General features: G+C 47.3%; 5 protein-coding genes and 1 pseudogene across 13 annotated transcripts in view; 2 read left to right on the forward strand and 4 right to left on the reverse strand.

The window, feature by feature from the left end:
* Nucleotides 1–7,281: 7,281 nt before the first annotated feature.
* Nucleotides 7,282–7,381, reverse strand: LOC118758974 (U6 spliceosomal RNA; annotated as a pseudogene).
* An 8,730-nt stretch (nt 7,382–16,111) lies between these two features.
* SENP5 (SUMO specific peptidase 5) lies at nt 16,112–70,703 on the forward strand. 8 transcript variants are annotated; one of them, XM_058662075.1, is made up of 11 exons: nt 16,113–16,276; nt 27,940–29,483; nt 44,093–44,198; nt 44,357–44,495; nt 49,693–49,740; nt 52,076–52,153; nt 58,312–58,449; nt 66,472–66,555; nt 67,874–67,924; nt 68,941–69,028; nt 70,090–70,703. In XM_058662075.1, the coding sequence occupies exons 2-11, from the start codon at nt 27,971–27,973 to the stop codon at nt 70,194–70,196; spliced, it is 2,352 nt and encodes a 783-aa protein (XP_058518058.1). In that variant the 5' UTR covers nt 16,113–16,276; nt 27,940–27,970; the 3' UTR covers nt 70,197–70,703. The 8 variants fall into 8 exon arrangements, 7 of the variants coding, with proteins under 7 accessions (XP_058518061.1, XP_058518059.1, XP_058518064.1 ...); XM_058662078.1 differs by lacking the exon at nt 58,312–58,449 and having other exon boundaries at nt 16,112–16,276; XM_058662076.1 differs by lacking the exon at nt 52,076–52,153 and having other exon boundaries at nt 16,112–16,276.
* Nucleotides 70,704–76,709: 6,006 nt separating this feature from the next.
* On the reverse strand, nt 76,710–85,425 carry NCBP2 (nuclear cap binding protein subunit 2). The gene is made up of 4 exons (XM_004577815.3): nt 85,272–85,425; nt 82,399–82,580; nt 77,675–77,813; nt 76,710–77,205 (listed from the first exon to the last, which is right to left on the reverse strand). Exons 1-4 carry the CDS (start codon nt 85,347–85,349, stop codon nt 77,134–77,136), a joined length of 471 nt encoding a protein of 156 aa, XP_004577872.1. The 5' UTR covers nt 85,350–85,425; the 3' UTR covers nt 76,710–77,133.
* Nucleotides 85,426–85,464: 39 nt separating this feature from the next.
* NCBP2AS2 (NCBP2 antisense 2 (head to head)) lies at nt 85,465–86,169 on the forward strand. The gene has a single exon (XM_036494894.2). It carries the CDS (start codon nt 85,565–85,567, stop codon nt 85,862–85,864), a length of 300 nt encoding a protein of 99 aa, XP_036350787.1. The 5' UTR covers nt 85,465–85,564; the 3' UTR covers nt 85,865–86,169.
* A 1,495-nt stretch (nt 86,170–87,664) lies between these two features.
* On the reverse strand, nt 87,665–107,070 carry PIGZ (phosphatidylinositol glycan anchor biosynthesis class Z). Of its 2 annotated transcripts, none has more exons than XM_004578246.4 (3): nt 106,897–107,070; nt 91,266–91,493; nt 87,665–89,420 (listed from the first exon to the last, which is right to left on the reverse strand). In XM_004578246.4, the coding sequence occupies exons 1-3, from the start codon at nt 106,940–106,942 to the stop codon at nt 87,859–87,861; spliced, it is 1,836 nt and encodes a 611-aa protein (XP_004578303.4). In that variant the 5' UTR covers nt 106,943–107,070; the 3' UTR covers nt 87,665–87,858. The 2 variants fall into 2 exon arrangements, with proteins under 2 accessions (XP_004578303.4, XP_058518065.1); XM_058662082.1 differs by having other exon boundaries at nt 91,266–91,480; nt 106,897–107,028.
* Nucleotides 107,071–128,626: 21,556 nt separating this feature from the next.
* Nucleotides 128,627–141,171, reverse strand: part of MELTF (melanotransferrin) — a 17,455-nt gene continuing 4,910 nt past the window's right edge. Inside the window, exons 6-16 of the mRNA XM_058661346.1 lie at nt 140,371–140,438; nt 136,494–136,681; nt 135,894–136,074; nt 135,128–135,279; nt 134,425–134,521; nt 133,318–133,512; nt 132,620–132,776; nt 132,435–132,502; nt 131,115–131,302; nt 129,179–129,377; nt 128,627–128,897 (exon numbers count right to left, since the gene is read on the reverse strand). Coding sequence (XP_058517329.1) covers nt 128,815–128,897; nt 129,179–129,377; nt 131,115–131,302; nt 132,435–132,502; nt 132,620–132,776; nt 133,318–133,512; nt 134,425–134,521; nt 135,128–135,279; nt 135,894–136,074; nt 136,494–136,681; nt 140,371–140,438 — 1,576 coding nt within the window. The 3' untranslated portion in view covers nt 128,627–128,814. The remainder of the gene's footprint in view (nt 128,898–129,178; nt 129,378–131,114; nt 131,303–132,434; nt 132,503–132,619; nt 132,777–133,317; nt 133,513–134,424; nt 134,522–135,127; nt 135,280–135,893; nt 136,075–136,493; nt 136,682–140,370; nt 140,439–141,171) is intronic.

A 141,171-nucleotide genomic window follows, 5' to 3' on the forward strand; every position in this document is an offset into this window, starting at 1 on the left:
ACAGTTCTAGTTTGATTTCAGCATCTTTGGTTGGAATCTGTTGACTTGCTGTTTTGGTAGATAGAAATGAAATTAAACTTTTCTGGTTTTTCTTCGAACCTCACATTACTGTTTTATTAATTTAATCAAATTTGTTCGTTTAAAGTTTGCATTGATAGTAACTGCTGTGTTAAGACATTTTGTTGAGGGAGTATGAAAAAAATTTGCTGAAAGGGCTAGAAATAAACTTTTTAAAACGTCCATTCCTCCCCACCCATTTTTTTTTTTTTTTTTAAGATTTATTGGAATAGGGCCCAGTGGCGTGGCCTAGCGGCTAAAGTCCTTGCCTTGGACGCCCCGGGATCCCATATGGGTGCCGGTTCTGATCCCGGCAGCTCCACTTCCCATCCAGCTCCCTGCTTGTGGCCTGGGAAAGCAGTCAAGGATGGTCCAAAGCCTTGGGACCCTGCAGCTGTGTAGGGAACCTGGAAGAAGCACCTGGCTCCTGGGCTTTAGACTGGCTCAGTTCCAGGCATTGAAGCCGCTTGGTGAGTGAACCATCGGGTGGAAGATCTTCCCGTCTCTCCTCTCTGTATATCTGCCAAAACAATAAATCTTTTTTTTTAAAGATTTATTTATTTTTATTACAAAGTCAGATGTACAGAGAGGAGAGACAGAGAGGAAGATCTTCTGTCTGATGATTCACTCCCCAAGTAAGCGCAATGGCCGGTGCTGTGCCGATCATAAGCCGGGAACCAGGAACCTCTTCTGGGTCTCCCACCCGGGTGCAGGGTCCCAAATGCTTTGGGCTGTCCTCGACTGCTTTCCCAGGCCAGAGGCAGGGAGCTGGCTGCTGGGATTAGAACAGGCACACGTATGGGATCCCAGCGCATTCAAGGGGAGGACTTTAGCTGCCACGCTATTGCACTGGGGCCCAATTCACCCCCCTTTTTTTTGACATTTTATTATTATTATTATCATGATACAATTCCATAGGCTCCTGGCATTTCCCTTATCCCCTCCCCAACCCCCTTCCCCCCATCTAGTTCCTCTATATCATTACTAAAATAGAGTTCTTCATACACAGTCATATGTCCATCATTGCAGGCATGGACAATGGCAGAGAGTCCAGCATCCTATTGTCAAGATATAGTGAACAGTTTCATTGGGAGTCCATCTTTGTCTGGAAGTAGAAATACATATACATTGTGTCCTCACATCTGGATGTTAGTCTCCATTTTACAACTACTGTACATCCCCTCAAGTGAAAAGTCATAATACAAAATCAACAATACAAAGAAAAATAGAAATTTACAATGCCATGAAGTTAAATGACATGTTACTGGATATGACAGTCTCCATTACACAGCTACTATACATCCCCTTAAATGAACAGTCACAAAACAAAATTGTGATCAGGGAGAAAAAAGAAATTAACAACACCATGAAGTTAAATAACATGCTACTAAATGACTAACATGTAGCTGAAGAAATGATAAGAACCTTCTTGAGGAAAATGATGCTACTGTATGATCTATGAGATATTGAATGATTTAATCAGAAGAAAGTTTTAAAGAGATGAAACTAACCAAAAACAACAAAACCCATGTGATAAAGTTTCCGCTGATTTTTGTTGGTGAAACGTGTCTCCTCCAGACAATAAACAGATGGGTTGTTTTTTATTTTATTTTTATTTTTTTTAAAGATTTTATTCATTTTATTACAGCCAGATATACACGGAGGAGGAGAGATAGAGAGGAAGATCTTCCGTCCGATGATTCACTCCCCAAGTGAGCCGCAACGGGCCGATGCACGCCGATCCGAAGCCGGGAACCTGGAACCTGGAACCTCTTCCGGGTCTCCCACCCGGGTGCAGTGTCCCAATGCATTGGGCCGTTCTCAGCTGCTTTCCCAGGCCACAAGCAGGGAGCTGGATGGGAAGTGGAGCTGCCGGGATTAGAATTGGCACCCATATGGGATCCCGGCGCATTCAAGGCGAGGACTTTAGCCGCTAGGCCACGCCATGCCGGGCCCACATCAGTATTTTCTTCTAGACAATAAATAGATGAGTTGTTTTTTAATCCTGTCTACTAATCTAGGACATTTGATTGAGCTTAAGCCATTTACATTCAGGGTTAATATGTATGGGTGGTACTTTGGTCCTGTCATTTTAGGAATGGGTTGTTCATTGGTTTAGTCTTCTGTTGTCATTTTACTGGGATGTTCTTCCCATTTGCCTTTGGTTTTGTTGGGTGCTATTCCTCTTCTCTGTCAAGAGAACATCTTGAAGTATCATTTGCAGGGCAGGTTTGGAAGAGGCATATTCTTTTAACTTTACTGTGGAAGAATTTTATTTCATTTTCAAAGACAAAAGAAAGCTTTGCTGGGTATGTTATCCTAGGCTGACAGTTTTTTTCTTTTAGAATCTGGAATATGTCACTCCATTCTGTTCTTGTCTGTAGAGTTTCTTGTGAGAGATCTCCTGTGAGTTTAATTGGCATTCCTTTATATGTCAACTGATTTTTTTCATGTGCACATTTAAGGATCTTTTCCTTATGTTCAATTGAAGAGAGCTTGATGATCATGTGTCTTGGTGAAGATTGCTTTTGATCAAGCCTGTTGGGAGTTCTGTGCCCCTCCTGGATGTTGTTTCCCAATTCTTTCTCCAGATAGGGAAATTTTCCTTTATTATTTCATTAAATACATTTGCAAGCTCAGCTTCTCTTTCTGCACCTTCTGGGACTCCCAGAAGTCTTATATTTGGCCTCTTAATAGTGTCTTTTGAATTCTTGAATACTTTTTTTGGCCTGATCCAGCTCTGCTTCCAGCTTTTTGTTTGCTTCCCCCTGATGACAGGAACTATCTTCCAGTTCTGAGATTCTTTCTTCTGCTTGCTTCATTCTATTTTGGAGACTCTCCATTGTACTTTTAATTTGCCCTACTGTGTTCTTAATTTCTGATATATCAGCCTTGATTTGCTTTATTGCTTCCTTAAATTCTTTGAACTCTTGTATGTGCTTCTCATTGTTGATCAGAAGCTTTTAAATGAGTTTCTGAATTCTGTGTGCCCCATTTTCTCGATGTCTTCCTCAGTTAACTCTGAGATTGGCATAGGGTTTTGCTCCTTTGCAGGGGAGTTTTCAGTAATATTCATTGTGCCTTTGTCTCTTCTTTTGCTGTTGGTCATTGTATACTTCTGGTTAGCAGAGTGTTCTTGGGGCAGGTTTCTAAGCTGTGTCACTCACAGGTCTACAATGCGATTTTACTTATTGCCGTTGTTACACAACTCTTTGCTTGCAGCCACTTGTGCCACTCCCTCCAGTGAGTTCCAGGTCTGGGTTCTTATGTTAGATTTCCACCGTGGTCTCCAGAGCCCGAGCTCCTGGCTCACCACTCTCCACCTCCTGTGATACTGTGCTGAGGCTGCACTGTTGTCTCTGCAACCTTTCTCCCACTTCCGGTTGGAGCAAGTCCCAGTATTAGAGAGACACCAGGTGTCCTATATAGTTAGGTTGTTGGTGGTGTTGATCTTCTTGGAACCTTTTGGACCTTAGTTCTGGGTGTGACGGATCTATTTTGACACATATGATGCCACAGTCGGTATTACTTTGCTGCAGGACCAGTGCAATCCACTGAACTCAGTGAGTTCTGGCAAGCTCAGCACATGCGCAGTTCACTGTTATCCCCTGCAGTCCTAAAGCTGTTGCCACAGTGTACAAAATGGCGCCTGATGTACCACTACTAGAGTTCTTGATCTGCTGTCTGTCAGATCTGTGGGCTACCCAGACCTGTCTTGGGTGGAACCTGTAGAATGCCACGTTGATGCAGTTCATTGAGTCAGAAATGAGTTCACTCCCAGCTCAGTGTATGCTCAGTCCTTTTCCTTGCCTTTGCCTTTTTACGTAAAATGGTGCCCGATTTGACTGTTGGGGCCAGACTTGGCTGTGAAATCCACCCTGTTCTCGCACTGTCTGGGATCTGCTGCTCTGTCTCTGCTCCTGGTCAAATCAAACAGACCAGCAGGACGGACAGTTCTTTGTCTAGGTTTACCTCCCAAGCTCCCAGTGAAAGTCCCTTCCCACCTGGTTGCTGATGGAGTTCCGATCATCCGTTAGCTGAATGCTGCTGGAGTATCACTCACCACAACACCACACTGTTGTGTCAGCTGCTTTCCTGTGTGTGTCAGTCTCTAGGAACTCCTCTGCTGTTGTTCTGTCCTTTCCTATTCCCTGAAATATGTCCTCTCTGCTTCATCCTTTTTTTTTTTTTTTAAGATTTTTTTTTATTGTTATTGGAGAGCCGGATATACAGAGAGGAAGAGAGACAGAGAGGAAGATCTTCCATCCGATGGTTCACTCCCCAAGTGAGCCGCAACGGGCCGGTGCGCGCCGATCCAGTGCCAGGAACCTGGAACCTCTTCCGGGTCTCCCACGCAGGTGCAGGGTCCCAAAGCATTGTGCCATCCTCGACTGCTTTCCCAGGCCACAAGCAGGGAGCTGGATGGGAAGTGGAGCTGCCGGGATTAGAACCGGCGCACATATGGGATCCCGGTGCGTTCAAGGCAAGAACTTTAGCCGCTAGGCCACGCCGCCAGGCCCTCTGCTTCATCCTAATTAAATGTTTTTCCATCCATTTAAACATCTCCTTACGCTAGTTTGCCATCTTGATTCTCCGATTTTCCCCTTTGTTAAACTTTCTTTCTTTTCAGAAACGGATAGAAGAGTCAGCAGTTTTCAAATATAAGTGTCCTTTTATTTTTCAAGGGTAGACTTTTTTTAAAAAAAGATGTATTGATTTTTATTGGAAAGGTAAATATACAGAGAGGAGAGACAGAGAGGAAGATCCTCCCTCTGATGGTTCACTCCTTAAGTGACCACAATGGCTGGAGCTGAGCCAATCTGAAGCCAGGATCCAGGAGCTTCTTCAAGGTCTCCCACGTGGGTGCAGGGTCCCAAGAACTTGGACCGTCCTTGACTGCATTCTCAGGCCACAAGGAGGGAGCTGGATGGAAGCAGGGCTGCCAGGATACGAACTGGCACCCATATGGGATCTTGGTGCGTTCAAGGCAAGGACTTTAACCACTATTCTATCGCGCTGGGCCCAATTGTGAAATTTTTTTAATTCCTAGAAGATTTTATGGTATTTTAAGTCATCTACTGGTGTCATTGGAACCATTTTGAGTATATTTCAAAACCCCAAATTAGGAAGGTTTCTAGAAATATGTGAGTAATAAGCTTGTTTCAGTTGTCTTCTCAGTTAAACTCAGGATAAGTTTTTTTTTTTTAAAGATTTATTTTTATTGCAAAGTCAGATATACAGAGAGGAGGAGAGACAGAGAGGAAGAACTTTCATCCAATGATTCACTCCCCAAGTGACTGCAACGGCCGGTGCTGCCCCGATCCGAAGCCGGGAACCAGGAACCTCTTCTGGGTCTCCCACCCGGGTACAGGGTCCCAAAGCTTTGGGTGGTCCTCAACTGCTTTCCCAGGCCACAAGCAGGGAGCTGGGTGGGAAGTGGAACTGCTGGATTAAAACCGGCACGCATATGGGAACTTGGGCGTATTCAAGGTGAGGACCTTAGCTGCTAGGCCACGCCGCTGGACCCTTAGGATAAATTTCTTTCAACTGTTCCTTGGCTGTCAGGCTCTGAGATGAAAACTTCCATTTGTTTGATACCTCTGTTGAGTTAAAACTCTAATGATCACCCAGCTGGTTTAATGAAAAACTTTACATAAGAGGTATAGGCAGTGACTACTTAAAATCTTAGGGCCCACTTCTCACATAAGAATACTGCAGAGTCCCTACTGTGGCTCCTGAATGCAGAGCCTGGGAGGTAGCAGTGATGGAAACCTGGATGGAGTTTCCAGCTCCGGGGTTCACCATTACCAGCACTTGGGGAGTGGATGAGCAAATTCTTTAGAATACATTTGTTAATGCTGTTAAACATTTTAAAAATATTTGTAGGGGCCCAGCGGCGTTGAGGACGGCCCAATGCTTTGGAACCTTGCACCCGCGTGGGAGACCCGGAAGAGGTTCCTGGTTCCCAGCTTCGGATCGCAGCGCACCAGCTGTTGCGGCTCACTTGGGGAGTGAATCATCGGACGGGAGATCTTCCTCTCTGTCTCTCCTCCTCTGTGTATATCTGACTTTGTAATAAAATAAATAAATCTTCTAAAAAATATATTTCTATTGGAAAGACAGACCAGTTTTACATGGAGAAGGAGAGACAGGAAGATGTTCCATCTGCTGATTCATTTCCCAAGTGACCGCAATAGCTGGATCTGAGCCAATCCAAAGCCAGGAACTAGGAGCTACCTCCGGGACTCCCACATGAGTGCAGGGTTCCAAGGCTTTAGGCCAACCTCCCCTGCTTTCCAGAGCCACAGGTAGGAAGCTGGATAGGAAGTGGAGCGGCCAGGACACAAACCGTGACCCATATGGGATCCTGTTGCATGCAAAGTGATGATTTAAGGCATTGAGCCCTCACTCTAGACCCTGTTTAAACCTATTAGAGTGACTCCTTGAGCATTTGACTAAGGAAAGTTCATAATACCTGAATGATTAATGCTATTTCTAAAGCTTGATGTATGGTTAGATACTCCTTTGATGGTTGTGACTTTTTAGATTAAGGAATTATATATTTTTTAAAACCTCATTGTTTATTTGAAAAGACAAATTCATGGGGATAGAGCTTTTCTGTCCACTGGGTTACTTTTCCAAATGGCTGTAATTGCTGGAGCTGGGCTGGTCAGGAGTCTGAAGAATCTTCTAGGTTTCTCATGTGGTTGCAGGTGCCCAAGGACTTCAGCCATTTCCACTGCTTTCCCATGTTGTAAGCAGGGAGCTGGATCAGTCATGTAAAAGGTCACAAACAGGCGCCCACATGGGATGCCGGCTCTTGCAGCAAAAGATTAGCTTAGTATACCAGCGTGTTGGCCCTGGTTATTTAGATTTTTAACAAAGAAACCTCAAAATCGTTATTTACTAAAGAGAGGGATTTTCATGAAATAGAACCAATCCCTGGCTTTAAGCTTCCATTGCTCCACTAAGGCTCCCACTCCACCACTACTCCCCGTTTTTACAGTAATATTCATATTTTTATGTTTACACGGGATGCATGCCCATATGGACCATCGATCCGCGTATGGAGGATCGAGGAATCAGGGAGGGTGGATGAGACAATTGCTTCCAATCTCCTTCTGGTGTCTGTGGAAAGTGGAAGAGAGGAGAGGGCTGTTTGCAGCAACTCAACTGCATCAGTACCCAGGAATGGGGGAAGGCCACTGGATGTGAAATATGTTCTGAAAAATGGAAGGCTTCACAATTTTCGTGTCATCCTTGCGCAGGGACTGCGCTAATCTATGTGTTCAAATTTTAGTGTATGTGCTGCTGAAGTGAGCACCCACCCCTTTTTAAAAGGCTAAATTACAGCCAAATGTTCTATTTGCGGGTTCATTTCTTAGATGGGCACAACAGCTAGAGCTGTGCCAGCCTGAAGGCAGGAACAAGACACTCCAACTGGGTCTGCCATGTGGATATAGGGACCCATTTTTAGGCCATCACCTGCTTTCCCAGGTACTTTAGCGGGGGTTGGATGAGGAATGGATCAGCTGAGGCTAAGACCAGGCACTCAGATGGCATGCCATTGTCATTTTAAGATTCCCAAATGCCACAAAGGATACCTCAAAAAGTTTGTGAGGAAACCAGCCTTGTGTTGGAATGGATTCATCCAGTACCTGAGCTGCCAACATCGTATATGATGCTGAAACACCTGGGGTCGAGGGAAGCAGCAGAACAGGGTCTTAAGGTTTGGGCCCTGCCATTCAAATACGGCCAACCCAGATAAAGCTGCTGTCTCCTAACTTCAGCTAGGCCCAGTCCTGGCTATGTTTCCATCTGGGAAATGAACCAGCACAGCAGATGGAAGACAAATCTCTGGCTGTCCCTCTCTTTGTAACTCTGGCTTTCAGATAAATAGTTCAAAAAAGATGTGGAAGATATAATTAAATTTATTTTGATGCGAGAATGTTTATGTAGTTTATTCATAACCTTAATTTTTCCCTTTTTACTTTAGTAACTTGCTGTTATTGTAGCATAGGATTTGGGTTCCATCTTACCCATCCTAGTCTCCTATTCAGGAGAATTGTTTTCGGGGGCCAGTGTTATGGCTTAACAGACACTGTTCCAGTGCTTGTGAAGCTGGCATCCTATATGTGTGAGTAAGTCTCAGCCCACTTCCTGTCCAACTCCCTGCTAATACATCTGGCAAAGCAGCAGAGGATGGCCTGAGACTCTGGGGACCCTGCACCCAAGTGGGAGACCTGTATGAAGACTCCTGACTTTGGCATGGCCAAGCCCCAGTTGTGGCATTTGGGAAGTGAACCAGTGGGTGCAAGTCATGTTTTTGCCTCTCTCCTTCTGTAATTCTGCCTTTCAACTAAATCTTTTTTTTTTAATCTATTTAATTGTATTGTTGACAATCTTTACATAGTTAATTACAGTTAAAGAAAGAAAAAGAAAACAAAAAGGTTCAGGGGGATAGGGAAGTGGGTAATACTATTATGTCCATATTGTTTCCATCATGTATCTGAGGTAAAGGGGGATATTGAGGGAGAAGCCCCACCAGGTTTCCCTCCCACTCCGAGTCCCGGATGTGGGGCATGCTCTGAGATATGTGCTCGAGTGGTGTTAATAGTTCTCCGGTTATGAATTGCTGCCAGTTTCACTCAATGAGGTCATCCACTGATTGATATGGTCCATCATAAAGTCTCCGTTTGCCCCATATATCGCTGCCAACATATAGCTGAGATGAATGATTGATCTGCTCTGTCTTCTGTCTTTTCTTGATTAGAGTTCTGAGTCCAGCAGTTCGATTGGGGAGATCTCCAAAGAAACTTTGAGGTATTCCCAGATTAGTTTCTTGTATGTTCTAGCAAGCACAGGGCCCGGCACAGTCCATCACCCCGATCAGCTAGTGGTTTCAATTGCTGGGTTGGTTTTGTTTTCAGTCCCGAGTTGCACTGGAACCAATGGGTGTTGCAGTCCAGTCTGGTTCAGCCCTTACATCAACCAGTGGGAGCTGCAGCCTAGTCGGGGCGACCCACAATAACCCCCACCAGGCCCGCCCCCTACCCTGGTTTGCCAGTATGTGTAGCAGAAGACCAGTCTGTCCCCCATCCCATTTGGCTCTTGTACTTGTCACTGGGTATTAAAGCTTAGTTCTATCTAACCAACTCAACCATCCGGCCCTCACGGGTGTTGTTGAGTGCCTCTCTATCTGGCCATCCCAGCTCCCGTCCTAGTTTTCATGCCCTCCCACGGGAATAGTGACCCAAGAAGGGGGAACCCACTTTTTCCCTCTCAGGTCTCTCAGTCCCGGTTTATGCACTCTTTATGTGGTTCTGTGATTTGACTTGACAGAATTAGTCCCCAGTGCCAGCTTCTGCGGCTATGCCCATACATCCCTCACCCACTCTAATTTATGCTTGCACCAGCAGGAATAATCAGCCCAGCCTGGCTTTTCCCTGGTCTAATCCACATGCAGCGCACAGGTGATGTAGCCTTGCTTAGTCTGGTCTGTCTCTATCCCAGCTCACGCTCTCCAGTGGGAGTAGCTGTCCAGCGAGGGGACCAGCCCCTTAATCCCCCCGCCAGTTCTGCCCCTCCCTTCCTTCCTGGATCTCACGTGTGCTGGTTGGGTGCTGCATTCATATCCAGTACAGGCAACCACGCCCTGGGATTCCATAATGTGTACTTGTTTTGTCGCAACCAAACCTGGCTCATCCCACACTCTGTTCTGGTGATCGGATTTGCCAGTGGGTGACATGAACTGATTGAGCCTAGTCTGCTCCTGACCCATGCTGAATGTATGCCAGTGAGAAAGTTTCCATGGCCTATTCTGGGCTGTTTCCTATCATGCTTCTCGCGCTTACCTGCAGGGACTGTGTCCTGCCAGAGGAGTTGCCCAGGCTCCTCCATCAGAACCCCTCCCAATGGCAGATTTTGCACATGCCAGGGGGTCCTTGAGCCAACCCTACCCAGTTCACGTCCTGTCCTAGCAGGAACAGGGGCTTTTCCTGGCTGGCTTTCACCCCATTCTGGTTCTTGTTGTTGGATGTTTCAGCCCGGCCATGGCTCATCCGTACCCACATACAGCTCACGCATGGCTCAAGAGGGGATTGAGACCCAGCCTAATCAGTCCCACATCTACCCTGGTTTTCCATAACACCAGATGGTGTTAGGATCTGAACTGGCCTGGTGCGTCCAATCCCAGCCCACACTAGTGCCTCGGGTGACTACAACTGTTTCCTAGATAGAATGCAGCCCCCATTCCAGCACAAGCACCCCTTGGTGGGAACCTCAACCCAGTTAAGGTGTCCCCATGCCTCCCCAGCTGTGTGGCGGCTGTGGGGGGGTGCCCCTGCCAGGTCGGACCCAATGCTGGGGGCTCACGCCAAAGACACTGCCACAAGGCAGTGAACGAGTCCTCGGCCTCTCCCAGGACCCAAGAGAGCTCTTCCCTCAGGGTAAGTACGCCATGAGGGAACTTGGGAACTGGGTTAAAATTCCTAACTCCGCCCAGCTGCTAATATCTTGTGACAGGGTGAGTTTGGGAGGGGTTCGGGCCTTGGGATTCGGGGGCAAGTGCCGCTCCTCACAGTGTGGCGGCTGTGGGGGGGTGCCCCTGCCGGGTCGGACCCAATGCTGGTGGCTCACGCCAAAGACTCTGCCACAAGGCAGTGAACGAGTCCTCGGCCTCACCCAGGGCGGCCAGAGCACCATTTGGTGCCAGGCTCTGCCTGCTGGCCGCCTGGCCAGGGAGCTCTGGGGTATTGGTTGTCTGAATCGCTGCTTAGGTAGCTACTTGAGTCAAGGACGCTAAGTCACACTGTCTAAGGCAGAGGCGTATGATCAACTAAATCTTTTAAGACTGCTATTACTGTTGGGGCCGATACATTAACGTACCAGGCTGATTCTTGTCCGGTGGCTCTGACATCTCATATGGGCTCCAGTTCTAATCCTGGTGGCTCCACTTCCAATCCAGTTCCCTGCTATTGGCCTGGGAAAGCAGCAGAGGATGGCTCAAGTCCTTGGGCCCTGCACTCATGTGAGAGACCTGAAAGAAGCTCCTGACTCCTCTCAGCTTTGAATCAGCTCTGCTCTGGCCATTGCATCCATTTGAGGATTGAATACACGGATGGAAGACCTCCCTCTGCTCTTCTCTGTAAATCTGCCTTTTAGGGCTTGGCAGTGTGGCCTAGTGGCTAAGGTCCTTGCCTTGATTCCATATGGCTGCTGGTTCTAATCCCGGCAGATCCACTTCCTCTCTATCTCTCCTCCTCTCAGTATATCTGACTTTGTAATAAAAATAAAATAAATCTTTTTAAGAAAAATCTGCCTTTCAAATAAAAATATTGTTTTACTAATCAGTTTTTGTTCATGTGAGAGTGTTGATCACTGAGTCAAATGGTTTGTTGTCAGTACATCTCATATCTTGTTTCTCAAAACAACAAAACCCAGAAAGATGATCAAAACATATTCCAGAAGGGTCACAGAGCAGTTCAAGGAAATTGTCCCAGAGAAATAAAAATAAAAAGAGACAGGAAGCAAACCCAAATGAAAATTTACAATAATGGCTAGAATTCTATTAATAATAGGAGAAATAATAGGAAAAGAGAAAACTATGGCTATTTTCAAAGAAATGTATGACAGTTTCCCTGAAATGAACGAAACAATTCTGTAACCAGGAGAGTCTGCCAAATGCCCAAAGATTCAGCTGCTTCATATCCCGGCAGGCTCTAGTTTTCGCATCTGTACAACAAAACCTCACTAATTTAAAAGTTCTGTAATACTGTGTGCACCTTTGCATGTTGGTCCCTTGGTTTTTTTTTTTTTTAAAGATTTATTCATTTTATTACAGCCAGATATACACAGAGGAGGAGAGACAGAGAGGAAGATCTTCCGTCCGATGATTCACTCCCCAAGTGAGCCGCAACGGGCCAATGCGCGCTGATCCCAAGCTGGGAACCTGGAACCTCTTCCAGGTCTCCCACGCAGGTGCAGTGTCCCAATGCATTGGGCCGTCCTCCACTGCTTTCCCAGGCCACAAGCAGGGAGCTGGATGGGAAGTGGAGCTGCCGGGACCAGAACCGGCGCCCATATGGGATCCCGGGGCTTTCAAGGCGAGGACTTTAGCCGCTAGGCCACGCCGCTGGGCCGGTCCCTTGGTTTTAGTGTCAATGTTTGCCTTTGAGGAGTGGCTCTGAAAGAGTGCCAGGGGAAGGAGATGTTGGCATCCTCAGATACATGCCCAGTTCTAACTCCCTCGTGTCCAGCTGCCCTGCATGCCAGGAAGCGCTCCTGTGAATCCACTGATTTCCTAGCTTTTATCCCAAGCATTTTTGGGATTGGGCGGAACTAATGTCTAAAATGTGGTTGGTAGGTAGGTAGGGACTTGGTGTTCTCCATTGATGATACAGTATACAAGTAACTCACGAACTGAGCAATTGAGAGGGGAACAGTAGGGAGGAAACAGACCATTGTTCAACACCGAGATTACCTGAATAGCAGTTGCTTTCTATATCCCCTTTTATCCTGATGAAAACTAGGAGGTAGCACCTGATAGCTGAAGCACTTGGGTTTCTGCTACTCATCCTGGGAGACCAGATTTGAATTGCTGTGTCTGGCCTCCCACTGGCAGGGAACCAAGTCCTTCAGCCATCACCTGCTGCCTTGCAGGGTGTACTTAGCAGGGAGCTGGAGGAGAAGCCACAGTGCTGAGTCTTAAACCAGGTACTCCCATAGAGGATGTGCACACTCCAAGCAGTGACCTGACTGCCGAGCCAAAGGCCATCCTGCTTCCCTGTACTTATCTTTCACATCAGTGGTCGCTTTGGGTACTTACCACAGGGGTAATTGAGAAGCGTATGTTCACGTCTAGGTTTGCAGAAAAGCCAAAAGAGTGAAAGCACTTGCTCAGCATTTCCCAGCTGGAATTGTGGCCTTTGTACTATCCTTTAGCTCATCTGAGTTAACTGTAAACAGGTTTTCAACTCTTCTGTGCTACATCTTGGCTGTGCTGCTGGTTTTGGAGAAATGTCAGTTACCATAGCTTATGGAGTCAGAAATGCAGTTTAAATATAGTTGCAATGTTGAATCCTTAATAATCAGTCAATGAAAGGAGAACACAGGTGCCTGCCTTCGACTCTCAAATCAGTAAGGGACGTAGCCTAGCATGGCTCTTCCTGGATGTTCCTGGCCCAAGATCCTTTTAGGGGGTGCTGCTGCTGGTGATAGTCTCAAATAGGTTTGTTCCTGGTGAAAAGGCCATGCTTGCCATTGCCCTGCTATATTCAGCTTTTTGCCACCTTTTTTGGAAGAATTTAAGTATAACCATCTGTCCAGAGAAAATTCTTTTGGTTTTTGAATCGAATTCAGTGTTGGCAAAGCCATATTCTTCAAGGGAGTAGCGATGTAGGCACAAATCCAGGTAACTCCCGAGGTCATGGTCCAGAAAGCCCATGTTCTTGCCTTTTTGTTTTTGTTTATTATTATTATTATTATACTATTTAATGTTTTTGCTTGCATTTATTTGTTTTTTTAAAAGATTTATTTTTATTACAAAGTCAGATATACAGAGAGGAGGATAGACAGAGAGGAAGATCTTCCATCCGATGATTCACTCCACAAGTGAGCTGCAACGGGCCGATGCGCGCCGATCTGAAGCCAGGAACCAGGAACCTCTTCCGGGTCTCCCAAAGGGTGCAGGGTCCCAAAGCCAAAGTGCCGCCGGGCACTTCAAATCTTTTTAAAGCCACTTTTCTTTTTATGTGAACAACTTTTCTCTTACAAGACTTCACTGTAATGGTGAGAGACAAATAATTAGAATTTGAAGTCCTGACAGAAAGCATATAGATTCATGATGAACGATTCGGTTTCGGATATTTTTCTAATAATTTTTTTCCAGGTTTTACAAGATTTCTGCAGGAAGAATTGCTTAACTTCCTCCTGCCCCATGGTCTTATTCCATTAATTGATTTCAATTAACGTGGCACAAAAACGTATAGGTACATTTGAATAATCAGGTTGAACAATAAAGTCACTATAACTATAGGCAAGGCAGTATTATTTAAAAATGACCTGACAATTTTGTACAGATTTTGAAAAACACTTAATATTTATTTTACTGGAAAAGTTATTAACAGCACAACTGATGAGTATCCCAATGTGATCCAGAGAAATGCCTGAAAACACAGAAACCGTAAATTTCCTTTAAAAAATGTTTTTCATTGGAAAGGTCTACAGAGAAGAGATATAAAGAGCTTCCACAAACGGGTTCACTCCCCCAGTGGTCACAACTGCTAGAGCTGAGCTGATCCGAAACCAGGAGCCAGAGGCGTCCATGTGGGTGCAGGGACCCAAGGACTTGGGCCATCCTCTACTGCTTTCCCAAGCCATAAACAGAGCCAGACCAGAAGTGGAGCAGCCGGGACACAAACTGCCCATTTGGAATGTCAGTGCTCAGTGCTTGGAGGTGAAGGATTAGCCTATGAGTTACCATGCCTGCTCCTGTAATAGTTTCCCTTTTGGATGGGAACTTACAGGTTGAGGAGCCTGTTATCCAAAGTGCTGGAATCAACAAACACTGGAACTGTATTTCTCTATTAGATACTTAAATTATTATTTTTAATACGATTTTACATCTGCTGGTTCCCTCCACAAATGACCACCATGGCCAGAGCTGAGGTGATCCAAATTCAGGAGCCAGGAGCTTCTTCCAGGTCTCCCGCGCAGGTGCACAGTCCCAAGGCTTTGGACCATCATCTACTGCTTTCCCAGGCCACAAGCAGGGAGCTGGATGGAAAGCGGATCAGCCAAAACATGAACCGGCACCCAAACAAAATCCCAGTGCTTACAATGATTTAGCCATTGAACCATCACACTGGGCCTTAACTTATTTTTTGAAGGGGAAAAGTATCAGGGATGGACATTTGGCATCAACATCCTATATTGGAGTGCCAGAGTTTGGGTTCTATCTTCATGTCATGTGCACCTTGGGAGGCAGCAGATGACAGCTGAAGTACCTATGTGTACTTGCCACTCACATGGGAGACCCAGATTGTGGTTCTGGCCTGCAGCTTCAGCTTTAGTTTGTTCTAACCCCAGTTGTTGTGGGCATTTGGGGAGATGAACCAGTAAATGCAAGACATTTTTCTCTCCCCTTCAAATAAATGCAAGTGGGCCCAGCGGCGTGGCCTAGTGGCTGAAGTCCTCGCCTTGAACGCCCTGGGATCCCATATGGGCGCCGGTTCTAATCCCGGCTGCTCCACTTCCCATCCAGCTCCCTGCTTCTGGCCTGGGAAAGCAGTTGAGGATACCCAAAGCTTTGGGACCCTGCACCCGTGTTGGAGACCTGGAGGAGATTCCTGGTTCCCTGCTTCGGATGGGCGCACACCGGCCCGTTGCGGCTCACTTGGGGAGTGAATCATCGGATGGAAGATCTTCCTCTCTGTCTCTCCTCCTCTGTGTATATCTGACTGCAATAAAATAAATAAATATTTAAAAAAAAGATTTGAAAAACAGTTACAGAAATAGAGACAGAGATCTTCCATCTGCTGGTTCACTCTCCAAAAGGCCACAACGAGCACTGGCCCCTCAAAAAAAAAAATCGTTAATAAACAGAACCTCAACAGTTGAGGCTGCCGTCTCTTTCCAGGCATGCCAGAACAGCAGGTTTACAGCACAAGTTTTCCTGCAGGGCAACCCGTTAGAACCGGATCTCTCACTCCTGGAGAAGTCTTCCCAGAAGGGGAGGACGGGACACAGTCAACGAGGCCATCGCTGTCCCGACAGGTACAATCATGGACTAGCCCAGGATGGAAGAGCTCCGGCGCGCAGCCGGCAAGGACTTGCAGCCCCGCTCCAGCCGCTTGGGGGAAGGCGAAGGAGCGCGGACCGCCGGAAGCGAAGGCCTGCGGCGCCACGCCCACGCGCCCCGAGCCGTTACTCGCTTGCCCCGCCTCCCGCACGAGGTGTGGGCAAGGCTGCAAGCGAAAGGGCACAGCGGGGAGATGACGCAGTAAGCGAGCGCCTGCGTCGCGGCAGCAGGTCCCGGGGAAGCTCGGCGGCGGCGGCTGCGGCTGCGGCGTTGGCGGTCGTGGCTGCTGTGGAGCAGGCCGGACCCTCATGCTCGCTGGCAGAGCTTTCCCGATCGCAGGACGAACGCGGGGCCGCTGTCTGGGGCCGCCTCCGCGTCGGGGCTGACAGCAGGACAGGTGCCGGCAGCGCGGGGACCGAGGTAAGCCGGAGCCTGGGGGGACTTGGCCGAATGACGGACGGGGCGACCGCCTGACGGAGCTGACTGGCCATTGCCGCGCCACCTCAGCGCCCTGGCCGGGAGGCCGCAGCCACTGCCCTCCCCCACGCCCGAGCCCGAGGCTGCGGTGTCTCCCCGCGGGTGGAGAGGGAGCTCGCCCCAAGGGACCGTTGCCCTCTCCCGTTCCTCCCCGGCGCTAGCGGTGCGACACAGGCGGCCGAGCCTGCGAGCGCCCCCGGCTGCTCTTTGGAAGCCAGGGTTTGCTCGGAGAGGAAGCGCTGCTGCTAGGGGCCCCTCGGCCCCTTCCGACTCGGGAAGTCACGGGTTTTTTTTGTTTGTTTGTTTGTTTGGACGGTGCCGCCTCCTCTCTGCCTCGATTTCTCCCCCGTCACTCCCGGGGACCTTGACTCTGGTACCATTGAACATCAGGTGGTGGGAACCTGTCTTTCTAGTCTGTCTGCTCGGCCGAGTCATCACCCCCGTCCTCCCCCAGCCTTTCTTGGGCGGCCGCTCAGTTGGGGATTGCGGAGAGGATGTGGGGTCCCCCCCCAAGAGCTGAGTTGAAGTTTTCACATGCCAGTTTCAGTCTCATGATAGACTTTTTTCGGCGTTTTCACAGCTTTCTTACACCTCTGTAAATTAGTTGGGGGGAAAAAAGAAGAAAAAGTAGAACAGTAGTCATGAAGTGTTTTTTGCCCGTTTAGTGGATTTAACAGTAACCGGAACACGTAATTGTGGACCCCTAACTGGGTATTAGGGCTTCTTGTTACCAGTAACAAGTAACAAGCTTGTCGTGGAGAAAGGTGCTGGAAGACCTGGGAGCTTGTGTGGTCAGAATTCAAACGTTATTGGTCCATGAAGACTGGCTTCAATCAGGCTTGCTTTGTACCCACCATGACTCCTGCCCAGTGAACCGTATGTCGGAGAGGCCGTGAGAGACTTCCGTCAGAGGGAAAGCATTTGAGCATATTTCTGAAGACCCCTATTCAGCCTGTGATACATTTCCCGTTTAGTAAAGACCCCATCCTTCAGTCTGTGATACATTGAGTGAAGACTCCTCTTTCAGCCTGTGATACATTTCCCATTTAGTGAAAGGCAAGAGAATAAGTTCTTGGAGTGACATGTACATTTCTTAAGTTTACTTGAGGAGATGGTTTTCCATACTGAATATTCTACACTGTGAAGTTTTTATTTTTTACAAGATTATTTTTAGGGCCTGGCGCCATAGCTTAGTGATTAAAGTCCTAGCCTTGCATGCATCCGAGATCCCATTTGGGTGCTGGTTCTAATCCTGGCAGCTCCGCTTCCCATCCAGCTCCCTGCTTGTGGCCTGGGAAAGCAGTTGAGGATGGCGCAAAGTGTTGGGACCCTGCACCCGCATGGGAAGACCCGGAGAGCTCCTGGTTCCCGGCTTCAGATTGGTGCAGCACTGGCTGTGTGTCACTTCGGGAGTGAACCATCAGAAGGAAAATCTTCCTCTCTGTCTCTTCTCCTCTCTGTATATCTTCCTTTCCAATAAAAATAAATAAGTCTTTAAAAAAAATTATTTTTACCGGAAAGGCAGAGCAGATTTATGGAGACAAGGAGAGAGAGATTTTCCATCTGTTGGTTCACTCCTGAATGTTCCACTTCCCAACCCAGTTCCCTGCTTGCGGCTTGAGAAAATAGTACAAGATGGTCCAAAGCCTTGGGACCCTGCACCTGTATGGGAGACCAGAAGAAGCTCCTGAGTCCAGGCATCAGATGGACTTAGCTCCAGCCTTTGGTGGCCATTTGGAGAGTGAACCAGCAGATGGAAGATCTCTCTCCTCTATTGGTGGTCACTCCCTAGATGGCCAGATATAGATAGGTCTGAATCCAGGAACTTATTCTGGGTTTCCCACTTGGGTGCAGGGGCCCACATACATGAACCATCCTTTACTGCCTTCTCAGGCGTATAAGCAAGGAGCTGGTACAGAAGTGGAGTAGTCAGGACAGAAATTGGCACTCCTATGGGATGCTGGCACCACATGCAGAGGCTTAATGTATTATACCGTGGCACTGGCTACATTTTTTTTTAAGATTTATTTTATTTTTATAGGAAAGTCAGATATACAAAAAGGAAGATCTTCTGTCCATTGATTCACTCCCAAAGAAGCTGCAATGGCTGGAGCAGAACCAATCCGAAACCAGGAGCATGGAACCTCTTCCGGGTCTCCCACATGGGTGCAGTGTCCCAAGGTTTTGGGCCATCCTCAACTGTTTTCCCATGCCACAGCAGGGAGCTGGATGGGAAGTGGGGCTGCTGGGATTAGAACCGGAGCCCATATGGGATCCCGGGCATGCAAGGCAAGGACCTTAACCACTATGCTGTTGCACCAGGCCCACACATTTTAGTTTTAAAAATGCCCAGTGATGCCCAACTAACTGGTTTTCTTTCTTATTCTTAAGAAAAAGTCAAATTTAGAAGGAAAAACATTTTTTTTTAAAGATTATTTTTATTGGAAAGTCAAATTTGCAGAGAGGAGGAGTTACAAAGAGAAATATCTTCCATCTGCTGGTTCACTCCCCAGGTGGCTGCAGTGGCCAGAGTTGAGCTGATTTGGAGCCAAGAGCCAGGAGCTAGAGATCATTATTCATCTGTTCACTTCCCAAATGGCTGGTCCAAAGGTGGGAGCCGGTAGCCTCCTCTGCGCCTCCCATGTGGGTGTAGAGGTCCAAGGACTTGGACCATCCTTCTTTCCCATACCACTAACAGCGAGCTAAATCACAAGTGGAGCAGCTGAGACATGAACTGGTGCGTATGGGATGCTGGAGGCACAGGCAGAGTATTAGTTTGCTGTACCAGCTTGCCAGCCCTGTATCTGAATTGCCAAGCAACTTTACTTGACTCAGTAGTACTAGTTTAAATTTTATAATACCTTCGCCCAAGAAGGGAGAGAACAGTCCTAGTTAGTAGCTCTGTGTAAATCTGTTTTTGGTAGACTTACATGTTAAGCCTTCAGAAAACATGAGAGAATTCCAATTTAAAGAATGTTTTGCTTTGTTCTGGCGTAACGAACCCAGAGCTCTAGATACAGGCTTTTTCCTCCATTCTCATCCCAGTAAGTATGACCTTATTACTAGTGCTTTGCTGTTGGACTCTGCTTCTCTAATTGCCTTAGAACATCTGTTGTAATTAGGGCTGAACTATATACCCAACAGTATGCATCCACTTTGATTTCTTAATCTCGTCATATTCAACATGTTAAAATCTAAGGACATACTTAATGTAACCTTTCCTCATTCCGCCCCAATTGTGTTCTATATGAATAATAACCATTGTTTCCCAGAGCTCACATTAGATTCTCACATTAGGCACTTCACTTTTTTTTTTTTTTTTAACATTTATTTTATCTGGAAGGTAGAGTAACAAACAAAGAGGAAGAGGTGAAGAGATGTTTTGCATCTGACTCTGGATGAAATCAGATGTAGCAAGAAACTTCTGTGCCTTCTGTATGGGTGATAGGACATCTTCCACTACTTTCCCAGGAGCTGAATTCAAAGTGGAGCAGCCTGGATTCAGGCTCCGTCCCCATGCAGGTTTTCCACACATCCTGTCATTTTGTTGTCCTAAAAAATCTTAGGATTAGTTTACTTTGCTACATGTTTCCAGTTTTGTCCCTTAGTCTAAGTGGCTATCACAGCATGCCTACATTCACCAGTAATAGCCTCTTAAGATTTCTTTTGCTAATGCCTTCTCTCATTGCACACTGCAGATAGGATGATCTTTTCTAGAATATTGCTGTCTTTCAGTGCTTTCACACCATCCATATGTTGAAAGAACAATGTTATTGAGTTAGCTTGTTTTCTATGTCTACCTCTTGAGTGCTCTCTTTTCTTTTTTTTAAAGGTTTATTTATTTTTATTACAAAGTCAGATATACAGAGAAGAGAGACAGATAGGAAGATATTCCGTCCGATGATTCACTCCCCAAGTGAGCGCAACGGCCGGTGCTGCGCTGATCTGAAGCTGGGAACCAGGAACCTCTTCCGGGTCTCCCACGCGGGTGCAGGGTCCCAGGGATTTGGGTCGTCCTCGACTGCTTTCCCAGGCCACAAGCAGGGAGCTGGATGGGAAGTGGAGCTGCCGGGAATAGAAAAGTTACAACTTGCAGGTTGGGCACAAGGACTTAGTTGGCTAATCCTTCCTTTGCAAGCACCAATAACCCACATGGGTGCCAGTTCATCTTCTTGCTGCTCTGCCTCCCAACCAGCTCCCTGTTTGTAGCTTAGGAGAACAGTGGAAGACGGCCCAAAGCCTTGGGACTCTGTACCTGCGTGGGAAATCCGAAAGAGGCTCCTAGCTCCTGGCTTCGGATCTGCTCAGCTCCAGCCATTGTGGCCACTTGGGGAGTGAACCAGCGGATAAAGACCTTTCTGTCCCTCTCCTTCTCTCTGTAAATCTGATCTGCCATTCCAATAAAAACAATTTTTTGAAAAAAATTAAAAAGAGAAAGGCTACAATCTAAGAAGTAACTGTCTCAGAGAAGAATCACAATTTGATGGTAAAATTAAAGGGCAAAGGAACATGAGAAAGAAGATATTTACACATTCTCAAGAGTATCCCCTCCAAAATACTTCAAATTAGGGAAAAATGATAACTTTCAACGGCGAAACCTGGCCAAATACAGTAATCAGATGATAAAATTAATAATATATATATTTTTAAAGATTTATTTATTTTTATTGCTAAGTCAGATATACAGAGAGAAGAGACAGAAGGGAAGGTCTTTCATTCGATGGTTCACTCCCCAAGTGAACGCAACGGCTAGAGCTGAGCCAGTCCGAAAGCAGGAGCCAGGAGCTCTCCAGGTCTCCCACACGGATGCAGGGTCCCAACGCTTTGGGCTGTCCTCTGCTGCTTTCCCAGGCCACAAGCAGAGAGCTGGGTGGGAAGCAGGGCTGCAGGGATTAGAACCAGCACCCATATGGGATCCCAGGCGCACGTTCAAGGTGAGGACTTTAACCACTATGCTATCCTGCCAGGCTCCGGGTTAATATTCTAAGTGTGAGACAGGCGTGGTGGCCTAGAGGCTAAAGTCCTTGCCTTGAACGCACAGCCTTGAAGGCACCAGGATTCCATACGGACGCCGGTTCTAATCCCAGCAGCTCCATTTCCCTTCCAGTTCCCTGCTTGTGGTCTGGGAAAGCAGTTGAGCATGGCCCAAGCCTTGGGACCCTGCACCTGTGTGGGAGACCTGGAAGAGGTTCCTGGTTCCCAGCATCGGATTGGCGCACACCAGCCGTTGAGGCTCACTTGGGGAGTGAAACTTCGGATGGAAGATCTTCCTCTCTGTATATCCGGCTTTCCAATAACAATAAAATCTTTAAAAATAAATAAATAAATAAATTGCTATTTAGATTTTTAATGTTTATTACAAAGGTGAGGTGACTGCAGACCCATGTAGGCTACTGGTTAGGATGGAGTGGGGGGTGGTGGGGAGTGTGGGTGAGAGAAAAGTTTCTGCCTTTCCTCCTATATCTATAGGGTGCTGGAGGAGGGGAGGAGATAGTATGCCACTCTTTGCTGTCAGACTGCATCAATGCCAGGGGACCAGGGGATGGATGGAAATAGGCTTTTTTTTTTTTAAAAAAAAAAAAAGGTTTACTTATTTTTTTTGCAAAGTCAGATAGAGAGAGGAGGAGAGAAAGAAAGGAAGATCTTCATCCAATGATCCATTCCCCAAGTGATTGCAATGGCCAGAGCTGAGCCGATCTGAAGCCAGGAGCCTGGAGCCTCTTTCAGTTCTCAGGGCTCAGGGTCCCAAGGCTTTGGGCCATCCTCGACTGCTTTCCCAGGCCACAAGCAGAGAGCTGGATGGGGAGCAGGGCTGCTGGGATACCACTCGGAACCCCTATGAGATTCCAGTGTTTCAAGGTGAGGTTTTAGTCACTACTCTACCACGTCGGGCCCTGGAGATGATCTTTTGCTGTCACTTTAGTGACCCCAATGAGGTATGGGGAGAAAGTGCTGAGAGTGTTTCTTGAGTGGTCTTGATTGTTCAGAGAAGTTGTTGATTTTATTGTATCAGAGGTTGAGAAATTACTTACAAGGCCTGTTGGCTGTCCATGTCCTCCTCAGTGTTTTTGTAGACCTTGGTGCTTGCTGTGGAACTTGGCCTGAAGTATTGTTCAACCTGTTTTTATTTCCAGTCTTTGATAAGGTGGTTGAAATTTTCTGTTGGAGTAGTTGTGTTGTGTGTGTATCTGAGTATGTTTTGTATCATTGTGCAGGAATCTGCAGCGGAGGTGGCGTAGTCCAGCATCCTTTGCTCTAAGGCTGGACTATGCATCTGCATGATACTCCCTGAAGTTGGGGATCAGGTGCTATGGTCTAGCTGGGGGTACCCATAAGAACCCTACCTGACTGGTCTTCAGATCTAACTCTTGAGTACACCAGTGAATGGAGCTGCCAAGTTTGCCATGCTCCCTGCCTAGCAGGAGCATGCACTGGCAGGTGCAGCTGCAGCTGCTTAGCTTGATCTGCCTACAGTTCCAGTTCCTGCACATACTAAGGTTTGGGTTTGTTAGGGAAACCCTCCAGAATTCCTACTAGGCCTGCTCCTGGGCCTAGCTCTTGTGCTCACCAATGGGCTGCAGCCTGGCCTAGCTTGGCCTATCCCCACATTTGACTCTGAGATGTACTAGTTTGTGCTGTGACTTAGTCAGAGAGACTTCCAACAACTCCTGTCAGGCGTGGCTCTTGTGTATGCTGGCAGGTGCTGTGTCCTGTCCTAACTAGCCTCACCCCTATTCCTCAACTCTCACAAAGTAGTGTGTGCTGCAGTCTAGTGTGGGAGATCCATAAGAACTCCTACTAGGCCTGCCCCCATTCCCAGCTCTTTCATGCTTCAACAGATGCTATGCCTTTGATGGCCTGCCCTCTGCTCCAGTCATGTGCAATGTCGTGACTCGGGAAGATCCTCCAAAAGCCCTCAACTGAATTGCCTGCAGGCCCAGCTCTCCTGTGTGTTAGTGGGTATAGCAGCTAGTCCCAGCCTGCCCCACCCCCATACTTTTGTGCTCCCTGGTAGCTTTGCTCTGGCTCTTGCATGTGTTGACTGGTGCAGTAATCAGATATTAGGAGGCCCTACAAGTCCTCCATCCCACCCACTTTGTCCTAGCTTTCTGTGGCCTGGTCTGTGGAAGCCTTTGGTAATTTTTCTGTGTCTCAAATAAGTCCCCACTGTTCCCTACTCCAGCCTGTCCCTAGTCTGGTGCATAGAGGTGCATGTTCCACCTGGGTCCTGCTGCAGCTGCCAGTGGTAGTGTGATGGGCACTGCCTCCCTTCTTCTGCCTGGTCGCCTGGTGACTAAAACCTGCAGCAGGTAGCATCCTTAAAACGTTCTTTGTGTGTGTGTGTTTTTCCTGCTATTTTTATGTTTAAAAATTTATTAAAGGGCTTGGCAGTGTGGCCTAGTGGCTAAGGTCCTTGCCTTGATCCCATATGGCCGCTGGTTCTAATCCCGGCAGCTCCACTTCCTCTCTGTCTCTCCTCCTCTCAGTATATCTGACTTTGTAATAAAAATAAAATAAATCTTTAAAAAAAAAATTTATTAAAGTTATTTGAAAATCAGAGACAGGCAGAGATATCTCTGAACCACTGGGTCACGCCCCAGATGCCCACAACAGCAGGACTCCCAAGTGACTACTGCTTCTTGCAGTGTGTGTTATCAGAACATTGTTGATATTGAAAAACGTCAGTACTTCCTTATGGGATGCAGGTATTGCAGGTGACATCTTTGCAGAAGGACATTGTGCATAGGATTACAGCTGATAGGATATCTTGTATAAGAGCAATTGAATGGATATCATTTGTATGAGAACAGCTGAAGGGATAGCATTTCAATGAGAACACTTGGTGGAATATACAAAACAAAAGAGTTCCAAACAAAAGTGTGGAAATAATTGATGGGATTGTAGATAAACTCAACACCTTCTTTTTCCTTTGTGACCCTTGGTCTATAAAAGTCTGATGCCACTAATAAACTTAGGCTATTGGCCATCATTCAGTAGTCCATGCTTGTTACAATCGCCTCCATGCACCATGTACATCACTGCTGGGCAGCAAACACATCCAAACCAAATGCCTGTTTAATTTCAAAGGTTTCCCATTCCCCCTTATTTAAAGAATTATGCCACAGGTATACGTTGGCAGCAAAACACTGGACAAAGGGAGACTCTATGATGGACTGTATCAATCAATAGATTATTCAACAGTCTCATCGTGTCTGGAGTGGGGAGATTGGCAGCAATGCATAACTGGTGGACTACCAGGACCACTTGAGCAAGGATCCCAGAGCATGCCTTACACTCGGGACCTGGGGTGGGTGGGAGACTGGGTGGGGCTTCTCCTCAATATTCCCTTCAGCCCTTGTAACTTTTTACCCTAATAAAAAAAATTATATATGTATGTATGTATTTATTTATTTGAAAGTCAGGAAAAAAAAGATCTATCTTCATCTATTAGTTTACCCCCCAGATGTCCACAACAGCCAGGGCTGAGCCTAGTTGAAGCCAGGAGCCTCTTCTGGATGGGTGCAGGGTACCTGGGCCACCCACCACTGCCGTTCCCAGTCCACAAGCAGGGAGCTGGATTGCAAGTGGAGCATCTGAGATTTGAGCAGGTACCAATATGGGATGCCAGTGCCATAGGTGAATACTCTACTTGCTGTGCCACAACACTGCCCCCTTCCTTTATAAAGTTTATTTAAAAGGTGAGATCAGAGATGCATGGGCCATGTTCAGGAATCGAGTGGGCTGTTAGGGGAAAGGTGGAATAGAAAGAAATCTTTCTGTTTTCCATCCTGTGTCTGCCATGAGAGAGAGCGAGAGTGCGAGTGAGCGCAAGAGAGCAAGCACCCCTCCACCTTGTCATACTACATATGTGCCTGGAAAGGTCCAGGGTGGAGGATAGTACTTCCTGGGTGAGAGGTCATTTGACTTATAGGTGATGAAATTTAGAAAAAGCAGAAGTGAGGCTGCTGGCTCCCGACACTAAGCCTAGGTATCTACCTGTATTGTTTCATTGCCTGCTCAGAGATTTCCAACTCTTAATCTAAAGTGTTTACTGAAGGTTGCAGTTTGATTACATATACTGTAGTTGACTTCTTGCTAATTAGGGATGTGGGGCTTTGCCTGTCTAGGATTCAGAACTCTATCTCGTCTAATGGATTCCTTACATGAGCTGAAGAACTAATGACTGTCTCCCATATCTTTCATCATTGCTCTGAAGGGTTGATTTCTCTACACAGGAGTCAGCAATGTAGATGGTCCAATCATGGCAATTTGTGTAGTGAGGCCAGGCCACACACCCATGGTTCTGGTCCTGAGATTGGAGATCTTGACGTGTCTGATAGCAACTTAAGATGAAATGATGAGCCACTTGCCAATGCCAAAAGCCGTTGGAGGGTCTTCTCCCACAGTGAGTGCAATGGCCTGGCTTCAGGAAGCCCACAGCGTTGGTCCTCTGGGTCCCCTGCTTAGCCCACCCCAGCCTCAGTGCACTGGCAGATACAGCTGCCTGGCTCAGAAAGGCCTGTGACTACTGTTCTTCCCACATCAAAACCCTTCAGGGATTCCTACCCCAACCCTAGAATCCTGGCAAGCACTGGCAGCAGACTGCTCACCTCTCCACCCTTTGCAGATTTAAGTTAAAGAAAAGGCAGTTGGGCCCGGTGGTATGGCCTAGCGGCTAAGGTCCTTGCCTTGAACGCCCCAGGATCCCATGTGGGCACCGGTTCTAGCCCCGGTTGCTCCACTTCCCATCCAGCTCCCTGCTTGTGGCCTGGGAAAGCAGTCGAGGACGACCCAAAGCTTTGGGACCCTGCACATACGTGGGAGACCTGGAAGAAGTTCCAGGTTCCCAGCTTCAGATCGGCACAGAACCGGCCATTGTGGTCACTTGGGGAGTGAATCATTGGACGGAAGATCTTCCTATCTGTCTCTCCTCCTCTCTGTATATCTGACTTTCCAATAAAAATAAATAAATCTTAAAAAATAAAAAAGAACAAGCAGTTATACACACTGATACAATTAACGCAGATCTCATGAGCCAGGTACAGAATGCCAGGCAGGTGCTAGCTGGTTTCCTCCCAGTGTTCTGGCACTTGCCTAGCTACAAGGCAAGCTAAGGGTCAACCCTTAATCTTAGGGTTGCTAAAGGATATAGATTTATCACATCTTCTGGAGTTACTGCCTGATTTTTAGAGGCATGGACTTGCCCAACCTAGGTTCACTAATCTGATCTAATGGGTCCCTCTCATTGGCCAAAGAATTTCCAGTCAGTTTCATTGGCTGTGTCTCCCTTATTATTGTGCTTGTTCTGAAAAGTCCTCTGCATTTAAAAAAAAAAAAAGATTTATTTATTTTTATTGGAAAGTCAGATATACACAGAGGGGGAGAGACAGAGAGGAAGATCTTCTGTCCGATGATGAACTCCCCAAGTGACTGCAATGGCCAGAGCTGAGCTGACCCAAAGCCAGTAGCCAGGAGCTTCTTCCAGGTCTCCCACTCAGTTGCAGGTTCCCAAACCTTTTGGGTCATCTTTGACTGCTTTTCCAGGCCACAAGCAGGGAGCTGGATGGGAAATGGGGCAGCTGGGATACGAACTGGGGACCATATATGGGATCCTGGTGTGTTCAATGTGAGGACTTTAGCCACTAGGCTGCTGTGCTGGACCTACTTCTCTCCATTTTTGCACAAGTCAGCAACAAGGGTGGCCTAATCATGCAATTTGTGCACCAAGAACAGAGCACATACTCATGGGCTATAGTCCTTCAGATTGGAGATCCTGACCTGCCTAAGGCTAATAGGACACGAAAGCAGTAGCTGCTTACTGGCATCAAAAGCCATTAGTGGACTTTTCCCCTATTGAGTGCTGCAGTCTGGCCTAGGGAGTCCTGGCGTACCAATCATTTAGGGCCCTGGCCTAGCCCAACTCAGCATGGACTCTCTCCAGGATCTCATATGGGCACTGGTTCGTATCCCAGTGGCCCTGTTTCCCATCCAGCTCCATACTTGTGGCCTGAGAAAGCAGTTGAGGAAGGTCCAAAGCCTTGGGATGCTGAGCCCGCATGGGAGACCTGGAAGGGGCTCCAGGCTCCTGGCTTCGGATCGGCTCAGCTCTGACTGTTACAACCACTTGAGGAGTGAATGATCGGACGGGAGATCTTCCTCTGTGTCTCTCTTCCTATCTGTATATCTGACTTTCCAATAAAAATAGAATAAGTCTTTAAAAAAACAATCTAAGTTTTGAGACTTGGTTAAAATCACTTTGCTAATGACAAACAGGGCAAACTGAAAAATGTGCTTGATTCTCTGCCCTATACACTCTGTAAGAAACTGACTACATACTGGGAAATGATTCTGAAAGCTTATTTGTGTCGGAACAGGAGTAAAGCAAATGGAATCTTCTTGAATACTCACATCTTCCATCTACCTCAGTTTTCATTGTGATGAAAGCCTTGGTTGGGAGGGATTTCATTATATCTGAAAGCCTAATTTGAAATATCTTTACTTTTGTTTTCATATTCTACCTTAATTGATATCTATATAACTTCATTGTCTTTTTTTAAATCAAATGTAATTTTTAGTCAAAATTTAATTTTTTGTTTTCTTTACAGCTGCATCCAAGCTTCATTATGTATCAGAAAAATGAAAAAGCAGAGGAAAATTCTATGGAGGAACAGAATCCATGTAGCTTTTTCTGAGAAATGGAATACTGGGTTTGGAGTCTTTAAAAAATCCTATCTTCACCAACACTTGTGCATTGTGAAAACTAAGTTGGGAAGGCCAGTTACTTGTAATAGACTGTTAAGACAATTCCAGAATAAAAAGAAGGACCTTCAAATCCAGAAATCGTGGATCCAGGATGAACCACTTTGTGCTAAGACCAAGCCTAGTGTGGCTGCTGAGAATGTTAGTGTTTTTTCCTCGAAAGTGAAAAGAAGGGACTGTAAGCCCTTAATCTCTTCTTCAAGGAGTCTCTTGAAAGTCCAAACAGAGAAGTTGCTGTCATCAGCTAAGAACTCTGACCATGAGCACTGTGGAGAGAAAAGTCTCTTGGAAGCAGTTGCTGACTTACCAGCGAATGATCTTTTAAGTCAGGCCAGTGGTCACAGACCTAGGAAGGAGCCACAAGCTTCTGACTTTCCCATGAAGTTCCAAGGGGAGAGCCAAAGTCCAGGTGAGAGTGGCACGATTGTGGTCACCTTGAGCAACCATAAGAGAAAGCGCTTTTGTTATGGTTGCTGCCAAGGGCTGGAACATCACAGGAATGGGGTCCCCCTGATTCCAAAAAAGTTCCAACTTAACCAACATAAGAGAATAAAGGTGTCTCCTCTTATGATGTTTGAGAAATTATCCATGATCAGATTTCGGTACAGGATTCTGAGATCCCAGTACTTCAGAACGAGAGGCAAAGTTTGCAAACTAAGGAAAGCCCAGAGAAGCTGGGTACAGAAGGTCACTGGGGACCATCAAGGAACACTTAGGGATAACAGTGAGGGTGGCACTTGTAGTCCATTCCCTTCTCCAGAAGAGAAAGACACTTCTTGCTGGCATCAGCCGTACTTTCCAAATATGGACAGCAGTGCTTTGGTGAAGGGGAAGAACTCCCATGTGCCTGATGGCCAAATTAAAGGAAACCCTTTTTTGGGCAAGGAGCATAATTTAGATGAAGCATTCTCTGACCAACAAAATGGCTGTGCTTCATACACCTGGGACCAGTCACCCTGTTCCTCTCCAAAGTGGGAGTGTGCAGAGCTGATTCATGATACCCCCTTGTCAGAACATCATTCTGGTAACATGTTCGTCTCGGAAACTGAAGGAGAGACTGTGACTTTGGTTCAGGAAAATCATACAAGTGCCGAGAGTGAGGACAGAATACCACTGTCAGTGTCTGAGACAGACAAATCTGTGAATCATGTGGACGGGCCTGTGTCTGAAGAAACTGGCTCCCATGAGAACTCACATCACATGGAAGAGGATGGGTCTCTCAAGCAGAATATTCTCAGTTCTAAGTTGCTGGACCACCCTTACTGTAAAAGTCCGCTGGAGGCTCCGCTGGTGTGCAGTGAACTCAAGGTAGAGAACCAAGTGGGAGGTGGGAAGAACAGTCAAAAAGCAACTCCAGTGGATGATGAGCAGCTGTCCATCTGCCTTTCTGGTATGCACCCTTACTTTGTTTCTTCAGCTTCCAACCCACATTTGGTTTCCATTAACCTTTCTAGAAGAATCCTGTACTTTCTACTCATATCTTGCGACCTTTCATAATGCTGTATTACAGAGGCTCTGTAATTTATCTAATCAGTCTTTGATTATTGACACTTGCATTGGTTCCAGTTGTGTCATGCATAAAAGAATGCTGCAATGAAATTATTCCTTAATACTTAAATGCTTGTTTCTATGATACTCCCACTATTAGAATTGCTGGTGAAAGTATAGTCATGCTTTTAACTTTAAGAGAATTATTAAGCTAAATTATCCTCCAAAAGTTTGAGCCAGTTTATATTTGTTAAGCTTTGACAGTCTTTATTTTCTTTAAGATTTTTTTTCTAAAAAATTTGCTTATTTTTATTGAAAGGCAGATTTACAGAGATAGAAGAAAAGACCACGTGTATGCTCAAGAGAAAACAAGTGCTTTTTACCCCATATGGCTGCAATGTAGGGTGCTGGGCTGGCTGAAATCAGGATCCAGGAGCTTCATCTATGTCTCCGTGTGGATGCAGTGGTCCAAGGACCTGGGCCGCCATCTTCTGTTTTCCTAGGTACATTAGCAGGTAGCTGGGAAGGAAGTGAGCAGCTAGGACTTGAACTGGCACGCATGTGGGATACGAACACTGCAGGAGGAAGCTTAATCTACCATGGTACTGGTCCCTAAGATTTTTTTTGTTTGCTTTTTTGAAAGGCATTGACAGAAGAGATTGTCCATCTGCTGCTCATTCCTGAGTGGCCATAGTAGCTGGAGCTTGGCCAGGCTAAAGCCAGGAGCCAGAAGTTTCTTTCAGGTCTCCCATGTTGGTTTAGAGGCCCAGGCACTTGACCCATCTTTGCTGCTTTCCCAGGCCATTTGCTGGGAGCTGCATTGGAAGTAGAGCAGCTGAGTCTCAAAAGCAGCACCCACATGGATTGCCAGCATCAGAGGTGGAGGTTTAGCTGACTCTGCTTTGTTATTAAGATTGGACATTTGTATTTATCGGCCAGTTTTTGTTGCTATTTGGCTTTTTCTGTTTTGTTTATGAGAAGCTCCAGTGTATCAAGCATTGTGTTAGATTCCAAGAATGTTACAGCAAACAGGATGTATTGATTCCTACATTCATAGACATCGTGTCATTCTTTTTTTTTTTTAATTTTTTAAAGATTTATTTATTTTTATCGGAAAGTCAGATATACAGAGAGGAGGAGAGACAGAGAGGAAGATCTTCCGTCCAATGATTCACTCCCCAAGTGACCACAATGGCCGGTTCTGTGCCGATCTGAAGCCAGGAACCAGGAACTTCTTCCAGGTCTCCCACGCATGTGCAGGGTCCCAAAGCTTTGGGCCATCCTCGACTGCTTTCCCAGGCCACAAGCAGGGAGCTGGATGGGAAGTGGAGCAGCCGGGGCTAGAACCGGTGCCTATATGGGATCCCGGTGCATTCAAGGCGAGGACTTTAGCCGCTAGGCCACGCCGCCTGACCCAACATTGTGTCATTCTTATGGTAATAATGTTAAATTACTAATTATAAATGTCATAGGAATTATTCCTCCCAATAGTTAAAAACCTTCAATATCACAACATGATTTATGATACTGTTTAACAGAAAATTTGAGTTCCTCCACAGAAAATGTATCTTTGATTATAACACTTCTGTTTTTTATTTTTTGTCAAAAATACTACATGATATAAATTGTTATATGCACATTTTTGGAAAATAACATGACAGCTCAACCTTTTATACATTTTTTTCTCCTTGGACTTAATCCTAGGTTTAAAATAGTACAAACACTCGCATAGTTTTATAGGGGAATTTATCTTACGGTAGTAAAAAAAAAAATTGAAAATAAATAAAAATTTTGGCAATTGTAGAGAAATAAAAGAAATGTAAAAAATTTATCAGAAACTAATGGCTAATCCAGGCTTAAGTTGTAGAAGAGATTCCAGATGTTACCAAATCCATAGAAAGTATGAAAAATGTTAAAAATACATGTAAGGAGGCAAGGCGGCGTGGCCTAGCGGCTTAAGTCCTCTCCTTGAATGTGCTGGGATCCTATATGGGCTCTGGTTCTAATCCCAGCAGCTCCACTTCCCATCCAGCTCCCTGCTTGTGGCCTGGGAAAGCAGTTGAGGATGGCCCAAAACCTTGGGACTCTGCACCCATGTGGGAGACCTGGAGATAGTTCCTGGTTCCTGGCTTCGGATTGGCGCAGCACCGGCTGTTGTGCTCACTTGGGGAGTGAATCATCGGATGGAAGATCTTCCTCTCTGTCTCTCCTCCTCTCTGTATATCTGACTTAGTAATAAAAATAAATAAATCTTTAAAAAAAATACATGTAAGGGTACTTCAAATTATTGAAGCAAAAAATAGAATTAAACGTATTGTGATGCAAAAACTCTTGAAATCCATGTTTAGCTTTTTTACAGCACATTTCCTGTGAGCTATTTGCAGACGTCTTTGCGTCTCTGTACTCAAAAACAAGGTACTTCTGAGTGAACATAAACTGAGAAGTTCTCACAAGGTTGAAAGCAAGGAGAATGTCAGAGAGGCAGAAAGCTAGTGTTGGAAAGGGTGCAGTTTGTAGAGTTTTCATTTCAATTTTTAAACAATTTCAACTGACAAGCATGTTATGATACATGCTTATGGGGTGCTGTGTTAGTTTCATTATGTCATACACCCAATAGCTGCTGCCTGTCACAGGCCCCTCCTTCCTGTCTCAGCGAAGAGAGATGAGCTCAGATTTATCATCATTTGAGAAAAGCAAACCCAATGAAAGACAAATTCAGTAGCAATAGAAAAGTCAACCTGAATAACCAGGACTAATAGAGTACTCAGAGCAGGAATCACTATGGGGCATTCAGTGTGGTCCGTGGACGCTTCTTTTTTTTAAGATTTATTTTTTTGTTGGAAAGTCAGATATACAGAGAGGAGGAGAGACGGAGAGGAAGATTTTCCATCCAATGATTCACTCCCCAAGTGACCACAGCAGCCTGAGTTGTGCCAATCTGAAGCCAGGAGCCAGGAGCCTCTTCGGGTCTCACACGAGGGTGTAGTATCCCAAGGCTTTGAGCCATCCTTGACTGCTTTCCTAGGCCACAAGTATGAAGCTGAAAGAGTAGCGGGGCTGTCGGGATTAGATCAAGCGCCTGTATGAGATCCTGGCATGTGCATGGCTAGGACTTCAACTGCTAGGCCACGGCGCCTGGCCATGTTACCTGTCCATGTGGACGCTTCTTTAACAGACTTCCATTAGTCAGTATTGAATTCGTTGATTCATTGAATGCTGACTTGTCTCTGACATAACTGCATTATGTGTCTTTTTAAGTGACTTACATATTTATTGATTCAGGAAAGTGATTACAGTTTCACAGTTTTATCTAGTATCATATACGGTGATGAAATGTGAGGGTGAATGGATAGTTACTGTGTTCAAAGTCAAGTTGAATGTTTTATAATGACCACTGTTAGCTGCTGTAAAAAATTTAATGACCACTGTTAGGCTTGTGCAAGTTGTTTTCCAAGATTTGGGAGGAGTATTAATATCGAGGATTTTGTACTCAGGTCTTTCTGCAAGTAATCTGTAAGATCTTTATTTCAAGAAGAACAGAAATTCAGTAAGCACCAAAATTAGGACATATACATACTCAACCCCCCCCCCCCCACTAAATTTTGTGCAATAAAATTGTAGCACATCAAGGATCATCGGAATACTTGTACCATAATATGTTCTAGATAGATCAGAAATTTGACTAGGATAAAATCCAAACATTTAAATAAAAATTTAAAAAAGAAATTTGACGGTATAGGGTGTAGTGATACAGTGGGTTAAGCTGTCACATGGGGCACCTGCATCTCAAATTGGAGTGCAGGTTTTGGTCCCAACCACTCTGTTTCCAAGCTGGCTCCCGATAATGCATCCTGGGAGGCAGCAGGTGATGGTAGCAATGCTTGGGTCCACATGGGAAACTGGTTGAAGTTCCAAGCTTTTGGAGTCAGTCTGGCCCAGCCAGGCTGTGTGGTTGTTTGGGAGTGACTGTCAGGTGAGATTTGTCTCTGTTATTTAATTTGGTGCCTGGCGCAGTAGCCTAGAGGCTAAAGTCCTCGCCTTACATGTGCCAGAATCCCATAGGGATGCTGGTTTGTATCCCGGCTGCTCCACTTTCATTCCAGCTCCCTGCCTGTGACTTGGGAAAGTAGTAGAGGAAGACCCAAAGCCTTGGAAACCTGCACCCGTGAGGGAGAACCAGAAGAAGCTCCTGGCTCCTGGCTTCAGATCAGCTCAGCTCTGGGTGTTGCAACCCCTTGGGAAATGAACCAGCAGGTGAAAGATCTTTCTTTCTGTCTTTCCTCTCTGTAAATCTGACTTTCCAGTAAAGACAAATCTTTAAAAAGGAGAGATATACTATTTAGAACAAAAATTTTTTTTGTATTTATAATGTTTATATATAATCATTGTGATTTGATTAAGTCAGGGTGATACATCTGCGATCTTTAAAGATTTTTTTATTCACAAGACAGATTTTTTAAGGATTTATTTTTATTGGACAAGCAGATTTACAGAGGGAAGGAGTCACATACAGAGAGAAAGCACTTCTGTGTGCTGTTTCACTGCCCAAGTGATTGCATCGGCAGGAGCTGAACTGGTCCGAAACCAGGAGCTTCAAGGTCTCCCACATGGGTGCAGGGTCCCAAGGCTTTGGACCATCCTCAACTGCTTTCCCAGGCTACAAGCAGGGAGCTGGATGGAAAGTGCAGCAGACAGGACATAAAGTGGTATCCATATGGGATCCCAATGCCTGCAAGGTTAAGTTTGAGCCATTGAACCATTTTTCTAGGCCCATAAAAGGCAGATTTATAGAGAGGAGGAGAAACGGAACATTTGTCCACTGATTCACTCCCCAAATGGCCTCAACAACCAAAGCTGAGCTGATCTGAAGCCAGAAGCCTTCTCTCATCTCCCATATGGGTGCTTGATCCCAAGGACTTGAGCCCTCCTCCTTTGCTTCCCCAGCTCATATGAAGAAAGCACTATGGGAACTGAAGCAGCCAGGATTTCAACTAGTGTCCATATGGAACGGCAGCTCTGCAAGGCAAAGGGATTAACCTGTTGAACTGCCACTTTGGCTCATGTATTTTTTTTTTTTTAACATTTATTTATTTGAAAGACAAAGTTACAAAGAAGGAAAGATATGCTTTATCTGCTGGTTCACTCCCTGGTTGGCCATAGTGACTGGAACTGGGCCAAGGAAGAAGTTAGGTGCTTCATCCTTGTCTTCCATGTGGAGGGCAGGGGACAAAGTACTTAAGCAATCTTGTTATTTCCGTACTGATATGAATGTGTTAGTAGAGAACTGGATCAGATATGGAGCAAGTGGGATTCAAACTGCACTCATATTGATGCTGACATTACAAGAGGTGGCTTAATCTATGTGACACAACACTGGCTCCCTGCAGTACATGTTGAAGATATTTTAGGTTTGTTTTTTTTTAAGATTTATTTATGGGATCCAGGGCGGTAGCCTAATAGCTAAAGTCCTTGCGTTTCACGTGCCAGGATCCCATATGAGTGCCAGTTCTAATCCCAGCATCCCTGCTTCCCATTCAGCTCCCTACTTGTGGAAAGTGGTGACGGATGGCCCAAAGCCTTGGGACGCTGCACCCATGTGGGAGACTAGAAGTGGTTCCTGGCTCCTGGTTTTGGATCAGCTCAGCTTCAGCCATTGTAGCCACTTGGGGAGTGAATCATTGGCTGAAGATCTTCCTCTGTGTCTCTCCTCCTCTCTGTATATCTGACTTTCCAATAAAAAAAAATAGTTTTACTTGAAAGAATTAGGAGAAGCAGATCTTCTGTTAGTTCATTCTGACCTCTATGGCCACAGCTGAGTGGGTCTGAAGATGGGAGCTGCTTCTGGGTGTTCCGCATAGGTGCAGGGGCCCAAGGCCTCAGGCCATCTTTCACTGCTTTCCTATGCTTTAGGAAGGGAGCTAGATTGGAAATGGAAGATCAGGGACTAAAACTGGTACCTGTATGTGGTGCCAGCACTGCAGGCAGATTAATAAGCCGTAGTAGAGGTCCCTTGGGATTTTGTGTGTGCAGTTGGCTAATCTACCACTTGTGGCTCTGTATCCCTTCTTGGTGCACTAGTTGAAGCCTGACTGTTGTACTTCCATTCCAGTTTCATGCTGATGTGCTTGGGAAAGTTGCTGAAAATGGTTCAAATTCTTGGGGCCCCTGCTATCCTTGTGAGAGGCCTGGATGGAACTTTGAGGTTCTCGCCTGGCCCAGCACTAGCCTTTTGGGAAGTGAACCAGGAGGTGGAATATGTTTGTCCCTCTCTCAGAGAAGATAGATCTTTATGCATTTTTAACCAATATAGTTATTATATATAAGAGTATTTCAAAAATCTTGTGAGGAATAGAATTAAAAGAAACTTTTAAAAAAGAACATTTAAAAAAGAAACTTTGAAATATCTGTATGGTTTTACATAACATGTGGGATTTTTTTAATTTTTTTTTAAATAGTTTTTTTTTTAAGATTTATTATTATTGGAAAGCTGGATATACAGAGAGGAGGAGAGACAGAGAGGAAGATCTTCCATCCGTTGTTTCACTCCCCAAGTGACCACAGCAACGGGCCGGTTCTGTGCCGATCCGATGCCGGGAACCTGGAACCTCTTCCGGGTCTCCCACGCAGGCTGCAGGGTCCCAAAGCTTTGGACCATCCTCGACTGCTTTCCCAGGCCACAAGCAGGGAGCTGGATGGGAAGTGGAGGTGCTGGGATTAGAACTGGCGTCCATATGGGATCCCAGGGCGTTCAAGGCGAGGACTTTAGCCGCTAGGCCACGCCGCTGGGCCCAACATGTGGGATTTTTTAAAAAATATATGTTTTTTTTTTTTTATTAATTACATTGCATTATGTGATGCAGTTTCATAGGCTCTGGGAATCCCCCAACCCCTCCCCATACCCTCCCTCCATGGTGGATTCCTCCACCTTGTTGCAGTATTACAGTTCAAATTCAGTCAAGATTGTTTCATTGCAAGAATATACCAAGCATAGAGTCCAGCATCTTATTGTCCAGGTAAATTGAACAGTTTCTTGGGGAGACCATCTCTGGTCTGAAGGCAGAGCTGGCAAAATATCATCCCGATCAATTTAAAGCCACAAAATAACATCAATGACAGTTTACAGCATTATGGAATAAATTGACATGGTATTGAGTAACCAGTATGTTAAAAAAAAAATGCAAGTTCTTAACCACATCCTGTGACTATTTCATTGACATTTCAGTTTTAGTTTATACACAGAACCGGCAACATGTGGGATTTTTTAGGTGCACTTTTGAAGACCAACCCTTTCATATGGATGGATTTCAAAGTTGGTTTTTTTTGTTTGTTTGTTTGTTTGTCTGTTTTGTAGGAAAATTGAACTAATTTTTAAATACATTTGTGCACTTCAGTCTGACATTTCACCACGTTACCAGGTGTAGACACCAGCTCAGGGTGATTGTGGCATATCCATCACCTCAGACATTTATCATTTGTTTCAGCAACATTGAAAATCCAAAATAGTAGCACTCCAGAATTGAATTCCTTGGAACTGAAGCTTTGTACTCCTTCCTTGATGACCTTTCTCCCTACCTTTCCCCTGGTCCCAGTAGTCCTGATTATATTCTGTGCATATGAATTCACATGTGAATTCCACGTGAGGTCCTGCAGATTTGTCTTTCTATTCCTAGCTTCTTTCACTTAATATCTTCTGCAGGTTTATCTGTGTTGATAATTACAGCACTTCCTCCATTAAGGCTAAATAGGATGTGTGTGTATGTATATATGTGTGTATATGTATATATTTTTTGCAATATATTTTTTAAGAATATGTGCTTCAATATAACTTAAATAAGTGCTTCTATCAAAGTATTCCTTCAGTAAAATGTGTATAGTTTGCTGCCCATGATAAGCAAAAAACGACTATTTATCTTGGGCCTATTTGGGTGATTAGGAGGAGCGTGGTGCCCACGTCTGGTCAGTTCACCATCTCCAGTGCCATTTTACCCTTTTAGAGTGAGCCACACGCAAGAGTGTGGACATCAGAGGTGGCTTATGATCCAGTCTGCCTTACCCTTAATCTGTTCACAGATATTTATTTACTAATACTTTTTCTTTCCTGAGAGTTATGGAATAGGAAAATGAAGTGTTTGCTCTTTATTTACTAAATGATTGTAAACTCGAGTTTTTCATCAAAATAAAATTCCATTGTTTTAATGTTTCTGACCAACTTTGTAAAAAAAAAAAAAAAATATGTGCTTGTTTTACTTGAAAGTCACAGTTGTGAGGGAGAGAGATTAAAGACTGAGGGAGAGAGATATATATTCCATTCAGTGGTTCACTCCCAAAGGGCTGCAACAGCCAGATGAGTGGGTACAAAGCTGGGAACCAGAAGAGCTTCCTTAGCATTTGCCACATGGGTGCAGGGTTCCAGGGTCCTGGGCCATACACCATTGCTTTCCCAAGTCATCAGCAGGGAGCTGGATTGGGAATGGGACAGCCAGGACTTGAACTAGCATCATAGACAGAGGGTTAGCTTGCTACACGGCTGTACTAGCTCCTACATGCACCATATTTAACTTCATCTGTTGACAGACACTTAGGCTCCTCATGCTGACTGTTGCCTGAATATGGATGTGCAGACACTTGGTCTACATACAGATTCCATTACATTTGTTAGTGTGGTCGCAGTTTCTGGATTATATGGTAGTTCTATTTCTAATTTCTTTTCTTTCTTTTTTTTTTTTTGAGAAAACTTCCTACTGCTTTTTATGGGGTGTATAGTAATGTGTATTCCCTTTTCTCAGTATCTTCTTTATCAATGATTTCACTTATGGTGATCTTTTGCCATTTATTTACTTTCATTTTACTTGAAAGGTAGACAGATGGAAACAGCTCTTTTATCCTTTGGCTCACTCTGTAAATGCCTGTAACAGTGAGAGCTGGGCCGTGCCTGGAATTCAATCCAGATTTCCCATGTGAAGGGCAGGAATTCAGTATTACCTGTCTCTTGCTACCTGCTGCATTGTGCATTTGTAGGAAGCTGGAATTGAGAGCCTGGCTAGGGACTTGAATTGAACACTATGATTTGGAACCCAAGCATCCCAAACAGCATCCTCTAAGCCCACCCTGAGTTAGGTTTTTTTCATGAAGACCATTCTGATAGGTATGAGGGGAAATTCCATGGTGGCTTTAATTTGCATTTCCCTGATGATCAATGATATTAGAATATTTCCCAAATATGGGATCATTTTTTTGTTCTTGAAACGTGTCATCAAATCTATTACATACTTTTTTTTCCTTAAGATTTATTTATTTTTATTGGAAAGACAGATTTACAGAGAGAAGGAGAAGCATAGAGAAAGATCCTGCATCCATTGGTTCACTTCCCAAGTGGCTGCAGTGACTGGAGCTGACCTGATCTGAAGCAAGGAGGCTGGAGCTTCCTCTGGGTCTCCCACGCGGGTGCAGGGTCCCAAGGCTTTGGGCCGTCCTCCTCTGCTTTCCTAGGCTACAACATTGGAGCTGGATGAGAAGCAGAGCAGCCAGGACATGGACCGGTGCCCATATGGAATCTTGGCACATGCAAGGCAAAGACTTTAACCTCTAGGCTTCCGTACTGTGCCAGGCCAACTTATTATTATTTTTTAACGCTTTATTATATTAGTTGTAAGGCAAGGTTACAGAAATAATTGAATATTCTCTTTCTGTTGTTCACACTTCAAATGACCACAGCAACCACAGAATGGGAGAAAATTTTTGCGCACTGCACAAGTGGTAGGGAACTAACATCCAGGTTTTACAAAGAGCTTCAGAAACCCAGTGACAGCAAAAAAAAAAAAAAACAAAACAAAACAAAGAAACCAACCAACCAAACAAACAAACAAAACCACCCTGTAATAAAATGGGCAAAGGAAATGAACACACATATTTTTCTTTTCTTTTCTTTTTAAGAATTTATTTTTATTGCAAAGTCAGATATACAGAGAGGAAGAGAGACAGAGTTAGCTATTCCGTCCAATGATTCACACCCCAAGTGACCCCAATGGCTGGAGCTGAGCCAGTCTGAAGCCAGGAGCCAGGAACTTCCTCCAGGTCTCTCAAGCGGGTGCAGGGTCCCAAGGCTTTGGGCCGTCCTCTACTTTCCTCCCAGGCCACAAGCAGGGAGCTGGATGGGAACCGTATGGGATACTGGCACTTTTTCAGTTTGCCCTGTTTCTCATTAGCAAAGTGATTTTAAGTAAGTCCCAACACTTAGATTTAAAAAAAAAATATTTATTTTTATTGGAAAGTCAGATATACAGAGAGGAGGAGAGACACAAATATCTTCCATCCGATGATTCACTCCCCAAGTGACCCCAGTGGACGGTGATGCTCCAATCTGGAGCCAGGAGCCAGGAACTTCATCCAGGTTTCCCACTCGGGTGCAGGGTCCCAAGGCTTGGGGCCATCCTCGACTGCTTTCCCAGGACACAAGCAGGGAGCTGGAAGGGAAGTGGAGCTGCTGGGATTAGAACCGGCGCCCATATGGAATCCTTGCACGTGCGTGGTCAGAACTTTACCCACTAGGCTACTGTGCTGGTCCCAGATAAATCTTTTACGTAGGCATTTCTAACAGCACCCTGGGATAATCATGCTTCACAGCATTTCACTGTGGATTAGAATGATGAGACAAGTCTTTTGTATGAGGCTTAACTTTAAAAAGATTTCTGGAAGTTTGGGAGAACCAACATGGCAAAATAGGGTAAAGACACATTTAATCAGATGAAGAAACAATAGCCAGTGTAAAGCAAAGGGCACATTCTAGGAAATAGAAGAGGACAGAATGTAGCAGAGGGGCACCTGGTGACTGACAGTGGAAAGCAGTGGACACAACCATGTGGCATTGCAGTGACTGATAACCCAGCGGCATTCAATGAGCGGTGATTTGAACTGCACCAGCAGCCAGAACTCCACCAGCAACAAGGTGGGAAGGGACGCTCAGGAAGTGAACCTAGACAAAGAACTGCACATTCTGCTGGTCTGTTTGATTTGACCAGAAGCAGAGATAGAGTGGCAGGCCCAACCCAGGCAGTGTAGGAATAGGGTGAATTTCACAGCCCAGTCTGCCCCCTACAGCCAAAAAGGGCGCCATTTTGTCTACAGAGTCAAAGGTATGGGACAGGTCTGCGCATATACTGAGCTGGGAGTGAATTCATTTCTGGCTTAGTGAACTGCAACAACGTAGCAGCCTACAGGTTCCACCCATGATAGCTCAGGTAGCCTTCAGACCTGATGGTCAATTGATCAAGAATTCCACAAGTGGTACATCACGCACCATTTTGTACAGTGTGGCAAATGCTTTAAGACTGCAGGGACAACAGTGAGCTGTGCTTGTGCTGAGCTAGGAGCGAACTCACTGAGCTCAGTGTATTGCACTGGTCCCAGAGGGAAAATAATACCAACTTTGGCATTGTATGTGTCAAAATAGGTCTGTGTGGTCCCCAGATCTAACAACCAGCAGGTTCCAGCAAAGTCAGCACCACCAACTTGCTGAGTAGAATTCCTGGTGTATCCCTAATTCTGGGACCTGTTCAAACCGGCAGTGGGAGAAAGGTTGTATAGACAACGGTGCAGCCTCAGCACAGGATCGCAGGAGGTAGAGAGTGGTGAGCTAGGAGCTGGGGATACAGAGCTTTCATGGTGGAGGTCTACCAGAAGAACCCAGGGCCGGAACTCACCGGAGGGTGTGGCACATGTGACTGCAAACAAAGAACCATGTACCAACTGCAGAAACCTGCTGTAAGGAGAAGATTCTTCTAACCAGAAGTACAATGACCAAGAGTAAAAGAAGAGACAAAGGCACAATGGATATTTTTGTAGACTCCCCTGCAAAGGAGCAAAACCGTTTGGCAACCTCAGAGTTAACTGAGGAAGACATCGAGAAAATGGGGATACAGAGTTCAGAACACTTGTAATAAAGCTTCTTGTCAACAATGAGAAGCATGTAATACAAGCATTCAAGGAATTTAAGGAATATGTCACACAGGAAATGAATCATGAAAGCTGATATATCAGAAATGAATACAGGGAGCAAATTAAAAATACAGTGGAGAGTCTCCAAAATAGAATGAATTAGGCAGAAGAAAGAATATCAGAATTGGAAGACATTTCTTGTCACGAAGGGGAAAAAACAAAAAGTTTGAAGCAGAGCTGGATCAGGCCAAAAAAAAGTATTCAAGAATTGAAAGACACTATTTAAAGGTCAAATATAAGAGTTATGGGAGTCCCAGAAAGTACAGAAAGAGTAGCTGGGTTTACAAATATAATAACGAGAAAATTCCCTAATATGGGCAAAAACTGGGAAACAACATCCAAGAGGGGCACAGAACTCCCAACAGGGTGGACCAATAGTGATCTTCACCATGACACAAGATGTCTTTAATTGTACATAAGGAAAAGATGCTTTAATATGCATGTGAAAAAAGCCAATTGACATATAAAGGAATGCCAATTAAATTGACAGGAGACCTCCCACAGGAAAGTCTACACGCCAGAAGAGAATAAAGTAACATATTCCAGATTGTAAAATCCAAAAGTTGCCGGCCCAGGATGACGTACCTAGCAAAGCTTTACTTTGTCTTTGAAAATGGAATAAAATTCTTCCGCACTTAAAAAAGTTAAAAGAATACTCCTCTTGGGCCCGGCGCAGTGGCCTAGTGGCTAAAGTCCTTGCCTTGAATGCACCCGGATCCCATATGAGTGCCGGTTCTAATCCCGGCAGCTCCACTTCCCATCCAGCTCCCTGCTTGTGGCCTGGGAAAGCAGTCGAGGATGGCCCAATGCTTTGGGACCCTGTACCCGTGTGGGAGACCTGGCGGAAGTTCCTGGCTCCTGGCTCTTCAGATCGGCACAGCACCAACCGTTGTGCTCACTTGGGGAGTGAATCATTGGATGGAAGAGCTTCCTCTCTGTCTCTCCTTTCTGTATATCTTCCTTTCCAATAAAAAATCTTTAAAAAAAATACTCCTCTTTCATACCTGCTCTATAAGCGTTACTTAAAGATGTTCTCTTGATAGAGAGGAGGAATTACACCCACCAAAACCAAAGGCAATTGTGAATATCCCAGTAAAATAACAGAAAACAAAAAAAATTTTTTAAATATTTATTTATTTTTGTTACAAAGTCAGAGATACAGAGATGAGGAGAGACAGAGAGGAAGATCTTCTGTCTGATAACTCACTCCCCAAGTGAGCGCAATGGCTGGTGCTGCGCCGATCCAAAGCCGCGAACCTGGAACCTCTTCCGGGTCTCCCGGAAGAGGGGCCCAAATCTTTGGACCGTCCTCGACTACTTTTCCAGGCCACAAGCATGGAGCTGGATGCAAAGTGGAGCTGCCGGGATTAGAACAAGTGCCCATATGGGATCCTGGTGAGTTCAAGGCGAGGACTTCAGTCACTAGGCTACTGCCCCGGGCCCCAGAAAACGAAATTAACAATATATTGCTAAAATGACGACCAAATTATCATCCATTCATATTAGCTCGATGTAAATGGATTAAATTCATCAATCAGATGTTATAGATAAGCGGATTAAAAAGACAAAACCCATCTATTTGTTGCCTACAAGAGACACATCTCTACAACAAAGATGAGCAGAAAACTGTTTCTCACGGATTTTGATTTTTTTTTTAGTTTCATCTCTTCAAAACAGTTTCTGATTAAATTCTTCAGTGACTCAGAGATCATAATGTAGCATCCTTTTCTTCAAGAAGATTCTCAATTTTCGTTTCTTCAACAACACATTAATCATTCCATAGCATGTTATTTAACTTCATGGTGTTGTTAATTCCTTTTTTTCTTCCTGTTGCTGATTTTGTTCTGTGGCTTTTCATGTAAGGGGATGTACAGTAACTATGTTATGGAGACTGTCATATCCAGATGTGAGGATACAATGCAGTATGCATCTCTACTTCCAGATCAAAGTGGACTCCCAATGAAACTGTTTACTCTATCTTGACAGTAGGGTGCTTGACTGTGCCGTTTTCTCTGCCTGTAATGATGGACATATGACTATTTACGAAGAACTATAGTAATAATATAGGGCAACTCATTGGGGGAGGAGTGGACTTGGGGAGGGGGCAAAGGAAATCCCAGGGCCTATTCAACTGTATAATAAAATGATAATAACAAAAAAAAAGTTTAAAAAGACTTCTATGGTTGGCTTTATGGCATGGTGTATTAAGCTGCTGCCTGCAATGCCAGCATCCACCTGGGCGCTGGTTGGAGTCCGGCTGCTGTTCTTCTGATCCAGCCTCCTTTCAATGGGCCTAGCAGTCAAGGAAGGCCCAAAGCCTTGGCACCCTGCACCCATATGCAGGAGACCTGGAAGACGCTCGTGGCTCCTGGCTTCTGATTGGCGCAGCTCTGGCCATAGAACCCTTTCCAAAAAAAAATTTTAATTAAAATATCTGAAATACCTGTGAATTATTATATATAGATTAATTGTTGAGGAGACTATTAAAAATGTCTTCCCCCCCTTCCTTTACTTAAGGATTCCTAGATGAGGTTATGAAGAAGTATGGCAGTTTGGTTCCACTCAGTGAAAAAGATGTCCTTGGAAGACTGAAAGATGTGTTTAATGAAGACTTCTCGAATAGGTATGTCGTTGATAATAAAGTTAAGCCCGCAAATAAAATTGTTGGGATATATTACTTTTTTTTCGTTTATGGAGAAAATACTCAGCAATAAATGTATTCTGTAGTTTAATTATGTAGAATTCATGTTTTTAACTGTTGCTTCAACATCTTCATTTCAGGAAACCATTTATCAATAGGGAAATCACGAACTATCGGGCCAGACATCAAAAGTGCAACTTTCGCATCTTCTACAATAAGCACATGCTGGACATGGATGATCTGGCAACCCTGGATGGTCAGAACTGGCTGAATGACCAGGTTAGTTTGTAAGCTCTGAGACATTGCAGAAAATGTTGGTTAGCAAAATAATAGTGTATTGGTGTCTCCCATGCTGCGGAAGAAATCACCCGACACTGGAGGACGTTTCAAAGGCACTTTTATTCCAACCTTCAGTTCCTTCTTTGGGGCAGAAGCCCCTGGCTTATATATCCCTCCTATCCGTTAAATCCGTTACCCAGAAGCCTTCAGTTAAGTCAGTTAATTCCGTTATTTCCGTTACACAGAGAACCTCCTCACCCCTCCCCCAAGGCCCCTGGCTATCTCTCAATCCTCCAATCAGTTTACACACCTGAGGCAAGCAGTAAAGGGCCAATCACAGGGCACTTCCTGAAACCTGTCTCCAAGAGGAAGTAGGGTCCAGGCGCCATCTTAGGGCAGGGCATTGTCAGTGCTCCCAACAACTCCCTCTTCTTGTTTTATTAAGCAAGGGACTGTGCCTGTCTTAGGTGTTCCGAGTTTGGGCTCCCCTTACCCGTCATGGGCTAACCATGTGGCTAGGAGCGTGGCGCCTGTCTTAGGTTGGTGAAGCTGTATCGGATACTTACCCGTCTCTGGCTGCCAGTCCAACATGCCTAGCCAGACTTCTGGGGATTCTCTGTTGTGAAGGGCAAGCACAGCTTGCACTAGCAGCCGCTGTATGAAGCATCCGCTGACCCCAAAGAAATAATTGATAAGATAAAGCCCAGGCCTACTATACCGGCCCATTGGCGTGCAAAGGAAAGACCCTTTAGTATCCAATTTGTCCATTGCTCTACCGTGGCAATCTCTACTTTGGTGCTATTTATAGCGGATAACTCTCTGGGCAAATTCAATGCTCGGGACCCATTGGTGACAATAGAAGGAGTAACACACAATCCAGGTAAATGGAGCTTGTACACATACATAAATAGCATTATAAATAATATCACGACTGCAATTAACTTTAACATCTTCCCATATTCTAGAACTATTACTACTATAATTATAATTTTTTATCACTACCTTATCAATAAATGCAAAAGCTGATATATCTGAACATCTACCCCTACTGGTGCACAATACCCAAGCATTCCAGGGCTGGGCAGATACAGATTGAACAGGATTACCATATGTATAATTATATCAAACTGAACATCCCAAGTCCCATACAAATAAACCATGTAAATTATCAAACTAAACATCTCAAGTCCCATTCAAATAAACTGGAAGGCTTCTAAATAGATTAGCTGCAAGTTGGAAACTGAGAGGACCTCAGATAACATGTCCACCTGTTCTTAAGTCAAGTCCACTCATCAGTTTATGATTAGCAAGCCAGTCCAAACATGTTGATTAAACTGCTCCTGTGTCTGAAGAACCGTAGAGATCAGCCATGCCAGGGTGTTCACAGTCATAACCGCCAGTACAGCAGTAGCTATTGTTGTCACAGTGGCAGCAGTAACCCTGAAGTTGTGCTCTGGCCGCAGGTGGACTGACAGGTCTTTAACTGTCATTGGTCTGGGAAAATAGGTGGGCACGCACATCACCACAGCCAGCGGGTACTCGGTTGTATTCCAACATTCTGAAAGAAAACAATCTATTCTACAAATTAAGTTAATCCCTACTTGACTAGCATTGCTAACAAGAAACACAAACGTACCTCAGGCACACAGGAGTGGGCCTAAAAGAAAAGCAATGCAATTAACCACTGCTACCAAGCTCTCAAAAGTATCATTACCTGAATAAAAGTAAAAGCAATTCTGCAACTGGCCTCCAAAAATCATGGACATTGCTGCTCCCACAGCACAAACGGAGGCTTCACCTCAAAAGAATTCGTGGTTATACTCTACATAGGATTTTGGTAGGAATTCTTATGTTCTCTAAATGTACTGTTTTTATCTGTGAGAAAATTTTTGGAAAAGGTAAAAGAATGGCCACTATTCCTAAGGTTTAATTAGTCAATACAACGCAGGGTGATGGTACAGTAGAATTACTAATATTAACACTCACCTGAAAAAATAATAACTAGCTTGTCCTTTGGGGATCTATATTGATCCCTATTCCCCCTTTCTGTTTATATAGCATAGTTTTAATCTTTTTTTTTTTCTATGCTTCCATAGCTTTATTGCCTCTTGGCACCATTTTTTAGCCTGTTCATACGCTAACTGCTTTACCAAAGGCATTGCTGACTCCACCTCCCCAAAAATTCTAGAGGCAGTTTGAATAAGTCTAGCTACAAAATCAACATAAGGCTCATTGGCTCCTTGAGTAACTTTGGAGAGACATCCCTGTAGATCCCCACTGCCTGTTCTAAATTCCACTGGGGGTTTCCTGCAGCAGCATTACGCTGCGCAGTGTCTGAACAAAACTCTTGGTATGCCACCTTCCAAGAAAAAGCACGGGCAGAAATTGAGCTATTTATAAAAAGAGCTGCAGACCCCCAACAGCTGGGGTCACACACCAGACAATCTGATAGTCTGGTTTAAGGAGAAACTGGCAGGAAATATCAGGACCTAGGTGCTTAACAAATACTAATATATAATATATAAAAGCCTAATATACTTGCTTGTCCTGTCACTCTTCCGATTCAAATGCCATCATCTTGGCCAGTACCCGAGCTTTCACAAGACTCAGCAGCAGGAGCTTGCCGGACAAGCCTCTCAGGAATCCACCTCGGACCATTTTCGTTTTTTGGGAAAATATAGACTGATCCTCACCCCCAAATGAGGACGGGATCTGGGCCTTGGGTCTGAGGTACCAGGTTGCTTACTCTTATAGGGTTAGTATAAAGTGAAAACTGTCAAATAATAGCTTTACTAAACATTTATCCCAAAGGCCTACTTCCTGTTATAATTGAGACAGGAATACAGGTTAATAATAAATGTATCAATGATATAATATATTTTAAAAACAATAATTAGTAATTTAAATTACATAAATTTAAGAAATCCATGTTAAGTAGTAATCTTATTCAAAGTAAATGAATTTGTAGCAAAGGTTTAAAATCACTTAGATATTTTTACAATCCTATCAGAAAGCTCTGGGAGTGTCTGCAGAATTCAGAGCTCAAGGCAACCTGCTTTTGCTGTTGATATGCAAATTATGTGTATGCATTAATTTACCTGCTTTTTAAAATGTTTCCTACAGGAAGTTTAAACTTAATTCACAAAAGCTAGAATATTCTCTGACCAACAAACAGTAACACATTATAACAATTTGAAACAATTTATACAGATGACAAACATTAAGACACATGTGCGCCCGCGCACACACAAACACATGCTTTTGGAGACTTAAAAAAATTATTCTCAATCAAACTTAGTAATAGTAGTGTTCTCCAGAAACCAGTAGCTGTAAAATCATCAAGTAAATCGTCTTGAACAAAGACCTTGAGAAAAAAGTCACCGCTATGAAATCTTTTCATCATTGCAAGAATGCGAATTTTAGTCTTCCCAGTAATATAGCTATCCTAAGAATATGTAGTGAACAACCAGATACAACTGTAGAGCTAAATCATTAAAAGTGCAAACTAAAATTTAAACCTTCACAACTCCATGGATGGATACAACAGTTTGACACGACAAAATTTTACTACATTTGGCAATAATCTTAATCCAATCAACCTGATTAACTGTCTCCACAAAACGGGAGATAAATCCATTGGCATTCTTGAGGGCTCATAAGAATACCAAGGGAAACCCTAGAATTGGAAACTTTTGAATTCTTGGATGCCCTTTTAAGGATGGCTAAAATCTGGAAGAGGTTTTTGTTGTTGTTGGTATAACACATTATAGGTTAGACTTTGTTATTGACATGAAATCATCACTCAAATACCTTTAAAACAAATACAAAATCTTTACCAATTTAAAGCAGTGAGAAGTTTGTTAACCCGCCGAAAACACAAGAATTATTTTAAACTATAAAAATGCTTTATATACAATAAATACCACATTAATTTAACTTATACCTTGAAATAATTTAATAGTGAATTGCAGTTAACTTCTATAACAAATTATTTGCGATAAAATTTTACATTTTTGAAAACATCACAAATGAAACCTTAAGAATTACAAGAGATAAAATTGTTTTTTTTTTTCTTGACCTTTTCTTTCTGATCATACTAAAAAGATATTTAAAAGGTAGAAAACCAGGCAACAGAAAACTTAGGGTCAGGTAATGGAGGTCTGAATGAATCAAAAAGCAACCACCTGTAGCAATATAAGTTCTGACTAACAAAATCAGCATCCCAAGAACTGCTATCAGAGCAAAGCATTTAGCCAAGCTTTTAATGGGTGGAGGATCCTCAGAAGACTCACTTCCAGAGGCCTCTTCCTTATCCTCCGAGTCTGACTCTCCTGACTCACTTAACAATCTCTGCAGCAGGTGCTGCATGCGCACCGTGGAGGACAAATTCCCCATTGCTCTAACCTTTCTCTAGTCACTCAACCGTGAACCTTCTTGTCGCCAACTGCGAACTTTTTTATTTATTTTTTATTTTTTATTGTCGCTAACCTGCAAACCTGACATGCACGTCCCCGCCTAGTGCGGCTTCCTGAGCAAAAGACTCAGTTGTAAACTAATTCCCACTGTAAGCGGCTCCCTGAGTGATCTGCTCAGCTACTTACCTTCCTGGTATTCACCAGCTAACTTCTGTCCGAGTCACGGTACCAGATATCTGTGTCTCCCATCCCGCGGAAGAAATCATCCGACACTGGAGGACGTTTCAGAGGCACTTTTATTCCAACCTTCAGTTCCTTCTTTGGGACAGAAGCCCCTGGCTTATATATCCCTCCTATCCGTTAAATCCGTTACCCAGAAGCCTTCAGTTAAGTCAGTTAATTCCGTTATTTCCGTTACACAGAGAACCTCCTCACCCCTCCCCCAAGGCCCCTGGCTATCTCTCAATCCTCCAATCAGCTTACACACCTGAGGCAAGCAGTAAAGGGCCAATCACAGGGCACTTCCTGAAACCTGTCTCCAAGAGGAAGTAGGGTCCAGGCGCCATCTTAGGGCAGGGCATTGTCAGTGCTCCCAACAAGAGTGTAGCCTCCTGGTTGGTTTCAGTCATCATTTGGTATCAAGGATTGTTTGTTCCTTATCCGCGTGATTCATTCACGAACCCAGGATTCTAACAATGTTATTGCCATCAGCAGTATCATTCATTCTGTCTGTGATGTTCTGAAATGTGTAGGCTTAGTAAGTGATTTTTACTTTTTTATAGGTCATTAACATGTATGGTGAGCTGATAATGGATGCAGTTCCAGACAAAGTAAGTGAAATTTCCTTTATTCAGCTGGATTTTTATGTATTGAAAATACATTTTGAAACTTTTAAACATCTAAACATTTCAAATTTAATTAAAACATTTAAACATTTTAAATTTATGATATTCCTTAGAAATTTGAAAAATGACTAAGGTTTTGTGTTAGCCACTTACCAGGAATGGGAATAAGTATTGTTCTTTGTAGAATCCCAGTGCTGTTATTTTCCTACTTACCTGTATCAGAGGTCAAAATGTCAGTCTGTTTTGTAAATTGGAATCTTAAGGAAAATGAGCCAGATTCTATCATTTTTCTTTTTTCCAGTCAGCAAGTTTACACACAAAGAGATAATGTGGAAGTATTGAAGCATTCAGTATTCCTTTATTCTCTGTGTAAAAAAGGATATACTAAGGCAGTGGTTCTTGCAGTTTGGTTCCCAGGCCAGCAGTAGCACCAGCAGCACCTGCACTTTTGGACTTCATGGAAATCCAGGGCCTGGTGCGGTAGCCTAGTGACTGGGGTCCTCACCTTGCACACGTTGGGATCCCGTGTGGGCGCTCGTTTGTGTCCTGGCAGCCCTGTTTCCCCTACAGCGCCCTACTTGAGGCCTGGAAAAGCAGTTGATGGGACCCTGCACCCGCGTGGGAGACCTGGAAAAGGCTCCAGGCTCCTGGATTGACCCAGCTCTGGCTGTTGTGGCCACTTGGGGAGTGAATCATTGGACAGAAGATCTTTCTGTCTGTATCTTCTTCTCTCTGTATATCTACCTTTCCAATAAAATTAATTAATTAATTCACCTTAAAATAAAAACACCTGAAATTCAAACTCTTGGGCCCCATTCCAGCCCTGCTGAACTGGAAGCTGGAGGTATGACTCAGTAGTTGGTTCATGTCTGTTTGCGCCCCCCCCCCCCCAAGACCCTGAATATTTTATTTGTCAATTTGAAAGGCAGAGTGGTGGGGGAGACTTGAGAGAGCAGATGCCTATAATAGCCAGGAGACTGGAACCTTATCTGAATCCTCAGTGTGGGTGTCAGGATCCTGGCTGTTTGGGCCATCATCTGTCATTCATGGCTGCATTAGCAGTAAGTTGGATCAGAAGTAAAGTCGGGTGGTTGAAGAGCCAGCATTGGGAGAGGTCAGCATGGTGGCATAGCTGCTGCTTGCAAACGCATCCTGCAGTTTAGTGCCAGTTTGAGTTTCACATGTCCTATTTTGGATCCGGTGTTCTGACAGTGCCCCTGGAATGGCAACAGAAGATGACTCCAGTGCTTGGCCCCTGCCACCTGTGTGAGAGACTAGCATATTCATCCTCCTGGCTATTGCAGCCCACTTGGGAGTGAACCAAGGGATGGGCAATCTCTGTCTGTATCTCTGCCTTTCAAATTAAAGTAGAGTAACAGGAACTTAAAGGAAATGAATCAGTCCCTTCGATATGGGATATGGTGCCTTAGATAGAGGCTTAATTTGCTGTGCCACAACACCTGCGTTCCAGGAATCATTTTAACAAACTCTCCTGATGATTCTGATACGCATTGAGTTAGAGACCCACTGCGTTAGAAGCTGATGACTACAAACTCTTTTTATCCATGTTTTAAGCTGCATGATTCTCAAAAGAATATATAGCAATGTGTCTGGTAAGAGTATCAGACCAGATTGCAGGGCTCTATCCTCTGAATTTCTGCTTTAGAAGATTTGAGTGGGACCTGAGAGTTTGAATTTCTAGCAGATTGCCACGTGGTATTGGTGCTACAGGTTTGGTGACCACAGCAAGAACCACACCGCTGTCGGGTGGGCTGATAGTGGCTGCGTACCACTCATGAGCCAAGAATCTGAAACCAAGGATGCAGAGTAGGTTTTCTCTATATGTCCAGTATAAATCTTTTGATAGTAGAAATGATTAGGACAATAGGAGTCTCCAAATCCAAATCCAAATCCTTCAGATGCAGTTACTTCTGAAATCCATATTCCTTGAATGTAAGGTAATTGTTACCTCATTTTTTCATAGCCTCTTTCAACTTTATCATTTGATTTGAGGAGATTTGTCAGGTTGCTTCTCTACTTGATTGGATCCAGGTAATCAGTTTATGCCCTGTGTCAGCTCTGACGGTAGACTGTGTCAGCTCTTACAATAGACTATAGCCTGTAAGGTCGTTCTGAAGAACGTTTGGGATAGACTCTTCTGTAAATCTTGTGTGTTGTCTGTATGTCTTTCATTTTTTTGAAGATGAACCTTTTCCTCTTTTCATCGCTTTAAGCATTTTTAAATTTCCATTTTGTTCTCATGTTAAATCTGGGTTTTGCCAAATATATATCTGTTGTTTTTATTTGGCATCTGTTCCAGGTTCACTTCTTCAACAGCTTTTTTCACAGACAGCTGGTAACCAAAGGATACAATGGTGTAAAAAGATGGACTAAAAAGGTATTCACTTTTCCTTGTTTTTATCCTGGAAATGAGAGAGAAGCTGTTTTTGGTGGAAGGATAAGATCTTTAATGGCAGTATGATGCTGATTTGGAGTGACAGGTTTTTAAAAGCTTCTTTTGAATTTTGCTCTTTGGAAGAGAAGATACTAAATGAAACTCTTGAGTCCATCCAGGTGATTGGCATGTGGTGTAAGTGAAAAAGCACTAGGTTGAGAGTAAATACTGTTTTCTTGCTGTGCAACTTCGACAAGACATTTAACTTGTCTGGGCCTTAGATTTCTTATTTGCAAAATAAAAATCAAGATAATCTCTAAAACTTTCTAGTTCTCTCTACTTACTGTCAGAAATATTATTTTAAAAACCCATGTATGTTCTGTTTTTGGTATTTTGCAATATTACCTACAAGTTCAAATTCCAAGGTTATAAATCTGAAGATACTGTTCCCTTTTTAGCCTTTCTGGATTAGACAGTTAAGGAGTCTGAAGTAGCTGTGAATGGAAACAAGTTTGTGCAAAGTAAAGACATCTCATTAAACATTGCTGTGTAGATAGTCATTAGCTGCTTCAATGTGAATGAAATGTGGTTGAAGAGTACAAACCTGGGCAATAGATGTAATAAGCTCAGAAATCAGACCTGTATTCGTCCTAGTTTTATCCCTTAACTATCTGTAAGACCACCTTGGAATTATTTAATTGAAAACTTTATTTCAGTTGGCATATTGGGGTTTACTTGGTTGTGAGGATCCAGTGAAATTATGCAGATAAATCATCAAGCACATGCTGGCCATACAATAGAGTGCTAATTATTGTTATGATTTTATCATAAGACTGGCCAGATGTGAATGTTAGCTCTTTGATTTAATAATATAGTTTCTAGGATTTATTCTTAGGAAAATAATATCAACAAGGAATATTATGTATGTAAGGAATCATCATCAGATCACTAGTTATAGTAGCAAAAAATGAAAATGATTGACACATCAGTTTCATGGAAGATTATATTAATTGCTGATAGCTCATGGTTTTAGTCAGTTTCTTACTGCAAATGTATTCCGAACTGCTGTAATGCAAACCAAATAGGAATGAAAATTGTGCTACATATGATTTTCCTAGAGGGGAATGAACAACTTGAAAAACACAGTTAAATCAGGTTTTCTGCTAATTATTTCCTAAATCACATGTGTCTGACATTTGATGGGATTTCAAAGATTTTGTGGAAAGTAGGACTGATACATAAATTAATTTTTGTGCAAAAAAATATTAAAACCATGCACAGCTTTTTCATAATAAATTTTCTGTGAAAATTTTTAAGAACCCTCCGAATGGCATAATTACAACACTCGTTCTTGTCTAAAGGTGTGTCCATTGCCTGCCGCTTCTACCTAGAAGACTTTGTCCCTCCAGGTGGCTGACAGCTCATTCTCTCTTTTTTTTTTTTTTGACATTTTATTATTATTATTATCATTTTATGATACATTTCCATAGGCTCCTGGCATTTCCCTTATCCCCTCCCCAATCCTCTCATCCCCACCTAGTTCCTCTATATCATTACTAAAATACAGTTCTTCATACACAGTCATATGTCCATCATTGTGGGCATGGACAATGGCAGAGAGTCCAGCATCCTATTGTCAAGATATAGTGAACAGTTTCATTGTAAGTCCATCTTTGTCTGGAAGTAGAAATGCATACTACATTGTATCTTCACATCTGGATGTTAGTCTCCATGTTACAGCTACTGTACATCCCCTTAAATGAAAAGTCATAGTACAAAATCAACAATACAAAGAAAAATAGAAATTTACAATGCCATGAAGTTAAATGACATGTTACTAGATATGACAGTCTTCATTACACAGCTACTATACATCCCCTTGAATGAAAAGCCACAAAACAAAATCGTCATCAGGAAGAAAAAAGAAATTAACAACACCATGAAGTTAAATAACATGCTACTAAATGACTAATGTGTAGCTGAAGAAATGAAAATCAAGAACCTTCTTGAGGAAAATGATGCTACTGTATGATCTATGAGTCATTGAATGATTTAATCAGAAGAAAGTGTTTTGAAGAGATGAAACTAACCAAAAACAACAAAACCTATGTGATATAGTTTCCGTTGATTTTTGTTGGTGAAGTGTGTCTCTTCTAGGCAATAAATAGATGTTGTTTTGTTTTTTAATCCAGTCTACTCATCTATGACGTTTGTTTGAGCTTAAGCCATTTACATTCATAGTTTAATAGGTATGGGTGTTATTTTGGTCCTGTCATTTTAGGAATGGGTTGTTCATTGGTTTAGTCTTCTGTTGTCATTTTACTGGGATGTTCTTCCCATTTGCCTTTGGTTTTCATGGGTGCTGTTCCTCTTCTCTGTCAAGAGAACATCTTGAAATATCATTTGCAGGGCAGGTTTGGAAGAGGCATATTCTTTTAACTTTTCTTTACTGTAGAAGAATTTTATTTCATTTTCAAAGACAAAAGAAAGCTTTGCTGGGTATGTTATCCTAGGCTGACAGTTTTTTTCTTTTAGAATCTGGAATATGTCACTCCATTCTGTTCTTGTCTGTAGAGTTTCTTGTGAGAGATCTCCTGTGAGTTTAATTGGCATTCCTTTATATGTCAATTGATTTTTTTCACGTGCACATTTAAGGATCTTTTCCTTATGTTCAATTGAAGAGAGCTTGATGATCATGTGTCTTGGTGAAGATTGCTTTTGATCAAGCCTGTTGGGAGTTCTGTGCCCCTCCTGGATGTTGTTTCCCAATTCTTTCTCCAGATAGGGAAATTTTCCTTTATTATTTCATTAAATACATTTGCAAGCTCAGCTTCTCTTTCTGCACCTTCTGGGACTCCCAGAAGTCTTATATTTGGCCTCTTAATAGTGTCTTTTGAATTCTTGAATACTTTTTTTGGCCTGATCCAGCTCTGCTTCCAGCTTTTTGTTTGCTTCCCCCTGATGACAGGAACTATCTTCCAGTTCTGAGATTCTTTCTTCTGCTTGCTTCATTCTATTTTGGAGACTCTCCACTGTACTTTTAATTTGCTCTACTGTGTTCTTAATTTCTGATATATCAGCCTTGATTTGCTTTATTGCTTCCTTAAATTCTTTGAACTCTTGTATGTGCTTCTCATTGTTGATCAGAAGCTTTTAAATGAGTTTCTGAATTCTGTGTGCCCCATTTTCTCGATGTCTTCCTCAGTTAACTCTGAGATTGGCATAGGGTTTTGCTCCTTTGCAGGGGAGTTTTCAGTAATATTCATTGTGCCTTTGTCTCTTCTTTTGCTGTTGGTCATTGTATACTTCTGGTTAGCAGAGTCTTCTCCTTGGGGCAGGTTTCTAAGCTGTGTCACTCACAGGTCTACAATGCGATTTTACTGATTGCCGTTGTTACACAACTCTTTGCTTGCAGCCACTTGTGCCACTCCCTCCAGTGAGTTCCAGGTCTGGGTTCTTATGTTAGATTTCCACCGTGGTCTCCAGAGCCCCAGCTTCTGGCTCACCACTCACCACCTCCTGTGATACCGTACTGAGGCTGCACTGTTGTCTCTGCAACCTTTCTCCCACTTCCGGTTGGAGCAGGTCCCAGGATTAGAGAGACACCAGGTGTCCTATATAGTTAGGTTGTTGGTGGTGCTGATCTTGTTGGAACCTTTTGGACGTTAGGTCTGGGTGTCACACGGACCTATTTTGATACATACGATGCCACAGTCGGTATTACTTTGCTGCAGGACCAGTGCAATCCACTGAACTCAGTGAGTTCTGGCAAGCTCAGCACATGCGCAATTCACTGTTATCCCCTGCAGTCCTAAAGCTGTTGCCACAGTGTACAAAATGGTGCCTGATGTACCACTACTAGAGTTCTTGATCTGCTGTCTGTCAGATCTGTGGGCTACCCAGACCTGTCTTGGGTGGAACCTGTAGAATGCCACGTTGATGCAGTTCATTGAGTCAGAAATGAGTTCACTCCCAGCTCAGCATATGCTCAGTCCTTTTCCTTGCCTTTGCCTTTTTACGTAAAATGGTGCCCGATTTGGCTGTTGGGGCCAGACTTGGCTGTGAAATCCACCCTGTTCTCGCACTGTCTGTCTGGGATCTGCTGCTCTGTCTCTGCTCCTGGTCAAATCCAACAGACCAGCAGGACGGACAGTTCTTTATCTGGCTTTACCTCCCAAGCTCCCAGTGACAGTCTCTTCCCACCTGGTTGACAGCTGATTCTCTTAGATTGCTGCGGCCTCTGGCTCCGTGCTGGCTGCTCAGAGAGGCTACCCTGCACTGGCCTCTCTAAAGCAGTGCTTGCCTCTGTACTTCCTGTTTCTTGATTTATTATATTCATTTGTTGTCCTCTGTTGGAATGGATAATGCATTCATGTTTGTTTTGTTTAATATAGTTATACCAGAGTAATGTTTGTTGAATTAAGGAATTTAGAAAAATGAAGGTTATTTGTGTGTAAAAACTGGAAATAGTATGAATTCCGTAGTTCTTGTGTTTTTCTGAGATCTTATCATTGCGGAGTATAAGGAATGTGAAGTCAGGGATAGGTAAGCCGTTTCCTTTCTTCCTGTGTCTCTTTCTTACTTCAGGAAGTATCTGTACTTTGTGGTTGCAGTACCAGTAGAAATAATTTCGTATTACTTTATGTCCCCGAATTCATTTGTATATGCAACTGTATAATATGTTTTGTATTATATTATTTCTCTTACTGAAACTTGAACCTTTAAGCTAGGAATCATATTTTCCTCAGATCTGTTTGCTGTTGTAGAACCTCTTTTCGAAATGTTAATGCAATAAATAATAATAAGGGCCATTAATTAAATGCAAAAAAATTATTCCATTTTTCTAGATTTTAATTTGGTTGTTTAAAAAAGCTATATGCTAAATATAAGAAATAAGTGTAAAATAATACAAAAAAAGAAGGTGAAAAAAGTGAATGATATTTAAAAAAGTTTTAGGCAAATAGAACCCAAAGGAAAATGGCAAATGAAAAGAAGTAATAGCAGTATTAATAACAGATGAATAAATTTTAAGGTGAAGGGACTAGAACTGAGGTATAGTAGGTAAAGCCACTTGTGTGTGGCATTGGCATCCCATTTGGGCACTGGTTCAAGTCCCAACTATTCCACTTCCTTTCCATCTCCCTGCTATTGTGTCTGGAAAAGCAGAAAATGACCCAAGTGCTTGGACCCCAGTACCTAAAGGGGAAATCGAAAGGAAGCTCCTGGTTCTTGACTTCAGGTTGGCCCAGCTCCAGTCATTGTGGCCATTTTGGGAGTGATCCGATAGATGAAAGATTCTCTCTCGCTCGCTGTGTGTGTAACTCTGCTTTTCAGACAAATATATATGTATGTTTAAAGATTTATTTATTATATATATATATATTTATTAATTATTTTGCATTATGTGACAGTTTCATAGGCTCTGGGAATCCCCCCAGATTTATTTATTTTTATTGAAAGGTAAATATACATAGAAGATAGACAAAGAAAAATATCTTCCATCCACTGGTTCAATCCCCAACTGGCTTAAGTGGAGCAGAGCCAATCCAATGCCAGGAGCCAGGAGCTTCCTCTGGATTTCCCATGTGGGTTTAGGTTCCCAATGCTTTTGGCCATCCTCTATTGCTTTCCCAGGCCACAAGCAGGGAGCTGGATTGGAAATGCAACAGGTAGATACAGTTGTTTTCCACATTTTATATTTGAGGAAATTAAGACACAGATAAGCTAAGAAAATTGTCCAAGTCATCTAATAGAACTGCTTTGGATGGATCTCGAGATTTTAACTGCTGCACTGAGTCTGTAAAGAAAGAAAACCTTGTATTGTTTTTAATGCCATGGTTTCTTCTTGAACATAAGTAGAATGTAAGTGAAAGTGTGCATCAGATACAATTAAGGGACAAGTGACACCACACCAGAGGGCTGATAAATACTGGTTTCCTAGGATAATTGACCAAGTACTTTCTGGGTCTTCCTGTCTTGATACTGTGTCTTAGAACTTAGTGATCAATTAGCACAGCTTTAGAATGATACCTTCTTTTAAAATCAGGTTCACTGCTTGCTGGCTTCATGACCTTCGTCTATTCAAAGGTCAGTTGGCATAAGCTGTGTTTGTTGGTACCATGGTGATGGCCGCATCTTTTTTCTTTTTTTTTTTTAATCAGGTGGATTTGTTTAAAAAGAGTCTTCTGTTGATTCCTATTCACCTGGAAGTCCACTGGTCTCTTATTACTGTGACACTCTCTAATCGAATTATTTCATTTTATGATTCCCAAGGCATTCACTTTAAGTTTTGTGTAGAGGTAAGTTAATATGTTGCCTTATGTTCATTTATCTTGTGATTATAATAACAAAATAACAATGCACTGGGAAAAAGAGCTGTCTATTTGGAAAATTCTAGATTCGTACTGCATATTACATAAAAACAAATTTCAGATTGAATGAAGACCTAAATGTAAAACACAAAACTGTGAAAGTATTTGGCAAAAGAAATATAGAAGATACTGTATTGTTAAAGAAGTGGTAGCAGGGTCTAGTGTGATGGCTCAATGATTAAATCCTTTTTTTGCAAGCACCAGCATCCCGTATATACACTTGTTTGTGTCCTGGTTGTTTCAATAGCAATCCAACTCCCTGCTTGTGGTCTGGAATAGCAGTCGAGGAAGGCCCAAAGGCTTAGGACCCTGCACCCACATGGGAAACCCAGAAGAAGCTCCTGGGTCCTAGGTTCACATTGGCAGCTTTGGCCCTTGCATCCAGATGGAAGATCTGGCCAATGGAAGATCTCCTTCTCTCCATAAATCTGATCTGCCTTTCCAATAAAAATAAACCAATCTTGGGTCCAGCGTGGTGGCCTAGCGGCTAAACTCCTCGCCTTGAACACACCGGGATCCCATGTGGGCGTTGGTTCTAATACCGGTGGCCTCACTTCCCATCCAACTCCCTGCTTGTGGCCTGGGAAAGCAGTGCAAGACGGCCCAAAACCTTGGGACTCTGCGTGGGAGGCTCTAGGCTCCTGGCTTCAGATTGGCTGAGATCCAGCTGTTGTAGCTGCAATCTTTAAAAAATAAATAGAAGCCGTAGCAGCAGCATTCTTGGAGTAGGGAAGTCTTTCAAAAAGAAACAAAAATGCTTCAAGGAATAGTTTGGTAAGTTTAGCCATATCATTATTTAAAGCTAAGCCAACTGTATGTCAAAGTTAAAGACACACAATACACTTGGCAAAAATGCTTGTCACATATATAATAGTATTCCTACAAATAAGGGTGGAAATGTAAATGTAACAGAAATGGACAAAGGGTAGTTCTAGTAATGTTTAGTAAAATTACAGATAATCATTAAACATGTCGAGAGAGATTCTCACTAGAAATGAGAGCAATGGAAATTAACTACATCATGGTTCCATTTTTTTTTTATGCCCATGATATTTGAAAAGGTTTGTTAGTGTATAGTTATGTAAGTATAAGGAAATGGGCATTTTCTTTTATATTTTTGACAATCTTTACATAGTTAATTAGGGTAGAAAGGTTCAAGGGCTACAGGAAAGTGGGTAAGACTGTTATTTCCATATTATTTCCTTCATGTATCTGAGGTAAAGGGGTATATTAAGGGAGAAGCCCCACCCAGTCTGCCACCCACCCCAGGTCCGAGATGTGGGGCATGCTCCGAGGTTCTTGCCCAAGTGGTTTGATAGTTTACCAGTTATGAATTGCTGCCAGTCTCGCCATTCCAAGCATGATAAGGTCGTTGAAGAATCCACTAATTGACATAGTCCATCATAGAGTCTTCATCTGCCCAGTTTTTCTCTGCCAACATACAGCTGAGGTGGTTGATTGATTTGTTCTTTCTTCTGTCTCTTCATGGTTAGGGTTCTGAGTCTGGCAGTTCGTTTGGGGAGATCCCCAAAGAAACTCTGTCCGAGGTGATACCAGACCAGATTCTTGTATGTACTAGCAAGTACAGGGCCCTGCAGCACAGTCCATCACCCCAATCAGCCGGTGGTTGCAATTGCTGGGTTGGTTCTGTTTTTAGCCCCGACTTCCACTGGAACCAATGGGTGTTGCAGTCCAGCCTGGTTTTGCCCAGCACATGCTCGGCCCTCGCATAAACCAGTGGGAGCTGCAGCCTCGTTGGAACGACCCACAATAACCCCCACCAGGCCCGCCCCCTACCCTGGTTTGCCAGTATGTGTAGCAGACTAGTCCAGTCTGTCCCACATCCCATTTGGCTCTCATACATGTCAGTGGGTATTAAAGCTTAGTTCCATCGAACCAGCTCCACTATCCAGCCCTCACAAATGTTTTTGGGTGCCTGTCTAGCAAACCCAGCCCCTGTCCTAGTTTTCGTGCCCTCCCATGTGAGTGGAAACCCAAGAGGGAGGAGCCCACTATTTCCCTCCCAGGTCTCTCTCACTCCCGGATTATGCACTCTCCAGGTGGTTCTGTGGTTTGACTTGACAGAATTAGCTCCCAGTGCCAGCTTCTGCCAGCTAATGCTGTGGCTAAGCCCAAACAACCCTCACCCACTCTAATTTTGTTTGCACCAGTAGGAACAACCAGCCCAGCCTGGCTTTTCCCTGATCTGGTCCACATGAGGCGCACAGGTATTGTAGCCCTGCTTAGTCTGGTCTGCCCCATCCCAGCTCATGCTCTCCAGTGGGAGTAGCTGTCCAACAAGGGAACCCCCCTCCCCACATTCCCCTTGCAGGCTCTGCCCTCTCCCTTCCTGATTCTCATGCATGCTGGTTGGGCGCTGCAGTCACATCCGGTACAGGCAAACTCACTTAGGCATTCCGTATTGTGTACTGGTTTTTGTCGCAACCAAACCTGGCTCGACCCACACTGTTCTGGTGCTTGAATTTGCCAGTGGATGACGTGAACTGATTCGGCCTGGTCTTCCCCCGGCCCATGCCAAATGTATGCCAGTGGGAAACTTTCCATGGCCTGGTCTGGGCTGGTTCCTATCATGTTCCTTGCGCTTACCTGCAGGGTCTGTGTCCTGCCAGGGGAGTTGCCCAGGCTCCTCCATCAGAACCTCTCCCAATGCCAGATTTTGCTCATACCAGTGGGTCCGTGGGCCAGCCCTACTCAGTTCACCTCCTGTCCTAGCAGGAACAATGGTTTTTCCTGACTGGCCTTCAACCCAAACTGGTTCTTGCTGTTGTATGTTTCAGCCGAGCCATGGCTCGTCCATACCCACATATGGCTCACACATGGCTCTGTAGGGGTTGAGACCTAGCCTAGTCCGTCCCACAGCTACCCTGGTCCTCCAGAACACCAGAAGGTGTTGGAGTCTGACCCGACTTGGTGCGTCCAGTCCCAGTCCACACTTGTGCCAAGGGAGACTACAACCGTTTCCTGATCAGAATGCAGCCTCCATTCCAGCCCACGTGCATGTCAGTGGGAACTTCAACCCAGCTAGGGTGTCCCCTTAGCTCCCCAACCGGACCTGTTCCGGAAATGGGCTTTTTCATATTTTCTGGTAGGTAGGCCATATACATTTTTTTAAAGATTTATTTTTATTTTTGAGAGGCAGGTTCACAGAGAGAGAAGGAGAGATAGATTGAGCTTGCATCTGCTGATTTCACTCCTCAAATGGCTACAATAGCCAGAGTTGAGCTGATCTAAAGCCAGGAGTCAGGAGCTTCTTCTAGGCCTACCACTTGGGTGCAGGGACCCAAGCACTTGAGTCATCCTCTGCTGCTTTCCAGGACACAATCAGGGAGCTGGATGGGAAATTTAGCAACCAGGACATGAAGCAGTGCTTATAAGGATGCTGATGCTGCAGGTGATTGGGCTGTTGAGCCACCATTCCGGCCCCAGGATGTATAAATTTTTATACATTCTTGGAGACAGTTGAAAATCTGATATTTTGGGCCTGGCATGGAGGCCTAGCTGCTAAGGTCCTTGCCTTTGAACACACTGGAATCCCATACAGGTGCCAGTTTTAATCCCAGCAGCTCTACTTCCCATCCAGCTCCCTGCTTGAGGCCTGGGAATGCGGTCACTTGGGCAGTGAGTCATCGGACGGAGGATCTTCCTCTCTGTCTCTCCTCCTCTCTGTAAAAATCTGACTTTGCAGTAAAAATTAATAAATCTTTAAAAAAAATCTGATATTTTGGAAGTATCTGATAATTTTAATGGTGCATCTCCTGTTGTGTTCCAGATTTATTTTGTAGTACCTACTCCATAAAAATGCTTCCATATGCGCATAATTACTGGACCATATGCTAGAATGATCATTGCAGCATCACTTAAAACAGTGAAAAAAAAAATGGTAAAACCTAAATTGAGTTCTAACACAAGACTCGCTTAATGCATTTTTAGTATATCCACATTACTGAACTGGCCATAGTGAGTAAATATATAGTAGATTTCCTTGTTCGAAAGAGGAAAGAGGTCCACGGAATTAACTGAGTTTTATGTGGCGTGATTACGGAGTGATTCACTGTAATACAGTTATGAAAAAAAACCGCAAAATGCCTACATATCTGAGTATTTGCACAAATACACCCCAGTGTGTATTATACATAATATTTGTAAGTAATAAGGTGGGATAGGTGCTTACCACTTTGATATCAGTGACAACCTTGGAATTCTATGTAGAAAGAAGGATGACTACTACCTTAAGGGCATTTAGCCTTGTTTGAGATATTTTTAACTTTTTTATAAGGGTAATGTATAATTTTTAAAGATTAATTATTTGAAAGAGCCAGAGAAAGTGAGCAGGCACACTCTTCCATCTACTGTTACAGTCCTTAGATGACCATAAGTGCAAGGGCTGGCTGGGCCAAGCCAAAGCCAGGATCTAGGAGCTCTTGTCTCCCACATGGGAAGCAGGGACCCAATCACTTGAACTAGTTTTAGCTGCCAATGTTAGACTATCAGCAGGGAACTGGATCAGAAGTGGAGCAGCCAGAACATGACCTGGCAGTAGCAAATGGGAATGCAGGTGTCGCAGATGGAAGTTTTACACACTGTACCATAGTAGCAGCCCCTATAAACTCTATTACTTGCATATTTTTTTGAAGATTTATTTATTTATTTGAAAGAGTTACAGAGGAAGAGGGAAAGACTTAAATCCACTGGCTTACTCTATAAGTGGCTGCAATTGCAAGGGCTAAGTCAGGCCAAATTCAGAAGGTTCATCCGGGACACCCATGTAGATGGCAGGGTCCTGCCCAAATACTAATGCCATTTTCCACATTTTTTCCCAGGCCTTTAGTAGGGAACTGGATCAGAAGTGGAGTAGGTGGGATGTGAACTAGCACCCATATGGAATGCTAGCATTATAGGTGACGGGATTACCCACTGTGCTGTGTCCTTCCCCCACATAATTAATTTTTAAGATATAGTTATCTTTATTGGAAAAGCAGATTTACAGAGAGAAGGAGAGACAGTGAGGGAAAGATCTTCTAATCACTGGTTTATTTTCCCAGTGGCCACAACGGCCAGTGCTGAGCTGATCTGTAACTGGGAGCCAAAAGCTTCTTTCTGCTCTCCCACATGAGTGCAGTGTTGGAAGAACTTGGGCCACCTTCTGCTACTTTCCCAGGCAGTAAGCAGGGAGCTGGATCAGAAGTGGAGCACCTAGTACACAAACCAGCACCCATATGGGTGCTGGTGCAGCAAGTAGAGGATTAGCCTATTGAGCCACAATGCCAGCCCTACAAACTTAATTTGTAAATTCTCATTTTGATTTTTAGAGAGACAAAGAGCCTGCTAACCATCTTCCATCTCCTGGGTCCCCAAACATCTATCTGTTGGTTTATTCCCTAATACCTGCCAAGGCTAAGAGTAGACAAGGTGAAAACCAGGAGCTAGGAACTCAATCTAGGTCTCCTGTATGGGTGTCAGAGACCCAACCACTTGAGCTGGAACATCATGCCTCCTGTCGTGTGCCTCACCAGAAAGCTGTAGTGAATGTGGAGCCAGGACTCATTGCCAGGCATTTTTTATGGACTGTGGGTGTTGCAACTAGTGGGGTAATCACTTTGTTATCCCCCATCTGTATAATTTAAAATTTTTAATTTAAAATTAAATATAAAAAGTAAGGGAAGAAAGTTTTTTGTTTTTTAAAAAATTTGTTTTTACTGGAAAGGCAGATCAGATTTGCAGAGGGAAGGAGAGACAGAGGAAGGTCTTCCATCTGCTGGTTCACACCCCCAGGTGGCCACGATGGCTGGAGCTAGGCTGATCAGAAGCCAGGAGCCAGGAGCTTCTTTTGGATCTCCAATGGGGGTGCAGGGTCCCAAGGCTTTGGGCCATCCACTATCACTTTCCCAGGTCACAAGCAGGGAGCTGAAAGGGAAGTGGAACAGCCAGGAAATGAACCAGCAACCATAAGGGATCTTGGCATGTGCAAGGCAAAGACTACCATTGCACTGGGCCCAAAATCAGTTTTTTTTTTTTTTAAAGATTTATTCATTTTTATTACAGCCAGATATACACAGAGGAGGAGAGACAGAGAGGAAGATCTTCCGTCCGATGATTCACTCCCCAAGTGAGCCGCAACGGGCCGATGCGCGGATCCGATGCCGGGAACCAGGAACCTCTTCCGGGTCTCCCACATGGGTGCAGTGTCCCAATGCATTGGGCCGTCCTCAACTGCTTTCCCAGGCCACAAGCAGGGAGCTGGATGGGAAGTGGAGCTGCCGGGATTAGAACCGGCGGCCATATGGGATCCCGGGGCTTTCAAGGCGAGGATTTTAGCCGCTAGGCCATGCCGCCGGGCCCCCAAATCAGGTTTTTGAAATACAGGTTTTTGTTTCTAAGAAATCCAGAAGGTAGTGGGGGAGGAGTCCTGGTCATGGGGTTCTCCAACTGAGCCCAGAAGAGGTAAATATCAGATATGACTGTTTTCTAGTTTACCTCCCTCAATTTCTAGCGTATTTCTCCAGCAACACATTCTACTTGCCAACACTTGGTTGTAAAGTCAGTGCTTAGTTACTGGAAGTCTAATTCTTCTGCAGTTGTTAAAAAAATGATCTTCTGAATTTTTGTCTAAGCCCTCCTGCAATTCGTACCTTTTCAGCAAAAATTGGAACTAGCTTGATAACTTTACCTATCTGCAGAAAGTCTCTAACAGTAGTTTTGGTTTTAGCTAAAAGTCATTTAGAACCAAGCACAGTCATTCAGGTAAGTGGGATTAGAAAGTTGTTTTATGTGAGTTTTGGAGTGAAAAGTGGCTATAAATGAGCACTGGGAGATTGGGGGAAGATGATTCTATCTCCAAAGAGTTGACAGAATGTTTTAAAAATGGATGTAAGGGCAATCTGGCGGTGACATCTGTCACCCCATTGATCACTAGGATTGATTCGGCTGATCTGGCTGGCAAGGTGGGTGTCCCCATTCTCCCTCATCATTTGTGTATGTTCCTCCTGAAGTTGTGTGGTCAGTCTAAGAGGACAACCACACCCGCTAGAGGAGGACTGGTTCCGGTCAAGGGTTAAAAAAAAAAAGGAAAAAAAGATGTTTTAATAATTATTAAATGAATATGTCTATTTCATGAATGCAGAGTAGCTGCTTTATTCACTACTGTGTCCCCACCTACATTTTCTATATAGATGTTTAGTAACTATTGAATGTAGTTCATTACTTCAAAGGACAAATCTTTGCTTGTATTTTATGTATGAATTTACATGTATACTGCTTACTAGTTGAAGTATCTTTTTTGGAGGGAGAAAAGTAATATTCAGTTATGCTTTGTTAAATAATACATGTTTTCTTTCACTGCATGTTTTCCAATGAACACTATTTAGTTTCTGTAACTTCTGTCTTCACTTGATACACGGAGCATTGTGCATAGAGATTGAGGGCATGAAGGAAATTGTGATACTCCAATGGGCTACATCTCCATAAAGGTTCCAACAATGGACTCGATTGTGTTCAGAATAGGTTAAGGATAACTTTCCAGAAACTCAATAATATAGCCCTTCCTATGTGCTCAAAATTAAGTATATGCCTAGTTTTAACTATTAATTGCTGCTCTACTAAATTCCTCTGTTAAGCATGACAGTGATTTTTTTATTTATCTTTCCATTATGTTAATTTCTTTGACTCACTTCTAGAATTGGCTAACTATCTCATCAAGCAGTCTGTTTAAATAGATGTCTGCATCCACATTTCAAAAATAGAAACCTTGAGTAGAGAGAATCGAAGTCTGCCTTAATAGTGTGACCTGAAAGCTATGAAATGAATTCTAGTTTTAAACTCCTTAATGCCTACTCTGCCCGGTATGAGCCTGTAGTTCCCCTTTGTTGGGGCAAGTTCCGTTTTTTATCAGCTGATGGAACACAGTGTCTGTGTTAATTTCTTTTTAACCAGAATATAAGAAAGTATTTGCTGACTGAAGCCAGAGAGAAAAATAGACCTGAATTTCTTCAAGGTTGGCAGACTGCTGTTACAAAGGTGAGTGTATGATATGAATGAAACCCAGGCATGCCCAGGACATGGAATGGCACAAGGGTGGGTTGCCTTTGAGAGCTTTTGAAAACTGCTGACAAAGATAGCAGTCTGGAGACTTCAGGGAGGTGGCTGAGAACAAACCTCCCTTTTGTGTTTGTCACCTGGCTGAAGATCAGGTCAATTGTATGATGAGGTTGCTATACTAAAGTCAGATTGATTTAGGGAGACGTCATGTGCCTCTTGCTTCGTGACTGTTCATTCTAGGAACTTGCCAGAATGACTGCTTGGATCCACTTGGGTCTACTTGGTGAGGACAGAGGTCTGAGTGTTTGAATCTGAGCATTCTGGGTGCAGGCAGCCCCACAACAGGCCTATAGACACTGAAACTGCATCTGGGGCAGAGTGCCTCTGAACCCTGTCATGAACACCTGTGTCTTGTATTTTATGATTGAGATTGTATTCTTTTTAGTGTTTTCCTGTGTATGATCTCATTTGATCTTTACAGCCTGTGTGGTAGTGGGTTAGTTAGGGATAAGCCTAATCTTTATTCTACAGCAAAGGAAAGTGAACATAGGTCCTTGAACTGAGATCTCTAAGACATCGACAACATTACAGGTAGGGCCTTAAAACAGGCCTTTCACCCAAATCCTAAGGGAGATAATTGATTACCCCTGAACTGAACCAAATACTAAATTTTAAAATGGCACATAACATTGGGTTACCTAATATACTCGTGCAAACGAGATCTAAACTTGTAAACTTTTAGAATGAAATTCAGTCAGGATTGTTTATATTCCCACTTCGGGCAGCATCAGTAACTGGTTCTTTAGAAACACTTTGCCTTCGTGATTTCTTTCAGAGTTTGAAACAGTTGAGTGATAAAAGGTGGAAGCAAAGACAGTTAAGCAGTTTTTAACCTGCTGAATATTCCGAGTCCAGGAATGTGTTCTGATCCACAGTTCCATTTTGATTGCATTGTTATTGAGTTGTTATTAGTGCTAATTATACAAATGGATGTTTTAAAAATAGGGTTTTTTTTGTTGTTGTTTTTGTGTGTGTGTGTGGTTTTTTTTTTTTTTTTTTTTTTTTTTTTTTTTTGGTTGGTTGGTTTGTTTCTTATTTGCTGTATTCAGGTAAAAATCACAGGTGCCACTTCATGACTCTCTCCATGTGGACAGATGCCTGCATCAGATTAGATGCAGGAGGTAGCAGCAGTGTTGGAATAGGGAACAACTTTGCTGTCTCTTGCTCATTTTGCCATAGAATATTTTTCTTCCTCGAAGAGTATTTGATCTTATGCCATTTTGTTTTTTCTGCTTAGTGTATTCCACAACAGAAGAATGACAGTGACTGTGGAGTCTTTGTGCTCCAGGTAAAGAAATACTATTGGTTTTTCTTTCTCCCTGCCCCGCCCTCCACATTTACACTGTGTGAATTAAATGTTGGTGTTTTAGAGGGGAGATAGAGTCCTGTGTTGGACAGGAATCTAGATGCAGGCCACAGAATACTTTGGCCCTCCCTTAGTTGTTGAGAAGCAGTAGTTTCTGTGTTCCCAGATGTTGTCGCTGAAGAAACTGTCTTCTGAGGCCAAGGATAGACAGCGGAGTATTCTCCTTCTCAGGGGTTACGGATAAAGTACACAAGAGACTGACATGAATTTGTCTGTATGACAGACCTTAAGACCGAGTCCTAGTAATTTGGCAGTTTGAGCATCATTGTTTTTGACATTTGTGTTTTCTTGTAGTTTCATGTCAGAAAGAGTGGGTAAAGATGGTGAGTAGGATAATAGTTAATGTAGCTTCCCTTTTGGAATGGCTGATGGTTATAAAGGTCAGATGGTTGTATTTGTTACAGAGATTTGATGTTTACAGAGGGGTGAAAGTATTTCTCAGAGAGCAGCAGTACTGCGAACTCGAAAGGTGGCGGGGTTTACAGTTCAGCCAGCAAGTCATGGGATGTGCACACAGCTGTTTATGTCTGCTGGGCTGTTCACAAGACAGTACTCCAGGAAGAAAAAGTAATTCTTGCGTTTAGAGCTCGGGGATCTTGGACGTTAGGGTTCATTCGTACACCCTATGAATGTTTGGGGTCTGTGAACAAATGTTGAATCCCACTTAGGAGCTGTGGTAGGTCTGCCTATACTCTCAGCAGGTTGTACTTCGACTGCTCTTCACAGGATTGGGTTTTCACGGATGGGGTCAGGGAGGGAGTACCCTGGCCATGTAGCTTCAGGTAAATGTTTTGAAAGAGTGCAGTTTTATTTTAAACACATGTTAAAAAACTTCAAGGAGATGCTGTTCTAGACTGTAGAAGGCCTGCATCCAGTGATACACTCTGGGCTGGCAAGCTAGTCTGCACACCACTGAAGTGTCTCTGGACCCTTTGCAGTACTGCAAGTGCCTCGCCTTAGAGCAGCCTTTCCAGTTCTCCCAGGAAGACATGCCCCGGGTGCGGAAGCGGATCTATAAAGAGCTGTGTGAGTGCCGGCTGATGGACTGAATCTCTGCAAGGACTCTGGGAAGTCTGGCCAAGTTGGAGCAGATGGTTTGTTACTTGAATCTCCACTTATTTGAATTTTTACAGATGTTTCAGATCAGTGGTGTTGGGCCACTTATTGTTACCTCAAATTTATTTTTTGCCCTTATTCATTTCTCCAGCTATATCATGTATTATTGTTTAATGTTCAGTTTGGTTTCATTTTTAATTTTATGGATTTCGCGCGTCTCCCCTCCCATATTTAATATTTATTATCCAAACGCATGCATATAGACAGAGCATGCAGTGAAGAGTATTAAAAAAAAAAAAAGCCTAGTAGATTTGGTGCAGCTTTTGAAACTTAGTTAGACATGAACTGAATACAGGTTTAAAATTTAATCCCAGAACCTAAAAATGCAAGATGTTTTTGACACAAAATAACTTTGTAGATGTTCCCTGGAGCATAAAGGGAAGCCAGGAGTGGTGTTGACAAAGCCAGTCCTATTTTACCAAGAGCACCTGTCACCAACTTCTCTCTCCAAGGGAATCTCAATACAGATGCATTCCTGTGTAAGAGTGAGGTGAAAAGTGATCGAACTGATGGGGTGTTCTGTTTATGGAGGCATGCTTGTTAAGCACAGTGCCTGCTTTGGGAAACACTGGGTAAGGAAGTAAGGTATGACAAAAAGTGACCTCGTGGGCCAGTTATCTTAACAAGTGAGATTTTAAGAATTATAATACATAGCTTAAATCTCAAAAAGGCTTTTGCTGGGACATTGAATTGCCTGGCTTTCTCTGGGTTTGACTTGTTAAAAATCTTACCCATCAAATTAGTGGTCAAACAAGAATTCAGCCTTTCTGTTAAGGGATTTTCAAATTGTCACTTCATCTTACCGCCTGAGTGGAAGATGTGATTTACCAAATGCAGTTCTATTTCAAGGATTTCAGAAATAACATCCAGAATTGAAGGCTGATTTCAGGTGTTTGCAGGTGGGATGAGAACAGGGAAAGCCACAGATTGTAGTAAATGTCATAGAGGTTCTCCCATCCCTGTTTCTTCAGCCTTGCAGCAACATGGGAGGTGCGCTTGGCTTCTACAGGACCATCCTAACATTCCAGCACAGGGCTTCTCACCTGTGGAACCTCAACACCCCGGAAAAGCCTGTTAAAGTGGTCCTGAACTTCTCCCTGAACTGCATTAGGGTTAATGTGGCCTTCTATGACATATTTGAAAGGAAATAAGGGAGGAAGTGTATTAAACCTATTCAGCTATCTTTTCTGAACTGGGGAGGGAAGCAACGAATGTATATAAGAATCTCAGAAGCTTGTTTAGAAAAATAACCAGGTTAATAGCAGAAAATACTTGAACTTCAATACTTCGACTTAGGTATGAGATGTTGAAAAGAAAGGGCTGAGATGTTTGGTTTACCTTGGCCCTGAGGGGCAGCTGAGGGTTGAGTCAGACCATGTTTACACATAGGGTTTTTGATACTAGTACTGATCCTGGGAAACGACCTCTGCACCTCTGGCGTCCTCTAGACTCCAACTCCTTAGCATAAAACCAGGTCAGTATTTCTTAACTGTGCTTCAGGTGGCTAAAAAGTAAGAGTGGAGGCACTTCATGCTGTTACAGGTAGGGTTGTGTCATCAGTAGGAAAATGACAGTTCAAAATGAGGATGTCTTGCTGAAGTTTCCAGAGATAATCATACCAACATGAGCTTTTTTTCACAATTTGTGTGCAAGATATCTGCCTCTCATCTACCCCTGCCCATCCACAACCCACCTGGTTATACCAAAGTAGCCCATAACACGGCTATGGACATGAAATGTCTTTGTGATTTCCAAGTGAGGCAGTAGCTCATTTCCTCACGGACATCCCAGCCATACCAGAGATGGAATTGTGTTTCTGCCACCGTCTAAATGCTCAGAGCTCAAGTTGCCATTTCCAGTAATCTGAGAAACGGTCCATGTCAGCCCTGAGGCCTGCAGGGATGAGTGTAGAGACCCTTAAGTGAGTTCTCCAAGTGCAGTTACTTTTTGACATCCAGCTTAATTGGGCACCTTAAGGTATGATGCCCAGCATGGTTTAGCCTATTTATGTTGAATATTTTAAGAGTCTGTTTTACAGGTGTGTTTTCTTGTCATTTATGAAACTTGGTTTTAGTACAAACAGTTACTTTCCTCTTGTAATTAGGTATAAACCTAAACCTTTATTTAGCTCAAGTCCTAAATAGGATATCTTTTGCCCTGATGTTTGCAATAATTGCTTCCTGCAATAAAGCTATTTTTGAAACATTCCCTGGGCTGTTGGTGAAAGAGACAGGCATTTCTTTACTGTTATTTGCTTGGCACTGAACTGTTAGGTGTCACAAGGTAGGCAACCCTTACGCAGTTGGGATTGAATGTAGACCTTGTATAAAGTAAAAGCTACTTACGAAGTCCTTCAGCAAGCTGCCCAGTCCTCTAATGAGCAGATTTACCAGGCGACATAGTTGCTTCTTTGCAGTGGCCAATCCTTTTATTAAAAGTGTAACAATGAAAATAAGGTTTCATTCAACTTTTAGTTAAATTCTTGTATAGAGACAACTTTTAGGTAGCATTAAGGATGGAAAAGAAGTATTTGCTGCTAATAATTCCCTCAGTTTTACCCCTCTCCCCCTGGTTTCCAGCTTTTGCATTATTTTTTCTACTTAGCCTTGAATATGAGTGACATGGTCATCTTGAATTTAGAGTTGGAATAAGACAGTAACAGAACTAATGGGATGCAGACGATACTAGCCTAATCTGAGTTCCCTTTCTTTCTACCGCTGTGGTTCATTGCTTCCCTGGGTTGCAAGGATTTGGGAGTCTGGGGCTATCAGTCCTTTCAGGCAAGAACCAGTGTACTGGGAGTGTGAAGTAACAGCTTATTACGTCAAGAAACCAAGTTAGCAGTTATGAAGCACATGATATGCACTAGACTCTGCCTCCTGGCCTGTAGAGGACTTGAGGAAACCATCAAAGTGCTTATTACATTGAGTGTTGCAAAAGCAGACCTAAACCAGTTGTTCACTTAAATGGTACCTGTTGGTCAAAAAAGAATTTATTTAAAGATTATGATCATGTAAAATTACAGTACTCAACCCTTATAGCAAAATATTTTTTTGAAAAATAAACTAAATGCCTTTATAAATTTGTGTTCTCTGTGTTGAATAACATTGTTTGCTGTGTAGTAATTTTTCCCAGTGACATTCTAGTTATGACAAGGCTCATGTAAGTGCCTTGAACCTTGTAGGCCCTTAGCACCTACCCTCTGAGCAGAACTGTCCAACAGAATCATAGGCAGTGATAACATTCTGTATTGTTGTCAGGACTACAACCACTAGACCCGTGGAGGTAGTGAGCTTTTAAAACATAGTTAGTTAGTTAGTCTATGAAACTGTGTCACATAATACAATGTAATTAATGAATTAATAAAATTAAAAAAAAAATAGTGTGACTAAGAAAGCAAATGCTTCATTTTCTTAGCATCTACCGTATCAGTGGCCCAGCTCTCAAGCAGGTGTCAAATTTCTCACTTTAGCTAACAATGAATTTGAACCCAGTAAGCCTACAGGTACCAGTTTAGACAGATCTCATGAGTCTTTACCTAATCTTGTTCCCTACTTAGCATATATCTGAATTGTCAGTTTATTTGGTTAAAGTTGAGAAATTGGTAAGATACTGATCCTGAGAGAAACAGAAAAAAAGGGATACAATAAAGACTCATTAACACCATCAAGCCCGAGAAATATCAGGTCCTTTTTATGTTACTCTAATTTCCCTTCCCATTCAATGATCCTAGAGTGTGTTTTCTGGAAAACTTACTCTATCAGTAGAGAGGATTGCTTGGTGCAACTTTTTTTTTTTTTTTTTAGATTTCTTTTATTTATACTGGGATGGCAGATTTACAGAGGAGGGACAGAAAAACCTTTCCACTGGCTCACTTCCCAAGTGACTGCAGTGGCCAGAGCTATGCTGATCGGAAGCCAGGAGCCTGGAGCATCCTGCCACACAGGTACAGGGTCTGGCCACCTCCACACAGGTACAGGGTCCCAAGCATCGTGTAATGCTTTCCCAGGCCACAAGCAGGGAGCTGGATGGGAAGTGGAGCAGCTGGGACTAGAACCGGCGCTTGTATGGGATCCCAGCACCTGCAAAGGGAGGATTTTGCCATTGAGTCATTGCACCAAGCCCAAATGGTGCAACTTTCAACATTTTCATAAGAACATGCATACTTTCTCTTCATATAACTAGCTGTCAATGTCAACTCAAAAGGACACTGGATATTATTCATGGATTCCCCCTAAAACTCATTCATGCTTACACACAGCAAGGGAGTTCAAGAACATGTAATTGTCTATAGATGACAAAACAGTAAATTGGCCCAGCTTTTATTGAAACCTATCACAGAAGATGGCAATTCCATTAAGAAGCCCCTGTCTTAAATATTTGTTCAAACTATAGAATACATAAGGATAAGGATACTGTACATAAGGATAAGGATACAGTATATCCTCATTAAATGTCTGCAAATAGTTTCTTCCTAAACACATAATGTTCTAAGAGCTAAAACCACCATCGCGGGATTTAATTAGGAGTCTGCTGAAGCTCGTGAGCTGACTGTCCTCTGCAGACTGCACGAGGAACAGCACGAAGCTGTAACTTTGCAGGGTTTATAAAGGCAGAAACAAACAGGGAAGGGGTTGCATAGGTCAGTTTCTCATGAAATGGTTTTTTAGCTTTTCTTACAGAAATTTTACATCTGGGAACAGAAGAACTCCCCAGATGCAGGACTGCCTACACAAGATAAGCAAACAGTGGAGTCTAAATTTTTTTATCCCATGACAGTGAAACTAGTTCATTCTTCTCAAACCAAAGATCCACTCTAAAGTTAATGCACTGACAGATACTTCAGCCTCAATTTTTATAAACTACTGGAAGTCAGAAGATACTTTGTTGCTACATTCAATATATATATTATATATATATATATTTTTTTTAAAAAGATTTTATTATTATTGGAAAGCCGGATACAGAGAGAGAAGGAGAGACAGAGAGGAAGATCTTCCATCCGATGTTTAACTCCCCAAGTGAGCCGCAACGGGCCAGTGCGCGCCGATCCGAAGCCAGGAACCAGGAACCTCTTCCGGGTCTCCCACGCGGGTGCAGGGTCCCAGTGCATTGGGCCGTCCTCCACTGCTTTCCCAGGCCACAAGCAGGGAGCTGGATGGGAAGTGGGGCTGCCGGGATTAGAACCGGCGCCCATATGGGATCCCGGGGCGTTCAAGGCGAGGACTTTAGCTGCTAGGCCACTGCGCCGGGCCCAATATATATATTATATTGAATATATTATTCAGTATATATTATTCAATGTTATACTGAATATGTATGTTGAATATAGCTATATATATATATTTATAAGATTTATTTTTTTTTTAAATTGGAAAGTCAGATTTACACAGGAGAGACAAGGTCTTCCACCCACTGATTCAATCCCCAAGAGGCCACAATGGTCAGAGCTGAGTCAATTTGAAGCCAGGAGCTTCTTCCAGGTATCCCACACGGGTGCAGGGTCCCAGGGCTTTGGGCCGTCCTCAACCGCTTTCCCAGGTAACAAGCAGGGAGTTGGATGGGAAGTGGAGCAGCTGGGACATGAACCAGTGCCCATGAGATCCCAGCAGTTAGTTGAAAGGCAAAGATTTTAGCCATTAGGCTACTGTGCTGGGCACAATTAATATTTCCTTTATCAGGAAAACTTTTTAGACTCAGAGTTTTAACTAAGCAATAGCTCCCATGTTAGAAATGACCTCTTACCCAACAAATCCATGTTAAATTCTCTAGACTTCTATTTTAGGGACCACCATCTTACTATTTTGCGTTCAGCCTAGTAAGAATAATTTGGAAATAAAGTAAAGCGAGCTGTAGTATGAGAACTGGCTGAAGTAGACATTTCCTACAGGAAGCAACTGTTTTTGTTAAATATCTTCTTAATCCTAAAGCGTTATTAAAAACTTGCTCTATTCCCAAGATCACTCAGAATGAAAATAGTCAGTCTAACAGTCCTAACAACAATCTGCAAATCAAGGTAGTTTTAATTTTTTTAAACAGAGGGCTAAAACAAATATTTGAAAGGTAGAGAGCTATGAGAGACAGACTTGCACGCATTGGTTCACTCCCCAAATAGCTGCGACAGTCGTGGGGCTTGGCTAGGCCCAAGCATATGTACCATCTTCCAGTTTTCCTAGATGCATTCACAGAGAGCTGGAATGGAAGTGGAGTGGCCAGTCCTTGAACTGGCACCCCTTTGGGATTCTGGCACCACAGGCAAGAGCTTAAATGTGCACCACAAAACAGGTCCCAATACAACTCTTGAGATTTACTTCCATTTCTTACCGAAACTGTCCACACTCTGGGCTCTCTATATTATAAACCTTTGTTTGCACCCCATCCTCCTGGCAATTTCTTTCTTTTTAAAGGTTTACTTATTTATGGGCCTGGCAGCGTGGCCTAGCAGCTAAAGTCCTCGCCTTGAACGCCCCGGGATCCCATATGGGCGTTGGTTCTAATCCCGGCAGCCCCACTTCCCATCCAGCTCCCTGCTTGTGGCCTGGGAAAGCAGTGGAGGACGGCCCAATGCACTGGGACCCTGCACCCGCGTGGGAGACCTGGAAGAGGTTCCTGGTTCCCGGCTTTGGATCGGCGCGCACTGGCCCGTTGCGGCTCACTTGGGGAGTGAATCATCATACGGAAGATCTTCCTCTCTGTCTCTCCTCTTCTCTGTAAATCTGCCTTTCCAATAAAAATAAATAAATCTTTAAAAAAAAAAGTTTACTTATTTATTTGAAAGGCATAGGTCCTCCAATCACTGGTTTGCTCCCCAAATAGCTACAACTAGTACTGGAGCCAAGCTAAATCCAGGAACACCTGAGTGGCAGAAACCCCAGTACTTGGGGTTGTCACCTGTGGCCTCCCAGGTGTGTTAGCAGGAAGCTGGATCCAAAGTAAAGGTGGGACTTTATTCCGGGTATGGGATACAGGCATCCCAGATGGTAGGTTAACATGCTACACCACAATGCCCACCCTAACCCCTTGCTCTCTTTAGTTGCATTTTTTAAAAACACTATATTAGGTTCTGCATCACATTTCCAAATAATAAAACATGGAAACAAGTGGCATCCCCTTGAACTTAGGGCTAACCTTTTCTATCAACTACTGAGGATGGTCATTTAACCTTTAAATTTGCCTTTCAAGACTAGCAATTAGCACAGCAGACAAACATAGTTAAACACTTGTTCCTGGGCCCGGCGGTGTGGCCTAGCAGCTAAAGTCTTCGCCTTGAACGCACCAGGATCCCATATGGGCACTGGTTCTAATCCCAGCAGCTCCACTTCCCATCCAGCTCCCTGCTTGTGGCCTGGGAAAGCAGTCGAGGAAGGCCCTATGCCTTGGCACCCTGCACCCGCGTGGGAGACCCAGAAGAGGTTCCTGGTTCCCGGCTTCAGATTAGCGCAGCACTGGCCATTGCGGTTACTTGGGGTGTGAATCATCGGACAGATCTTCCTCTCTGTATATCTGACTTTGTAATAAAATGAATCTTTAAAAAAAGCAAAAAAAACCACCCCTTGTTCCTGATTTAGAATAAATGTCTACAACATTTTTTAAAAATTCATTTATTAAACATGCAGACTTAACAATAAAAAGTAATCATTCTAGGCCCCAACATGAATAGTGAACCTGCTTTGACGGAAACATAATAAAACCAACACTTTCATTTTCCAGTCTACCTAAAAGTGTGGTGTTTTGGCTGACAGATTAATCAACATTAAAGATTAACTCTCTTGCTAAGGAACACAATTTCTGACCTGGTTAACAGAAAATCGTTCTGGTAACCTGACATATGGTCAAGATTTGAAGACAAATTAAAGGCATTCTTCAGGATTGTCCTTCAATAATTTTCAGAGGGAAGCCAAGGGGCTTGAAGCTGCGCAGACACTGATGGAAGTTTCCCAACACCAGCTGACTCGCAGACCTTAGGTAGCATTCTTCAGCACGCAAGAGTTTCTCACTGATGGGGCTCTTACTGCTCACTGGTTTTGTGCCAGTTTTCCATATCCTCCTCTCCCAGCATCATAGTCCTGCCGATACTCATCTCGTACCTTAATTTAAAAGAAGTTACCATACAGAGAACATTAGTGGAACAGGTGTGCCTTCCACTAACAAGTCACATGAACAGCTCTACTATATTTCAGATGTCATGGTGTGAATATTCAGGGAGGACATTTGCATTAGGTCACTTTAAAAACTATTTTAGGGAGTTTGGGTGTAATCTCAGTTTATACGAAATGGTACCATAAAATTCAAAATAAAAATTTAACAACAAAAAAAAGTTTAGTACATGTGTTCTTGTTCTAGGCACCCTGCGTAGTAGTTCAGTAATGCTTGCTTACAGAAATTCTTAGAATTTACCATTTCAAGGTTAAATTTTTTTTTTTTTTTTTTTTGTGAAACCCACGGCCAAAGCTAGAGGCATATCATCTACAAGAGTAGACATACATGACGAGGCAACTAAGAGATCAGGAGTGGAGTGTCGGGCCAAGGCTCAGCCCAGAGGCCCTTCCTGCGTACCTGGCCCCCAGAGCGTCCGCGTCCGTACTGCCTGCCCTCTTTAAAGCCTGCATCCCAGTCTGTGCGAATGATCCGGTCATCCAGACGAGTCCCGTTGATGTACCTCATGGCATTTTCTGCATCTGCTCTTGAATAATATCTTTAGTGTTAAGTATTAAGGAATGGTAGCATTGCTCTAAAAACCTTTGGAAACTCAAGAAGCAACATCTAAATCAACTGGGTTGTTAAATCTGTGAGCAAATTCAACTAGGCAGTTGAAAAGCAGCAGCAGGGGGCCTGGCACGATAGCCTAGTGACTAAAGTCCTCGCCTTGAACGTGCCAGGATCTCATATGGGCACTGGTTCATATCCCAGCTCCCTGCTTGTTGTCTGAGAAAGCAGTGGAGGACAGCCCAAAGCCGTGGACCCTACACCCACATGGGAAACCCGGAAGAGGCTCCTGGCTCCTGGCTCCAGATCGGAGCATCACCAGCCATTGCTGTTACTTGGGGAGTGAATCATTGGACAGAAGATATTTCTCTCTGTCTCTCCTCCTCTCTGTATATCTGACTTTGCAATAAAAACAAATAAATCTTTTAAAACAAAAACAAAAAACAACAGCAGGGACCTGATGGCTCTTAATCATCTGACGCTGAGGTTTTACCTCCAGGGTGTGCAGTAGCAGGAACCTAGACCAGAAGCAGAGCTAGGATTTCCGGAGAAACCTAACCTACAATACCACAGCATCTACCCAGAGATAGTATTTCTAAAAATCTCCATAAACATTTAAACGTATTAGCAGGCTTTGGGAAATGCTGATCTAGATTTCCCCTACATCATCTTTGATTATACAGGAAGGGAAGTATTTGGTAGTTTCTAACACTCAGAAGGGGTCTAGGGCACAGTAGCCACTCAGTAGTTTTTGATGAATGAAATGAATGCTAGGAGCATAAACAGAGCACCTGGCAATAACAGCCTCCCTGTGCTCCTCTGCCATTATGAATGTTGATCTTTAACTTGGAAGGAAAGTTAAGCTGCAAATACAAAATGTCAGAATGATTGTCTACCAGGGAGGTATTTGGTTTTTATTCTCCGTGCTACCACAGAACTACTTTATGCCCATTGCTATGATGGGGAAAGCAAAATTTGGACAGTTTGGTCCTTTCTATCTGAAGGAAGAACAGGAGCTTGCTAGGCCCAGAAATGATATACCGTAATTTCAAGCAAATAATTTCAGAAGTAGGACTTCTGGTTCAAACTGATGAGGAAACATGATTCTCTTTTCTTCTTAAAGACACCAGTGAAATGACAGGAGTGGACACCAGGAGAACAGAAGAGGTCAGCAGCCAAATGGAGATTTAATACAAGCTGGCAAAAGAGCGCTAAGATGAAGCAGCCCCGACAGAGGAGACAGCTATCACAGGAAGCTCTACACTCAAAATTAATAAAGAAGTGATACTGTAAATAGTTTAAATATCTTTTAAATGCAGATGTAGGAAGGAATATTTAACCACACACACACACACAAGATGGGCCTGGCGCAATGGCTCAGTAGCTAAATCCTTGCCTTTCAAACAGTGGCATTCCACATGGGCACCATTCTGTGTCCTGGCTGCTCAGCTTCCAGTCCAGCTCCCTGCTTGTGAACTGAGAAAGCAGCAGAGGACGGCCCAAAGCTCCGGGACCCTGCACCCACGCGGGAAACTGGGAAGACACTCCTAACTCCTGGTTGTAGATCAGATCAGTTCTGGCACTTGCATCCACTTGGGGAGTGATCCAGCGGACAGAAGATCTTTTTCTCTTCTGTAAATATGCCTTTCTAATAAAAACAGATCTTTTTAAAAATACTTATTAGAAAGTCAGATATACAGAGAGGAGGAGAGACAGAGAGGAAGACGATCTGGTTCACTCCCCAAACAGCCGCAACGGCTGGAACTGCACCGATCTGTAGTCAGGAGCCACGTTGAGAGGGATGCCCTGTCTGAAATGCAAAGAACCAGTTCTGGGGCAGGTGCAGCACCACAGTGAATTAAACTGCCACTTGGGTGGCTATATTCCATCTTGGAGTACCAGTCTTGAGTCCCAGCTATTCTGCTTCTGCTCCAGCTTCTTGACTCAGGGAGTCAACACATGTGGCTCAAGTACTTGGACCCTGCCACTCATGTAGTGGAGCTGGATGGAATTGACTCCTGGCTTCTGCCTGGCCCAGCCATGGCCACTGCAGCCCTTTGGGGAGTGAACAAGCAGCTGGAAGATCATGTCTTCCTCTTTACCTTTCAAATAAACAAACTTCTTTAAAAGTTATAGGATAGTGAGCACAATAGCCTAGTAGCTAAACCCTCATCTTGCATCTGCTGGGAACCCATATGGGCACCAGTCCATGTCCCAGCTGGTCCACTTCCCATCCAGCTCCCTGCTTGTGTCCTGGGAAAGCAGCAGAGGACGGCCCAAAGCATCAGGACCCTGCACCCACATTGGAGACCCAGAGAAAGCTCCTAGATCCTAGCTTCAGGTCAGCCCAGCTCCCGCCACTGTGGCCACTTAAGGAGTGAGCCAGCGGATGGAAGATCTATATATAGAGAATAAAAAATTCAGGGCACAGAATAAGTAAGTTCAAAAGACACATTAGGAGCCTGGCATTGTGGCACAGTGAGTTAAGCCTGTTTCCAATCCAGTTTACTGCTGGTGTGCCTGGGAAAGCAGCAGCCCATCACCCAAGTGCTCACGTGGCAGGCTCAGATGGAGCTCCCTGGCTCCTGGTTTCTGCCTGGTCCACTCCCAGCCATTGTCTTTTGAATGACCCAGCAGATGGAAGATTTCATTTCTCCCTCTCTCTTGCTTTGCCTGATATGATAGCTCAGGTGTGGAGAATTTCAAAAAGAAATGAATAAATTAAAAAACATAAATAAATATAAAGTATTGGTAATATTAAGTAATGTCAGCTTAAACTCCGGAGAACCAGTATTTACTGAGTTCCAAAAACGACAATGATCACAAGTAAATACTGCTTGAGGCTTTACCTGTGAAATCTATATCCTCCTCTATAATGAATGAAATTCCGTATAGCCATTTTGTAGAGGTTTGCATGTGCTGATGTGTAACACTGTTTCTGCACATAGACACAGGATTATTTCTAAAAAGACATCCAAACTCCTAGGACAGAATTTGGGGTTTACAATAATACAGAGATTTTTTGTTTAATTGGAACTTTGTATTTAGGAGAGGAGAGACACAGAGAAAGATCTTCTGTTTTTTCACTTCCCAGTTGGCTACAGCAGCCAGAGCTGAGCCAATCCGAAGCCAGGAGCCAGGAACTTCTTCTGGGTCTCACAGGTGGGTGCAGGGTTCCAAGGCTTTGGTCCATTCTGAACTGCTTTCCCAGGCCACAAGCAGGGAGCTGGATGAGAGGTGGAGCAGCCAGGATTCAAACTGGCGTCCATATGGAATCCTACTGCATCCAAGGTGAGGACGTTAGCCAGCTACTGTGCTAGGCCTGGAAATTTTATCTTCAACACAACTTTTAGGTTTTTTTAACCCCAAAGGCATCTCAAAAATCTCATAGTATGTGGAATTAGAGGCAAGCTTATTTTGTTGTATAATATTTTTCTTAATGTAAGGATAGTTTTCCAATGAAACATATAGTCCTGAAACTTTAGATCCCTTACATGCATAATTTCCTTTTTTTTTTTTCCGAGGGCACGTTTGGCCTAGTAGTTAGGATGCTTCCTGAACACCTGCAGCCCATACTTGAGTGCCTGGGTGAATGTCCCAGCTCTACTCTTTCTTGCTGATGCACACCTTGGGAGGCAGCAGCTGACGGTACAAGTAACTGGGTGACTGACACCTGCATTGGAAACCTAGCCTGAGTCCTTGGCTCAGGGCTACATCATATTACAGACATTTTGAGGAGTGTCAAGCAGAAGGGGTCTCTGTCTCAACTAACACAATTTCACACCAAAATTATCTCATCTTTTAATCACAGATGTTGCACAAACTTTACACTTATTTTTTAATTTAAACATCTGTTAATTTGAAAGAATGACAGGTATCTTCCATCCAATGGTTCATTCCTCTGATACCACAACAACCAGGGCTGGGCTAGACCAAAGTGAAGAACCTGAAATTCCATCAGGACAACCACATGGTTGTCAGGAACTCAAGCATCATCTGCTGCCTTCCCAGGTGCATTAGCAGGACTCAGGATCAAAAACACAGCATCCAGGATTCAAACCAGTACTCCAAAACGGGATGCCAGTATTCTAAACAGCAACTGCATTTACCACAGTGCCCAAAGCAGAATTTATTTTTAAATCAGCCATATAGCATGGATTTCAGGATAGAATGTAAATGTAAATATAACAAGCTTTCTAGCCTCATTTTAAAATGTACTTATTTTCATTTCAATTTGAAAGGCAGAGAAAAAAATACTCACTGGTTCAAACAAACGCAACTCATGAGCCAGGGATAGATCAAACAAGGCGCTCATAACTCAATCTGGGCTCTCACATGAGAGCCCTAGGCATTGGAGTCATGATCTGCTTCCTCTCGGTGAGCCCATTACTAGAAAGCTGGACTGGAAGCAGAGTAGCTGGGACTGGAGCCAGCCATTCCTATGTGGATCTGGGCTTGCCCAGCAGGAGCCTAACTGCCACGTCAGGAATGGCTGCCTCTTCATTTGCTAAGCAACTAACTTCCCTCAGCTCAATCCTGGTTCAACAGCTGCATTATGTACAAAGGAAGGATACTCCACAAAACAAAATCCACATGCTGTCTTCTTCACTTTATCCAGACCCATAATAATTTTCTTTATGTCACCACTTTTACTGAAAAGTTCATAGATTTGTTCTTCAGTTGTGTAAAAGGAAAGATTCCCAACATATAGTGTACAGCTTTTCTTCAGTAATTTTTCTTGTTCTTCATTATCACCCTAGAATTCCAAAGACAGACAAAGTTAAACAGTGCTAGTTATTTTTAACAGAGCTTTGTTTAGGGCCCAGGATGGCAGCCTAATGGCTGGAGTTCTTGCCTTGTGGTTGCCCAGATCCCATATGGACACTGGGTTCGTATCCCAGAGGCCCACTTCCCATCCAGCTCCCTGCTTGTGGCCTGGGAAAGCCATAGACGGCCCAAAGCCTTGGGACCCTGCACCCGCATGGGAGACCTGGAAAAATCTCCTGACTTCAGATTGGCAACTCCACCTGCTGCAACCACTTGGAGAGTCAATGAGTGGATGGAAGATCTTCCTCTCTGTATATCTGACTTTACAATAAAAACAAATTTTAAAAAATGCTTTGCTTAAATACAATGAAACATTAATTCTGATTTGGAAATAAAATGATTTCACCAACCCAATTCATGACAAATCCTGTGTCAATAAAAGGGGGAATTCAAATTCTATAACATCCTTATGCAAGGTCCCGGCCGGTTTTAGGGGAAGGCCAAGGCTGCAAACAGTCCCAGTGCTGCAGGCCACCTTTTCACTCCTGCATTGGGGTGCCATTGGCATTGTTCAAATCCCAATACACCAGAAAAGACACACTCCTCCTCTCCAGTGAAACGTGGATTTTCATACAGAGACTCCCCCTTACAAAACTCTGTTAAGCCAACAATGGCTTAGATGATCTATAAGGTTGGAGTTAAGGAGAAAAGATAAAGATCACTAACTACAAAAGACCTCATTTCTTTTTTTGTTTTTTTTTTTTTTTTTTTAAGATTTTATTTACTTTTATTGCAAAGTCAGACATACAGAAAGGAGAGACAGAGAAGATCTTCCATCTGACAATTCACTCCCCAAGTGATCGCAACGGCCAGTGCTATGCCAATCCGAAGCCAGGATCCAGGAACTTCCTCCAGGTTTCCCACTTGGGTGCAGGGTCCCAAGGCCGTCCTCAGCTGCTTTCCCAGGCCACAAGCAGGGAGCTGGATGGGAAGTGGAGCTGCTGGGATTAAAACCGGCACCCATATGGGATCCCAGCACATTCAAGGCGAGGACTTTAGCTACTAGGCCGTGGCGCCAGACCCAAGACCTCATTTTCTAAATGAGGTTCCTAACTTGGAGGCTAAGATAAAGCCAGAGACAGCAATACACATCCAGGCCTCGGCCAATACACCCGATAGTCCCCGGGGACATCTTCACAGACACCAACACATGGCTGTCCCAGGACCCTCCAGCCTCCATACTGCGGACAGGTGTGATTCCGTAGCAGGCCTCTGAGCTTGTTCTCCCACTCTTCCGACCCAGCTTACAATGCTAACATTAGCCTTAGCGGTGGTATTGGAGCTTGTGGAGTGGCGAGCAGATCAGTACCCCAAAATCTCCACAGGACACCTTCCCCAAAGCTCTTCACACTTACCAGGCTGTGGCTTCCCATCATCTGTGCCCAAATGCCCTGTAGCCATTAACTCTGCATAGTTTTTTTTTTTTTTTTTGGTAAGATTTATTTATTTTTCTTGGAGAGGCGGATATACAGAAAGAAGGAGAAACAGAGAGGAAGATCTTCCTTACAATGGTTCACTCCCCAAGCAGCTGCAGCCAATGGAGCTGAGCCAATCCGAAGCCAGGAGCTTCTTTCAGGTCTCCCATGCAGGTGCAGGGTCCCAAGGCTTTGGCCGTCCTCCACTGCTTTCCCAGGCCGCAAGCAGGGAGCTGGATGGGAAGCAGGGCTGCTGGGATTAGAATCAGCACCCATATGGGATCCTGGCATGTGCAAGGCAAGCACTTTAACCACTAGGCTATCGCGCCTTGCACTCTGCATAGCTTTTATGCGACAACATTCAATGGTAACTAAACTCAGATCACAAGTAAACAGGGTGGGCGAGTATCTGGCAGAGCTGCACCCTGGATCACAGTAACCTGGGTTCAAGTCCCAGCTTCGCCTCCCTTCCTGCTCAGCTTAAGGCCGGAGGTGTACCAGTTCCATGGGTTCTCTGTCAACTTATCAAAAAAGAATCTTCTGTAACTGTGGGATAACCTACATATATGGCGAAGAGGCAGAGGAATAAGAGCTCCAGCCAGTTGGGTCAGTCTCTGCTGTTAAAAAAAGCCCATCATTTAGTATCTGCAGCCGTTCGACTTCTCTGTAATACAGCCTAAGCTAAAACCCCCTCTTGTGAAATCCAGCAGTTCTGCCATCCGCACGCTCTGGGCATCCTCAAGGCGCCTCTCTCTACTTGGGAATTCTCTCGGGAACTGGAGACACGACTGAATTTTCGATTATATATATATATAATCGAATACATATATGTGTGTGTGTGTATATATACACACACACACACACACACACACACACACACATATACCGTCTAGAAAGAGCCCTGACCATCCTTAAAGGACCCGAGGCGCCAAAGAACCCTGGCTGGTTATTTAAAAATTAAGAATAAAAACAAAGCCCGGTACCCGGGCCACAGAGGTGCTCCCACGGACTCCGCACCCCCTTTTCCGGAGGCGCGGCCGGGAAGGAACCCCAGCGAGCCCCACGCAGCCCTCCGGCACCCATCCTCGGCCTCCCCAGCGCGCCCCGGGGCGCCCTTCTCCCGGCGTCGGGGTCGCGAGACGCGAGGCGACACAATCCCCCGGGCCGCGCCGTTCCTCGGCGTTCCGGCTCCGGGCCTCCCTCACCCGGAAGTGCTGGTCCCGGTACTGGCTCAGCTCCACGTAAGAGTCGCTGCGCAGCGCCTTGAGGAGGCCGCCCGACATCGCTCCCAGAGCCGCACACGGACGCACCGACGGCGGAGACCAAGCACCACACCGGGGCGGCGGCGGCGGCGGCGGAAGCGGCGCGGCGCAGGCGGAGACGGGCAGGCCCAATCCAAGCGCGGCCGTGTCGTCATCAGGCGGCGCCTCGCCGTCGTCCGCAGCCGAGCCGGGCGGGCAGAGCGGCGTGTCCCGGTGCCGGTCCGGTCCCCAGGACGATGATTCTCCGGCGCTTGCTGGCCGCTCTGCTGTACAGCCCGCAGCTGGTGGAGCGGCTGGCCGAGTCGCGGCCCATCCGGCGCGCGGCGCAGCTCACGGCCTTCGCGCTGCTGCAGGCCCAGCTGCGGGGCCAGGACGCGGCCCGCCGTCTACGGAGCTTGGCGGCGGGGCCCGCGAGCTCTTTCGGCCAACGCGCCGCGCGTTTCCGAGACGCCTTCGCTCAGGAACTGCGTCGCGGCCTTCGGGATCGCCCGGGTCCACCGCCAGGTAGCCAGAGGGGGCCAGGCGCACACCCTTGAGCCCCGGGCCGAGGAGTCGTCCCAGGCCTGGCACGCGGCCTGAAGATGGCCTAGGGCAAACGGACATCCTTTTGAAGTCCCTGGGAGGAGCAAGGTTGCACGGTGCAGAGACCCGGAAGCCTGAACCCCGCGCGGAGGACAGCGTAGACAGCGGGAGGACTGCGGCCTGACTCACAACCAGAAAGGGAGCCTGCCCTGCCTGCACGAGGGACACACGCTCGAGCTGGACGCGCGCCCGAAGATTATGGACGGCAAGACGGCCCTGCGGCTGCCAAGAATACTCTGATTAAATGCATGAACTGCTAGATATGAGTGTGGTGCTTCTAAAATGAGGTGGGCCGGGATCCTGGGCTACCTAGGGACACATGCACACAGAGTGAGTGCTTTATTCGGGGGTGACTCTTGCTAACTGCTGCACTCTGGGTTATCCCACCTGCTCCTTACAGTCGCGTTTATAGGAGGAGGCAGATATGACTTCTGAGGTTGGCCAGGGTCTTACAGAGTGGAACGTGAGGATAGGCATTTGACTCCAGGGCCTAAATCCTTCAGCACAGCTCCAAACAGCAGCGACCCTCCCAAGGAATGCGTACTGTCCTCCACCATAATCACCGCCAGGCATAAAGACTATGCCCACCGTGACATAAATGCTCCCAGGATTCCCAGTCAACATTTTTGAGGGTCTGAAATACAAAAGTGTGGTCCAGCCAACAGACCTGTGATTAGCGTGCTCATGATAGAAAAATGCCTCATTGTTGGTTGCCATCTTCTCCCACCCAGTTAGTCATTCCATCCAGAAAGCCTGAGTTCCCCAGGGAAGCCTGACTAGGACTGAGCCCACTGGGCCAGGCTCGTAGTGACAGGAGGAGAGGGGAGAACTTTTCCAGAACTCAGAATCAGCAGGTACCAGGGTGCCATTGAGCCATTCAATGGATCCCTCCTCCCACTTCCGCTCTAAAAGAGAGTGAGAGAAGCTGTTAAGAGTCCGGGCTAAAGCCTCCGGACATCAGGGTACGAGCTAATCAACCCCCAGAGAACGACAAAGAGTCTCACTGGTAATGCAAACAGTAAACAGTTTATTGCGCCAGCATGCTGGGGTCAGACCATACTTGGGTCACACAGGCCAGCCAAGCAAGGCAGCTGGACCTTGAACAGCCCAAGACAGAAGCTTATATAGGCCTCTTTGGGCTGGGAAATACATCAAAAGTAACACAACCTTAGACATGTTAATTTTTATGGCCTTCAGGCACAGGCAGCCTGTTCTGTTCCCATACCCATTATCTGTATGGCTCATCCCATTCTCATACCCTTATCTTCCTCCTATTCCTGGGACTGGGGAAGAATTGGCTCTTGCCCCCCTTGCACCTGGGTTCACAGAGTTGCAGGACAGGAAAGAACAGATTTGTCACTAAAGTGGAATCCTCCCAAAGTCCAGGCGCCTCCTGGCCTAGTAAAGTAGCAGTTTTTCAGCACAAAGGAATCTCATACTGCCCAGCAATAACATCTTACCCACACTCTAACAAAGCCTGTTGAGATGGGAGACTTGTACTGTGGGGTCCAGGAATGGCAGTATTAGCTGGCACAGTCAGTGAGTGGCAGGTCTGGGAGCAGAGGGTCCCCCCAACCTGGGTCTGAGCCAGCTACTCTCACCACATTCCCCTCCAGGTATTCGGCAGGCCAGACTGACTGAGAATTCCACAGAGCAAGAGGTCATTCACGAGTATCATTCACACCACCAGGCTCTGTTGTATATTTTAAAACATCATGGTGGCTGGAAGGAGTAAGGCAGGGGCAGACCAATGCATCACACCACGATTCTTGGGGGACCTTCACACCAAGGATCGTGACTCATCAGATCTTGGCTATCTGAGGAGAAAAGTGCCCGCTCACCCAGGAGGCAGAGTCCCCTTCAACCGTACCCAGCAGAGGCAACCAGGAAACCCTGGTTGCAGCACTGCTACCCAGCCATACAGCAGGTGCGATGGCTTCTCCTAGGGTCAAATCCTGGGCAGTGGGTGCTCGGGCTTGTCATCCGGCTTCAATCCCAGCTCCACAATATGGAGACTAAGGTAATCCCTCCAGGCCCCACTCAGCAGGGAGGACAGGGGTGGGGGGTCCTCCAGAGTCAGGTGGGGAAACAGAGCCGTCTCATTCTTAGGAAGGTAACCGCACTTCTCCACAGCCTGCCTGGTAGTGCCAGGGGTTACCACAAAGAGGCGGCAGAGCCATGGCCCCCTGGTTGCTTGGCAGGCAGGTTGTCTGGTGACATTGTTGAGGGCTTGGCACAGGATCCAGTCTTCAGTCCCACCCATGTCCATCACCTTCACAGGCGACCTGAGGCTTGGGATGTGGAGGAGGTGCTGGGGGGGCATGTAGGTGTGAGCGAAGAGGAGTGTGTAGTGGGTCGACATGCTTGGGAGCACAGGTGCATGAACCACCTGCTCCAGGTACTCCAGGCTGGGCACAAGTCCCCCCTGATGTAGGTAGCCAAAGAAGAGGGCACCCAGAGCATTGAAGAGGAACAAGGCGCCCTTCCAGGGTACAGGCTGTGTCCGTGGACTACAGAGCAGAACCAAGGGGACCAGGAGAGGGATCAAGAACCGGGCCTCCTGATGGCTGAAGGCAGACAACAGGACCAGGGGTGTGAAGTACAGGAGAAGAAGGCAATCCCTGGGGCTGGACCAGAGGCTGGGGGCACTCAGCATCCTCAGGAGGCCCACCCGGGCAGAGGCCTGGAGGCAGACTTGCAGCTGCTGCCACGCAGCCCACAGGGCCTGGGCATGCAGTACCCCAAAGAGCAGGAAGCCGTTGACTGCCAGGTGAGTGAGCCGTGCGTGTGTGCCATGCTTGGCCAGGTTTTGGGGATCCAGGTTGTAGTGCAAGAAGTTAAGAGGTGTGAGCACCAGCATGCTGGAGCTTGAGAGCTGGGAGAAGTACCAGCTGTCCAAGGTCACAAACATCACTGCTGTGAGGGCCACCCCAGGGAGCAACAGCAGGGCCTCCTGGGATAGAGACTCAAAGCCGGACTTCTTGGCCCCATGGGAGCACCAGAGAAAGAAGGGCACCAAAGCAAAGGCTAGAAAGGTGGGCCGGTTGAAGAAGCCAGCAGCCAGGACACCACCGAGAAGCCAGCGGTGCCACCATGGCCCTAGCGCAGGTATCCTGGGTGTGCGGCTCCATGCCACCCGGGGGGAAACCAGCATGAGCAGGCACGTGAAGAGCAGGCCTTCGATGGCATTGGAGAAGGTCCTTGTGTAGAAGACCAGGGTGACGTAGGAGCCAGACAGCAAGAGCAGGGCGTTCCAGCGATCTGCCCCCCACAGTGGAGCCAGGTGGTACACAGCCCAGTCCAGGGTGAAGGAGAGGGCGGTGAGAAGTAGCCGGGGCCCCACCAGCAGTGTGTAGCTGCTCACCGGGCCAGTCCGCAGCCCTAGCTCTTCCAAGAACCTGAGCAGCCAGAAGGCAGAACCAGAGGTCAGCAGTGGGAAGACCACAGTCCGGCAGGAGCTGCTAGGGTAAAACTCCCAGGGTCGCATGGCCTGCAAGCCCAGGACGTCCTCTGCAGAGAGAGGGAGGTGGAGGTGAGCCAGTGCCAAGCTCTGGACAGGGACAGGCTGAGCAAAACTCCAGGATGGGCACCAGTCCTGTGATTGGGTTACATGGGTATGAGTGTGTACGTGCTGGCTGGAACAGGGAGCGGTTACAAGGAGGGCCTGACTTCATTGTGCTAGCCCTGTAAGCTAGTTTTCTCCAGCTCAATGCAGAAAAGGCCAGCAAGTTCAAAGCCTGAGAGGGGAACTGACGTGGCATTACTGACCTAGAAGGAGGGGACCATTGGCAAGGAACATAGGTGAGAGCAAGGACATAGGAGCCACTGTTTTGCCAACAGCAAGAAAGAGCTTGGAAACAGATCCCCCGCCCATCCCCCCAAAACCAGAATGCAGTGCAGCCCCTCCCTTGATTCTTGACCCTGTGACGCAGAGAGCCCAGGCTGAACTCCATGGCCCAGGGCAACTGGAGGGAGCCCCAGGAGGAGTGGGACCCAACTTTGCCAAGGGGGCAGGAGGGGCTGTGCCCTGGACAGGGACTGTGAGGAGAAGCCCAGGGAGGCCTCAGTGCCCATCTTAGAGCTCTAAGGTCTCAAAAGTCCAAGTTAGAATCCCAGCTTTGTGACAGCAGAGCCAGAGAATAAATCGTCAGGGTTATGGCCAAGGGTGACATTTCTGTTGCAGATACTTAAACTTTTCTTATAAGAAGAATGGATTCAAGCAGTCCCAGAGCTCAGAGGTAAGGATGGGGCACAGGTTCTTCTGCAACCACACTTAAGGCTGGTGCCCTCCATCTGCCCACTGCCCCCCCAGCTTTTCAGGTTGAACAACCTTTCTGGCTGTGGAGCTGGGACTGATTATAAGGCTTGTGAATCATTCACACTCTTCTGCCATTTATCCCTCCAGGCTTTTGGCCCACTTTATGTCAGAAGGGAAAAGGGAAAAATACAGGATCTATCTGACTGTTTATCCACTAGCTTAGATATTTAAAAAATGAGTGCAGAAGGAGGCTGTACCTTTCCACTGGGGGAAAAAAATGAGTGCACGTATTGAGTCCTGTGGCAGATAGCTCTGGTTCCTGAGTTTGTAGTCTCGCCCACCCCTTCTCCCTGCTCTTTCTGAGCACTTGTTCAGCTCATATAAAAACCACCTTTCTCAGCTTCCTTGTGATACATTCTGACTAGTGGGATGGAAACAGGCAAAAAAAAAAAGTAGCTTTTTAAAACATGGCCCCCAAATTAAAAAGAAAATTTTAAATAAATAAAAATAAAAGTGTGGCCTGAAAGAGGCACATCCACTTCCTCCAGTGGCAGAAAGACCTGCTTTTAGACTTGATAAGTGGAGCTCAAGCAGTCATCTGGAAACCTTGAGAAGGAAGGTACAGGCCCACAGCATTTGGAAAGTTCTCTGTGTGTTCCATACACCAAGCAGCTCTGCACTAGCAGGCTGGTATTTGGGGCTGGGCTCTCTCCCCTTGCATTCAAGCCTACAGAAGAAAAGCTTTGTCATTTCAGCTCATAGCTCTGTTCAGGCTTTCCCAACCATTTGGGAAGACCATTTCTAACACTGTTCCACTGAGAAGTTCCACACAGCTCTACACTGAACATTGGTACCACGGGTACAAACAAGAAAAGAGGCTGGTGTTTTATTAGTGTCAACCGCAAGGTCAGTGTTACCACCCAGGGAGATGTGGAATCCTTGCTTCTCAGTCATTCGTGTGGAGAGGCCAAGACTTTGCCGGTGAATTTACCCATTGCTGTGCACACACACAGGCTGTTCCCCCCACCACACACACAATATCCTACCAGATTTTCACTCTGCTGTACTCTATCTCAAGCCTAGGTTGGGAGCCTTACCTGCCATGACCTCTGGCGACTGGAAGAACTCATCCGGATGCACGTAGCCCTTCTGTGGGAGGAGACACCACAGCACCCGGAGCAGGCCGAGGCCGCCCCAGAGCACCCTGGCGGCCATCTTGCGAACCAGCTGTGCTACACCACACACTTGGCCGAGAACTTGAGGGACTTGGAGCTGCAGTAGATGCTCCTCTGGGCCGGCAGGGCTGCATCTCCTGAGGGTGAGATCTGTCATGTTTCACAGTGTCAGTTACCAGACATCCAGCTGCCTGACCAAGCTCAAAATGAATCTCCATACATGACAAATGAGAATCTTAGCCATCTTTTTTTTTTTCGTTTTTAACTAAGCTTTTGCCAAATACCAGGCAGTTGACATGTATGTCACATTTAATCTTTTCCACAATTTAGAGCCGTGGATTTCCCACCTTTTCACAGATGGGGAAATGGAGACCTATGTTGGATAACCACTTTATTGACTGATTGCATTGGTGAGGGGTCTGTGGCCTTGATTGCTAAGGCGTGAACTTGACTAAGGACATGCCCAGAGAGCTGCCAACCATCATTTCTGAGAGAGCTCATGGTGGTGGTTCAGGAAGAGAGGCGTCCTGAGGAAAGAGGACCTTGACTAATATGGGGGGGCACCATGCAGTCCACTGAGGGCTGAACAAGACAAGAGAGTATATTTGCTGTCTCATCTGATCTGGTACCTCCTGCCTTCAGACCTCAGAACTCCTGGCTGTCAGACCTTATTTTTCTTATTTTTTTATACTTTTTAATTTATTTTTACATTTTATTATTATAATTATCATTTTATGATACATTTCCATAGGCTCCTGGCATTTCCCTTATCCCCTCCCCAAATCCCTCCCCCCACCTAGTTCCTCTATATCATTACTAAAATACAGTTCTTCATACACAGTCCATCATTGTGGGCATGGACAATGGCAGAGTCCAGCATCCTATTGTCAAGATATAGTGAACAGTTTCATTGTAAGTCCATCTTTGTCTGGAAGTAGAAATACATACTACACTGCATCCTCACATTAGTCTCGATTTCACAGCTACTGTACATCCCATTAAATGAAAAGTCATAGTACAAAATCAACAATAGAAAGAAAAATAGAAATTTACAATGCCATGAAGTTAAATGACATGTTACTAGATATGACAGTCTCCATTACACAGCTACTATACATCCCCTTAAATGAAAAGCCACAAAACAAAATCAACATCAGGAAGAAAAAAGAAATTAACAACACCATGAAGTTAAATAACATGCTACTAAATAACTAAATAATAATAAATAATAACTAATAACTAAATAATAAATGTGTAGCTGAAGAAATGATAATCAAGAACCTTTTTGTTTTTAAAGATTTATTTATTTTTATTAAAAGTCAGATATGCAGAGAGGAGGAGAGACAGAGAGGAAAGGACTTCCGTCTGATGACTCACTCCCCAAGTGACCACAATGGCCGGTTCTGTGCCGATCTGAAGCCGGGAACCTGGAACTTCTTCCGGGTCTCCCACACGGGTGCAGGGTCCCAAACTTTGGACCATCCTCGACTGCTTTCCCAGACCACAAGCAGGGAGCTGGATGGGAAGCAGGGCTGCTGGGATTAGAACTGGTGCCCATATGGGATCCCAGCACGTACAAGGCGAGGACTTTAGCTGCTAGGCCACGCCGCTGGGCCCAAGAACCTTTTTGAAGAACATGATGCTACTCTATGATCTATAAGTCATTGAATGATTTAATCAGAACGAAGTGTTTTGAAGAGATGAAACCAACCAAAAACAACAAAACCTATGTGATATAGTTTCCGTTGATTTTTGTTGGTGAAGTGTGTCTCTTCTAGGCAATAAATAGATGTTGTTTTGTTTTTTAATCCAGTCTACTCATCTATGACGTTTGTTTGAGCTTAAGCCATTTACATTCATAGTTTAATAGGTATGGGTGTTATTTTGGTCCTGTCATTTTAGGAATGGGTTGTTCATTGGTTTAGTCTTCTGTTGTCATTTTACTGGGATGTTCTTCCCATTTGCCTTTGGTTTTCATGGGTGCTGTTCCTCTTCTCTGTCAAGAGAACATCTTGAAGTATCATTTGCAGGGCAGCTTAGGATGAGGCATATTCTTTTAACTTTTCTTTACTGTAGAAGAATTTTATTTCATTTTCAAAGACAAAAGAAAGCTTTGCTGGGTATGTTATCCTAGGCTGACAGTTTTTTTCTTTTAGAATCTGGAATATGTCACTCCATTCTGTTCTTGTCTGTAGAGTTTCTTGTGAGAGATCTCCTGTGAGTTTAATTGGCATTCCTTTATATGTCAATTGATTTTTTTCACGTGCACATTTAAGGATCTTTTCCTTATGTTCAATTGAAGAGAGCTTGATGATCATGTGTCTTGGTGAAGATTGCTTTTGATCAAGCCTGTTGGGAGTTCTGTGCCCCTCCTGGATGTTGTTTCCCAATTCTTTCTCCAGATAGGGAAATTTTCCTTTATTATTTCATTAAATACATTTGCAAGCTCAGCTTCTCTTTCTGCACCTTCTGGGACTCCCAGAAGTCTTATATTTGGCCTCTTAATAGTGTCTTTTGAATTCTTGAATACTTTTTTTGGCCTGATCCAGCTCTGCTTTCTGCTTTTTGTTTGCTTCCCTCTGATGACAGGAACTATCTTCCAGTTCTGAGATTCTTTCTTCTGCTTGCTTCATTCTATTTTGGAGACTCTCCACTGTACTTTTAATTTGCTCTACTGTGTTCTTAATTTCTGATATATCAGCCTTGATTTGCTTTATTGCTTCCTTAAATTCTTTGAACTCTTGTATGTGCTTCTCATTGTTGATCAGAAGCTTTTAAATGAGTTTCTGAATTCTGTGTGCCCCATTTTCTCGATGTCTTCCTCAGTTAACTCTGAGATTGGCATAGGGTTTTGCTCCTTTGCAGGGGAGTTTTCAGTAATATTCATTGTGCCTTTGTCTCTTCTTTTGCTGTTGGTCATTGTATACTTCTGGTTAGCAGAGTCTTCTCCTTGGGGCAGGTTTCTAAGCTGTGTCACTCACAGGTCTACAATGCGATTTTACTGATTGCAGTTGTTACACAACTTTTTGCTTGCAGCCACTTGTGCCACTCCCTCCAGTGAGTTCCAGGTCTGGGTTCTTATGTTAGATTTCCACCGTGGTCTCCAGAGCCCCAGATTCTGGCTCACCACTCTCCACCTCCTGTGATACTGTGCTGAGGCTGCACTGTTGTCTCTGCAACCTTTCTCCCACTTCCGGTTGGAGCAAGTCCCAGGATTAGAGAGACACCAGGTGTCCTATATAGTTAAGTTGTTGGTGGTACTGATCTTGCCGGAACCTTTTGGACGTTAGGTCTGGGTGTCACACGGACCTATTTTGACACATATGATGCCACAGTCGGTATTACTTTGCTGCAGGACCAGTGCAATCCACTGAACTCAGTGAGTTCTGGCAAGCTCAGCACATGCGCAATTCACTGTTATCCCCTGCAGTCCTAAAGCTGTTGCCACAGTGTACAAAATGGCGCCTGATGTACCACTACTAGAGTTCTTGATCTGCTGTCTGTCAGATCTGTGGGCTACCCAGACCTGTCTTGGGTGGAACCTGTAGAATGCCACGTTGATGCAGTTCACTGAGTCAGAAATGAGTTCACTCCCAGCTCAGCATATGCTCAGTCCTTTTCCTTGCCTTTGCCTTTTTACGTAAAATGGTGCCCGATTTGGCTGTTGGGGCCAGACTTGGCTGTGAAATCCACCCTGTTCTCGCACTGTCTGTCTGGGATCTGCTGCTCTGTCTCTGCTCCTGGTCAAATCCAACAGACCAGCAGGACGGACAGTTCTTTATCTGGCTTTACCTCCCAAGCTCCCAGTGACAGTGTCTTCCCACCTGGTTGCTGGTGGAGTTCCGGCTGCTGGTGGAGTTCCGATCACCCATTAGCTGAATGCTGCTGGAGTATCAGTCACCACAACACCACACCGTTGTGTCCGCTGCTTTCCTGTGTGTGTCAGTCTCCAGGTACCCCTCTGCTGTTGTTTTGTCCTCTCCTATTTTCTGGAATGTATCCTCTCTGCTTCATCTTGATTAAAAGTTTTTCCGTCCGTTTAAACATGTCCTTACCCTATTCCGCCATCTTGATTCTCCTGTCAGGCCTTTTGAACTGGCCTGTTACACAGCACCGGCTTCCCCAACCCCCAAGTCCAGGTCCTCAGGCCTCTGGGCTGGGACTGGGAGTTATACCACAAGATGTTCTGCTTCAACTTTGGATTCAGACAGCCAAACCACTGTTCTGGGACTCTGTGGCCTCTCCCTTTGCATGAGCCAGTTCCCCTAGTAAAGAATGTACTCCCTGTTGCTTCTGCCTCTCTGCGGACCCTGTGATCCAGTGTATACATGTGACATTTGCTAACTCAGATTTACTGACAAGACATTTTGTTAAATGTCTAAACATGACATTGGATAGATATTGGAATTTGAAAGTAGGGTTAGGTTACTCCAAATATCCGAGTCTAGTAGCCCCACCTGATCACCAGGTCAGCATAATAGGCTGTTTCTCACACTTTGAAAAACCTGGCAACCCCAGTGGGTTATCTCCATTTCCCTGTCAGAATGGGTGACATGCCTCCAGCCCACTTTAGCTGCCTCTGGGTGAGACTGGAGTTCTCAGCCCCTCATCTCAGACATCAGTGAGAATCTGAGCCTACTGCATGATGAGTGACATTTAAGTAGCACCTCATCTCCAGTAGTTGGGAAAACTAGTGTGACAGCCTTTTTGTCACTCCTCCAGAAATGGTGATTGCTGATCTGCCTTTGAGCCTGGCCTTCGGTGACTTCTTATCAGGGGTGATGTCATACCAGAGGAGACAGCCAGACAGTCAATGCCCACTCTCCAACAATGGGCACCCTATACCACCAGGAATTCAGATTGTGGGTTTGGTTCTCAGCAGTCACAGCCCTCTGGCTACAAGAGATAAGGGTGTCTTTCAGGGCCAGCAAGGAATCTCAAGTCATTTTATGAACTGAGCTGGGAATGGAGCCAGATGACCATCCCAGCGCAGTGAGGGGCAACTAGCCAAGTCTTGAGACACTCATTTGTATTCAAGTGTCCAAAGGTGTCACATTATCAGTCACCATACCTTGCCTGGAGTGTCCAAGGGTGCTATTCTGTGTTTCCCTAGGCTCTGTGGCTTGCCAGTGCTACCCTTACCAGTGGGGATAGAGTCATCTGTTTTGATGAGAGAATCCATACCAGAAAACCCCAGAACCTATTCAGGAAACTCATGCTTAATATTTCATTCCTCAATCTAAAAAAAAAAAATCATTCCTCTACAGTCACGTCCAGTCCCCAGATATGTACGTCAGGGTTTAGCCTGAGGAACCCAATAGGAAATGTACATGGTAACATTTATTGTAAGGAGCTGGCTTGTACACTCTAGACAAGTCCATGGGGCAGACATTAGGAAGTGCAGGTCCTTCAGCTATTAAATCAGGTCTGTGCCAACTGAGGATGGCTGAATGAATAATAGAGCCTGGGGCCTAGACAAGCTGATTTAGGGAACTGCCATCACACCCTAAACAACTCAGTGTCTGTGTTTGCACTGTGACCAGCATTTTGTTAATGGTTTACAAATGTGTTCCCTGCAGCTCTGGTTCCTTCTGATTATGCTATAGAGACTGGCATGGTGGCACAGCATGCTAATCATCTGCCTTTAAACACTGACATCCCATATGAACCCTGGTTCCAAGCCTGGCTGCTCCACTTCTAATTCAGCTCCCTGCTTGTGGCCAGGGAAAGCAGTGAAAGATGACCCAAGTCCTTGGGCCCCTGAACTCTTATGGGAGACCCAGAAGAAGCTCCTGACTCCTGACTTTGGATTGGCTCACCTCTGGCCATTGCAGCTATTTGGGGAGTAAACCAGTGAAGGCATTTTCTGTCCTCTCTGAAAACCTGTCTTTCAAATAGAAAATAATAGCAAATCTTTTTTTAAAAAAAGTCACTGAAACCTGGTTTTTATTCCACTGTAAGCACAGGTTTTTTAAAAATTCTTACCTGCTGCAATAAACTGTTATATAAGAGTTCCGTGATGTGTGCACCTGGGTGTGGGATCGCTGAGTCATGGCGGTACACACACTTTAGCTTCCCGGAACAGTGCCAAGCCCTTTCTAGAGGCCCCTGCCAGCTGCTGTGCACAGCAGAGCTCACGGCTTCCTGTGCTAATTGGCGCTAGGAATTGTCTCACAGCTTGGTTTGTGACTCTTCTGCACACTAAAATGACTTTCTCTGATCACCGATGAGGCTAAACACTTTTTCAAATGTGGAAAATTTTTGCTTCTTTGGAATTCCTTTTGATCATTTTTATTAAGTGGACTTTTTCTTATGCTCAGGCATTCATTATTGCATGGCAAATATTCCTATTTGTGGCTTATTTATTTCAATTCCTAATATTGTTTATTTGTGGCTTTTTTTTTCTAGATCATTCTCACTATAATTTTGTTGATTTTATGAAGCTTTTGAAAAAGCAAACTATGGCTTTTTTTAAATTTTATTTTTTGCAAATTTTGGGCTGCTTTATTTAAAACCTTTTGGGGCCTGGCATGATGGGTCAGTTGGCTAATCTTCCCTTTTGTAAGCATCAGGATCCCATATGGATACCGGTTTGTATTCCGGCTGCTATACTTCCCATCCAGCTTCCTGCTTGTGGCCTGGGAAATCAGTGGAGGATTGTCCAAAGCCTTGGAACCCTGCACCCGTGTGGGAGACCCGGAAGAAGCTCCTGGTTCCTGGCTTCAGGTTGGCTCATCACTAGCCATTGTGGCCATTTGGGGAGTGAGCCAGTCAATGGAAGATCTTTGTCTCTCCTTCTCTCTGTAGATCTGCCTTTCCAATAAAAATAAGTCTTTAAAAAAAAGCTTTTAAAAATATCTACCTACCTACCTATCTACATGTTTGAAAGGCAGAGTAACATAGGGAGGGACATTTTCTACTTACTCTCCAGTGAGCACAGAGCCCAGACTGAGACTCTGTGCATAAGATAATCCAGTCAGGAAGCCAAGCATTTGGGCTGTCTTCCACTGCTTTCCCAGGTACACTAGCAGGGAGCTGGATAAGCAATAGAGCAGCCAGGACCCAACCCAGCCCCTGATATAAGATGTCTGCCTTTCAAATAAATAAATAAATCTTTCAAAACAAACATTTTATTTAAAAAAATTATCTCCAATAAAAGAATAAAAAGAAATTTTAAAAAATTATCGTCATTTTATTTGGAAGGTAGAGAGAGCAGAACCTTTACCTGCTGGTTCACTCCCCAAATGCCCCAAAAGAAAGTTGGTCCAGGCTGAAGCTGGGAGCCTGGACCTCCATCCAGGTATCCTACAAAGCTGGCAAGAATCCAATTGCTTTTCACACTGTCCTTCCAGGGCCTGCATCATCAGAAGGCTGACGTTAGCAACTGGAACTGGAAGGTAAATCCAAGTAAACCTAACTGGAAGCTAAACACACACATTTCCCATCCAGCTCCCTGCTTATGGCCTGGGAAAGCAGTGACGGACAGCCCAGAGCCTTGGGACCCTGCACTTGCATGGGAGACCCAGAGAAAGCTCCTGGCTTTGGATCGGTTCAGCTCCAGCCATTGTGGCCATTTGGGGAGTGAGCCAGCAGATGGAAGATCTTTCTCTTGTTTCTTCTCTCTGTAAATCTGACTTTCCAACAAGATAAGTAAATCTTTATTTAAAAAGAAGAATAAACAGAAGTGATCTTCAGGAAGTTCAGGATGGGGGCTGCGAGGTGGTGCGGTGGGTGAAGCTGCTGCCTCTGACACTGGCATCCCATATGGATTGGAATTCCAGCTGCTCTGCTTCTGATCCAGTTCCCTAATAACACACCTGAGAAAGCTGCAAAAGATGGGCCAGGTGGTTGGGCTCTTGCCAGCAATGTGGGAGGAGTGTCTGGCTCCTGGCTTCAGCCTGACCTAGCCCTGGCTATTGGAAGCCATCTGGGGAATGAGGCAGCAGATAGAAGATCTCTGTCATTAACTCTATAATTCTTTCAGATAAACAAATACATCTTAAAACAAAATAAAACAACAAAACCCAGAATCTTCACAGGCACTGGGCAATGGGTATTATGAAGGTAACTGTGTGTATTTCAATTTATTTCAAAATAAGCTTATCTTTTTAAAATAAATGATTTGATCTTTTTGTTTGGGCAGATTTTACAGAAAGAGAAGGAAAGATAGAAAAAGAAGGTCTTCTATCTACTGTTCACTCTCCAAATAATGGCAGTGGTCAGAGTTGAGTTGATAGGAAGCTGGGAGCTAAGAGCTTCTGGGTCTCCCACACGTATGCAGGGTCCTAATGCTTTGGGCCATCCTCTACTATCCCAGGCTCAAGCACAGAGCTGGATGGGAAGTGGAGCACCTGGGACACGAACCGGTGTCCATATGGGATGCCAGCACTGCAGGGATTGGCCCACACACCACCTTGCATTGCCCCCATGAAGCTTATATTTTAATTCCATTTTATATGAGCTTTTTAAAGTGTTCTCGTACTCATTTTCTGAATGTGTCAAGCACAGACTTTTATATATGTTCATTAGCTCACACTTGTTAATCATGGTGTTCAGGTCTTCAGAACCTTATTTTCTACTGATTTTTTTCAACTACAGAATGTGGGGGAAAAAGATTTCATGAGATTGTGAATTGTCTAGTTTTTCTTGTAATTGTGTCTCATTTTAAAGCTATGTCACCATATTTATACAAGTTTAGAAGTGTTATACCCTATTGGAATGGAATATCATCAATATAATCACTTTTTTATCTTTGCAAATGTTTTTCTCTAAAATTATTTTATCTAATGTAACTACATAATTCTTATTTGGTTTATCATTTTTATCTTTTTAACTTCCAACCTTTCTGCATTTTAATGTTTTCAGCTGTGTCTTATAGAGAGTTGTTGGGGGAGAGCATTGTGGCAGGTCAGGGCAAGCTCCCCTTTGCAATGCCTGTATCCCATTACTGGAGTACCAGTTTGAGTTCTGGCCACTCTGCTTCCAGTGCACTCCTGCTAATGCTTTCTGTGACAGCAGATGATGGATCAAGTATTTGGGTCCCTGCCGTTCACGTGAGAGACCAGGATGGAGCACCTGACCCAGCCCTGGCCATTGCAGCCATTTGGAGAGTAAGGTAGCAAATGGAAGATATCTCTCTCTTTCTGTGTTGGTTTTCTTTTCAAGTAGATGAAAACAAACTTTTTAAAAAGAGTAAATATAGGTTTGGCACAGTGGTGCAGCAGGCTGATTCTCTGAGTGCCGGTCTGTGTCCCAGCTGCTTTTCTTTTCCATCTAGCTCCCTGCTTATGGCCTAGGAAAGCAGAGGATGATGACCCAAGTCCTTGGAGGAAGGACTTGGAGGAAGCTCCTGACTTGCAGCTTAGGACCAGCCCAGCTCTTGCATTGAGTTGGAACAGATCAAAACCCCTAAGAACTCAGCCCAGATCTCCCACGTGGGTAGCAGGCATATACAGCCTTTCAAGTCATTGCGTGCTACCTCCTAAGGTCTGTACCAACAGGAGGCTGGAGCCAGGACCTGGTACTGGCACCCAAACACATACCCTCCGATACCAGGGTATCCTAACTACCAGGCAGACACTTGCCCCTGGGGAGGAGAGTTAATTTTAATCATAATTGTTGGCTTCAGGTCTTTAGGTTTTTTTTTTTTTTCTTTTGGGAAGGCCTAGACACATCTCAGGCTCCAAAGCCTTGTGTGGAAGGAGGCCCTTCCCTCCTACTGCAGTTTGATTAGCACCAGCATACAAGAAAGGCAGTAGTCTTCACCATCCTCTGGGACAGAAGGATTCAAATCCAGGCCAAGTTCACGTGGAAAATGTCATCCTTGGGGAGCCCCAGCTCTGGGGCAGCCTCTTGTCAGGCAGCCCCCTTCCCCCTGAAGTCCTAAGCTAGAGATTTGTGACATGAGCTGGTGTCCTCTCTCGGGCCTGCAGCCTGCAGGAGCACGGCTCTCTGTCTTCCTTCACACTCTCTCTCCACTCTGCCTGAACCCCTAGTTACTCCTCTCCGTAGAGTAGCTGGGAACCGCACCTTCCCAGTGGGGAGGGCTGATAGGTGAAACAGAATTTTATTTGTTGACAATTCAGTTTGTTTTCAATGGAGCCAATACCTTGTTAAAAACAAACAAAATAACAACAACAAATCAGGAAAGGGTTTTGGATTTCCTTGTGTCATTTAGCAAAACATCATGGCCGTCTTCCCAAGCGTGGTGAGCCCCACCCCTCGCTCCCAGCTGCAAACGACCCCCTAACACACACACTCACTCCCTGTCAAAACGAACTCCCCCCCCCACACACACACGCAGTCCCCGTCTGTACAAGTCCACACCTGCTCCCCACCTCCTGCCACACCCACACAAACACGTGTCTTCACCAGTCTTAGAACAAAGCAACCAAAACTCTCCCTTCAGACGGGATGCCTCTCTTCCCTTCACAGGAATCCCCAACCCATCCACACTCACTCCATTCACTCTTCTCTGGCTTTGTACAGCCAGCATTGCACTGCCACCACAGCCCAGGAGGTGCCCATCTCCCACATGGGCAGCCCTGCTGAGCACTGCGTTGCCTTCCGCCTGTCCACAGAAACCCCCTCTTCTATTCCCACCTCCCTCCAGAGGGTCTCACTGGGTTGCCAAGGCCAGGCACCTAAGAGGCATGTCTCAGAGATTCCCCTGGAGTGGGGTTAGCCAGTGGAGTCTCAGAGGTTAAGCAGCACAGTTGCACTTGTGCGGTTCTCAGGAAGTCCAGTGTTTGCTGAAGGCCTACAGAGAGTCTGTTTTCAGTGTACCTAATGCATTCTTAAAAGGTTTATTTTTATTTGTTAGGCAGGGCTAGACAGAGAAAGAGATCTTCCAGCTATTGGTTCACTTCTCAAATGTCCATAATGGTCAGAGCCTCTCAGTCTAAGGCAAGTAGCCAGGAGCTTCTTCTTGGTCCCCCATATGGGTGCAAGGTCCTAAGGCTTTGGGCTATCCTCTGCTGCTTTCCCAATGCATAAGCAGGGAGCAGGATCAGAAGTGGAGTAGTCAGAACAAGAACTGGTGCCCATATAGGATGCTGATGCCACTGACTGAGGCGTAGCAGGTTAAGCCACAGCGTCAGCCCAATGTACATAATAATTTTAAGGCCTATATTCCTGTAACAAAAATTGTTTTTCCTTTTTACTGGAAAGGCAGATTTACAGGGAGAGAAACAGATACAGAGAGAAAGATCTTCCATCTGCTGGTTCACTCCCCAAGTGACCACAGTACCTGGGGGTTAAGCCGGTCCAAAGCCTGGAGCTTCCTCTGGGTCTCCCACATGGGTGCAGGATCCCCAGGGCTTGGTCCATCCTCTACTTTCTTAGGCCCCAAGCAGGGAGCTGGTTGGGAAATGGAGCCAGGACATGAACTGGTACCTATATGGGATCCCGGCAGCTGTAAGGTAAGGACTTAGCCCCTCAGCCATCATGCCAGACCCCAAATTTGTTTTTTCTCCTGACTTTTATTTCCTGTCCTGATATCGTATCACTTGGTATCAGAAATGGTGGGGCAATAGACTCTGAATGATGAAAACCTTACGGGCTAAAAGAAGACAACTACCAGTCCATCTGCTATATCCAGAAAACACACCGACTCAAAAATGACAGCAAAGATTTTCAAAGATCTTCAGCAAAAATGAAAACAAAGATCTCCCTGAAGGAGATGAATCAGGCACCAGGAGAAGGGGCTGCAGACAGACCAGCTTGGCCAGAAGTAGGATGGAGAGCCACTAAGCTGGACACCAGGACCAGGGACTGACCACTGGAAGGTGAATGTCAAGTGCAGGCCCAGTTGTCTGCTTCTGTCAAGCAAGGTCAAGTTCATGGTGGAGTCTTATGGGGGTAGTGCTAGTTCATTCACCAGCTTTTTGAGGGTTGGTGCCAGCAGGCAGCATCGGTGGTTGAGTGGTGGTTTTCTGATTGTTGAGTCAGGAATGAAGCAATGTGTTTTGGTGGCTGCCTTTTGAGTCTCCAGGCTCCTGGGGTTGCAGGCGGGAGCTCCAACATGGGGTCAATTCTTGTGGGGTCTTAAGAGGTACCCCGAAGGACACTCGGTCAAGGATGCCACCAAAGCTTGGTGGGGCAGCTCATTGCCTGCATCTCACCCCTTCGTGATGATGACACTTTGCTGTTTGCCAACAGCATCAGCAAGGACTCTTCTGACTGGTCACAACATGTGGCAGCCAGACTGTGTGTGGCTGCACGGCCACTAGTCAGTGACCCTTGGTCCTGCCACTGTCTGCACGTGATTATCATCCTGTACACCTACTGGCTGTAGTGCCCACCTGCTGCCCGGACAAGTCAGCATCATATTCTGGGGACACATAATCTTATTGAGAAATAATTCACATATATGAGTCACTCATTTAGACTGTACAATTCAGTATTTTCTAAGATAGTCAACAAGAGATGTGTCCATCACCACAGTTTTAGTACATTGTCCTCACCAAGAAACCCATGTCCTTTGGTTAAGACTTCCCATTGCCTCCCCAGCCCCAGCCCTGAGCAGCTGCTGGTCTGCTGCTGTCTCCAACAGTGTCCCCTTCTGTGCCCTCATAGGAATGGGAGCTACAACAGGTGATTTTTGGTGGCTGGCTTCTTCCACTTTGTGTAATGCTCTCAACAATGCATGTTTTAGCATGTGTCCGTAGCATCGTCCTTTTTTTTTTTTTTTAAAGATTTGTTTATTTGTATTGGAAAGGTAGAATTATGGAGAGGAAGAGATTCACTCCCCAAAAGGCCAGTACAAAACCAAGAAACAGGAGCTTCATCTAGTCCTCCCCATGGCTACAGGGGCTTTCTCAGGTGCAATAGCAGGGAACTGAATTGGAAGTGGAGCATCCAGGACTCAACCAGTAGCCATATAGGATGCTGTACCTATTACAGGCAGACAGTACAGTGCTGGCCCCCATAAGCTCTTCCTTTTATGGCCAAAAATACATTCTGCTAGATGATGGGCAGGGCATGCTTTGTGTCTCCATTCATCCACTGATGAGTGTAGGACTTTCTCCACTCTTTGGCACAATTGTGAACAAGGCTACTAGAAATATTTGAGTGCAAGTGCCTGTGTAGACAGATATTTTCATTGCTTTTGCTCCAGACTGACATGTAGGGTTGTAGGAAGGGAGAGCCTGGTAGCTCCGTGTTCAATCATCCAAGGAAACCCAAGTTCCAGGGTGGCCATACCATTTGCACCCCAACCCCACTTCCTCCAGGAAGCAAAGGAGGGCTCTGGTTTTCCCACATCCTGACTAGCCCTTATTATCCGAATTTTGTTTCTCTTCATCCTGGCGTGTGCAAAGCGCTATCTCCTTGTGGCTTAGATTTTCACAAGCCTCCAAACACCAAAGAAACTTCTTCCTGTAGTACCCTGGGCAGACTTTCCACTGAACAGACCTGTATCAAGCAGCCCTGCCTACGCTGGTCCCTGGTGAGGATGCATCTGCTGGGTTGGAGCTAGGACTTCGGGTGCCTCCTGTGAGGTCAGGGGGAAGAAGGACGCACCAGGCTTAATAGCTTTCTTCCTCCTCCACAGCTCTGTCCGTCGAGGTCATTCAGTATTTCTGGTCGGTAGCGTCTTCCCTTCAGCCTGTCTGACCACCTCACCCATTCTCAAGGGTTCAGGCTCCACCCAGGCAGCTCTGAAGCTGCTGCCTTTCTGAACTTGAAGTGTATTGCTAGAACACTAATCTGTAATCAATACACTGCCACTTATTAGGTATTTGCATTCCTGACACTGTCCTTGCTCTATTCTCACAGCAGCGCTTATAGCTGCCATTGCCCAGTGCATCAGAAGCAGCGTACAGGTGCGACCGGGGGCAGAAGCTGCTCCTTTTGCCTTCACAGTCCTGCCCCTAGTGCATCTTGGGCTTCCGTGCCAGCTGTCACAGGGAGCCCACCCTCATCTTCCTGGAGTCAGATCTGTCCTCTGCACCTGCAGCCTGCCACCCCAACTTTGCCTTCATCCGTCTGTGAAACCAGGCTCGTGTTCTTTCCGTTGTAGGCCTTACCCTGGGGTAAGGAGTGGGGCACCTGGCGCCCGAGGTCTCCCTTAAGGCTTGGTGAAGCTGTGTACTGGAGCCCTCTTCCTACAAACGGCAGTCCTCTCTCGCTAACCAGGGTGGCCTTTTCCACCGGCGCCTGTTCATTCACGCAAAGCCCATGCCGAGCTGCCGGGTTAAGGTGTTTGGGCGGGCAGGGCAGGAGGCAGCCGCGGAATTTCTGGAAGCAGACCTCGCTCGCAGGGTGGCTCTTGGCCAGGGATGGCCACGAGCAGGGCCTGCGGAGGGAGGAGGTCAGGTCTGCTCTGCCGCCCGTAGTCCGTCTTGCGTGCGGGCCGTGCGCAGCTTCTCTGGGATGCTGAGTGCGGCTTGTGGTCCCAGGACACGTGACCTTGGAGTTTCTACCTCCAGACCAAGTCCCAGGGTTGTCGTGTAGGGAGGGGAGGCGTGAATGAACAGGCATTTGGGGGCGGGGTGGGGAAGGAAGGAAGAGGCCTCCACGCCACAACCAAGTTCTTTCTCCTCTGGATTCAGGAGCGCATGCCTGGACCACGGTGGTCCCGAGCTCAGACTCCGACCCAGGGCCAAGGTTGAGAGGGGCTCTCCAGGTCCGCGACGCTGGTGCCCTCTCGTCCTCTCCATAGGCTCCTGGGGTTTGCCTGGAACCTCCCTCCTTCCCGGCTGCGCTTATCTTTCGACTGCGGGAGAATGCATTAATGCATGGTACTGAACCCTTAAGAAGGGCAGAGGGGGACCGCTGAGCATCTCCAATGGCCGCGGGCACACCTTGGAGCCCCGGGCCACCCACCTCGCGCGGTTGCAGTCCTACAAAATAGCAATTCAGCCTTGTGGCTGGAAGATCCTGGAAGATTTTGACTGCAGCTACACTAGGAAACAAAGGGATGGCGGTGGAGGGATGCTGTTTAACAGATGAGGGACGGCCTCCCTAAACGAAGCAGCAAGGCCCTTCTGTCACGCTGTGAGCACCAGGCACGGGGCGAATTCCCCGCCTAGTCACCAGCTGGGGTGCCCGGGGCTCGCCCTGGCTGGTGGCCTCCTGCAGCTCCGGTGTCCGGAGGCCGCACTCTCACCATTGGGAGGCAGGCCTGGCACAGAGGGCAGCGCCAAAGCCACCAAGGAACAACTCCCTCCGGCCCAAGGGACTGGATCTGCGCGGCGCAAAGCTGTGGCATGAGGTTTTGGCCGCACGGGAGTTGGCGCTCTGCCCCCCGGCTTCACACGGAGGAAGGCGAGACTCGGTGGACTTCTAGGACCACCCCCAAGAACACCAGCCCCAGCGCTCTGCAGTGGTGCGCGCCCGCTGCCTCCGCTCCCGGGAAAAAGTCACGGCGAGCCTCGCGTCTCCCACACTCAGTTCCGGAGCCCCTCCCAACACCACCCACTGTCTTCAGGCCAACCCCCGGCACGTTCTAGGCTCCCGGCTGCAGCCGAGGGAGGGAAGGAGACCATCGCTATCCCCTTTGCTCCCGCCCTCCCTCCCCCTGGTTCTTGTGGAGCGGATGGGGCTGACTTACCGGCGCGCTGTTCCTGCCTGCGCTTGCACCTGCGGCGCCGCGGCATCTGGGGGGCCCGAGGCGGGGCGGGGGTTTCGGGGAGAGGCGGTGACGGTGGGTCAATCCAGTGGCCGCCACTCAGCTGCGCCCGGGGACTTAGGCAGCCCTCACCGTGCGCCAGGCGGGGCAGGGAGGGATGGGGATCCGCACCCGGGCGGGCGGGGCTATGCTTGTGCGGGACCCGCCCCGCCCACGCCCCGGGGCCCTGGGGCAAATCGCGGCGTGCCGGGATCCCTCTGGCCGTGGCAGGAAGATTGATCTTGTCCGTACCCTCCCTCGGCTTCATCCTGCCACTGTCCCTTCCCCACCCCATCCCCGCCCGGCTGCAATAGCAGCCTGGTCCTTGGCGAGCCATTTCCTTATGGCACAGGGGTAATTACACACAGCATTTCTCTGCCATACTTTATTTCTATGGGCCCCACGGCCGGTCCTTGTGCGGGGAAAGAGCAGGTGCCTGTGGCCTCCTGGGGCTTTGGGAACCGCCCAGGACCATCCCATTGCCTTTCATGCCTTCCTCAGGCCTGATGTTAGGCTTCCGGAAGCCAAGGCTGGGAAGGGGGAAGGGTCACTCCAGCTCCGAATGTCTGGACTGCCAAGGGACACATTTGGCTCCTGTCCTGTCCAGGTCACAGACTCTGCTGGTCTGGACCAGGCTGAGCACAACTGAGCAGGCAGCCTCTGGTCCCAAAGCCAAGGAGAGCCTGGGTGGCCAGCCCCTCTCCTTCCTTTCTCCCACCTGGACAGGGGGTGTAAACAGCTGCTTTGGCTGGGCGCCCGTGGCCGCTCTGCAGTGTTTTGGGGGAGGTCCTGAGCAATGCCCTTGTGCCTTCGTCCTTCTTCCTGCTGCACAGCAAGGCTCACATAATTGTGCAAACCACACCCCAGGGTTACTTTCCTCAAGCGCTGCTGGGTACTAGAATAATCACAGCCTGGTTGGAAAATCCAGTTGAGGTAGCTGATCACACCTGGCTGTTTTTAAGCAGCCCCAGCTGGCTTGCAGTTTCTAAGCTTCTGTTACAGGTGTGGGTACAGGCTTATACACAGTGACCAATCACAGCAAAAACCACTGGAGAGCTGGAAACGAGGACTTGAGGACTGGCCAAGGAGAGGCTCTACTCAGGTCACTCTCCCTCCACCTGCTCCAAGGCTGTAAAACTAACTCCTGCTTCTTTTAAAATCTATTTGCTTGCAACCCCAACTGAGCCATATATGAGCTATATGTGGGTATGGACGAGCCGTGGCTGGGCTGAAACTTCCAACAGCAGGAACCAGAATGGGTTGAAGAGTGGTGCTGGCCGAAGGACCTGCTGGTATGCGTGAAGCCCGACACCAGGAAGGGGTCGGATGGAGGAATCTGAACAGTTCCTCTGATGGGACACTGACCCTACAAATAAATGCAAGAAGCATGGAGGTAAACAACCCAGAAGAGGCTTTGGAAAGTGACCCACTGGCATACATTTGGCTCGGGTTGGGGGCAGACCAGGCTGAGTCAGTTCATGTCATCCACTGGCAAGTCCAAGCGCTGGAACTGTGTGGGGGCCTGGCCAGGTTCAGTTGTGGTAAAAACAGTACAAAACAAAAAATGCAAAGGCGAAATGGCCTGTGCCAGTAGGGAATGCAGCACCCAACCAGCACACCTCCCACTGGTTTAGGTGAGGGTCGAGTGTGTGATGGACAGAGCTGGGAAGGGCTGCAATACTCATTGGTTCCAATGGAGGTCGGGGCTCAGACTAGAACCAACCCAGGGGTTACAACCACCAGGTGATTGGAGTGATGGACTGTGGCGGGCACTGTGCTTGCCAGTACATGTAGGAGCCTGGACTGGGAACACCTCAAAGTTTCTTTGGGGATTCCCCTGAACAAAATGGAGGAATCAAAACATTAACCAAGAAAAGATGGAAGATGGAGTAGATCAATCAACCACCTCAGCTATATGTTTCCAGCGGAAAACTGGACAAGGGGAAACTCTAAGATGGACTATGTCAATCAGTGGACTCTGCACCAGTCTCATCGTACCTGGACTGTTGCTGATGATATGTTGGAGCTTCTAATTGATCGGGGCGACGCTCTGCTGGCTCTGCCTTCAAACCTGAGAGGGCGTCCCTAAGAGGCCGTTGAACTTGACTGGACAGTGGGATGCTGGACTCTTATGTATGGTGTGTGCTTGTAATGAGAGAATCCCAACGGAACTTGAGCTGTGGTTATGCATCAAGGTGAAGGAATCCACCATGGGGGAAGGGTTTGGGGTGAAGGGGGGAGAATCCCAGTACCTATGAAATTGTGTCATGTAATACAATGTAATTAATCAATAAATGAGTAGAGAAAAAAAATCTATTTGCTTGAAAAGTAGAATTACGCAGAGAGAGGGAAAGACAGAGAAGGAGAGGTGGTTCACTGCCCAGATGACTGCAATAACCAGGACTGGGTCAGGCAGAAGGCAGGAGCCAGGAATTCCACCCTGGTGTCATATGTGGGTGGCAGGGGCCCAGGTACTGAAGCCATCCTCCACTGATTTCCTGGGCACACTTTCAGAAAGCTGGATCGGAAGTGTAGCAGCTGGGACTGGAACTGGCATCCACATAGGATGGCGATATTTTAGGTAGAGTGTTAGATTCGCCACTTGCCAAAATATTAGATTCGCCAACCACCAGGAGAACAACTCAGCCAAATATATGAAAAGAATTTAGATGGGCTTTATTTCAGGGAGCCACGGTCACGGGCTTCCCTTCCCCATGCAGCAGACAGACAGACGTGAAGGAGTGGACTGCAGAGGAAGAACAGCACGGGAGAGACGGGGAAGGGGCCCTTTTAAACTCTCCTCGACATGGAAGCCGAGATGAGGGTCGCCTCGGCCCTTATTGGTGGGGAGATATGGGTTTGTGTCCCTCATTGGTGCAACAGTGGTCTCACAGCCTGAGGGACCCGCCAGAATCCCACCATCTGTTCCGGGTTTGGTAGGAGGCAAACTCTACCCTTCTCTGGCCACCGTGGCAGCCATCCTAGCGGCAGCATGTCTTAACCTGCTATGCCACAATGCCCAACTCTTCTGTGAGGTATAGTGGATGTATCTGGGGTCAGGCTGAAGTTTCCTTCACTGACATTTGTTGAAAGGGTTTTCTTACCCAGGAGCCCTGGCTAGCATGCTCTGGAGGCATTACTTTTTTTAGTTTATCTACTCATTTGAAAGGTGAATGAAGGAGAGAGAATGAAGTCTTCCATCCACTGGTTTGTGCCCAAACATCCACAGTAGCCAGGGCTGGACTAAGCCAAAGCCAGGAGCCAGATGGGTTATAGAAAGCCAAGACCTTTAGGGCCTGGTGCGATAGTGTGGTGGTTAAAGTCCTCGCCTTGCACATGCCGGGATCCCATATGGGCGCCGGTTCTAATCCTGGCGGCCCTCCTTCCCATCCAGCTCCCTGCTTGTGGCCTGGGAAAGCAGTCGAGGACGGCCCAATGCCTTGGGACCCTGCACCCGCGTGGGAGACCCGGAAGAGCTCCTGGCTTCAGATTGGCTCAGCTCTAGCCATTGCAGTCACCTGGGGGGTGAACCATCGGATGGAAGATCTTCCTCTCTGTCTCTTCTCCTCTCTGGCTATCTGCCTTTCCAATAAAATAAATAAATCTTAAAAAAAAAAAAAGAAAGAAAAAGAAAAAGAAAGCCAAGACCTTTAGCCATCATCTGCTGGCTCCTGGGTGCCTTAGCAGGAAGCCTGCTCAGAGCGTGAAGTGGCCAGGACTTGAACCAGACTTTCCAATGTGGGAGGTGGGTGCTCCAGGCAGGGGCTTCACTCCCTGCACCACAACACCTGCCCCAGTCATTCCTCTCTGAAGTCCACACTGTTCACATACAACAATCAACCAGGGCCTGTAAGAACTGTAGGGGGATCCATGACTGGATAGATGGAAACAGAAGGCCGGCACATCCTTGTAGGAAGAGAGGGATCCGTAGGAGGACAGGAGACCTCATTGGTGTAACATCGTAACCCACTGTAATCTCGTGAGAAAGATCTGGAAAACCAGGGCAAAGGTCCCGAGGCAGCTGGAGTGGGAAAACATGGGTGTAGTAACTCCCTGATCCTCCAGCTTCGGTCAGAGATCAAAGAAAAGTGTTTTTTTTTTTCCTAGTGTCTTTCATGCATGTGCTGTTTAATTATTAGTAGCCTGGTAGAAAAATACTTTGTTTGATGATTGACCTCCCCTACATGCATACAGGCCAATCACATCCTGCCTCAAACCCTCCCTCCTTTTGCCTGTGTGAGCCTCACACAGTGCCAGGGTCCCGTTGGCCACCAGGGGTCCCTCTCCTGGGGCTCTGCCTTCTGCTGGAGCTCCAGGTGGCTCTATTCCTGCTGTCACTCTGTGCTGAGGCAGACAGCCACTTGCCGAGAGAGAGAAGAGAGAGAGAGAGAGAGAGAGAGAGAGAGAGAGAGAGAGAGAGAGAGAAACACACCCTGACAGGGGAAGAAGCCAGGGTCAGGATAGAGACAACGGGGCACCCCCACAGTCCATGGAACACAGTGCATGGTGTTGCTCACAGATTCATGAAGGCAGAGGGGACTCTGGGGTGGGGGGTGGGGGAGTAGGGGGTACCTTCCTCAACCAGACAGCCCTGAATCCGCAGGCTAAGGCCCCTACTGGTGTCCGGGCCAGTTTTCCCAAGGGGGTTGCTATTTGGCTCTTGCTATTTGGTCCCACAGGGCCATGCTGGACTTGGGTATGGCCCCCGTACCTGTTGGGTCCAGGCAGGCAGGGAGGGCATTGTGGGCTTGCTAGATTGCACTTTATGCCCCCTGGTGCAGATGGTTCACGGGAGACAGTAACAGAGGGCCCAGATATGGGGATCCGTCACAGAGAGGAAACCCCAGAGCAGGACATCATATCAAAGATGACGGGACCAAGAACAGCAGAGCCGTGGCAGCCTGAGCTCCTGGCTCCAGGCCTCAGCCCGTCTCCCTGGGTGTCTGGGAGTGACTGTGTGGGAGCTTGCTCTCGTGCGCTGTCTCTCAAATAAATAAATGACAACAGGGGAAAGTGGAGCAGATCTCATTTTGCAATTCTTAATTGGGTTTGAGATTCTAGAATGGGGCAGCAGTGTGGAGAGGAAGTGGGTTCCAGTGCCCCACTCCCCCACATGGGTGGGAGTCAGGTACTTACAGTCAGTGCTAGACAGTGGGTGGTACCAGGGCCTTGAACATGGCAGCAGCAGCTGGCTACATCTCAGCGACTTGTAGCGAGAGCGTAGAGCCGGCTGTGGCTGCCATAGAGGGAGTAAGCCATTGGGTGGAAGATCTCTCTGCATCTCTCCTTTTTCTCTCTGTCAAATCTGCCTTTCAAATCGAAATAAAAAATCTTTTTATAGATTTATTTATTTTTGATGATATTTACATAGTTGATAAGGATTCATGCCTATGTGGAATAAATCTTTACAGAACAAAACTTATTTATTTGAAAGGCAACGTATTAGAGAAGGAGAAAGGAAAAGAAGAGGAGGAAAAGGAAAAGGAGAGAAAGAAGGAGAGAAGAGAGATTTTCCATTTATTGCTTCACTCCCCAAATGACTGTAGTGATCCTGGCTGGGTCAAGCTAAAGCCAGGAGCCCAGAGCATAATTTGAATTTGCCACATGGTCATTGGGACCCAGTCACTTGAGCCATCCACTGCTGCCTCCCAGGGTGTGCAGTAGCAGGAAGCCAGCCCCTCTGACATAGGATCTGGGTGCCCCAGATGTCAGTTTGATCCTTGCACCCAAATGCCAGCCCCTTATTATTTATTTGTTCGAAAGGCAGAGTGTCAGATAACAGGAAGACAATTCTATCTTCCATCCACGGTTTTACTCCTCAAATAACTGTAACCGTCAGGGCTGGGCCAGGCCAAAGCCAGGAGCTTCCTCTGGGTGTCCCACCTGGGTGCAGGGGCCCTAGCACTTGAGCCATCCTCCACTGCTTTCCCAGACACATCAGCATGGAGCAGGATTGGAAGTGGAGCAGCTGGGACGTGAACCGATGCCCATATGGGATTCTGGCTACACCACCATGCTGAGCCCTAAGGATCCTTTCCTAAACCTTGACTGTGGTATCATATATTAGAACAACCTAGTCAAAATGAATGTCAGGACACACTGGGTGGCGAGAAGCCACCGGTATGCGTGTATGTGGTGAGAAGGCGAGAGGGAGTGTACAAGACAGATTCACCCTGCCTGACACCCCAGGCGGACACCCGGGCCTGCTTCTGTGAGTCCCACAGCGCCCCCTGCTGTAGGTTGGTGGCAAGCTCCATCGCAGGAGCTGGAGTGCAGGGAGCCCTGGGGGAGCGAGGGCTGCAGGAGCTGGAGAGTGAGTGAGTGTGTGTGTGTGTGTGTGTGTGTGTGTGTGTGTGTGTGTGAGGGCTGCAGGGGCTGAAGAGGGAGTGTGTGTGTGTGTGTGTGTGTGTGTGTGTGTGTGTGTGAATGCAGCTGACTTCAGGGGCAGAGTTTAAGTTCAGTTTGGTTCCCTAGCACCCAAGGTTTGCAGAGGAAGCTGGGCGGGTTGGTTGGGTGCTCAGAAGGAGAACACGTGCAAACGGTCCGTCCAGAGCCTGGCGGCTGAGGAGGTGTGCAGGAGAGTCAGGGCGTGTGTGCTGTTTCTGGGAGTCTCTAATGTCTGGAGGACATCAGCAGGAGCCAAACCCAGGCCCTGAGCAAGGCTTTCACAACACACTCCATGCCCAGCTGGCACCTGCTGCTTGTGATTTCCCTTGGAAGGCTGTGACGGGGGATTTCTCAGGACTGGAGCTGCAGCATGGATGTGTCTTCCCTGCTTGACTCTGAACCTAACTCGAGCTGACCTACTTCTCCTGTGCTATCTTGCTCGCTAGTCCCAATCCTCTAGCCTCATTTTTTTTCACGTCTAAAATGGGCATTATTATCAAAGCATATCTGCTGGGGCCAGTATGATGGTATATCAGGCTAATTCTCTGCCTGCAATGCCAGCCTTCCATATGGGTGCTGGTTCCAGTCCCAGCTGCTCCACTTCCAATCCAGTTCCCTGCACCTGGGAAAGGAGCAGAGGATGGCCCAAGAGCTTGGGATTCTGCACCCACATGGAAGACCCTGATGGGAGTACCGGGCTGCTGGCTCTGCGTGATCTAGTCCTGGCCATTTTGGATATTCAGAGGAGTAAACCAAATGGTTGGAAGATCTCTCTCTTTCCACCCTCCCCTTTCCTCTTCCTTGCATTTTCTCAAATAAATACGTCTATATTTAAGAAGAAATTATGGGTTTCAGAATTTTTGCATCAAAACACATTCATCTCTTAATTCCTTTGCCCCCGAACCTTTTGACATATGCTCCTGTGCATAATTATCATCAGCTGAGCAACGGCGCTGACTAACCACGTGTGTGAACTCTGCCCAGCCCACAGCGGAGACTCACCATCACGGATGAAATAAGCGCTGTTTTTTTCGCTTTGACCACTGGGTGGCGCCACAGACTGGGTTTCTGGATTTGGTTGCTCATTTTCCAGCACCTTCTTTCAGAAGTCAAAACCAGCAACTTGCAGACAGTTTCCTATGGTTCTACCCAGATGTTTGTGGTGCCCCTGACCTGGCTATTTTCCCTGCTGCAGGTAAGCACTGACTCATGCTGTGCGGTAGCTGTCTGGTGCTCCCCTTGCCCTCCCTGTTGGAGACAGAGGTGCTGTGAGCCTGCTGGAGTCCACCTGACACAGGGGAGGCGCCAATGGGAGCGCCAGGCCGAACAGAGGCAGGCGAGCCCCTAGTATGACAGCAGCAGTGGTCTCCCCGCTGTGCCCCAAGCACCCCAGAAGTTCACATCTTGTCCATGTGACCCTGAACTTCTTTTCCTTGCTTCTTGTCCCTTGGGTGCCCCCACCTCTACCCCACCACCTGCATAGCTGGCTTTGGGCCCCCTCCATTGTGAAAGAAGTTGGGAAACCTTAGGAAAGATCTCAGATCATTAACAGAACTTGAGTGGTGACTCCAAGAGCGGGAGGGACTCACCCCAGGGGTGGTGGGGCCCCAGCAGGAGCTGCAGACAGGTCCAGGGGCGAAGCTGTCCGCCTGAGCTCAGCTGAGTGTGCGTGTCACGAGGGAGGGTCCCGTGGGTGCTCTCCTGGGCCTCTGTGGCCGCAGGACCATGATGGATGAACCTGCATAGGCTGAAGACACAAGCTCCTGGCTCCCAGCTTCAGGCTGGCCCAGCTTTTGCTGTGTGGTCATCTGGGGAATGAACCAGTGGATGGAAGATTGTGTGTGTGTGTGTGTGTGTGTGTGTGTGTGTGTGTGTGTGTGTGTGTGTGTGTGTGTTTCTCTTTATAACTCTGACTTTCAAAATAAATAAATTAATTTTAACAACAAAAAAAGTAGAATCTAGAGGTGAACTTCTGATGCAAGCACTGCCTGACATGTCGTACCTCACGTGCCCGGGTTCAAGCCCACCTGTTTCTGATCCTGCTTCCTGCTTACATGCCCTGAAAGGCAGCAGGTGATGGCCCAAGCAAGTGGGTCAGGTGGAGTTCTGGGTTGAAGCTATCAAGGAGTGAGGCATCTTTTGCAGTTGTGATCATGTAAACAAAATTGTTTATTTGAAAGGCAGAGTTACATACAGAGAGAGGGCGAGAGAGGGCAAGAGAAAGAGAAAGGGGGAGCTCTATCTGCCAGTTCACTCCCCAAATGTTTTGCAAGACATTAGCAGGGAGCTGGATTGGAAGTAGTACAGCCGGGGCTTGAACTGGTGAGTGTGTGGAACGCCTGCCACTATCATAGACAACAGCTTATTTGCTGTGCCTTGACACCAGCCCTGAGCTGTGATCACGGAGCTGGTGTGGAGTGGGTGCAGAAGTTGGCCATCCAGGGGGACTGAGCCGAGTGTAGAGGCAGGTTTCTGAAGGGAGAATTGGGAGTTGTAAAGTGGGGACAGACAAAGCTTGGAGAAACTCCCCGGGAATGAACAGGCGCACACTCAGAAGCAGACTCCCCAAGGACCAGCTGCACCTGTTGGTTTTGTAAAATTCAGCAAGTGTGACAACAGCACCTTGCCAGTGAGTCAGGGAAAGGGCACGTCCTCGGACTGCCTGGTAAGCTGGTGCGGCGTCCAGTGGGGCAATCTGAAAACATAGTTATTACTGATTTATTTTGAAAAGCAGGGAGAGAGAGAGAGAGAGAGAGAGAGAGAGAGATCTTTCGCCCACTGGCTCACTCCCAGAATGGCTTCCTGTCTGGAAGCCAGGACCTTCTTCCAGGTCTCCCACATGGGTGCAAGGGACCAAGCGCTTGGGTCATCCTCCTCTGCTTTTCCCCAAGTGTTTTTTTTTTTAAGATTTAGATTTATTTACTTTTATTGGAAAGGCAGATGTACAGAGAGGAGGAGAGACATAGAGGAAGATCTTCCATCTGATGATTCACTCCCCAAGTGACCACAACAGCCGGTGCTGTGCTGATCCGAAGCCGGGAGACAGAAGCTCTTCCAGGTCTCCCACGTGGGTGCAGGGTCCCAATGCATTGGGCTGTCCTCAACTGCTCTCCCAGGCCACAAGCAGGGAGCTGGATGGGAAGCAGGGCTGCTGGGATTAGAACCAATGCCCATATGGGATCCCAGCGCGTTCAAGGCGGGGACCTTAACGCTATTGCGCCGGGCCCCCCAAGTGCTTTAACAGAGAGCTGGATCAGAAGTGGAGCAGCTGGGACTTGAACTGACTACCATATTGGATGACAGTATAGCAGGTGGCAGCTTAACAAGAGGGCTGGCTTCTAAAACTATTATTTTAGAAGACAATGTTAAGTATATAATATGAATTTCTACTTATTTATTCTGCATTTCCTCCGTTATAGCTTAGCTTTCTTCTGAGGTCATCAAGAAACATGTATTTGAAAAGAAGCGACAGGTATATAGAGAGACAGGCACAGAGAGGTCTCCCATGCACTGGTTCATTCCTGAGATGACCACACTAGCTGGGCACAGTGTGAATAACATCTCCCAAGTATTTGCCCCATCTGGGCTGCCTCACAGGGGAGCTAGAGTGGGGAGCTGACTTGTAGCTCCTCCCAGCTTCTCTGATGTGGGGTGTAGACGCCTCAGCTGGCGACTCCACCCCTGGGCCCAACATCTGCTCCCAGAAAGGGGTATTTTACATAGCTTTATATAAATAAAAAAGCAACTTTCAAACCAGCAAAAAGAAAACTACTATATATATATGTATATATATATATATATATATATATATATATATATATACATATATATATATATTTTAATTTTAATTTTGAAAGGCAGAGTTACAGAAACAGAGACAGGTCTTCTGCCTGTTAATTTACTCCCCATATAGTCCAAATAGCCAGAGCTGGGCTCATCTGAGGCCAGGAGCCAGGAGCTGCTTCTGGGTCTCCCACATGGGTGCAAGAATCCAAAGGCTTAATGCTTTCTTATGTATATTGGTAGGGATCTGGATTGGAAGTGGAGCAGCTGGGACACGAACTGGTGCCCATTTGGGATGCCAGCTCCTGCAAGGTGGAGGCTTAGCCTAACATACCACAACATTGGCCCTGAAAACTAGTCTATTTAACTGAAGGTAGAAAAGGAAAAAAAATTGACCCAAATGCTTGGCAATTATATTACATAAGACAGAAATAAGACCTAATATAATAGTATTAACAATAATCATTTTTTAAAAAGATTTATTTATTTTATTACAAAGTCAGATATACAGAGAGGAGGAGAGACAGAGAGGAAGATCTTCCATCCGATGATTCACTCCCCAAGTGAGCACATCGGCTGGTGCTGCGCTGATCCAAAGCCGGGAACCAGGAACTTCTTCCAGGTCTCCCACGTGGGTGTAGGGTCCCAAGGCTTTGGGCCGTCCTCGACTGCTTTCCCAGGCCTCAAGCAGGGAGCTGGATGGGAAGTGGAGCTGCTGGGATTAGAACCGATGCCCATATAGGATCCCGGGGCATTCAAGGCGAGGACTTTAGCTGCTAGGCCACGCCGCCGGGCCCAACAATAATCATATCACTAGTCATAATATTCAACAAGGTAGTATCTAGAAGAATCTCTTAATCCTAAGAAGATTGTAAAGAACATACTTAAATTGGTAAAAACGGAAAAGAAACAGAAAAAAATAGGACCCAATGCAACTGCTCAATTGACTAATCCTCCACTTCCAAGTTCCGGGATCCCATATGGGTGCCACTTCGTGTCCTGGCAGCTCCACTTCCTATCCAGCTCACTGCTTGTGGCCTGGGAAGGCAATAGAGGATGCTCCAAAACCTTGAGCCCTTGCACCCGCCTGGGGGACCCAAAAGAAGCTCCTGGTTCCTGGCTTTTAGATGGGCTCAGTTTTGGTCATTATGGCCACTTGGGCAGTGAACCAGTGGATGGAAGATTTTTCTCTTTCTGTTTCTCCCTCTCTTTGTAAATCTACCTTTCAGATAAAAACAAAGTAGAACAACACTCCCCTCCTCAAAAAAAAAAAAAAAAAAAAAAAAAAAAAAGAAATTTGGCATAAATGAACCAAAAAAAAAAAAAAGGTAAGAGTAGCAGTATTAATAACTAAGAAGCTATAATTCAAGGTAAACATCATATTGTTGTCCCCATGGGATTTGGCTTATGGTAAAACAGTCACAAACATATATACATCTAATAATAGTTTGAAAATACCTAAGGCAATAACCAACAGGACTTTGCAAGAACACAAATAGTGTAACAGCTGTGACTGGATTGCACTAACACCTCGGCAAGAGTTGAAACAGAAAAGGGTGAAGATGAAGGCGATTGATCAGCTGGTAATTACTTTTTAAGATCTATTAGTTTTATTGGAAAGTCAGATTTATGGAGAGAAGGAGAGACAGAGAAAGACCTTTGGTGCTATTCACCCCCCCACCCCAAGCAGCCACAATGGCTGGAGCTGGGCTGATCTGAAACCAGGAGCCAGAAGCCTCCTCTGGGTCTCCCATGTGGGTATAGGGTCCCAAGGCTTTGGGCCGTCCTCCACTGCCTTCCCAGGCCACAGGCCGGGAGCTGGATGGGAAGTGGAACAGCCAGGAAATGAATCGGCATCCATATGGGATCCTGGTGCATGCAAGGCAATGACTTTAGCTACTAGACTACTGAGCTGGGCCCAATCAGTTGATAATCTTAAAGATGAGGCTGTATCTAAAGGTGGCACACTGTGCTGGCTCTGGAGCCTTCTAGGAATGAGAAGCAAGTGGGAACAGGCCTGGTTTTGGAAGCATGGGGTGCATGGGGTTCAGTGAAAACTAAGAAAGAGAAGGAGATATATCAGTACAGGGCGATGTAAGTCACACACATGAAAGATGTGTATTGCATAAATCTCCAAGGATACAGGGGCTAGCGCTGTGATGTAGTGGGTAAAGCTGCTGGCACCAGTTCCAGTCCTGGCTGCTCCAATTCTGATCTAACTCCCTGCTTATAACCTGGGAAAGCAATGGAGGAGTCCTTGGGTCTCTGCACCCAGCTGAGAGACCCAGAAGAAGCTTTTGACTCCCAGTTTGGACTGGCCCAATCCTAGCCATTATGGCCATCTGGGGAGTGAATCAGTGGATGGGAGATCTCTTTCTCTGTCTGTCCCACTTTCTGTGTAACTCAAGTAAGTAAATAAATTATTTTTTTTAAAGTTTTATATGTTTTTATTGGAATACAAATTTATAGACAGAAGGAGAGACAGAAAGATCTTCCGTCCGCTGATTCATTCCCCAAGTGGCCTTAACAGCCGGAGCTGAGTCAATCTGAAGTCAGGAGCCAGGAGCTTCTTCTAGGTCTCCCATGTGGGTGTAGGGTCCCAAGGCTTTGGGCCATCCTTTACTTTCTTCCCAAGTCACAAGCAGAAAGTTGGATGGGAAGTGGCATAGCTGGAACATGAGTCAGCACCCATATGGGATCCAGGCAGTTGCAAGTCAAGGATATAGACTATCACATTGGGCCCAATTAATAAGTCTGAAAGAAGAAAAGGATATAAGGATACACAACAAACACAGTAGATTGGGGGTCCCTCAAGCAGGGATAAGTGGGGACAGAAACTGAGCCCTAAAACTAAGCAGGGATAAGAAACAGGACAGGAGCCCCAGGTGGCCGCTGCAGCTGCTGCTGGACTCGGAACTGAGAAGAACAGCAGGTGTACACTGACCTTCCTGCCCAAGCCCAAGGGCCACCTTTCCTATCAGCAGTAACACTGGAGCATGTGACTCTAGGTGTCATGTGTCCAGCGGATAGCAGAGCCTCCCTGGACAACTACAGGTGACTGGAACCACAGGTGGTGCCCTGATGTGCTAGGCGCTGGGTCAGCTCCCTGCTTAGCCCAGCCCCCTCACTGCCACCTTCTCTGTCCTGGGAGAGACCCAAGACCATCACTTGGACCATCCAAAGTTGAGCCTGGTGCGGGCTAAACTTCAGGAGTTCCCCAACAATCTTCTGCAATCCCAAGAAGTGTTCCCCAGACCACTGTCACACAGAGTTCCTCATGGCCTGTCATCTAATGAAGACAGACATAGAGAAGACATCCACCCGCTGCTTCACTCCCCAAAGGATCATGTGTCTGGACTGGGCCAGGCAGAAGCCAGGAGTCAGAAATGCCACCTGGGTCTCCAATATGGAAGCAGGGGCCCAAGCGCTGGATCTCTATCTGTCGCCTTCCCGGGTGTGTTAGCAGGGACTCAAAGCAGCTCACTGACCTGGAATGCTAGCATTGCAAGCAGTGGTTAAACCTGACTTGCACTAAATTAAAAAAAAATTAATGAAAGTGTTTATAATTAAAAAAAAACTTGCATTAATCTCAAAACCTTTGGACCAAAATAAGCCTATCTTTTAATTCAGTTTTTCACAAATGCTTATGAAGTCCTCTAATTTAAACAAAGTAGGGGCCACACAATGTGGCTGATTTGGTGTGGAGATGAAGGGCATTCTGACACAACATGACGACGTGGGTAAGCCTTGATGGCATTAGGCTGAGTAGAATGAGTTTGCCATGGGAGGATAATTGGTCTGCACTTTGTCTTACGCGAGGTGCCTGGCATAATCAAATGTCCAGCTTGGGACGGACAGCCTGGGGCAGTGGACTCAGCATGCGAAATTAGTAAATGGTGTCCCTCTGTGCCTCAGGAGTTGGGGCAGGTGGCCTGTTCAGCCCGCTTGGCCTCTGTCCCTGGCCACTGCTTGGGCCCCGTAACCGCTCAGCCAGCAGGGCGAGTGGCAGGCTGGGCAGAATGACCGCAGGGGTGCCTGGTGCCCCTTGTAGGAGACAGAAGGGGGTGCTGACTGTGGTGGGACTCTGTCCTCTGCAAGATAAGCTCAGTCCTCCTGCCCCCTGCACCAAGGCCTGCACCTCTGTTATCAGGAGTGTGTCCACACGCTGTAGACAATGAGCAGGCCTCCCTGCGCTGAGGGCCACAGGGCCGCGCCCAGGGATCATCACTGAAAGCTAGAGCAGAAGAGATAAGGACACCTGGACTTTGGCTGTGCTGTCAGATGTTGGAGCTGCAGGCAGGGTTGGCTGGGAGCTGAGTCCTGCAATCTGGGCACTGGGGGCTGGGAGCTGGGTGCTGGACGCTGGGAGCTGGCAGCTGGCTTCCCATGCCCTTGCCAAGAGAATGGGGGTGTTGGGAGCGAGAAGAGGTGGCTGTAGGGCTTTAAAAATAAATTTATTTTATTTATTTAAAAAGCAGAGTTAGAGAGAGAGAGAGAGAAAGAGAGAGAGAGATGTCTTCTACTGGTTCTCTCCACAAGTGGCTGCAATGGCCAGAACTGGGCCAGTCCCAAGCTAGGAACTTCTGGGTCTCCACGTGGGTTTAGGAACCCAGGGACTTGGTTCATCCTCTATGGCTTTCCCGGATGCATTTATAAGAAGCTGGATTGGATGTGGAGCAGACAGGATTTGAACTGGTGCCACAGCCAGCACCCACTATGCCACAGGGCCACCCATGACTCTAGCTTTGACGGTTGACAGTGAAAAGTACAGAGTCCTTGAGACCTGTTGCTGCCCACATTTTAGTTGCTTTGCATCCTGGATTGGGAAGCTGGGTTCCAGGGACCAGCAGTGTTGCTGAGAACAGGTGGAACTGCAGAGGGGTGAGAGGGAGTGGTGGAGGGACAGCAAGTGGGGTGGGAGAAGACCGGTTTGGGGCACAAACGCCCTGGGAGCGCTAAGCCCTGTGGACAGAACCTGGCCCACCCCCTCCCTGCCGACATGCCACAGCCATCCGGGCAAACACTCTGAGCCGGTCCCATGTAGTGCAAGCTTGCCAAGGCCTATTCCCTGTCTCTTCACCCAGGGAGGGAATTCAGGGGAGAAGCAGAGAGCGGGGTGCATCTGAGGATGTCTTTGCGTTGAGTTGGCGCAGCCCAGAGGGTCCCATTGCCTCTGCGTCCATCTTGACATCTAGACATTGCTGGGGGTCGGGGCCAAGGGGAGGGACTTAGAGACTCCTGTCCTCCCTGCGTGGGTGGACTAGCGTCCTGGCCTGATCCAAGGATATGGGCCTGGGAGGACGTGGTCAGGTGAGGGGAGGCGCTGAGGCCAAGGCTCGCCGTGCTTGCCCTTCCTCCCAAATCATTCCCCGCTGCGTGGCTGGGCAAAGGCTGGTGGGTCTGGCTTTGTCCTGGGCAGTGGCTCAGGAGCCCCAAGCGCCTGGGGTGGGATCCTGGCAGATCGACTGAGCGATGCTGAGCAAGTCACGGAGGCTCTCCAAGCTGTCACATGGCGCTGTCATGGCAACAGCCAATGTTCCACGCTGCAGTGGGGATCTACACCGGCACGTCTAGAGGGGGCGCCCAGCACACAGTAAACGCAAGCTTTAAGCATTAGACGTTCCTGCTATTGCTGAGGTTAAAGTGTAGGCTCTGGCTGTATAGATTTATGTTCGACACCACCTTTCACCGGCTGTGTGACTTGGGGCAGGCCCCTTCTTGCTGTAGGAGTCTCAGTGTGTGTGTGTGTGGGGGGGGGCACCGCTCAGAGCCTCCACTGAAGGGGAGTCCGATAGACTGTAAGCTGGGCTTTGGCGTTGGAGTCCTCGCTGGCATGCAGCTTGTGAACACGCTGACTTGGGACCCTCTTCACCCCAGTGGAGTCAGCCTCGGGGTTTGAGTCTGGAGCTGTGGCAGTGATGTCAGCAGCAAGTCCTGCCTGGGACGACTGGGTTTGCTGAGTGCTGGCCATGTGCTGACTGCGCCAGCTGACGCACCTCCACCTCGAGGACCCCAAGCAGCTTGTGAGCTGAGGAGCCAGGGCGCCCTGCGTGAGGGCGACTGAGGTTGAGCTGTCTTCAGCTTGATCCCGGCTCCGGCCCTGGCTCTGGCACTAACCTTCTCTTGCTGGCACCCACATCAGGCCAGGGCTGCCTGGACACCTGCAAGACTCAGATGGGCTAAGTGACCTCTCAGAGGTCACACAGCTGGTGGCAGAAGCCCATCCACACCCAGGACTCAGTGGCTCCAAGCCTGGCCTCCATCTGCAGGCTGTTCACTCCCTTGCTAGGCAACACAGGATCGCTAAGCCAGGGACAGAAGAGACAGGGACTTGTGACTGGGCCAGTAGAAGGTGCCCTTTTTGTGTGTGCTTGCTTGTTTATTGATCTGGCCCCAAGTGAACACGATCCGTCATTTAAAACGCTTTCAAATGCAAAATACAGAGATGGCAGGAACTAAAAATAAAATTACAGAATAAAAATCAGCCTTCCATTCCGGCAACGGAAGGTGGCGCTGGTGAGCCGATGGCCAGGCGGCCCTGCGTCAGTGTGCGGTCGGTGGGCTTGCATTGATGACATCACAGTGGATGACTATCCCTTCGACGGCGTGGCTCTGGAATCTCTCTTGCTTCATCAATCTATCTCCAGCCCTCATCCACCCATCACCTTCTGCTATAGGCTGAGGCATGCACCCCCTGCTGCATGGCCAGCCCAGGGCTGGATCTGGTCGGGGTAAACATCCCCAGATGAACAACCATCGCTGTGGCCTCAGATACCGCACAGCAGGATACTCCCTACAACTGGGCCACTTGCCGAGCCCGCTTATGTCCTGGGCAGTTCTGGTTATGGGGCAGGGAGCAGCCATGGCTCCCCAAGTGTGAATTTTCTAAGTTAAAATCCAAAGACAGGACCAGCCGACCTGGGGTGCCTGTCTGCCCAGCTTCCTGCCCAGCCAGCCGGAGGAAACTGGGGCCACGCTGCGCGGGTCTTAGTCTTGTGCTGCATTTGGTTCGTTCTCCGATTGAGCAAGCCAGGATCAGAGTCTCAGTAGTGGCGCCCCAGTCACAAATGGCCCAAGGGTGAACGTTTGGATGTGCAGTGGGGTAAGGGAAGGAGGAAGGCAGGGACTAGATATTAAAACTTAAAAAAAAACCCACCTTGATATAAATCAACCAGTTAATATAAGTTATTATTATTATTATTTAAAGAGTTATTTATTTTTAATCTCAAAGTCAGATATATATAGAGAAGGGGAGAGACAGAGAGAAATATCTTCCATCCGATGATTCACTCCCCAAGTGACTGCAGTGGCCGGTGCTGTGCTAATCTGAAGCCAGGAGCCAGGAACTTCTTCCAGGTCTCCCACATGGGTGCAGGGTCCCAAGGCTTTGAGCCATCCTCGACTGCTTTCCCAGGCTGCAAACAGGGAGCTGGATAGGAAGTGGGGCTGCTGGGATTAGAACCGGTATCTATATGAAATCCTGGCATGTTCAAGGCGAGGACTTTAGCCGCTAGGCCACAGCGCCGGATCCAAGTTATTATTTTTGAAAGACAGAGAGATCCCCTGGCTACCAGTTCGCGTCCTGAATAGCCACATGAGCGAGGGAATGCAGGCATCCCCAGTGTTCAGAGGGGTGACCTGGAGCTCCCAGCAGGGGTCCTCCTGCGTGCTGGACACTGTGTGGATGGGCCGCATGAATAATGACTGGGGCCAACTGTTAGAGTATCCTAGAGAAGTTTCACTGTTAACTTAAAAAAATTTTACTTTTATTGGCAAGGCAGATTTACAGAGAGGAGAGACAGACCTTCCATCCACTGGTTCACCCCCTCCTCCCCCACAAATGACCACAGTGGCCAAGGCTGAGCTGATCTGAAGCCAGGAGCCAGGAGCTTCTGGGTTTCTCACCTGGGAGCAGGGCTCCAAGGTGCTGAGGCATCCTCTGCTGCTTTCCCAAACTGCAAGCAGGGAGCTGGAAGGGAAGTGGAACAGCCGGGACATGAACCAGCATTCATATGGGATTCTGGCATTTGAGGGGGAGGGTTAGCCAGTTGAGCCACTGCGCCAGGCCCTCACTGTTAATTTTTAAAATGATCACATTTCCTCTGACAGGTGAATCTGCATCTATCACGGACTAGTTTCTCTCTGTCCCTGCAGTGCACTCTGAAGTCGCAGATGGGCCTCCTGGGGTGCAGTGAGCCCCAACAAGGGCCAGGCTGGGCCTCTAGAAGAGGCTTGGCTCATGGGACAGGGAGGTGGGCAGGAGCAAACTGCATCCTGGCAGGGTCTGGGCCCAGGTTGTCCCCATGCGGGAGGTGAACCAGAATGTCTGAGTTTACATCAGTTGCAGTCTCCAGCTAGTGCCTCCGCTCACGAAGAACTTGCAGTACATTCTTCACCTCACTGACACTGTTGCTCCCAAGGGCTTGCAGAATCAGCAAGTGTCTGCTGGACTCGTGCCCAGGCCAGGGTTGTGGTGGGGCCAGGTGTGGATGCTCTGGCTGGGGGTGGGCCCCTTCCCTGCTTGTGCTTGAGCTTCTGATTCCCAGTCCCCTGATGTCCCCTCCTGCTTCAGTTTTAGGCTTTGTACTTTTGGGGGGTGGGGGCAGCCGTGCGCTAGAACCAGGTCTGTAACGTGTGCCCCAGACCTGGGTCTCCCTGCAGGCCACAGAGCTGCACTCGCCAGCTGGCTGCTGCCAGTCAGAAGGGACTTGGGTGTCTTTCTTTTTAAGATTTATTTATTTTTATTGGAAAGGCAGATATATGCAGAGAAGAGGAGAGACAGTGAGGAAGATCTTCCGTCTAATGATTTACTCCCCAAGCGGTTGCAATGGCTGGAGCTGAGTCAATCTGAAGCCAGGAGCCAGGAACCTCTTCCGGGTCTCCCATGCAGGTGCAGGGTCCCAAGGCTTTGGGCTGTCCTCGACTGCTTTCCCAGGCCACAAGCAGAGAGCTGGAAGAGAAGTAGAGCAGCCAGGATACGAACCAGCACCCATATGGGATCCCAGTGTGTGCAAGGTGAGGACTTTTAGCCACTAGGCTGTCATGCTGGGCCCAATGGTTTCTTTTGCTTTTAAAAAATTTTATTTCATTTGTTTCCAAGGCAGAGAGCTATGGGGTGAGCAGGGTGGGGTGAGGGGGAGGGATAGCTTGTACTTCTTGAGTCACTCTGCAAATGGCCAGGAACAAACCAGCAGCAACAAACTTCCTCTATCTTCCATGAGGGCGCAGATTCCAGCACTTGGACCATCTTCTGCCGCTTTCCCAGGCCACAACCAGGGAGTGGCAATAGAAGTGGAGCAGCTGGGACTCAAATTAATGCCCATGTGGGATGCTGGTGTGGCAGGCAGAGGCTTGACACAGCATAGACCCATCAGGCTTTTCCTGTGGCAGCTCCAGGCTCTGCCCTGCCCAGCAGCAGCTGAGAGCTCAATGGGTGGTGGGAGTAGGGCAAGGCCTGCAGGGGTAGCCAGGGCCACCCACACAGAGAACCAGATGGGCTCACAATGACTTCGTCATTGGGATGAAATCAGTCATCATTGCATGATGCTGGGCCAGCTGCTGGTGGGGGAAATGGTCTGGGCACAGTGGCTGGCGAGACCCTGCTCTGAGATGGTTCAGTGATGGGGGAGGGTGGCCCCAGGGGCTGAATGAAGGCAGGTGCCCCGATAGGGGGAGCCCAATCCTACTGCTGAGTGAGAGCTGAGCATAGATGGGGGCCACAGACCAGCCTGGAGCTTGCCCACTATGAGCCTGCTCACAGATCTGCCTCCCTCCCCCACTGCTCAGCGTCAGCAGGGAGCTGGCCAGGGAGAAGGTGTGGGTGGCTGATTTTGGAGCCTGGTGGCAGGCAGCAGCAGGAGGTGCCAACTCCCAGGGCTGCATGAGGGGGTGGTGGTGGTGGACAGGAATCTGGACAGGCTGGAGAAATGGGACAGGGCAGGGAGGGGCTGCTAGCCAGAGGTCCAGGCTGGGCCCTGGTTCTAGCTCTGCGAGAGCAGGGCTCCAAGTGGACTTGGCCCCTCTGGGGCAGGAGGGGTGGTGGCCCCCAGTGGGTGGGTCCTTTGAGCACCGTGGAGATGAAAAAAGCAGCAGCCGAGAGTTTGTTGGAATCCAAGCCTCTGCCGGACAGGGCTGCTCAGCTTTATTCAAACAACAGATCAGCACCTACTGGCACTGCCACCTGCCAGTCACCACATACACACGTGTGCACACCCCCCCACAGGCCACACCCCCAGAGGCACCTGTACTACATGTTCCGCCCCTGGGAGCAACAGGCCCAGTGAGTGACACAGAAGTAGGCTGCATGTATCCCCTTTAGAAACAAAAAAGCTGAAACTCAACAATTGTCAGGTTGGGAAGAACCCTGGGCTATCTCTGGCACGTGGGGGGGTCCAGTGCCCCTGGTTGGGGTAGGCAAAGGTGGAGGTGGCTGAGTGCCCCTCCAGGAAGTGGTGTGTTGATGCCTTGGACCTTGTCAGGGCCTCCCTCCTCCCATGCTGAGAGTGGACAGCAGCCGGGTGCCCACGGGTGGGAGCGAGCCTCTGGGAACCTGGGCTATCCTGTGCGGCCCCATCTCCCTGCAGAGCAGGATGCAAATAGCTCCAGGCCCACGCAGAGCTCAGGCTGCTGCCAGGACACCTGCCCCAGATTTCTCTCTCTCTTTTTCTTTCTTTCTTTCTTTCTTTCTTTCTTTCTTTCTTTCTTTCTTTCTTTCTTTCTTTCTTTCTTTCTTTCTTTCTTTCTTTCTCTTTCTCTCTTTCTTTCTTCTCTCTCTCTCTCATAAGCATTGGACATTTCTGCAGCTTTTCCCTCAGGGACAGGCAAGATGGAGTCAGGGGCAGGCCACAGGGAACAGGCAGGGTGTGACCAGGGACCCATGAGATGCCAGGGTGCCAGGGCAGAGCCAGGAGCTGCAGCTTAGCCAGTACCCAGCAGTGGCATGCAGCCCCCAGCCCAGATTCCAGGGAAGTCCCCGGGGCTGCTCTCTTGGATTGGAGGGGGTTGACAGGTGTCCAGGAATGACAGGAGGGTCATGGGCACCGTATTGGGGGCAGAGGAAGAGGAGCACCTGAGCATGACACGGAGCACTTGGAATTCCATCTACGGGATCCCTGACGTGGAGCCGGGCCGACTCACCAGAGCGAAGGGCAGGGTGCATAGGAGCTGGAGGCTATCCTTCCAGACAGACCACTGGGCAAGCATCCTACCTCCTCTTCTAAAGTATCTTCCAGGCATCCCTAGAGTCCAACTCCTGCCCTTCGCTAGGCCTGCACAACTACACTGCATCAAGCCCCCCCAAAAGACATAACTGCAGACTGTGGCTAGCTATGGGGGCCAGTGTCCTCAGGAGACTTGAAAGCCAGGGCCCCGATGTGGTGACGGCAGGGGATGTTAAGCCAGGCGGTGGGGCTGCAGGCGGCCAGGTGGGCAATGGCGTGGGCACAGCGGTTCCCATGGCAACCGGCCTCCACCGCTGCCAAGCCAGGAGGCTGCGGGAAGCGCGCCAGGCCTGCATGAGGCACGGTTCCCTGGCATGGGGGCCAGCAGGTGCCCTGCAGTAGATCCTGGGTCTGGGCATGACTGGCGGGAGGTTGCCCTCAGGCAGGGAGCACGGTGGTCCCGGGGTCTCGCATCCCCCCGCGATGGCGTGATGCCCTGTGAGCTGCTGGCCAAGTCCGCCCAGAGCTTCTTTCAGACGGAGAGCAGGAGGAGGCCATTAGCCAGGGCCAGCAGTGACAGCAGCAGCAGCAGCAAGGCCCTGGGGGCATTGGCGGCTGCAGGAGAAACACCTTCAGTCAGGATGCTTGGGAGGGCATGCTGGTGACGTGGCTGCTCCTCCCTCCAGCACCCCACCCCAACACCTCCCCATCCTTCACTTCCACTGTTTTTGCAAAATGGGGGCCTCTTTCTGCCCCCCTGGTCATAAAGACAGGGTACCTTCCACTCCCCAAGATTTTGAAGAGAAAGAGACTGTGTAAGGCACACTTGGGGCAGGGGTAAACTGGTAGGGTCCTTGTGCTGTTTCTGCCCGCTGTCCAGCAGGTGGCTGGCCTACCTGCTCCCGAGCACTGTTGGGACAGCATGCCTTCCAGCGCTGCCACGTAGTCAGGCCCCAGCCAGTCCCGGTAGGTGGTCTTCTGCCCCACAGGTACCACCTGGACTGTGTCATCTTTGAAGAGCAGGTCTTGGCCGTGGTAGTTGGAGGAGTCGAACATTCTGAACCCGTTATTGTTGCCATCGTCTCCAAACAGGTCCTGGAAGTGGCACAGGCAGACCTGGAGTCTGTCTAGGCCTGCAAATGGTCATGGACTGACCCAAAGCAAGGCACCCCTCAGGGTATCACAACTCTGCATTCAGAGGCTGGATCATCACCCCCCATCTCATTCAGGGTCAGAGAGGGCCTGGGGGAAGGCACGGCTGCAGACAGCACCATCTCCCCAAGCTGGTGAGTGCCAAGATTCACAGGAAAAAAGATCCAGAAACAAGAGACAGGTGACTGCGTGCTTGGCTGGGGCACGTTGCTGACCCTTCTCCCAGTGTTCTCCCTCGTGACTTCATCGGTGTCCCTTCCCACAGACCCAAACAACGCCACCAAGTGAGACTGCTTTGTCACCAGGAACAAGGAGCTAGCACATGAGCCGAGAAGGACCTAGAGCTGGTGCTGGCCTAGAGCTGGTGCTGGGCTCGAGTGCCTGCGGAGACCCCGGGGGGTGGTGTGTGCATGGCTTCAACCACAAAAGCTGCAAGTCAAATGAGGAAGTTTAACTACGTATGCATGAGGCCACGAGGAGGACAGCCGAGGCACTGTCACTGGAAGACGCTGACCGAGGGCCCCGGGGGAAGGCACTGTGGGGCCATCATTGTGCTCAGAGAGGACTCCTGGAAAACTCAAGGAAACTCACACCCACATTGGATTCTCCCCCGTCCCCCCCCCCCCATCCTGGATGTGAGAGCCTCTGGGGAAGCCCAGAGGGAAGAATTGCTGGATCTAAGGGACTCCGTGGGGAAGAAAACACTGATTATTTCAAAGTACAGGAGAGGGAGAGGTTGGGCAGGGTTGGGAGGGTTGGGAGGGCTAGGAGGCTCTGCTGGAAGGCAGCTTAGTTTAAACTCAAGACATGTTTTGAAAGCGTGGTCAGTGTGGCTTGTTCATGGGCAGGATATGGAACGGGATGGAGTAAAGGACATCTCCTGCGGAAGTGCTGGCTGACATGGCTGCCACCAGGAGTCGGTGAGGCAGGCAGGAACAGGAGCGCAACTCCTGCTCTTGACCCACCTGACATGCCCATGAGACACAGAAGCCAGAAGTCAAGCAGGTAGTTAGTTCTGTGAGTTTGGGGTGGAAGCCTAGGCTGATGGTGGGCAGCTGGGAGCCGTCTGTATGCACAGATGGCATTTAATGACATGGGCCTAGGTGGGGTCAGCTGGGGGCTAGGTGCAGATGAAGACAAGGCCTGAGGATGAAGCCTGGACATTCCAGTGTGTGCAGGGAGGTGAGGCAGGACCAGCCCAGGAACCCAGGGAGCTGAAACCTGGCTGCTGAGAGGTCAGGTGTAGCCAAGGAAGTGGGGAGCCCTTGTGTCCCTGTGGCTTCAATAAGGGCGGGGTCAGAGTCCTGGTGAGGGCTGGGCTGCGTTCCTAAGGGAGGGCAGAGAAGACAGAGAAGAGTGGAGCCCGTGCTCTGGGGGAGTGTCGCTCTTGGAGGAAGCAGGGTTCTGCCTGCAAGAGGATGTGAGACCACAGGGCTCAGTCACGGCTAAAGAGGTGGTCAGAATCACAGCATGCTTACAGCATTGGTGAGGGAGGTCAGCTTGACAAGGACCAATACATTACGCATGGGACTGAGGGGCTAGTCGCCGCAGGGACAGCCCAAGTGAAAAATCATAGAATTTCCCCTCTCAAGTTTGTTCAGTTTCTCCCCAGGGTTGCTTGCACAACCCTCCCCTATCTCCCATCCAGGCCTCAGCCAGGCAGCTGCTGCGCTGGCTTACCTGGGCCTTGTCCAGCAGGCCGTACACAGTGAAAATGTTGGTGTCAGGCCGCACCATGATAGCGTGTGATGGTATCCGGGCCAGGTTGCAGGCTTCGAACTGGTGCACCTCTGCCCGTGCCCCATTGGGACACAGCAGCTCGTAGTCCTGAGTCCTGAGATGGGCAGCCCAGGGCTCAGAATTGTGGCCTGAGGGGACAGAGCAGTGGTTGGTGTAGAGGGAGGCTGCTACCCTTCCCCTCCCCCAACTCCAGGATCCTGTACTGGAAGGAGGCAGCTCCATCTGCTCAGGTCCCCAGGCTGCTGTTTTGTCTTCGTGCCACTCTATTAGCAACATGACAGAGACAAGCTGTGGTGTGCTGTGGGCAGTGGTACCTGAGGACCTGCATCCTAACCCTGCACCCCTGGGGTTCGGAGACAGGTGGCTGGCCCCTGCAGTCTGGTGCTCCACTCAGTACTCCCCTCCTCCCCTGTCTAAAAGGAACTGGTAGAGTTAAGGATGAAAGGGGACATGAGCCTATGGGCAGTGGGCACCTGCGGCAGGTGAATCACCCCAGGGCCTCTCTGGGTCTGCCTTCCTCTTCCTGGGACCACCTGGTTGGATCTAAAACAGGACAGGGCTGGTGGGTGTCTGCAGGGTCACACAGAACACCCACACCCACTCCTGGGGTGGCCGCAAGAGGTCTTTGACAAAGCTTGGGCAGGGAGCTAAAGCTGTGACAGAGGGAGACTTCAGGGCGTGGAGGTTGCCAAGCCCAGCTCTGTCAGGTAAAGGAATCTGAGTACCAGTTTTGCCCCTACTTATCTGATCTGGCATCCCTGCTTATGCTGTGTCTCTCTTGAAAGAGGGATCATGACAGGGTGGGGAAGGCTGGGCTTTCAAAGCCTGGGGTGCAGGCAGAAGGAACACAGTCTCCTGTCCTCTTGACTATGGGGGGCCAACTGGCTGTGAGGGGACCAGCTCTGGTGTGACTCCATGAGTAGGCTGAGGGGTCCTGGAGCCCCAGAAGGTGATTTCAGAGGAAAGCCACCTATAGAACAAAAGGACCCCGGGCTATGTCCTACCTCAGCGTGGCCCAGGCTGCACAGCGATGCCCCTGTCTGCCTCAGGCATTTGCTCGCAGCCAGAAAGCAGGTGCTAATATGCACTGCACACACCCCCAGCGGCACCCTTCAACACTGCAAAATTATCTGGGTGGGTAAGTTCCAAAGGAAGTGAGCCTGAGCCGGGGGTCACTACCAGTGCAGTGGATTAGGGGCTGCAACTCCTCATCAGTCAGGGTCTCCCTTTGTAGCCCCCAGCCTGACCTTTTTCACGTACCGTTAGTATTGTCAAAGACAGTTGTGTGCTTGACGAAGGCTACGTCCCCGGCACCCTCTGCCAGGCATCTGTCACACACAAGAAATGGGGCGGGAGTCGGGAGGGAGCCCTTCCTCCCTCCCCCACGCCCCCACTTCTTTCCTGGACTGGGTGAACCCCCGCCCCAGGCCAGGGGGAGCCAGCACCTGAAGGCGCCACTGTCACCGTAGTACCGCTCCTGGCTGTTGCCGATGCATTTGTGGCGGCCCAGCTCGTCGCCCACACAGAGCGCACACAGCGAAGAAGGATACTCCTTGGCATTGTTCACGGGCACGCAGCTGGCGTTAAAGAACTGACCCACGGCTGGTGGGAGGGCCAGGGCTGGGCTGAGGGGCCACTTTCCACAGGTCATCCCGTGGGCCTGCCTCCTATGCTCCCTGATCCTATGCGCCCTCCCATCCACCACCCCAGGAAGGATCTCGGGGACTGGCAGAGGGCAGAAGCTGTGTCCCTAGCCTCTGGTGGGAACGGTGCCTGTCCAGCCTGCACACGCACAGGGAGCTCATTGCCTTACTAGTGGGGAGGGTGACAGGTCCAGGGTCTGCCCACCCCAGGCATACTCTCTGCGGGGCTCCAACGGGTGACCCAGCTTCCAATCGCCTTTGGCTGCCATGTGCACCGCATCACCCAACACATGGACAGGATGCACTAGGCAGTGGGTATGGGGCGACGTTCCTTCTGTCCCCAGACTGGGTACTTGTTCACTTAGGTGGATGTCCAGCTGCTTTCCAACAGGGATGGGGGGTGGCGGGTGCCACAGAGGGGCCCAGAGTCCCTACGCTTGCCCTGTCCCTCGTCTCCCCCGCCCCCTCCCCCCGAGAGTCAGGCAAGCGGAGGGTGATACCTGTGAGGACATTACAGCCCTGGGGCCGGATGAAGCCCCTGTGGATGAGGGCGCCCACGGGCACGTCCCAACCCTCGAGGCTGCCAAAGCTGGGATGGCAGGAACGCTTCCCGCGCAGCTCGTCCAGGGGGAAGGCGTAGGAGCTGTCACGCTTGACCACCGCCACCACGAAGTATGAGTTACTTCTGTCGCCGTCTGGGGGAGCCGGGTAGCCATGCAGGTTTCCCTCAGCGAGGGGGACAGGCAGGACCCACTCCAGCTGCTGCTTTGTCTTGGGGGGCTGAGGCCTGGGGGTGTTCACTGAACCAATTCTGGTGGGGGTTGTCATGCCCCCACCCAAAGGGGCTCCTTTCTTTTCTTGCCCCCCCTCCTAGGTGGCATCTTTCTCACCTCCTGGGAGAAGTTTTTCCCTCCATGCAGAGATTTCTCACACCCAGATGGCAGAGACGGAGGCCCTGTGGTCCCCACGTCATGGGGTTGGCCTAGTGCTTAGGACACACCTTCTGAGTGCCCGCAGGGAGCCGAGAAAGTGGGAGAGCCCTACACTGTGTCCCTGCTCCCAGCTTCAGCCCCATTGGGGAAGTGTACAGCAGATGGGAGCTCTGTCCGTCTCTCACCCTCTCTACCTTGCTCGTACATGGTAAAATTGTGCAAATGAGGAGATCAACCAAAGCTCCGGCCTGATGCCTGGAAGATGTGAGCCAGTTGACCGGCTAGGGTCTCGGGACGCCTTCCACAGGCCATGACAGGCAGGGCCAGTCATGCCAAGGCCGGCAAATGCTGTGGCCTGGGTTCCAGGCTGGGAGTGGTTTATGTGTTCCTTTTAAAGATGAATTTGGGTGGGTGCTGCACTGCTGCTCTGGGCTAAAGTGACACCTGCAATGCCCACATTCTGCATCAAAGTGTCTGAAATCTACCCCTCCTCTGCCTTCCCGTTCAGGAAGAGCTGATGCATCTTGGGAAGGCAGCAGAGGATGCCCCAAGTACCTGGGCCTCTGTTGCCCATGTGGGAGACCCAGGTAAAGCTCCTGCCCCTGGCTTCTGCCCTGGCTGTTGTAGCCATTTGGGGAGTGACCCAAATGGAAGATCTCTCTCTCTCTCTCTCACCTGCGTATAGCTCCCCAGCAGCCGGGATCAACCCATATGTCCTTCCTGCCGTGTGAATGTCCTCTCCTTTCAGCGTCACTGCGTCGATGTGGCCAGCCTGAAGGGAACAAAAAGGAAGAGCCACCAGACTGGGGTGAGCCCCCTGATGGCAGCAGAGATGGCTGACTCTGGTCTAAGGAGCTGTATGGGAAGCTGTTCCACCTCTGATCCAGCTCCCTGCTAATGCTCCTGGGAAAGCAGCACAGGATGGCCTAAGCACTTGTGTTAACCATCCACATGGGAGACCTGAATGGAGTTCCTGCTCCTGCCTGTTGTGGTCATTTGGGGTATAAACCAGTGAATGGAAAATCTCTTTTTCTTGTTACCTCTTTCTCTTTTCTGTTCAAATAAATAAACAGATCTATATTTTAGAAAGAAATATTTAACACACTGTGACCCAAGCCTAGCCTATCTTGTGTAGAAGATTCAGGAAGCAGAAGGGAACTGGCCAAGGTCCCAGGTCTTTGCCAGGCCACCTGCTCAGCAAGGAGCCCTGGGCCGGTGGCTGTTGGTCTCTGAGGTCCTTGCTGGCCTTATCTCAGGCTTGTCACAGGAGGGACACCCCTTTTCTTCCTGAGGTGGGCAGGAAGGACCACCAGGTGTGCTGTTGCTCTCTGTGTGCCCTACCCAACTTGACCCCTGCCTTGGTGGGCATGGTTCCCACCTGGATCTGTTCCATGCAGTGCTGGGGTGACTCGGCTGACACACACTGGATCTCAGGCTTGAGCCTCTGCCGACTGAAGGCCACGGCCATGTCCCCGCACTTCTGGATCTCGGGGGTGGACAGCACACACCAGCGTAGGTATGGGGGCAGTCCTGCGAGGGAAGTGGTGGATACATCTGTGAGAAGAGCTTGGAGCCAGACCCAAAGGGGCAATTCTAGACCCCCCTCTTGGTGGCCGCATGGCCAGCATACATTACTGAAATCCCTAGCCTGTTTTCTTCTAACAGCAGGAGTCACTGTCCCACTTGCCTGGGCTGGAGGAAGACTGGGGCTACAGGTACCTGAACACACAGTCTATGGCACCAAATCCCCTGTGCATGGGCTAGCAGAGCGACATGCAGGAAGCCAACTGGTAGACCACTGCACCACTGCAGGTCAGAAATGGAGAGAGGGAGCAGCGACCGATGGCAGGGAAGAGCTGGTGGGAGTTGATGGCAGAGCCAGGAGGATGAAGAGGATAGAGGCAAGTCCCCCAAGATGCACCTGCATTCCAGTGCCTCCGCATCCAGAGGCTGCACACCTGCACAGGTGTTTTCCACCTACATCCCCAGAAGCACAGAGGGGAGCATGACAGGGTCCCACAGAGACCAGAGACAAGTGTAAGCCTCCTGTGTGAGGGTCCTCCACTCCTGCCACCTCCCGCAGGAGCCCTGCCCCAACACTGCGCATCTGGGCTGCGGCCTGCAGAAGGGACAAGTGGCCTTACTGTTGGGGTCACAAAGCAGACCCTTCATGGCGTGCAGGTACTCGTGGCCCAGCCAGGCCTCGTAGGTCTGTGTGGCGATGGGCACCAGCTCCGTCGTGGAGTCCTTGAACAACAGGTTCCTGTGGCCGTAGGCCTCCGAGCTGAACATCTGGAAGCTGCTGTCCTCGTGGCTGAACAGACGCTGTGCCGAGGGGCAAGCAGGGGAGCTGGGGAGTGTGCTGCTGGCCATGGCCTCTCCCCCTGGCTCTGCCCCTGTTCAGTCACCCCCCCCACTCCTTCCTGTGACCTCAGGCCAGGCAGGCACCTACTCTCAGGGCCAGGGGAGACCCCCTCTTATACAGAGTCTCCCCAGATTTATGCTTGCCTCCTCCTACCTTCCTCCTCCAAGAGTTTCTGCATCTGGGTCTCCATTCAGTTCATCTGGCTTCACCATGCTCAGCTGTTTGGATGCCGAGGCAGGGGATGGTGCCAGCAGTGGAACTGGGCAGGGACAGCATTGGGCCTTGCCCCTACTGTCCTTACCTCAGGTGTGACCACTTGGGAAGCTCTGTGTGAGTGCGGGACGGGGGTAGAGAGGAGTGTATGGGGGCCTAAACTCACCTGCCCTTCATTGAGAAGCCGGAAGATGAGGCCTCCATCCATGTCAGCTCGGACCACCACAGCGTGAGCTGGCACCCGGGCCAGGTGGCATCGCCGCCACTCCGTGACATCGGCGCGGCTGCCATCCCGGCATAGCAGCTGGAAGTCCCGTGACATGAGTGGGCGGCCCCAGGAGGGCAGCGTTCTCCCTGGGAAGACAGCCTGCGGTGAGCCAGTCCCTGTCCTGGGAGGGGCCCAAAGGAGAAGTAGGCGTTGTGGAGGGGATAATCTCTCCCAAGGCTAGAAGTGGGCGTGGTGGCCACACCCACCAGGCCAGCTGTCTGCATCTCTCCCCAGTGTCTATCAGTCACACCGACTGCATGTCACATGTCCTAACTGTGACTTGGTGACACAGGACATAAGATGGAGATGGTGAGAGCTCACCTGGAGGCTGCGCTAGCTCCCAGCTGCCACCAGTCACTAAGGTGAGTACTGAGCAGGGGCAGAGGCAGGGTGGGGACACAGAATGACATGATTTTCCTGAAACTGTGGTCCAGCAGCAAAAAGGTGACACCCCAAAGCATCACCTACAGCTCTGACTACTGATTTTTTGTGTATCTACTGTAGGCCTTTTTTTCCTATTGTCTTTCTTTTTTTTCAAGATTCATTTACCCGAAAGGCAGAGTTACAAAAGGAGAAAGAGAATCTTCTATCCTCTAGTTCTCTCCCCAGATGGGCCAGGCTGAAGCCAGGAGCTTCTTCTGGTTCTCCCCACATGGGTCAGGGGGCTCAAGCGCTGCGTGATCCTCTGGTGCTTCCCAGGTGCATTAGCAGGGAGCAGGATCAGAAGTGGAGCAGCCAGGACTTGAAGTGGCACGTGGCAGGTGCCACAATGTCAGCCCCTATATCCGTTTTTAACATGGTTAAGCACGTTGTGGAGAGGTAACTTTGCATCCTAGTTTTTCCTCCATTTTATCTCTATACATTTTTTTTGTAAGACTCATTAATGTTTTACTAGAAAGCAAGATTTATTTGAAACAGTGACTACTGACACAACATAGGAATATTAGAAGACTTAGATTAACAGACTCTAGGGAAACCATAACTATTCCTACAAGACAGTATTTCTATGACTTAAAAAAAGCTTTCTTTACTTCTTGTTTATTTGAAAAGCAGAGAGACAGAGACTGCTGGCTCAGACCCTAAACGCCCACAGAAACCAGGACCTGGGCCAGGCGGACACCAGGAGTCCTGAACAGAGCCCCGGTCTCTTGTGTGTACGTCAGCCCAACTACGTGAGCCTCCCCTGATGCCTGTCAGGGTATGTGTGCCAGCAACAGGCTGCAAACCACAGCCGAGCTGGGCCTTGGACCCGGGCAGGCATCCCCAGCAGCACCCGGCCCACCCTTACTTTTCTGACTTTTCAACAAAAACCAGGGGAGGAGCCTTTGCCAGGAAGAAGGTAAGAGAATGGATCATTTGCGGGATTGTGGAAACTCTCACTCCAAGGCTGTTTAAAAGCAAAACTCCAAAAACAACAGCATGATAGTCTGGAAAACACTACACAGGCCGTTAGCAAGGGCTGCACGGACGGACGTGTTTCTTCTGAACTATTCGAGTAGTTCATTTTCTCCCCACCTCTGGCTCTTACAGTGCTGCGAAGCCTCTGCCAAGACCGGCACCTCCGCCTCCCACGAGGCCTCCCAGGAGGCCAGCGCACTAGCTGCTGCTGCGGCCTCCTGTCGGCTGGGGACCTGCTGGTCATCACCTCGCTGCTCCAGACCCTGCCACCCATTCCGCTCTTTGCCTCTTGATTGCTGGACATAAAAACTCTTTTTGAAAACTGACTTCTTGAGGCTATTTCTGATAGCTGTTGAAACCATAAATACAAATAAATAAAAAATAAAAAACCCGTTTTAAGCCAATGTCTCCTTAGTTCTTTGCCGTTCCCTGGGCTTGACTCATGCCAGGGTCTACAGTCAGCTGGGTGTGCACACTGTCCCAGGACCGCCTTCCCTGGGGGACCAGCCCTGCTCCCTGGGTCATTTGTTTTTCTGTCTCAAATGGGGCCCAGGCTCACCCTTGTAGGTCAAGTTCTGATGACAAACACAACGGGCCGTGGACTTGAGATGCACAGAGTCACAACGAGAGACAACAGCCAGGGCAACAAGGCAATGGACCAACGTTCCAGAACAGGCAAACCGTAGAGACAGAGGACACGGGTGATGTGGTTTGGGGAGGTGGGGGCAAGGGGTGACCAGAATGGAGCAGGATCAGGTAAAGCCGCTGGCCACAGGGAGGCTGGGACCGTGGCCATTCAGGGAGTGGCCAGTGGATAGAAGATCTCCCTCCCTTGCTCTAACTCTGACTCTCTAATAAGGTGTGTCCCCATCAGCACCTCAACTATGGGATGGTTATACAACTCTGCTCTTTTGGGAAAATGCAGACAACTGTATATTTGAGAAAGAGCACATTTTGCAGCATGTAAATTACATCTAAATTAAAAAATAAAAAAGCAACGATCTCCAGGCAGATCCACATTTGGAGACAGGCTATAAAATAATCGGCCTCTTTAAAAACGTCGGCGCTACACAACACAAGGAGAAACTGGTAAACTTCTCCAAGAGCAAGGGCACTGAGCTGCTCTAGCAGCTGCCAGCTGTGGGCCATCAGGGACCTGCACTCAGGCATGGCACCTGGCAACCCGGACAGAACCGGGACGACTCGTGAGTCTGGAACATGAGCTGGAGATTGCCTAAGACCATCATGATGTGTCTCCTGAATCAAACGATGATGGCCACGTACACATCACCTTGATGTTTCCAGGACGTCAGACATAGGCACACGCAAGCTCGTACGCACCAGAACCCATACATTCAGGGATAGGAAGGAAGGTGATGGGTGGCCGAGGCTGGAAGCAGGCATATGAGTCAAGAACAGATGGTATGGGGCGGTTTTGTGGCATAACCGGTTATGCCTGCGCCTGTAATGCCTGCATCCCACATAAGTGCCAGTTCATGTCCCAGATGCTCCAATTCTGACGGTTTCCTGATGCACCTGGGACAGCAGCAGATGACGGCTCAAACGCCGCAGAGACCTCTTTGCTTCTTGGCTTTGGCCTAGCCCACACCTAGCCATGGTGGCCATTTGGGCAGTGAACCAGTGGGTGGACGTTTCTCTCTCTTTGAAACTCTACCTTTCAACTAAATAAATAATAAATCTTAAAATATAAAAGAACAGATGGCACAGAGTCTGCTCTTAGAAACTGTTTAAAGCTCAAATAGTTTCAAATGCAAATGGGAACGGTCCAATGGCCCTACACACTGCACCAAGCCATTTTAAAGGAATCTCCTACAGGGGCGAAGGGTGGCCTCGTCAGGGGGAGGGAAGTGCCCTGGGGGACAATAGAGAACATCTCATGTAGGGTCACAAACCTCCAGGTGCAACGGCTCAATTAGCTAATTCTCCCCCTTCAGGTGCCAGCATCGTATAGGCACCGGTTCATATCTTGGCTGCTCTGCTTCCTATCTAGGACCCTTCTTGTGGCTTGAGAAAGCAGTAGAGGATGACCTACATCCTTGGGCCTGCTACATAGAAGAGCTAGAAGAAGCTACAGACTGCTGGCTTTGGATTGGTTCAGCTCCGGCCACTGAGGCCATTTGGGGAGTGAAACACCAGACGAAAGATCTTCCTCTCTCTGTCCCTCCTTTTCTCAGTGGGTCTGCCTTCACAGTAAAAATAATAAATAGGGATTTTTAAAAAAGAGGTAGATGCCAGTCTCCAGGTGGGAGGGCTAGCCCACAGCACGATGGAGCCACTCCCCATGAGGACTTCCAAACCTGGGAAGCCTATTCCTCATGCCCCCACCCCCTACCCACAGCCCGGGCAGCCCACTCACCGTCCGTGTTCTCCAACACTGTGCTGTGCTTCACAAAAGCCACATCCCCTGCCCCTTCTGCCAGGCACCTGCAGGGGGAGAAACCTTGAGTGGCACCTGCCTGACTTCCAGCCCTGGGGGTCTGGGTTGGGCAGTGGAGAGTGGCCATGGCGAGCCCAGACTCCATAGTGTTGTGGCCCTCACTTGCTGCCCATGTCACTTTGCCAAGTGGTGGGCCCTTCATAGCTCGACATGGGGCTGCCTTAGGATTAGCAGGGAGTCTGTGCAATTCGGGTAGGGCCAGGGGAGCCAGAGGCTCTGGGAGGACCTAGCAGCCAGGAAGGCTGGGGCATTGTGCCAGCCACAGGCAGTGCCCAAGGACACCCCTGGATGCCACAGCTGAGAACAGTCTGAGTGCAGTGCCCATGCCTTTGAGGTTCTCTACACCTCATGGCCTCATGCAGTTGTGGGGAGAGCTGCTTGGGATTCCTACTAATGGTGTAGAGTGAGGTAGGATGCCCCAAGGGCCAGCTCTGAGGGCTAGGAGAGAGCGGGGGACTGTGATGGCCAGGATGCCGGGGTGAGGGATAGGCCAGGGTCTGCAGCTTGGAGGTACTGGACACTGTTCAATCCCACCTGCCATGTCCTACCCTCCCCTTCCCCCGCAACTCTGGGGCACTGGGCTGGGTAGCCGGGGTGGGGTAGGGTGGTGAGGAGGACTCCAACCCAGGGCTGTTTTGGGGCCCACAAAAGGCTAGCCTTGAGGTGCAGGGATCACCTCCAGACCTGTCATGTGTGACTCCACAGCTCTAGATCCTCTCT

This window comes from Ochotona princeps, chromosome 3 (assembly GCF_030435755.1).
Source record: "Ochotona princeps isolate mOchPri1 chromosome 3, mOchPri1.hap1, whole genome shotgun sequence".
Classification (NCBI taxonomy): Eukaryota; Metazoa; Chordata; class Mammalia; order Lagomorpha; family Ochotonidae; genus Ochotona; species Ochotona princeps.

Coding starts and splice junctions, on each gene's coding strand:
- SENP5 (XM_058662075.1), top strand. CDS start 27,971: ATGAAAAAGCAGAGGAAAATTCTATGGAGGAACAGAATCCATGTAGCT. Junction 44,199..44,356: donor AATGAAGACTTCTCGAATAG/GTATGTCGTTGA, acceptor TCTTCATTTCAG/GAAACCATTTATCAATAGGG. Junction 69,029..70,089: donor GCGGATCTATAAAGAGCTGT/GTGAGTGCCGGC, acceptor CTGTTTCTTCAG/CCTTGCAGCAACATGGGAGG.
- NCBP2 (XM_004577815.3), bottom strand. CDS start 85,349: ATGTCGGGCGGCCTCCTCAAGGCGCTGCGCAGCGACTCTTACGTGGAG. Junction 82,581..85,271: donor ACCGGGACCAGCACTTCCGG/GTGAGGGAGGCC, acceptor TTGGAATTCTAG/GGTGATAATGAAGAACAAGA. Junction 77,206..77,674: donor GCGGACGCTCTGGGGGCCAG/GTACGCAGGAAG, acceptor TTTTAAATTAAG/GTACGAGATGAGTATCGGCA.
- NCBP2AS2 (XM_036494894.2), top strand. CDS start 85,565: ATGATTCTCCGGCGCTTGCTGGCCGCTCTGCTGTACAGCCCGCAGCTG.
- PIGZ (XM_004578246.4), bottom strand. CDS start 106,942: ATGCCGCGGCGCCGCAGGTGCAAGCGCAGGCAGGAACAGCGCGCCG. Junction 91,494..106,896: donor CAGGCAGGAACAGCGCGCCG/GTAAGTCAGCCC, acceptor GAAACATGACAG/ATCTCACCCTCAGGAGATGC. Junction 89,421..91,265: donor GTCGCCAGAGGTCATGGCAG/GTAAGGCTCCCA, acceptor CTCTCTCTGCAG/AGGACGTCCTGGGCTTGCAG.